This window comes from Silene latifolia, chromosome 3, assembly GCF_048544455.1.
Source record: "Silene latifolia isolate original U9 population chromosome 3, ASM4854445v1, whole genome shotgun sequence".
NCBI classification, from domain to species: Eukaryota; Viridiplantae; Streptophyta; class Magnoliopsida; order Caryophyllales; family Caryophyllaceae; genus Silene; species Silene latifolia.
The window spans coordinates 148,966,016-149,087,690 of NC_133528.1; the positions used below are offsets into that span (position 1 = coordinate 148,966,016).

At 36.6% G+C, this 121,675-nt stretch overlaps 8 protein-coding genes, 1 long non-coding RNA gene, 1 other non-coding gene and 1 pseudogene across 11 annotated transcripts; 7 read left to right on the forward strand and 4 right to left on the reverse strand.

Moving 5' to 3' along the window:
- The first annotated feature begins 317 nt into the window (after positions 1-317).
- Positions 318-3,136, forward strand: LOC141648419 (uncharacterized). Its single transcript, XM_074457075.1, has 5 exons — positions 318-619; positions 722-780; positions 1,064-1,113; positions 2,392-2,543; positions 2,725-3,136. Exons 1-5 carry the CDS (start codon positions 600-602, stop codon positions 2,921-2,923), a joined length of 480 nt encoding a protein of 159 aa, XP_074313176.1. The 5' UTR covers positions 318-599; the 3' UTR covers positions 2,924-3,136.
- Positions 3,137-3,677: 541 nt separating this feature from the next.
- Positions 3,678-3,748, forward strand: TRNAG-GCC (transfer RNA glycine (anticodon GCC)). Its single transcript has one exon. It is a non-coding gene; the product is annotated as a tRNA-Gly (tRNA).
- A 224-nt stretch (positions 3,749-3,972) lies between these two features.
- Positions 3,973-9,987, reverse strand: LOC141648420 (transmembrane 9 superfamily member 3-like). The gene is made up of 7 exons (XM_074457076.1): positions 9,680-9,987; positions 6,974-7,014; positions 6,301-6,892; positions 5,947-6,084; positions 5,710-5,866; positions 5,101-5,585; positions 3,973-4,449 (listed from the first exon to the last, which is right to left on the reverse strand). Exons 1-7 carry the CDS (start codon positions 9,832-9,834, stop codon positions 4,230-4,232), a joined length of 1,788 nt encoding a protein of 595 aa, XP_074313177.1. The 5' UTR covers positions 9,835-9,987; the 3' UTR covers positions 3,973-4,229.
- A 23,032-nt stretch (positions 9,988-33,019) lies between these two features.
- LOC141649942 (disease resistance protein RGA2-like) lies at positions 33,020-50,496 on the reverse strand. The gene is made up of 2 exons (XM_074458609.1): positions 47,812-50,496; positions 33,020-33,358 (listed from the first exon to the last, which is right to left on the reverse strand). Exons 1-2 carry the CDS (start codon positions 50,494-50,496, stop codon positions 33,020-33,022), a joined length of 3,024 nt encoding a protein of 1,007 aa, XP_074314710.1.
- A 5,061-nt stretch (positions 50,497-55,557) lies between these two features.
- On the reverse strand, positions 55,558-57,644 carry LOC141649943 (transmembrane 9 superfamily member 2-like; annotated as a pseudogene).
- A 2,549-nt stretch (positions 57,645-60,193) lies between these two features.
- On the forward strand, positions 60,194-63,067 carry LOC141649944 (disease resistance protein RGA2-like). The gene has a single exon (XM_074458610.1). The coding sequence runs from the start codon at positions 60,194-60,196 to the stop codon at positions 63,065-63,067; it is 2,874 nt and encodes a 957-aa protein (XP_074314711.1).
- A 7,264-nt stretch (positions 63,068-70,331) lies between these two features.
- On the forward strand, positions 70,332-71,199 carry LOC141646451 (auxin-binding protein ABP20-like). The gene has a single exon (XM_074454336.1). It carries the CDS (start codon positions 70,459-70,461, stop codon positions 71,089-71,091), a length of 633 nt encoding a protein of 210 aa, XP_074310437.1. The 5' UTR covers positions 70,332-70,458; the 3' UTR covers positions 71,092-71,199.
- Positions 71,200-76,108: 4,909 nt separating this feature from the next.
- On the reverse strand, positions 76,109-78,034 carry LOC141646452 (putative acetyltransferase At3g50280). Its single transcript, XM_074454337.1, has 2 exons — positions 77,532-78,034; positions 76,109-77,082 (listed from the first exon to the last, which is right to left on the reverse strand). The coding sequence occupies exons 1-2, from the start codon at positions 78,006-78,008 to the stop codon at positions 76,162-76,164; spliced, it is 1,398 nt and encodes a 465-aa protein (XP_074310438.1). The 5' UTR covers positions 78,009-78,034; the 3' UTR covers positions 76,109-76,161.
- A 3,299-nt stretch (positions 78,035-81,333) lies between these two features.
- LOC141649945 (uncharacterized) lies at positions 81,334-81,888 on the forward strand. The gene has a single exon (XM_074458611.1). It carries the CDS (start codon positions 81,334-81,336, stop codon positions 81,886-81,888), a length of 555 nt encoding a protein of 184 aa, XP_074314712.1.
- Positions 81,889-92,736: 10,848 nt separating this feature from the next.
- On the forward strand, positions 92,737-95,352 carry LOC141646453 (uncharacterized). Its single transcript, XR_012545560.1, has 3 exons — positions 92,737-93,067; positions 94,319-94,397; positions 95,133-95,352. It is a non-coding gene; the product is annotated as an uncharacterized LOC141646453 (long non-coding RNA).
- A 9,314-nt stretch (positions 95,353-104,666) lies between these two features.
- On the forward strand, positions 104,667-110,128 carry LOC141648422 (putative disease resistance protein RGA3). Of its 2 annotated transcripts, XM_074457078.1 has the most exons (4): positions 104,667-104,839; positions 105,099-105,175; positions 106,719-109,533; positions 109,617-110,128. In XM_074457078.1, the coding sequence occupies exons 3-4, from the start codon at positions 106,856-106,858 to the stop codon at positions 109,627-109,629; spliced, it is 2,691 nt and encodes an 896-aa protein (XP_074313179.1). In that variant the 5' UTR covers positions 104,667-104,839; positions 105,099-105,175; positions 106,719-106,855; the 3' UTR covers positions 109,630-110,128. The 2 variants fall into 2 exon arrangements, with proteins under 2 accessions (XP_074313179.1, XP_074313180.1); XM_074457079.1 differs by lacking the exons at positions 104,667-104,839; positions 105,099-105,175 and having other exon boundaries at positions 106,861-107,017; positions 107,107-109,533.
- The last annotated feature ends 11,547 nt before the right edge of the window (positions 110,129-121,675 follow it).

Below are 121,675 nucleotides of genomic sequence, written 5' to 3' on the forward strand. Positions count from 1 at the left end.
CACTTCACCTCCCTCCCACCATCGCTATCCACAACGACCACCCCAAACCACCGTCAAATACCACCAGAATTACTCCCACTAGAACGACCCCTGCATTTTTCCACCAATGATCCCCTCCAGTGCACAACCACCACTCAAAATTCCCTAGACACCAAAAATGCCTCACCTCGACACCACCATCATCAATTTTCTATTTCTAAGCAAATATTTATGTGCTAAATGAACATTAACCTTTTATATTCTTAATCAAAATTTACCGTAAACTATTTTAAGTACCTACTGTATTAAACAACACATTTTAATGTGACATTTGCACCTTATTATCGTCAAGAATAAATTCCCCACAAATAAAATTTTGAAAATAAAGACAATTTAATGAATATTCTTTTTTAGAATGTAAATTTTGTCACTCAAAAAAATCAAAAATCAAATTTTAATGACACCCATCAAACGAAAAAAAAAAAAACGTGATATAAAGAGAATGCAGAATTGCAGATATCCGATTAAACCCTCGTTCTCTCCCTTCTTAAACCCTAATTATTTCAATCAATTACTTTACCAATTTCGCTTCTCTGATCTGGAATTAGCTTTCCCCCAATATGGGTCTGGATAATATCAGGTTATTCTTCTCTCCTTAAATTCATTCATTTTACTATATTCATTTTTCGCATACTAATCGAGCTAATTGATTTATCTAAATTTTTGCCCAATTTCTTTACAGGGGTGATGCTGCTGAGAAATCAGATCGTAAATTGGCAAAAAAACTCAAATTTTATTCAAGTATGTGGGTTTTTCTTTAATTTAATTCTGCTGAAAGTTTCAATTTTTTTGGTTGATGAATTTATTTTTAACTTTTTTTTTTTTGTGAATTTGATTTGGTAAGTTGATAATTTCGCCATGTATGTCATTTGGGTATTGCTCAATTGTTAATAATCATGAAGTTATCGAAAGTCAAGAGTATATTTAGGCGAATTTCGGGTTTTTAACAGTTGTAGTAATTGGATGTGTAATTACAATGGTTTCAGCTCAAAAAGTTGAAAATTTGCGCTTTGTTGTGGTGCAGAGGTTAAAGAAAATGTAGCAATGTTAAACGCCACGAAGACTATCGGGAAGGTGAGGCTGCTTCCCTTTTGCTTCGTTGTCCTGTTATTGTTTTGAACCAGATGTTTTGCTTTATTCGGATCTGAAGTGTTCTACATTTCGCGGGTAGAATTTTTTTTTCCCTGAAAAGAATCCAACTTTTCGAAATGTATAGGAAAACAGGATCAGGCCTAATTAGAATAGTTAGTTAATTTTCCTGAAGGGCTGAGTAGGTTGTAAATTGTAACTATCGAAATAGTGGAAAAATTCAGGAAAAAATGCGAGGTACTTCGAATTGTGCAGTGTACTATACTGCTAGAACATAGTGGGCATAAACAATAGTGAACACAAAATTTGATGCAAATTTATGACATTCCATTGAGTATAAGTAATTTCGACACTTTGTTAGTTGACACATATTTGCCTTCTTACCTCGTCATTATAGGAGTCCCTTATGCAGTAATGTATTGCTGTTACGTATTGTTGTGTTACTCAGACATGCCGACACGTGTCGGACACGGCTATTTGGAGTGAATTTTCCTGTTTTATGGTCTAAATTGAAGTGTCGTGTCGTGTCGGTGTCCGACACGTGTCTGACACGCGACACGGCAGTTAAGTGAAGTGTCGGAGTAACATACACGTATTGTAGTCCGAGTTTCAAAGTGTGATGGAAGTAAAATGAAAATTGTTCTAGTAACTCGTGTTAAAGGGAAACTATTTGGAAATGCTGAAGCGAACTGTTCCAGATTTTATCCTGGCCTGTCTGACATACCTGAGGCAGATTAAGCCCTAATTTTTATAGTTTACTTTTGATTTTCCTTTCTAAAGGCTCAGCGCTTTGATTTTTTTAGAGAATTGTTCTATGGCCGTGATACAATTTGATCATATACCTAGTTCAACATCATCTTCAGTAGATTAGACGTTCACCTATTCTATGCCTTGTTCAAATCTGTAGAATTAAGAGATGTTAGAAACATAGGGTAGAAAGTAGGGTTTCTCATGCACAATGCTGTAGGTTCATTAAGCATATTCAAGGCCGTTCATTAGAAGACATACGCGTCCAGATAGATGTTCTTTTTCGTTTTTTGAAAACAAATGTCTCAAAGCCTCAAAAGCGTTGTTTTGAAGGAGATTGATTACTGCAGTCCACTATCCTTTGTTGTAAGCGAGTTCTTTAATCCGAATGTGCCCACTTTCTGATTGTATGTATATTCAGCCTCCTGCATTCTTCTACTCTACTTTAGTTACTTTCTCATTTATTTGCTTACATACATGTAATCACTTAGATTCTTCTTCTCTTTTCTTGTATAGAAAAGCAGGAATGCCAGGAAACGTCAGAAAACTTTAAAAGCATATGACCTTTCCGAGCTTGCTGAGATATTGCCTGAACTCTCTACTCAACGCAAGGGACCTGTTCCTCTACCTAAGCCTGGAAAAAAGTGCAAATCCAGACAGACACTAGTGTGAGTGAAACCCTTCAATTGCAGCGAGAGCCTTATATGAGACAGATTCACTTGAGAGACCAACCCCATATGTATTTGGCACATGAGTTGGTCCCACGTGTAAAACCGTCTCATATACGTTTTTATGGTTCAAAATATCATCATCTTCAAGAATTACTTAATATCATCTCCTTTTTTGTAGTTTGCAGGAAGCAAATAGGCTGCAAGCCGTCTTTAGCAATCCTACTTTCCAGTCCAATCCTTTAGCCGCCATATATCAGCATTTGCAGAGTACGCAACCTGCTCCAGAAACAAAACCAAAGAAAAAGTCTAATGATGATAAGAAAAAGAAGAAGAAGAAATCAAAGGCTTCATCAGCACCTCAGTCTATGGAGATGTGAATGCCCAGATACAGGTAGCAGGCTAATAGACGCCCGACTGAGCCAGTAGAATAGCTTTGTTAGAATCCTGTCGAGGATAAATTTTGCCATTTGTGGTGGTTGTCAAAGGCTTTACCCAATGTTACTCCCTGTTATGTAATCGTTATCAAACCAATGCGATATTTCACTCCTGTTAAATATTGTACTAGCTCTATTTGGAAATCTTGGTGTTGATGTCTGATGTTTAACTTTATAATTCATTCAGGAGCCATGAGCTCGATATCTTGCATATTTAGCTTACAGTTCAGTTCTAAGCTAAAATGTTCAATAAATACTTTAGTAGCTAAAGAGATTAAGAAGGTACATCGTAGGCTCGTAGCATTGAGATTGGTGTCGACAGTCCCAACATTTAAATTCCAACCTTCAGTAACCCAGTAAATGGTGTTATAATAAAAAATATAGGCTAATATACCTCATGTAACTCCTGGTAAAGATTTTGATGCAAGTCTCTAATTCTCTATAGACCTTGCAAACTGGTCAACCAGGCCATGTTCGGGTTTATTATTATCAAGTTATTTATGGATAATTATCTTTTGCAACAATAAACATTTGGATCGGGTTATATAGTTTTGAATCAATTGGAATTACTGGTCATGTTCGATTGTTCGGGTTCTCAATTCGTGTCGGGTCAATTTTACTAGGTCTTAGTTGTGTCTCAAAAGTCAAAACAAAGCAGAAAGCTATAATTAAATCTGTGGAGGCAAATGTACAACAAGCACCAGTGGTCTAGTGGTAGAATAGTACCCTGCCACGGTACAGACCCGGGTTCGATTCCCGGCTGGTGCAGCCTCTTTTTTAATCCATTTTTTCTTTCTGGTTATGCACATGTAAACTATGTAAGTAGTAAGTACTACTACTACTTCAGTAAATTAAATTCTCCTCACAAGTCACAAGCCTGCTTGATAGTCTAAATGGTAGATGCAGTCGCACAACCATTGGAGTTCAGTCCCACTCACGGTGACTTGAACATTGTTTACTGGTGGCACAAATGAAATATAAGAAAGACGAACATCTAGGGAAGAAACGAATATATTGCTTCTTAATCTTTCAACTAAACAATATACTGAAGCTAGTTTTGCGGGGAAAGAAGTAGATTTATCGCAAACTAAGAAAAGTAACAAGGGGAAGTTTACATAGAGGTTATAAACTCTTTTCCTGAATGAGAGATCAGGCATTTGTGAAAATACAAACATTGCCTTTCTACTAAATCTACTAAACAAAAAGATATTGTAGTTGCGGACGAGGACGTCAAAGTTGTAACATCCATCTACTCGCATTTGATAGACCTATATATATGGCGGACAAATAGGAGAGCTGCTCGGAATCCAACCATTCCGAGCATGAGGAAGAAGCCATAGCAGATGCACGCCATGTAGCCGAAGAAAAACGATGTTTGCATGAAACCTGTCATGTCGGAGCGTGCATAGTAGTAGTACAAGCAATAGCCGTAAATAAAGAGCCCTGTAGAGCCACCGCATAGGAACGACCTGTCATGGAGAAAACCAAATTATTCGGGAAGATATCTACAACTCTATAAGATCAGCAACCAGTTAAAAACATGACCTGTAACACCAAAAGGATAGCAGAACTGATATCAATTGTATGCCTTAGTGGTTGGCATTATACGAGGAAGGGACGGGGAATTCAAATATGATGTGTTTTATTCCCACCAAAATTTTCCTAGTCTGACTTGTAAAAGGGAAAATAGATCTTTTCAATTCCCTCGAACACGACTAACTACCGAAACAAGTGATTCCTCCTTCCCCTGCTTTTCCTTCCCTCCCTTACCCTCCAAATCCCTCCGTCCAAACAAGAGGTTAATTGTGAGCTAAGACTTGCCAAATCGACTCACCAAGTCTCAAAATCATGAGAAGGAAAGTAGGAAGTCTTAGTTTGTGAACAAAAATAGTCGCATATATTGGGACTAACTCATGGTTCATAATCACGATAACACACAGAGCATCGACAATTCAAGATAGATTTGTATTCACACATACTTTGCTGATAAAGATTGATGCAGAAGAAACATGTATCATCATGATTAAGATATGTAGGGTGGGAGATCTAACGTAAAATAATACAATCAAAAGTTAATAAAAGCACTCAGACGATGAAAAGACTTGCAATTTAGAGCATACCTCCACCACCATTCATGATCCTCAGCAGCAAGTTGGAAGTATGTCAAAGCAACGGTGATGAAGGCTGTGACAATAATCAAAATAATGAAGACGATGAACAAAATACTGTATATTGTGTAAATTCTGTGGCCCCATACACTTGCAAAAATGTAGTACAGCTCAATATAAATTGCACTGAAAGGCAAAAACCCAGCCATGGCCATCTGAGGAAGAGTTCCTCGGTACCATGGTAGCAGTGGAATTTCTCTAGGGTACTTGGTTGTGCGAACAGGTGCTTGGAACTCTGCTTTGCTATTCTTCCCAGCGATTCCACCCAATACCAACAGAGGTGAAGTCACAAGTGTCCAGATAAGGATTATCACCACAATGGTACCAAAAGGAAGAGCGGCAGTGGCAGTGTAAACTATCGCCACGGTGTTCAGGAAGCAAAAGGTGAGGAACAAAGGCCCGCAAAATAGAAAACCAGTCAACAACAGATTTCTAACCTGCCAGAATCAAGTAACTAAAAATGTTAGCTGCTTGAATATTAAATTTCTTTGAATCACCGGCTTCTACTTATACGAGCACAATTAAAACGTAAAAGGTAATAGGGTAGAACATATTGTATACCCAATTAGCTCCTTCAAGCTGGCAATAAAAGGAAGTTGCAGTGTAGCCTGCAATTCCAGAAGTGAGAGCATAAATGACGACCAATGCTGTGAATAGGGCGCCTCGATTGTACGGATAAAACACCCCAACTAGTGCTAGGAGAAATATAAAAATCGTGCTGCAAACATATAGAAGACGGGTTTAGATGTGCAACTCGTCCCAGTCCATAAACACAACAAAAGGTAACCAAATACTTACAGAGTAAACAGCTGGGTACCCGATCCTAGAGCAGCTGCCAGGACAGATTTGTACTTAGGAAATCTAAAGACATCCCCGTGAATATATTTCCATCCAGTTTCTTCCTGGTCTTCGGCCGTTTCCTCATCATGCGCATACCTTTTCACCAAATTAACAAAATAATTAGCATTTAGCACTAACTGTAATATTAAACATTAAGAACAAAACAGCCACTGTAAACAACGGCATGACTTGAAAGAAACAGCTACTTGTCAACCATGTTTGCAATTTGTTATCTAGAAGTAAAACATGGCAAAAAAAAAAAAAAAAACTAATAAATATATACAAAAGTGAAGGTTATATTTAAGTTCTTACTTGACAAAATCATTCTTGAGCACACGCATGAGAATCGTCGCAAGAAATCCAGTCAACAAGAGCACTGTAACACATGAGTTTATAATGGAGAACCAATGAATTTCAAGATGATGAGGAAGAGAGGAAGACTGGGAATATTTATCCATTCGATTCTCAAAAGGAGTGTTTGTCTCTTTCCACTTCACGGTATACATAAACTCTACATCTGCATCCAAGTCTCTATCCTCAGTAATGTCCACTAAAGAGTTGGGATCAGTCCTAACATTGATTTCAATCACCCGGTCCTTGTTGTAGAGGATGTCAAAATGAATATGCTTATATAGATAATACTTGTATTCACTAGGGTCTAGCTTTCCTTCCTTGTCAACTTTACCCAAAAAGCCCCAAATCGGTAAGTCATCATAATACATTTGAAAGTAGTAATCTTTCGATACTGCATCCCGGAACTTAGTTACGTCGTCCTTTGTCAACCCCTTCTTGCAAATGACTTCAGAATCCTTATCCACCAGGAAATCAAGCTTGTAGGGAGCACTGACTAAACGATCTCCATTCAATACTTCACCAAGAGCTTCTTTTTTCTCTTTGACATGAGCTACATACAAAAGCAAAATAATATAATTTCTATTGAATGCAAAAGGTTCAAGCGCACAATATAATTGACCAAGATATTAACCTGGAGTACAAAACGGAAGGTCAAAATAGCGGTATGTTTCACTGCAGGAACAATCGAACAGAAATGAGATTAAATAATCCAAGAAATTAGCATAAACCAATTGCACAAAAAATAATAAACTATAACTTAACAACTAAGTAAACAAAGAGAAGCTGATGCAGTTAAATACAACACGCCCTATCCTCCCCTAACAAACTGAAAAAGGAGACTGCAGGTCAATCAGACACATTGCCAAGCGGAAAAATCATTAGGTGGCAGTTGAATATCTAATTTCTAAATCTGCTTCTTGTTAATGATCAGAGACTCGAAGTGCAGAGATGGTGTATGTCAATAATGGGTACATTTCTAGAATGAACTAAATGGGGGTAGCCACGGGAAAGTTAATGGTATGTCAGAAACTGACTGATCATTCAGATAGGGACAATTTAAATCACCAACTACTATACCTTATTTACTGAATCATACACACCAAATGAGCAATTAATCTAAAATCAGTATAAAAAACACGATACCGCAAACAGACACAGTACTCTAAGCCAAGTAGTGGTCTTCACACTAAAAAGCTGTGATTCTAATCCCCCTTACTACTAAGAGAGGATAAAACTCTTAGTAGTTTTCCCGCCTAAGAAGAATAATTCTTAAATGGGCCTATTTATTTGGATAATATCACTGGGAATGAGAATGGACTTATTAACAGCCCACTATATTTACCTTCGCATGTGTTATTCTTAATAGTAAAGTATACTAATAATTATAGTTTACAAAAATAACTTAATGTAAATGTCTTGTAGTAAACTTTTTTTTACCTTTTACTAATATTATTATATTCAATACATTATAACATTAAATTTAATGCTAAGTTAATTTATGCAAATAATTTTATCAAGAGTCTCTTTTTATAAATCAAATCTAAAAAATAGCTTGCTGTAGCACAGGGGTCTACACTAGTATTCTACTAACAGGCTAAAAATCCCAAGACATTCGCAAAAGTTAATTTCTAATCCATCGCAATCACATTAATAATGATCTGGACATGAGCACATGACCAACTGAATTTAATTCGCTAAGACTTCGACGTACATAAGTTGTTACATGATTGGACAATCAAGAACTGCCACACTATTTGGGATCTTTCACAGATCATGTACTTTTAAGTAACCAGATTCGCCTAACCAGTAACCTTAGCACTCAATAAGCTCAAAAGCTTAATTCTTTCGCATACCTGCTTTATAGATAGTAGAGCTCTATCTACAGATCCCAAGTAGCCTAAGAATTTAATAAAATCCAAAACCAACGTGAATATTGAAACTTGAAAAAGAAATACATGGAAGCAACCTGAAATGCCCGAGATACAAACCATGGTCTTAAAGCCGCTAATAATCAAGTGGTAAAACCTAGCTTCAAAAATCTTCCCAAGTACAGATATTTACGATTCAATCATCCTAAAAGTTAAAACATCATAAAACTAAGCCCTTCATATTAAAACCAACAAAGCCAAAGGCCAACCACAATGATTCGATCAAAACTTCAATCTATCAATAATAAAACAAAACATAAACTTTCTAAAACATTACTTTTTCCAACCACCTCAACAGTTTCATATCATGAAGCTTCAACATAGGACATTACTAAGTGAAAAATCACATGATGTGTCTGGCATATATTTTACTCAAGCCCCACAAGGAGATATGATTAGTAAACGATAGTAGCATTATCCCAAGATCAAATGCTGATAATTCCTCCTATATCTTCAGCAAATTGACATCCACCGAGCTCTAACATAGTCCACGAAAAACAACTTCTTTCCAATGCAACTCCGCCAAGTTCCACCATTAATATCAGTCCTCACAAAATCAGCCAAACTACAAATCTAAACTAAATGCAACACAAATTCTACCACATCTTGCTAATCTCTAACCTCCAATTAGCTACTACAAATCATACATATAATTCAAAATTAAGCTCTGATTTCCTTGATGATCACAAATCACTTCTCTTATCTAAAACACGAAAAGAAAAACCTCGAATAACAAGAAATCAACATGATTATCACAATAGTATGCACTCTGGAAATCTCTAACCTGAAGTTAGCTACTAAAAACAAAAATAATTCAAATTAATCTTCAATTGTCTTGATGATTACCTCAAATCCATTCTCTTAGCTAAGAATGAGAACAATCAATATGATTATATCACGTTTATAGTAGCTAACCTCAAATTAGCTACTATAAACGTGATATAATTCAAATTAAACCGCGATTCTCTTGATGATCACCTCAAATCATTTCTCTTAGCTAAAATACGAAAAGTATACCTTCATGAACAATAGATAAACATGATATATCACAAAACAAGATACTACTAATCTCAAATTAGCTACTATAAACACGCTATCATGCAAATTAAACCGCGATTCTCTTGATGATCACCTCAAGTAATTTCTCTTAGCTAAAATACGAAAATTAAACCTAGAACAACAAGATACTACATTAATCTCTAACCTGAAATTAGCTAAACTAAGCACGCTTTCTAATCAACGAAAGCATTACGACGAAATTAAATCAAATCAAGCCTCGACTCTCGCGACGATCACCTCAAAGTCAATTACCTAACTAAAATACGATTCTACTGCAACAAAAAATCAACAATTATTAACGTAATTAGATCATGAAACAAAAATGGAGAGGAAAATTGATTGAGAGAGACCTAGGGTTATGGAAAGGGCCGACTTTATTGGCGTAAAGAGGAACTTGATCGCCGGCTTTGTAACGGTGATCTGAACCGTCGGATCTTACGCCGGAAAATAACGTCACAACGATGGCGAGAATGATCGCCATTGATGTGACCTTCGGTTTGGCCATGGTTTTGTGGATTGCGATGTTTATTGGTAGAAGTGAAGAGATGGAAGTAAAAAAAAAGGGGGACAACGTTGAAGATAATGAAGAACGTGGTGTACGAAGTATATAAATTTGTATTTGATGACGATCAAGTTAGTGAGTAAATTGGTAGAGTTTGTTCGGTTTGTGGTTTGATCGTGGGCTTTACGGGGATTGTCGGGTCGGTTTTGAATTTGTCGGGTCAGTTTCGAGTTGTATTAAATTAGAATTTTTTTAGGTTGTTTTGGGTTTAGATTCTCTTGATAAGATTGGTTTGGGTTTAGCGGGTTAGGGCTAAATCTGGCAAACGGGTCAATCGGGTTGGGTCATCTCGGGTCTGCAGACTTTGGGGCGGGTCAGGTTGGGTTGATCTGGGTCATTTCGGGTTCGACTCATTTTCGGGTCAACTATTATCAAATTATTTGTTGATAATAATCATTTTGCAACAATAAAAACTCGGGTCGGGTTATACTGGTTCGGGTCTTGAGTTTTGAGGTCGGGTCGGATTCGGGCCAAGTTATTCGGGTCAGGTTAATTTTGCCAGGTCTAGTTACAACAGACTTTCTAATAGGAATAATTATAATAGCTGGGCAAGGTTTTGGTTGAGTTGGTTTATCTATCATGGTATCAGAGCCCGTGTGACCGAAGGTCACATGTTCAAATCCTGACAACCTCAAAACTCCTCAAAAAACTCGAAGTGGAATTCCAGCACACGGTACGGGGGAGCCGGTGCACAACCAACCACTCTTCAAGCCCAATGGTCATTTGAGTGAGGGAGCGTAATAGAAACCTCAACCATCACCTTAAACTTTTAGGCTTATTTAACTTTCTCTACTATATATATATATATATATATATATATATATATAGAGGAAGGATCAACTAAGGTCCATTATATATTTGAGTCCATAAGGTCTTTTGTGAGCCATTGGATGGAGGGAGATGGAGGGATGAGATGAACCCACCAAAAGTCATTATACAAGCAAATTAACACACTTTACTAATCCACCCTAATTAACCACTAATTTACTATATATTTGTTTTCTACCCACCTATTTCTCTCTCATCTCACACATTTCACTCTTTTCTTCTCTAAAAAAAAAACCCAAAAAATCCAAATAAATAAAAAACCCAAAAAATCCAAATAAATAAAAAAAACCCAAAAATTCCAAATAAATAAAAAAAACCCAAAAAATCCAAATAAATAAAATTCATTTCTCTCTTCCTCATTCACCACCACCCACCACTATCCCACCCGACACCACCCACCGCCCACATCCACCGCCACCTCCACCACCGCCGTCGGTAATTATATAAACTCGTTTTTTTTTTTTTTTTTTTTTTTTTTTTTTTTTCCAGATTTTGCGTCTCGGTTTATTTTCGTCACTTTTTTTTTTTTTTTTTTTTTTTTTTTTTTTCGATTTTGTGTTAAATTAGTTGTTTGGGGTCGGTTTATTCTATTTCTTAATTTTTGTTAGTTTTTATTGTTATTTATTCTTTTCAAATCTATTCTTATTATACGTTTTTTAAATAAAAATTTCGGGTTTTAAATATCGTTTTTTTTGGTGATGTACTTTTTTTCAACTAAGATCTACTAAAATATTGACTAAAGTTATACAAATAAGGACTAAAGCTATACAAAAATTGACTAAGTTATACAAAAATGAACCAAAGTTATACAAAAATATACCAAAGTTATACAAAAAAAGACCAAAGTTATACAAAAATTGGACTAAAGTTATACAAAAAATTGGACTAAAGTTATACAAAAATTGGACTAAAGTTATACAAAAATGAACCAAAGTTATACAAAAATGAACCAAAGTTATTCAAAAATCGACCAGAGTTATACAAAAATGCACAAAGTTATACAAAAATTGGACTAAAGTCATACAACAATGGACTAAAGTTATACAAAAAATTGGACTAAAGTTATACAAAAATGAACCAAAGTTATACAAAAATGGAGGAGTTATACAAAAATGCAAAGAGAGTTATACAAAAAATTGGACTAAAGTTATACAAAAAATGAACCAAAGTTATACAAAAATGAACCAAAGTTATACAAAAATGCACTGAGTTTTACAAAAATGCACCGCAGTTATACAAAAGTTAGTCCATTTTTGTATAACTCAGTGCATTTTTGTATAACTCGGTGCATTTTTGTATAACTCAGTTCATTTTTGTATAACTTTGGTTCATTTTTTGTATAACTTTAGTCCAATTTTTTGTATAACTCTGCTGCATTTTTGTATAACTCTGGTCCATTTTTGTATAACTTTGGTTCATTTTTGTATAACTTTGGTTCATTTTTGTATAACTTTAGTCCAATTTTTTGTATAACTTTAGTCCATTGTTGTATGACTTTAGTCCAATTTTTGTATAACTTTGGTGCATTTTTGTATAACTCTGGTCGATTTTTGAATAACTTTTGTCTTTTTTTGTATAACTTTGGTCTATTTTTGTATAACTTCAGTCCATTTTTGTATAACTTTAGTCCATATTTGTATAACTTTGGATCATTTTTGTATAACTTTAGTCCATTGTTGTATCACTTTAGTCCAATTTTTGTATAACTTTAGTCTTTTTTTGTATAACTTTGGTCTATTTTTGTATAACTTTAGTCCATATTTGTATAACTTTAGTCCATTTTTGTATAACTTTGGTCCATTTTTGTATAATTTTAGTCCAATTTTTTGTATAACTTTAGTCCAATTTTTGTATAACTTTAGTTTTTTTTTGTATAACTTTGGTCATAAAATGTATAACTTTAGTCATAAAATGTATAACTTTAGTCGTAAATAGTAAAAAAATCAAACAATAAATATGAAAAATATGAAAAAAAAAAATAATAACAAAAACCAAAAAAACTCATAATAACAAAAACAAAAAACCAAATAACAATAATAAAACCAAAAAACCAACCACCCAACCAAACCCGAAATCTGAAATAAACCAAATAACAATAAAAAAAAACCAAATTTAAATATCGTGTGTATAACTCTAATGCACGCAGTGTATAACTTTAATAGACAAGATGTATAACTTTAGTCCAAAAAATCAAATAACAATAACAACCAAATAAAAAAATAAAAAATAAAAACAAAAACAAAACAAACAGAGAACACAAAAACACAAAAAAACCCACCCTTAGCCACGCAAATCTGAAAAAAAAAAAAAAAAAAAAAAAAAAAAAAACTGAAATACTAAAAATTAATTAACCAACACCCAAAAAAACAAAAAAAAAAACAATTAACAATAAAACTGATATTGTAAGTGAATGATTACTCGCAACGCAAGCATAAAATAGAGCTCATCTAATGCAGTAGACAAAACTAAAAAAATCATTTATCAAGCTCCAAGTGCAGTACATAAACAAACACCTTATTCTTCAAAAAAATACTAGTACAACATAATCCCATCATCACAGCGAATTCAATTAAAATCGATTCCAAAAAAAAATGAAAGGAGGAGAAGAAGGAGGTGGCGCCGAGGTAGAGAAGGCCGGGTAATTGTTGTCGTTGTGGTTGCCACGTTGGTTGGAGCGGCAGATCTGGAAGGAGGGGAAGAAGGAGGTGTCGCCGAGGAGAAGAAGGAGATGTGTTGGTTTGGTGGGGTGAAAGAGGAGGTGTGACGGTGGGGTGAGTGGTGGCTGGTGGTTTTCGTGCTGGCGGTGGGGTGAGTGGTGGGTGTAGTTGTTAGTTGGTGACGGTGGTGATCGAGAGGTGTGGTCTGACGGTATGGTGGCGGTGAATGGTGATGGTGAATGGTGGTGGAGTAAAGGAGGGAGGACGGTATGGTGGTGGTGAATGGTGGTGGAAAGGTGGTTTGTTGTTGTCGATGAAGTTGTTCTTGTTTTTCTTTTTTTTGGTTTTTTTTTGTTGGTTTTTTGTTTGTTGATTTGGTTTTTTTTTTTGAGAGAATGAGAGAAAGATGAGAGAGAATGAGTGTATGAGAGAAGTGTGAATGAATGAATAATGAGGGAGTGAGTTGGGAGATTAGAATGTTGATAGAGTTGTACAAAATTAGGTAGAGTTATACACAATTAGGGAAAGAGATTAGGGAGGGAGAATTGTGACCCTTCAATGAGATGTAATCTCATCCCTCCATCCCTTCCATCCAAGGGCTCTTATAAGGACTTAGGACCTTATATGGTATAAGGACCTTATAAGAACCCTTCTCTCTCTCTCTATATATATATATATATATATATATATATATATATATATATATATATATATATATATATATATATATATATATATATATATATATATATATATAGTGATAAGTTCTTCTAAGTCCTTAATATCTTTTGAGTCCCTAAGTCTTTATTAGGGCCCTTGGATTAGAAGAATGGAGAGTGGAGATTTGCCTAGTTTAAGCCCATTATAGGCGTGAAAAAAAAAAAAGGAAATAGGGTGAGCGGGGAGAGAGAAGGGCTTTGTCAAGTACAACTTGCTATTACCCACTTGTGCACACACAAACACATGCATAATCACTCAACAACCTTCCTCAACACATTTCTTAGACATACTCCACCAAAACACAATTTGAAAAAAAAAATACTCATCAACTGGCGAAAATTGAGAGGGAATCCTACTTTCTTCATTTCCCATCTTCCTTTATCAGCTTCCTTCATCATCTTCCATTATTATCCTTGAGCATCTTCCATTATTATCCTCGAAGCTGAGAAACAAACAACAAGACCAACGTCCAACGTAAAAAATGACGGATTTGCAAATGGTTCCATTTGGCCGTGGTAATGATTGGATTGTTTTTTTTTTTATTTTCTTCATGTTAGTTTATATATAATATTGTTTTGAGTCCTTAATATCTAATATTGTTATGAAAACATTAGGTTAGATATTAACAGTTCTTTAAATATGTCGAGGAAGTGTATTTTAGGTTGTTTTTGAAGCTTGTATTTTATTATGTAAAATCTGTTAAACTTCTCCATGATGGAAGTTAAACTCTGTGAATAATAAGTTCAACATCATAGTGTCAGGCTTGAAATTTATAACAGTGAATTCGATGAAATTTTAATCTTAACTGCAAAAGGTGTTAATGTAAGCCACCAAAGTATTATTGTAATTAGTATGGTAGAATTGAATTTCGAAAGTGTAATATTTGTATCTAAATTGTCAATATCGTAAGTATAACTTATAAAACTGTAATTATATGTGATAAAAGTATAATTTTAACAGGTAAAAGTGTTATTGTAAGAGACAAAATATGTCAGTGTTCAAACTGTAATTGTAATAATTACAAGTATAATTGTAACATACAAAAGTGTAATTTTAACAACCAAAGGGTTGATTGTAACAGAAAAGCTGCAACTTTATAAACTATAATTGTAATAATAAAAAGTATAATTCTAACAGATTGGACTGTAATTTTAACAGGCAAAAGTGTGATTGCAAAAGACAATTTTGTGAGTTTTCAAAATGTAATTCTAATAGAAACAAGTATAATTGTAAGAAAGAAAAGTGTAATTTTAACAACCAAAGGGTTGATTGTAAAGTAAAAGTCTGCAACTTTATAAACTATAATTCTAATAGTAGAAAGTATAATTCTAACAGATTGATTTGTAATTTTAACAGGCAAAAGTGTGATTGCAAAAGACAATTTCGTGAGTTTTCAAAATGTAATTCTAATAGAAACAAGTATAATTGTAAGAAAGAAAAGTATAATTTTAACAACCAAAGGGTTGATTGTAACAGAAAAGCTGCAACTTTATAAACTATAATTCTAATAGTAGAAAGTATAATTCTAAAAGGCAAAAGTGTAATTATAACTACGAAAAGTCTAATTTTAAGAAATATATAATTTGAACAAATATAGGGGTTACTTTAAGTTGTTATGAAAACAATTGATAATTATTACGCTATTGTCAGATAATATTGAGCACAATGGAAAACAAAAGCCGAACGAAGAAGAATTTTGCAAAGATGTTGAAGCTAAGTTCACCCCGTATGTTGGTCAGGAATTCCTGGAAATAGAGGAAGCAGTGACATTTTATAGAATTTATGCTGTTGCTTGTGGTTTTGATGTGCGTAAGTACACAACTAAGAGATGGCGTGGAGGGGAGATCAAATCTAAACTGTTGGTTTGCAACCGGGAGGGGTTCAAACAGAAGGGACAATTGGAGTGTAGTGGCGGCCAGGACTCAGGTAGGAGACACAAAGTCAGGCGTGTTGGTTGCAAAGCGAGGATTAGGCTGTTCTTGATGAAGGGGGAATTACGAATTGACAGATTCCACAGTGGGCACAACCATGAACTCGTATCAGCCAGAGATAGAGAGTTCCAAAAGTTGGCATGCAACATAACAGACTATCACAAAATGATAATCCTTTATAATTCAAGGGTGAGTTAATTAAAATAACACTTGTCTTGATTGAAATTACACTTGTTTATGTTATAATTTCACAGTAATTTGTTAGAATTACACTTTTGTCAACTAAAATGACACATCTTGCGTCTACAATTACATTTTTTCTTGTTAAAAGAACACTTTTCTTTTTTTGAACTTATACATTTGTATCTGTTTTCTCTATCAGCAAGAGATAGAGAGTTTCAAAAGTTGTCATGCAACATAACAGACTATCACAAAATGATAATCCTTTATAATTCAAGGCTGAGTTGATTGGAATTACACTTTTCTTGATTAAAATTACACTTAATTTTGTTAGAATTACACTTTTGTCATCTAAAATTACACTTTTTGCGTCTACAACTACATTTTCTATTGTTAAAACAACAATTTTCATTTTTTGAACTGATATATTTGTATCTGTTTTAATTATGTTTTTGATGAATGAAATCTGTAAATCTAAAAGATTGTCATTAATCAACAAAGTGAAGATAGGAGCTACGAAGACGTACAAAATTCTCGAAGGAACATGTTAATGGGTTTGAAAACATCGGTGCTAGTTTGAATTCTTTTAAGAACTTTCACAGGGATGTGAAATGCTACATTCATGAACGGGACGGTCAGATGTTCGTGGACCACTTTAAGGAATTGGCTGTTACTAGACCAGGGTTCTTCTTTGACTATGATGTTGATTCTGACGGTAGCCTTAGTAAAGCTATATGGGCGGACGGGATCGCTAGAAGGAACTACTCAGTTTTTGGGGATGCAGTGTCATTCGATCCGACGTATTCCACCAATAAGTATGACATGTCATTCACACCTTTCACGGGGGTTGATAATCATAAACGGTCAGTCACTTTCTGTGGAGCGCTTGTTGCTCATGAAGATGCAGACTCGTTTAAATGGGTGTTCACCCGTTTTCTGGGTGCGATGGGTGGCAAAGAGCCTAAGTACATTATCACCGATCGGGATCTTTGGTATTCTTAAAGCGGTGCCATTGGTGTTCAAGACAGCGCGCCACCGCTATTGTATGTGGCATATCATGAACAAGGTTCCAAGCAAGTATGGAATGGCGAGAGATGATTATTCAGTGTTTCTAAAGAAATTGAATGCCATAATCTGGGATGAAGACATTGAACCGGCAGAGTTCGATGCAAAATGGGAAGAAATTGGCAGGGAACACAATGTTAATAACATTGACTGGTTCCAAGAAATGTTTGCTAAAAGGAGGCAGTGGGTTATGGCTCATTGTAGGGACCTAGATATGGGAGGTGTTATGAGGACAACCCAAAGATCAGAGAGCGAAAATAGTTTTTTTAAGAGATTTGAGAGTAAGTCAGGAACATTAGTTGAGTTTACGATGCGTTTTGACAGCGCGATGGACCAGCAAAGACACACACGTAAACAGATTGACAATCGTAATGATACGTTTTCGAAATATCAACGCATCTAGCTATTGAAGTGCACGGGCGGAAGTGTACGGTCATAAAGTATTCGAGGAATTTAAAGAAGAGGCCAAGTGGTCAATTGGTACTTGTAAAAGTAGAGGATTCACTGAGTGTGGCTCTTTAGAAGTGACCACTGTAAGAGATGCAAGCAGGGAGAGAAATTATGAGGTCACATACGCCAGGTATCATTCTCAGTAGCATTTGTTTACTAAAATTATACTTTTATCCGTTAAAATTATACTTTTGTTGATTAGATTTACACCTAGGGTTGTTAGAATTATACGATGGGTTGTTAAAATAATACGTTCGGTTGCTAAAGTTATACTTTAACCAGTTAGAATAACACTTTTATTGATTAGTATTACACTTTGGGTAGTTAAAATTACAAATTGATTAAAGTTATACTTTTATCCGTTAGAATCACACTTTTATTGATTAAAATGCTACTTTTGTGTTTTACTACAGTCACACTTTCGTCTGACTGATTTAACTAACATATTACTTTATAATGTTGAACTAGATACACTGAAAGCCACTTGTAGCTGCAGAATGCTTGAGAGGAAAGGCATCATTTGCCGGCATGTCATATGGATTTACTCATCAAACGGAGTGAAGATTATTCCAGAACAATGTATTGTTAAAAGATGGTGTAAAGATGCAAGGTTGTCTAAAATGTTCGATTGTAATGGTGAAGCAACTGAGGACATTGATATAATAGATGGAAAACAGATTGCGATGTCAAGAATGTGGTCGGAGATTCATCGACAGTTGGGTTGCTCATGGGCAAATTGAAGAATGATGTCGAGAACTTCTCGTGTCTAATTAGACAATTTAAGGAAAAACTCTCACCATTAGGATCACCATTGAATAAACGTCAACAGTTGGAGAAAATTCTTGGATGTTCTCCTACTGAGGAGATAACCATTTTGCCGCCCAAGAAATCCAAGAACAAAGGGAGCGGAAAGAGAATGTTGTCGAAGAAGGAAAAAGCGATTGCTTTGGCAAGGAAGCCAAAACGTATGTGTAAAAATTGCAAGCGATTAGCTAACCATGACAAAATGAACTGCCCTAACCCATTCGCAGAGCACCCGCTTGATCCTCGCAATCGTCGAAACCTCGTCGGAAGAAGAAGAAGATGGAGAAGACGAAGAAGAAGAAGAAGAAGACGAAGAAGATGAAGAAGCAGGCATCTTAGAATAATCAAATTAAGACGTAATAAGTAGTGCAATTTTTTGGGATGTCTACACAAAATACGAGGTACAACATGATGTTTCGTATTGTGTTTAGACATCAAACTGCCAGGAAGACAACTGGTCGCCGTTGGTATGACAATGTATTTTGATGAAGTTATTTAGTTAGAATTACATTTTTCTATTTTAAAGTTATACTTTTGTTATTTACAAATAACACTTTTTTGCCTTAGAATGACACTTTTTCTGCTCGCAATTAGACAATTTGTTAGTTAAAATCACACTTTATTCAGTTAGAATTACAATTTTCTCTACTAAAACTACACTTTTTTAAGTTAAAATATGTTCTTCAAAGTATGTAATTTTAAGTTAAAAAATGTAATTCTAACTAAATAATTTGTTATTTACAAGAACACTTTTTTAAGTTAAAATATGTAACGCTTGACTATCATGACAAATTATGTTCTTCAAAGTACACAGTTATTATCGCAACATCTTTCGAATAGGTAAAACAACATTACTATATTTTTATAAATAAAACTACTAAAATGACACTTTTGTCTTTTAAAATTACATTTATATTTTATGTAATGTAAGGTAAATCACATCGATATGGCCTGTTAGAATTACACTTGAAGGTTACAATTACAATTTTGTGTATTACAGTCACACTTTCTTCTGAGTGATTTAGCTAACATATTACTCTATATTGTTGAAGTAGATACATTGAAAGACAGTTGTGGCTGCGTCTTGCTTGAGAGGAAAAGGCATTCTTTTATAGAATGTCGTAAGATTATTTACACAAAAAATAACTGTCTACATTAAGTTTGCTAACTAAAATTTGCAAATAATACAAAATATGAAATAAGTGTTTACATAGCCAAGGGAATATTCCAACAAAAACAGAACTACTAAATTAAGGTTGTTATTTTTTCGCATTGGGACGGGGTGTCTACGCTTCGTTGTAATACCTTCCACAGTTTGTCCTTCGTGCTAACAAAAGCTTTGACCTTCTCGAGCACACCTTCGCGCAAAATGTTCATGTCTGCGCGAACGAGGGTAGCTACCATTTGGATCACCAAATAGCGCCGTGATTTCTTCTTCTCGAGATCTTCATGCTGAAAAGGAAGACCCTCGTATAAGAGCATCGCCATCATGGTGAACAGACCCGACTGACGGTTGGTTGAGAGTTGGTGACATCCATTTGAAAGGTATCCGGCGCAACACATAATTAGGAATTTCCGTGCCCTAGTGTTCTTCTTGTCCTTATCCCGTGATTCTAAATAATCACTCACCGCGCTAGACCGCAAATGTACATAATTACCCTATAAAAACGATTGAACAAAAAGATAGCATTCGGAAGAAAGCGATCGACAATAACTTACAATTAAACGCTTGCTTTGCCAAATCGCGACTTCTTCAAGTCGAATGCCTTTGCCCCCCAAAGAAGTCGATTTGTATTTGATTTGTGATTGATACAAACGCATGCAAAATGGTCGTCAATGCAGAACGGGACAAATAGCAAGTCTGTTTTCAAGTTAACGGTGCGGTCACTGTCGACGATGAAGGTGTCCCGGATCCGTACAGTCGTCATAGTTCTTTGTCGATTGTGTGCCTGGTTGCTCAAACGCCCCGAGCATACGCAACAGTAAATCCTTGAAAAGGCAATAGTGAACATGATTATCGTGTTTACATTGTCACCCAAAATTACACTATTGTCCCTTAAAATTACACTTCACAAGGTTAGAATGACACTTTTGTGGATTAAAAGAACTAAAGTGAAACATTCACATTAAAACGTCGTAACTAAGAAAAGTGACATTCTAAGCAACAAAGGTGTAATACAAGTGGACATAAATATTATGCAATGATAAATGGAATTACCATGTGACGTATACCAAAGAATGACATCCTCATTTGGTCGCCATATTCCTCCTTCTCCAAATGGTTCATCAAAATCGACCAAAGACTCGATCACATTTAACGACATAAGGTTTTCGAGGCATCAAGGACATAATGTCTTTTCTCCGGCGTTGCGTGACGGGTGTACTGCATCAAATTGCTCACCGCACCGTAATATTAAAGAAGTCGTTAATTAAAGTAAAATAAATGTCAAAAATAATCTGAGTATCCTTGAATAAAGAAGGCGTTAATTAAGCCAAAGATGATGACCGTTCATCATAAGTGTGGTCATCTAACAAGCAATAGTCGGCTACATGCTTCCTCCTGATTTTAATATCCTTGATTAACGCCCGATTGCCCCGGGAAAGCTTCGACACCACATTTGTGTTGAGACCACCTCTACCACAGTCAAGAGAGCAGCCCAACCCGTCCCCCTTTCCACGGGGATGGCTCCTGACGGCTGATAGCGCTTGACCAGATGGAATGCGCATGGCAACCGACGTCACCTCCATAACGGGCTTTTCAAATTCGATTCGCGAGCACGTTTTATGGACTCGGCCCTATGTCACCATCTGTTTTCCTCTTAACAAACATTCAACTTTCTTGTCAACGGATGTCCAAAGATCGTTTTGAAAAAACCAACCCTGGTCGGGATATCTTCTCGATCATCGTTAATGTCACAGAGGACGAGTGATGCAGCAATCTCAGCACGGTACAAACTCATAGCATCCTCTTTCCCGAGGTCACATTGAAAAGGGCTTCCGCGGTAGAACATCATATGTAGCATCATGAAAACACCACAGTCATTTCTCGAATACCCTTGACCTTGCCAAATTTGAACTCAATGTTGACAATCTTGAACCCGCTGACCTTTGCCCCCTTAGACAACCCTTTAGACACCAAATACTTCCCCATTATATTTGCCTGGACACAAAAAAACGTGTGATTGTAGCAGCACAAAGTGTTATTTTAACTAACATAAGTGTGATTGTAGCAGAGGAAAGTGTAATTCTAACAAAATAAAGGGTTATTTTAACAGCAACAAATGATGACATTTTAACGAGAAAAAAGTGTGATTTTAGTGACAAAAGTCTAATTGTAGCAAAGATAAAGTGTTATTTTAGCAACAAAAGTGTGATTCTACCAAAGGGTCAAAAGTGGGATTTGTAGCAGAATAAAGTGTTATTTTAGCTTACAAAAGTGTAATTCTAACAAAATACAGTGTTATTTTAACAGACTACATTGTAATTTTAGCAAAGATAAGTGTGATTTTAGCTGAGAAAAGTGTAATTGTAACAAGATAAAGTGTTATTTTAACATACTACATTGTAATTTTAGCAAAGAAAAGTGTGATTGCAGTAGCATATAGTGTTATTTTAGCATCAAAAGTGTAATTCTAACAAAAGGGTAATCAAAAGTGGGATTTCTCCAACCAAAAATGGATAAACTGTAATTTTAACAAAGAAAGAGTAATTGTAGATATCGGCCACTTACGGAAATACGCGCTATCCCTCCGTAAGGGAGCGTTTCTATTGGGTCATCGTACTTGCGGTTGTCGAGGTAGTCAATCTGCTCGGTGAGAAAGTTGATGCACACGCAGCTGTAGTGATCACCGTCGCCGGATAAAACGGGAGAAAGATCTCGCACCGTGTGTTGCTAAGATCGAGAACAATTAAAACTTAAAAACCATGAGACAAGATTACATGTTTTGTTACCTACCATGTCCGTATCAATTCGGAATGGTGCACGACACATTTCAGCCCATGAATCCCTGACCACCAAAAATGTCTTCGTCTTTGTTCAACACTTTCCCAAGCTTTTGAGCGTCCCAAATCATAATTGCAGGGGACTGTAATTTGAAAAGTGTTAAATGCGTGAACAGATAATTAAAAGAACTATTTTATACAAATAAAGTGAACCTTTAACCAAAAAAAGTGTTAGAATTAACTCAGAAGGGAGATGTTAAAAGTATAATTTAAACAATCAAAAGTGTAATTCTAACGGCAAAAAGTATCATTCTAACGAACAAATGTGCAATTTTAACATACAAAACCAACTTTTTAACTTTAAAAAGTATAATTCTAACGGACAAATGTGTAATTTTAACACACAAAGGTAACATTTTAACTTACAGTGTGACTTAGTCCAAAGAAAGAACGGGATATGTCCGAAGGTTTCATGATGTGGTTGAGTAGCAAGCACCAACCATCAATAACACTTTGGTCATGATTTGCACGCGCCAGGGTTCAAAGTTGCAATATCTTCCGGGTAATGAAATACCACTCATTTGAATTGGACCAATTGTTCCCTACAACGAAAAAATAAAATTAGCCAACAAATATATATATAATTAGCAATGTTAAGAGGCTCTTGTAAAGAATAATACACTTACAACTCGTTAAACACGTCCGATCGATTGAACGCATAGTCAATCACATATTTCGTCACCGAACATTGGCACTAGGAGCTCCCGATGAATGCTAGGTTTTTCGTCGCAAAGCACAAATCAGGATTAGGTGCCCCACAATCAAGAGAACACCCAAGGTTCTCAATGACGTGATCCATGCATGGTAAGGGCTCACTCGAGTGAAGTAAAAAAGGATGGTAGCTCAGATCACCGTGAGGGACGACGGGACCGGGATAGGAATGTCAACGTTCTCGCCTGCGGAAGAACGTCACCGATACCTCTCTTCTCTCGACGGTCCCTTCCGAAGACTTCCCGGCAACATCCTCAATCGCCGCATCGTAATAAAAATAGTGTTATTTCATCATCGTAAGTAAGTGTAATCGTGGCGAGAGAAGAAAGTATAATTCAAAGAGACAAAATTATAATTCAAACAAAATTGAGTGTTATTTTATCACAAATAAGTGTAATTTTAACTACAAATAGTCTAATTCTAGAAGACAAAAGTGTAATTGTAAGCTACAAAAGTATATTTTTAACTTAAAGTGTGATTCTAACTGAATAAAGTGTGATTTTAACTAACAAATTGTCTAATTGCAGCAGAGAAAAGTGTCATTCTAAGGCAAAAAAGTGTTACTGTAAATAACAAAAGTGAAACTTTAAAATAGAAAAATGTAATTCTAAGTAAATACCTTCATCCACGGCATTACCTCCGTGATCCTTCAGTGCAGCCCCATCCACTACCTTCTCTACCACTGTCTGAGAACTTATATCCAAATTTGGCTCATCATTATTCCAACCCTCCTCATTTACAAGTCGGACGAGATATTGGGTGCTCCTCGAACAACGCGTTTACTTCCGCAGAAGAATATACAGTGCTTGTCCATTCTACGTCCATAAATTCCTTTGCCTGCAACGCATATACATATTCAGGCTGCTCGTTTTCCTTTAACACCCGCTCGTCGGTGGTTTCGCCTCCGCCGTTTCCCGCACCCTCTTGATAATGTTGTTTGGTGCGCGCTCGCATCGCATATCTCAGCGAGAGAGAACATCAAGGCGAGTGGGGGGGGGAACTTCGTGTTCGAACTTCCGCCAAAGCATTATCCGCCTTCTCGTCTCCCAAGCATCGGCCCTCTAAATTCCAAAGATTTAGAGTCCACTTGTACAAAGATCGTGTAGGGTTGCGAAACCACAATTGAACTTGAACATTGGAGACCAGGTTCAGCATTACCCTTCCCAATCTTGTCATCATCCTTTTCCGCCTCGGCATTCAGAGCTTCACTCACATACACAACCGCTCCCGTAGTGTCGGAGGCCACATTCACCAATTCTCTTACCTCTCCAATTCCATGGTCTTCTCGGCCGACCTTTCGGCTCGGCGGTGCGCTTCAATAATCTCCGCAGACGAAATCGCGATTGAGAGACGGGTGGAACAGCGTCGGTGGGCCCATCGTCCTCATTTTTTTTGTCCGCTATCTCATTATCCCCGCCACCCGCACGTCCGATCCATCTTTCGCTCTTCTTCGGCCTCATTTTTTTTGTCGGCCTATCTCATTATCCCCGCCACACCAACGTCCGGATCCATCGTCCGCTCTTCTTCCTTTGTAGTGCAAAGATTCGCATAGAACTTCTTCTCGGCCTCGTCAAGCTCTTCTTTTGAATATATACCTTCCGAGCTTCGCGGTCAAATTTTGGTGGTTCTTTCACCACCGCTTTCTATCCGCCTTCCTCCTTCGTATATAACGGAAATCTCACGAGTACTACCAACATCCACGTCGGTGTCCTTATCGTACTCGTCTCGTGACCCGATGTCCGTAAATTCAGCGGAGCCGTAATATTGCACGGCCTCCATTATCTGTTGTGTAGACACCTCCAGTGCTTTCTCGAGTCGCGTCATCCGAAACAATTGACGCGGCCACCGGGCCTTCACGGTCTCTACCAAGATCTACAAATCACCTCTTTCTCATTATCGGATCCATCATCCTCCATATCATCACCGACCTCCTCATCGCCAACATTATCAACATCCTCGTCATCTCCCTCGTCCTCATCACCATTGTCCTCCTCTTCATCATCGTCACCAACATCGCTCGTACCCGTCGTCATCTACCTCATCATTCTCGATATCGATCACCTGGACTTTGTTGCGAGAACAGTGCCGATTTCACGGAACGATTTATTCGTTCAACCATCTCCCGCATTTCCACAAAGATAATCCTTCATCCTTTGGCTTTGAAAGAATGATTGCGTGCATTGTGTAGCGACAGGGTCACTAGGATGGTTCATCCCTCCTGTTAACCTTTTGAGCGTCATGGCCGCATCTCGCATACCATGAATAGAAGAAGAGCATTCCTTTGCATCTTCAAGTAAAGCTCATGCACATCCTACATTAAAATACAGATAATTGGACAATTGTTCAGTCAAAAGTGTTCATTAAAAAGTATAATTTTAACCTTAACAACTGTAATTCTAAGGTCCAAAAGTATAATTCCAACGGACGAAAGTGTAATTGTAAGCTACAACAGTAAAATATTAACTTTAAAAAGTATTATTTTAACGGACTAAAGTGTAATTGTAACATACAAAAGTATAATTTTAATCGTAAAAAGTATAATTTAAATCGACAACCTTGTATAATTTTAATCGACAACCTTGTATAATTTTAATCGACAAAAGTATTTTTTAACGGACAAAAGTGTAATTGTAAAGACAAAAAGTATAATATTCATTTTAAAAAGTATTATTTTAACGGACAAAAGTGTAATTGTAACATACTACACTGTAATTTTAACATTAAAAAGTATAATTTTTATCGACAACCTTGTAATTTAAGCAATTATCGATTAATATCGCAATTACAATCGTAGTGTAATTGTAGTGAAAGAAAAAGTATCTTTAAAACATTAAAATAGCACTTACATCTACAGCCCGAGCTTTCAACTCCTCGTCATCATCAACACCGGAAGGGAGTTCAATCTCGATGAACTTCTTCCGTCCTGAAGTTGAAGTCACTTGTAATGCAAAGATCCCTAACCACATTTCCAATGGCCAACACTTGGTCTGTTATCGGCACCCCACCAATGCTTAACAGTTCTTTTTGTAGGCACCGAGGATACTTAACCAAGGACCAAGTTAGCCGACCCAAACGGCTCTTGTCAAGCTCACCATGTAGTCCGTCGAAAGCGTCCGCCGGTCCCAGTGCTTAATGAGGGGAAGGGTGTGGCGACAACTCTCACCACGGAAATCGAAACGTTGAAAGTACGTAATCATTAAGAAGGGGATACACCCCAAAGAACGTCTGTTTATTTTCACCGATTCTGCGCAGCCTTCACCAAATTTTCCAAAGACATAAGTACACCAATCGCATTGCGTAATCGAGTCCACATCTTCAACAGCTCTCAAAAGCTTGAAGTCAACCCCACTGTATGACGTTGGAGTTAGGAATGATGACATTGCGAGCGAGAACAAACAAAACCGCAGAAGTGCGGACCTCCTTTTTTGTATTTTTTTTTTAAAATATCTTGGAAGACAATTCCTAAGTTAATGCCTTCATTAACCCCTTTTATGTTGTACGCTTTTCGCCATTTATCTTTCAATTGCTTGTTCTCCGGCGCTTGAGAATCCTTTTGGCGGCCCGTAGGTACTAGATCAAGAGTTTTAGGACCAAGTGGTAACATAAAACAGTCATACACGTCATGCTTGGTGACCATGAACTCCTTATCCTTGGCCCGAAAAATATACGATCCATCACTGAATGCTTTCAGAAAATCTTTAACGTACCCCATCGGGTATGTTTTGAGCTTAAGTTCCAGAATACCACCGAAACCAATCCTCCGTACCGCATCTCGCTGTGCATCATTGAGCTCTTCAAGGAGCTCAACCGGCTACTCTCGGCGGCACTTGACCACCTTTGCTATTTTGTTCGTGTCCGGTTTATTTGGTTTGGCTGGTTTGGCAACAACAAGCTCCTTACTCGACTTAACAGGCACCTTTGCTTTTTTGGACTTGCCTGATTTACCCTCATTTCCACCTGACATCTGTTAACATTACTCAAAATTCATTGTTAAATAAAAAAAAAAAAAAAAAAAAGACAAAAAGAAAATTTAAAATTGTAGCAGCATAAAGTGTAATTATAGCAGCCAAAAGTGTAATTCTAATAAAATAAATGGTTATTTTAACAGCAAAGTAAACTGTCAAGAAAGAAAAGTGTGATTGTAGCAGCACAAAGTGTTATTTTAACAAACAAAAGTGTAATTGTAGCAGAGGAAAGTGTAATTCTATCAAAATAAAGGGTTATTTTAACAGGCAACAATGACATTTTAACAGAAAAAAGTTTGATTTTAGCTGTCAAAAGTCTAATTGTAGCAAAGATAAAGTGTAATTATAGCAGCCACAAGTGTAATTCTAATAAAATAAATGGTTATTTTAACAGGGGAAGCAGAAAACTATCAAAGCAAAAGAAAAGTGTGATTGTAGCAAAGACAAAGTGTTATTTTAACTAACATAAGTGTAATTGTAGCGAGAGGAAAGTGTAATTCTAACAAAATAAAGGGTTATTTTAACAGCAACAAAGTGACATTTTAACGAGAAAAAAGTGTGATTTTAGCTAACAAAAGTCTAATTGTAGCAAAGATAAAGTGTTATTTTAGCAACAAAAGTGTGATTCTAACAAAGGGTCAAAAGTGGGATTTGTAGCGAGAATAAGTGTTGTTATTTTAGCTTACAAAATTGTAATTCTAACAAAATACAGTGTTATTTTAACAGACTACATTGTAATTTTAGCAAAGAAAAGTGTGATTTTAACTGAGAAAAGTGTAATTCTAACAAGATAAAGTGTTATTTTAACATACTACATTGTAATTTTAGCAAAGAAAAGTGTGATTGCAAAGCAGTTGAGAAAGTGTTATTTTAGCATCAAAAGTGTAATTCTAACAAAAGGGTAATCAAAAGTGGGATTTCTCCAACCAAAAATGGATAAACTGTAATTTTAACAAAGAAAGAGTAATTGTAAGCAACAAAAGTAGGATTTCTCCAAAAAATATGACTAATCTTAATGAATATGAACATATATACTCAAAACGTTAGTTGACAAAATACTGATGATAAAAAATAAGCGCTCGTTCATGTCCTAAATGTGCTAAAAATAATGGGTAATCAAAATGAAGAAACCAAAAACAAGGTGATCAAATAGAACAAAAGACATCAACAATGGTGACAAAATATCGTGATCAAATACGGTCCAATAGCATAACAATGTCCAATAAATTAAAAAAAAAACGTCTAAATAAATGAAGAGAACAAATAATAAAACCGTAAAAACCAGGAAAAAAATCATAAAACTATAAAAACCCCCAAAAAAATACCTTCAAGTGTTTGAATGGACGACAATGGCGGTTTTGCAAGTGAGCAAAGAAAATGGAGAAAAAAACGATAATAAGGTAGCAAAAAAACGATAAATTTGGGGGATTTTTAGAGCAGTTTCGTCTTGAAATGAATGTGGTTTAATTTGGGGCAAATGTTTTGGGGGAAAATTAATTTTGAATAATTGAGAGATGGAAAGTGGGGGGAAGTTTTTAGGACGTGTGTGTGTGTGATGTTTTGATTGACAACCTGCTGCATGCATGCTAATACCCACCCTATGAGTGGTAGGAGGAGAGAGGTAATTATTTTAGCCATTAGAATAATATTATTAGTTGCTTTTTACTTTTAATCTAAGCCATTCAATAACATGATCTAAGGGATGAGAATAGAACTCATGGACTCAAATGTAAGAGGTGGACTTAGATGATCTTATTACTATATATATATATATATATATATATATATATATATATATATATATATAGAGATTTGGGATCCCATGAGAACCATCAAGATAATGAGAACTGTGAGAACCTCTTTAAGGGCTGAGATTAAACATAGGGCTGAGATTAGTCCAACCCGTCTCACTCTCCATTTTTCAATTATCATTATCACGCGTTCTGCACTTTTTCTCTTTTCATTCAACTTTCTCCCTCCTCCTTCATCACACCCTCTTTTCTGCGATAACTTTGGTTCATTCCTTCTCCATTCTCGTTAATCTCGAGCGCCAATCATTGTGATTTCGACCAAAATACTTCGTATATCCGATTTCAATTTTGCTTCCTTCTCTGTTCCGCTGATTTCATCATTGAGTTTTCCGATTTCGAGCATATTACAATTTAGGTAATTCCACAATTCCCCCATTTTCTTTTTTTATTCCTCAGTTTTCCTGATTTTTATAATTCAAATTAGTTGATTAGGGTTGTATTCTTGTTTGTACTTCTTTCATTTGTGTTCGTTGCTTTGTTCGATTCAAGATATCTGCACATTAATTACCTATTCATTACTTCATTTTACGTACTTAATCAATGATCTATCACTATAATCTCTTGTGGCGTTTACTATTTACTGTTACTCTTTTCTTTGTTTCTGGTTTGATTGTGTGTTCCGTTAGTCTTTTGATGTTTAATGAATTCTCGGACCTTTTTTTTACTCTAATAATGATGGTAAAATTATGCTTTTTGTCATTTGTCTGCTCCTGAAAAATTATCGCAACAATCCCTTTATAGGACACATACTCTTTAGCCCCCATTTCCTCCTAAGGATTCTTAATCTTTTGAGGGCTTTCGCAAGCCGAGGCTTTTGCTCTGAGGAATGCAATTTCTGATGCTATTTGCCATGGCTTTTAAGCATATTGACCCTTAATAGGATCCCTCATTCCATCTCGGCTTTGGTGTGACATTATAGCCATCATCGTTGTGAAGGTAGCTTCATTATTCTTGTAAATACTTTTCATTGATATAATATTTGTGAACATTTGAAGTGATTATTGTTATTGGATTAATCATATACTGTCTGTGTGATGCATAAATCAGCAAGAAAAAAGTAACACTCCATGTCAATGATCACAATTTTATTGGGTCATCAGTATTCAGTCATGCCTGTTCAAGTGTCCATGCTTTAAGCCCTTTCATTTTTACCTAAATGTGGTTAGGTTACTCTTACAGCTTCAGTTTGCATCTGCTTTAAGTGTTTTCACAACTTCTTAACTGATCGACAATTTCCTTTTTCCCTTTTGGATCTTATTTCTTGGTTGGACTGGGGCTTTCTATAGTTACGTCAGTAGACTACTAGACTCTTTGTTTGTCAAAAAAAAGAGATACTTGTGGGTTGGAAAATTGAGTTTGTAAGAAACTATGGTATTGAACACGTGATGCTACCAGAGAACCCGTGACGCCCACCGGGTGTTCCTACTCGCCTAGCTGGAGTCCCAACCATTGTGTTATTGTTAGTGCTGGGGCCGAGTGGTTTCTTTACATTTGGCTTTGACCCAAACATAGCTTCTTTTTTCGTAGCAAGTCGTTCTCGCAACTTTTTCTCGCTCCGCAAAATCCATAACAAGGAATTCTCGATTTGATAAATTTTTGGCTTCATTGATCTTGCACTTACGAAAACACGAGAAGAAAGGCTTTATCTGACAAAGATCCATAAAAAATGGACAAACCAGTAAGTTGGTAAAAATAGAAAGAGTGAAAATGATCGATTGGTTAAAAACAGGTAATTTTAAAAGACAAACTGGTAATAGAAAGAGTGAAAATTTTCTACTTCTGCTCCTCCATTCTCGCCAGTTGAGCCCGCTTTTTTTAAGTTAGCCGTTTTGAGTAGTAACATAGTTTGGGTATTAAACTGTGACAAAACCTTTAGCAAACTCGATTATCTCTTGGCATGCAATAGACCCTCCAAATCTCTAATGTTACTGTTAAAGCTTTCAGGATATGGTTGTGTTTGCCTTCTTCATGAAATAAGGTTCTATGTACATGAAATAATGTTCTATGTGCATGAAATAAGTGTTAAATGGGCATGAAATAAAATTATATGTGCATGAAATAAGGTTCTATGTGCATGAAATAAGGTTCTACGTGCATTAAAAAGTTCTTCAGTTGCATAAGTTGGTTATATTATGATACTAATTAGTATTGGTTAAGGACATTAATTTTATATGGGCATAAAATAAGATTATATGTGCATAAAATAAGGTTCTATGCGCATGAAATAAGGTTCTATGTACATGAAATAAGGGAAATGACTATGGAGGAGATTTAATGTATTAACCGGCCTTTTTGTGTAACTACAAGGCATTTTAGTGTATCTATTACATATCTTACTAATATGTGAGAAACATTTGAGGGTACTTATGTCATTTATTTCATACTCGTATTTTTTTAGTGTATTTTAAAGGCTATTACCTCAATGGTAGAGCAATGTGCAAATTTTGCACAAAGGTATGGGTTCGAGTCCCATATAGCCTAAATCGTAAATCCAATGATAAGAACGTCTCATGATGCAAGCAATACAATACAATTATTTAGGAGGCTATAATAATATTCGGAGAATGGCACGTAGACCTTGATCGGACTCAAGCGAGCAGCTACAATGGCAATGAGCCCGTTAAATAGCTTTGCAATTATCAGAAGTTCGATACAAGCATTTCAAATACTAGCATATATAGTTATATAACAAAACTATTACCATACATGTCATACTTGAATTAAAGGAGATTACCAATTACACTATTTTTCATTCTTAAGAGAAAGAAAGATTTGGTATTTCATGGCCAATATGGGAGTCGAACCCACATCTTGTGCATTGCACAATGCTCTCCCATTTGAGCTAATTGGCTTTCAAAATAAGTAAAACGTAGAAGAAAGAAGAGCTTAAGCTTGACTTAGAGGACTATTTCATCAGAAACTCAGGTATTTTTCTCGAAAAGCAGCTTGCTCATAGCCACGGCCAAGGAAACGGAGCGGTGCGGATGAGGTTCAACCTCCTCCGCGTGTGCAATGTGATATCTTGTCCAATATGAATGCTGCTGGTAGGTCTATGACTGAAGCTACTTTCAATTCTGGGTCAACTGAGGTGCTTACTAGGTCATGTGTCCATGGCAAAAGGAAGAATTTACAATTATTATATCTTTCAGCCAATCAAAATAATTCTAAATCTTTCAGCCAATCAAAATAATTCAAGAAACCAAAAAGATTGCCATATGTTGCAGCAGAAAATCTCCTGTTTGTGTGGTTGCAGGTCCATATGTTTCCTACATTTGGCGTCTTATAGGTGAGTCGATTCTAATATGTTTGGGTGTTGTACATCGAAAGCTTTCGATGCAATGAATGCAAGTTTATTTTCAAAACTTGTATACAAAAAGTTATACTCTGCAGTTTCTGCACACAATTTCAAACCTCAGTAAATGATGCTATTTTAGTAACTGTCAAGACTCAAGAGTAAATTCACGTCTTTATGTTTTCATACTTTAGGCGCACGACTTTTTTTTATAGCTCTCTTGCTATTCACTAGAATTACACCTGATTTTTTATAGCTCTCTTGCTATTCACTAGAATTACACCTGATTTTTTTATAGCTCTCTCGAGCTAAAGTATGTTTTCATACTTTAGGCGCACAATTTCTGATGCCGCGTTCCGGGTGAGCTTCTAAAGCTTGTTATACCATAAAGAAAGATTTGGTATTTCTATGAACATTATCTAGAAGATAAGAAATCCCCTTAGAAAATCCACACGTGAGCCCATATTCATATATGAAGTTAATTAGTCTATTGAGGGAAGCTTTGGTGTAGCTTTTTAGAAGATAAGAAAATCCCCTTAGTAATTAATTATCTAGAAGTCGTGTTATTCAGGGCAAATCCTGAACTTCTGATGCTTGAGTTTTGCATCAGGAACATATGCAACTGTTTCCCTTGGTGATAAACATTAGAGTGGTAGGATTAGTAAGTCTGGTTTTTGGTTAAAAAAGCATAAGCACTATGCAAAGTCCATTTCTATTGACCTCTTTTTCTTTTATTTGCACTACCAGCACTGATTTTGTAGAAAACTTGTGTATTCAAATCGAACTCAATAAGACTACCAGGAATATCACATACATCCCAATATAAAGCATCAGTCTCGTACAGACCTACACCAGTTAGCGGACCAAACAGACTCGGGTAATGAACACTCTCCCAGAGATTATGTTTAACAGAATACAATCTGTAACCAGTATTGACAGCATTACCACCTATGACAAAATAATCATCCCTCGACGAAGAATAGCCTAACCCAAAAACCATACCAGGAAAACCATCATCTGTAACAATTTTGTAACGGTTAGTTGACGGATTCTAAATGACACATTCAAAGTCCATTAGCCACAGCAGTCAGTTCAGGAAATGTAAAGGCTGATTCTTTATACACAAACACATCAATGTCATTTACTACATCAGAATTATTTGAACCTACGAATTTGATGAAGGTAGAGTAGCAAACATTCTCACTGCAAACTTCTAATATTTCTATTAATCGAACCAACTAATTTACTGCTATTCCAATCAAACTAATTCAACATTACATCAATTTAATTCAATCCTAATTTACTGCTATTCCATTCAAAATAATTCAACTTTACATCAATTTAGGTTAAAATCGAATCAATCAAACAAATTTTACATAAAATCATTGTGCTATATATTGATATAACATGGAAATAATATCTTCTAATTACGAAATTGAATAAATTTAAACATGAAACTTACCTTCGTCAATGGCGGTGAAGGAGGAGTATGACGATGGTCGATGACACCGAAGAAGGAGAAGCGCAATAGTCGATGACAGTGAAGAAGGAGAAACGCGGTGGTCGGCAATGGAGACGATGAAGAAGTGCGATGATCGAATGAGGAGAAAGAGAGAGAGACGATTGTGTGGTTTGTAAATTGTAAAGATGGAGAGCGTCTAAAATATTATATGACCCCGATAAATCTCAGTCGTTGAAATTATGTCTGATCCAGCGGTCCTTAGATGCTTTAGAGGTTCTCATGGTTCTCATTATAGTAGTGGTTCTCACCGGATCTTGACCCTATATATATATATATATATATATATATATATATATATATATATATATATATATATGGGATCAAGTGAGTCCCTTAGTATAGGTGAGTCCCATGAGTCCTAATTTAAACCATTAGATTAGAATAAAATTAAGGGCTGAGATTAATTCTGAAAATAAATGACCTATATATAAGACAACAAACCCTAATTCTACTCATTTTACCACTTTCAACTTCTCTCACTTCCTCCCTTTCTCTCTCCGTCCATCTCTCTCTACTTCCCACACGACCGCCCCCCTACCGCGCCTATCCTCGCCGCCTCCACGCCAACACTTTGCCACCAATAACCCTCCCTCACCGCCACCAACGCCGACATCAACAACAGCCAGTCACCGACAACCACAACAGTGCACGCCACCTCCAGACGCCGCCTCTCCCTCGTCCGTCCTCCCTCGTTTTGGTCGTCCCTCCTCTCCTCAACTGCCGCCACCAGACGCTGTCGCCTCTCTCCCTTCTCGTTTTTTTTTAATCTTTTTTCAGATCTGAAAACGTTTGTGTGGTGGTTGGAGTTGTGGTGGGTCCTTCCTCGTTGTTCTTTGGCCTCTTACCTCCTCCTTAGTCTTTTTTTTTTTTTTCAGATGTAGGTGGTTTTGTGCATGGTTGTGGTTGTAGGGGGTTTGTTGTGGGTGTTTGTGGTGGTGGCAGGGGGCCGCCTTTTCTCGTGGTCTTCCCGTCGACTGCAGGGTTAAGGCGAGGTGGTGGTGGGGTCGTGGAGGTGGCAGCGGTGAGGTTGTGGGTCGGTGGTCGTCTGGTGGCTGTGTCTGTGCTGAGGGCTTTTAAAAAAAAAAAAAAAGTCTTAAATCTCGTTTTTTTAGGCGTAGTAAAGATGGTGGTGTCCATATTTTCATTGTTGTGGGTACTAAAGTTTGGCTTATATGGACTAAAGTTACTCTTATATTGACTAAAGTGACGTTGTGATATGGACTAATTACACTCGCCAAGGACTTAATTTACGTAAATTCAAATTAGTATAAAGTTACACCCAAAATAATAAAGTTTCAAAAATTATGACTAAAGTTACCATCATAAAACATTAAAGTTACATTTATAAAATTACAATTTTTGCATAAAATTCAATTTTTTATATTAAAAATGGCCTAAAAAATTAAAGTTGCATTTTTAAGCTATAAAGTTTTACTTGTAAAATATTAAAGTTACAAAATAACAAAAATATAAATTTTCATATTTATTTACATTAAAATTATATTCATAAATTAGAGAAATTAAATAAATGTTAGTAAAAATTACATTATTACATAAATCAAAAAATTTATATTAAAAATTGTTTAAAAAACATTAAAGTTTCAATTTTTAACATTAAAGTTTTACTCGTAAAACATTAAAGTTATATTTAAAAATCAGTAAAATTAAATAAATTCAAATTTTTATATTAAAAATTGTTTAAAAAAATTAAAGTTTCAATTTTTAGCATTAAAGTTTCACTCGTAAAACATTAAAGTTATATTTAAAAATCAGTAAAATTAAATAAATTCAAATTTTTATATTAAAAATTGTTTAAAAAAAATTAAAGTTTCAATTTTTAGCATTAAAGTTTCACTCGTAAAACATTAAAGTTACATTTAAAAATCGATTTTATATATTTAAAATAAAATTTTATAACATAAATTTAAATTTTTATTTATAAAATAACCTTAAATATTAAAGTTATAATTGTAAAGAAATAAAGTTACACTCATCAATTAAAGTTTCATTTATAAAACATTAAAGTTTTCATCTTACAATTTTAAAATCTCAACCATCCATCTTAGTTGATCAATGGCTAGGATTAGGACTTAGTGGACTCACCATTTTAGGTGGACTCATTTGAACTCCTCTCTAGAAATGGGATCAAGTGAGTCCCTTAATATAGGTGAGTCCCATGAGTCCTAATCTAAACCATTAGATTAGAACAAAATTAAGGGCTAAGATTGAATATCAAAATTAAAGCCCTATATAAAACACACAAACCCTAATTATTTTTCACTTCACTTCCTGCTGCTTCTCTCTCTTCCTCCCTTTCCCTCTCTTTCTCCCTTTCTCTCTCCGTCCCACCTCACGCCGACAACAACATACACCACTGCATGCACGCCGTCGACGCCTCCTCTCCTCATCTGCCTCCTTGCCACGCCTCCCTCCTATCCTCTTCTGCCTCCCTCGGCACCGCCCATGCTTCCTTTTTTTTTTTTTTTAAATTTCAGATCTGAAATTTGGGGATAGCGGTGGTGAAGTCGTGGTAAGGAAGTTGATGGTGCGTGGTGCCTTCGTCTCTTTCCCTTCTTCTTTCTCTTTTTTTTTTTTTTTGTTTTTTTCAGCCTTGCCGCCTCTTTCCCTTCTTTCTCTTTTTTTTTTTTTTTTTTTTTTTTTTCAGATCTGAGTAAGGAGTGTTTGATGTTGTTGGTGGTGGGTCATTTGTGGTGATAGTGGTGGTGAAGTCGTGGTTCCTGCCGCCTCTGCCTGCGCTTTTTTTTTTTTTTTTTTTTTTTTTTTTGCAGGGTGTCGTGGTGGGTGGTGGTGGTTACAGAGGGGTAGTGGGGCTGGCATGGTGGTGAAGTTAGTGGTGGGTCAGGGGTAGACGTTGGTGGTTGGGGTGGACGTTGGTGGTGGGTCAGGTGGTGGTCGTGTTGGCCGTTGGCGGTGGGTTGTTACTTATATATAAAAGGACTTGTAAGCATTAAAGTTTCGACTCACAAGCATTAAAGTTTCGACTCACAAGCATTAAAGTTTCGACTTATATGGACTAAAGTTACATGGACTAATAATACTCACCAAGGACTTAAAGTTACAAACCTAAAATAATAAAGTTTCAAAAATTATGACTAAAGTTTTTATTGTAAAACATTAAAGTTACATTCATAAAATTTCAATATTTACGTAAAATTTATAAATTAGCAAAATTAATTAAAATCAAATTTTTATATTAGAAATTGTCAAAAAAAATTAAAGTTTCATATTTTAACATCAAAGTTTCACTCGTATAACATTAAAGTTATTTTTATAAATTAATAAAATTAAATAAATTAAAATTTTTATATTACAAATTGGCTAAAAAAAAATTAAAGTTTCAAATTTTAACATTAAAGTTTCACTCGTAAAACATTAAAGTTACATTTATAAATAAGTAAATTAAATAAATTCAAATTTTTATAATAGAAATTATCAAAAAAAAATTAAAGTTTCAATTTTTAGCATTAAAGTTTTACTCGTAAAACATTAAAATTACATTCAAAAAATAATTTTATATATTTAAAATAAAATTTTATAACATAAATTTAAATTTTTATTTATAAAATGAGCTTAAATATTAAAGTTACAATCATAAAGAATTAAAGTTACATTTATAAATTAAAGTTACGCTTGTACAACATTAAAGTTACAGTTTAAAAGTTTCAAATCTCAAATATCAATCTTAAAAGATCAATGGCCAAGATTAGAACTCATGGACTCACCATTTTAGGTGATCCCATTTCTATATATATATATATATAAATATATATATATATATATATATATATATATATATATATATATATATATATATATATATATATATATATATATATATATATATATATATATATATATATATATATATATATATATATATATATATATATATATATATATATATATATAGAGTAAGGATCAAGTGAGTCCACTAAGAAGCATTGAGTCCCTAAGTCCTATTTGGAGCCATTAAAAAGATGGGATGGAGGGTTGAGATTGAAGGGGAAAAGGAAGGGATTAATGCTAAATGGAGGGGATTGAAGCTAATTAATCACTTTCCCTCACTACCTCCACTAATCAACCACTAATTTTACTATATAACATTTATTTTCCACTCACTTCTCTCTCATCTCACACAATTATCATTCCTCTCATCTCTCTAAAAATCAAAAAAATTCCAATCCTCTCAAAAATCCAACAAAAATCAAAAACCAAATAATTCAAAAAAATTCAAAAAAAAATAATTTCCCCCTCATCAGTCATCACCCGCCACCACCACGACACACCACCCACCGCTCACACACCCACCACCACCACCATAACCCACCTCTCCCGCCGCCACTCACACACCACCATCCACCCACACCCGTCACCACCACTCCCCGCGACAACCACACACGACCCGACCAAAAACGCCAGATCTGCCTCACGCACCACAACAACCACCACCTTCCCCCGTCTTTTTCGAACACACCACCACCACCGCCTCCTTCAACCACCACCCTCACGCACCACACCGACACCACCTCCTCTGTTCCTCACTCTCCCTCACACACCCAGATCCGCCACCACCCGACACCACCATGGCCGAAACCCCCAACCACCTCCCTCCCTCCCTTTCTGCCACCGACACCTTCACTCACCACCAACCACAACTGGCACCATCACTCCCTCACCACCAACCACAACTGACACCTTCACTCACCACCAACTCACCACCCGACTCCTCCCTCCAACCACAACTCTAACCAGTTCCGCAACCCGACACCCACGACAACAACAACCCCAGATCTGCTCATTGTTGTCGTTGTTTGTGTTTGTTATTGTTCTAACCACGCACCATCATGCCGTCTTCACGCTGCCGGCACGCCGCCGTCGTGTCGCCTCCCTCCTTTTCTTTTTTTTCAGATCTGTTTTCTGTTGGGTTTTCCTTGAGTTTGTGTTTTTGGGTGTCGTCCTCTTTATGTTGTGTCTGTTGTTTTGTTTTGTTTTTTTTTGTTTTTTTTTTTTTTTCAACAATAAAGTTTGTGTTTTTGTATGCGTCGTCCTTTTTTTTTATGTTGTGTGTGTCGTTGTTTGTTGTCATTTATGTCGTTGTTTTTATTATTATTTTTATTATTAGATTTAATGTTATATTTATGTTTTTTTTTCAATCTCTCTTTATTAGATTTAGTGTTGTTGATGTTGTTTTATCATGATTTTTATTCTAGATCTAATAAATATATTTATTATACTCATATTTTTCTACATTTACACTCATATTTCTTTACATTTACACTCATATGTCTTTACAATTACACTCATATTTCTTTACATTTACACTCATAATTTTTACATTTACACTTGTATTTCCTCACATTTACACTCGTTATTATTTAAATTTACACTTGTATCTCCTCACATTTACACTCGTATTTCTCTTAAATTTACACTTGTATCTCCTCACATTTACACTCGTATTTCTTTAAATTTACACTCATATTTCTTAACATTTACAGTCGTATTTCTTAACATTTACACTCGTATTTCTTTACATTTACACTTGTATTTCTTTACATTTACACTCGTTAAAATTATATAAATTTGCGCTCATATTTTTTGTGGATATGAGTTGGTGGGGAAGGACGATGATGGTGGCGTTTTTTGGTAGTCGGACTAAAGTTTTACTCGTAAAGGACAAAGTTGATGGTGGCATTTTTTGGTAGTCGGACTAAAGTTTTACTCGTAAAGAACAAAGTTACACTTATAAAGGGCCAAATTCACACTCAAAGGACAAAATTTACACTCTAAAACCTTCAAATTGACTAAAAAATCAAATTTACACTCTTAAAATGTTACATTTACACTCGTAAAACCTCACATTTACACTTGTAAAATGTTAAAATTATATAAATTCAAAATTTCCGTCACAAAAAATCAAATTTACACTCTAAAAATGTTACATTTACACTCGTAAAACGTCACATTTACACTTGTAAAATGTTAAAATTATTAAATTCAAAATTTCCGTCACAAAAAATCAAATTTACACTCTTAAAATGTTACATTTACACTCGTAAAACATCACATTTACACTTGTAAAATGTTAAAATTATATAAATTCAAAATTTCCGTCACCAAAAAATCAAATTTACACTCTAAAAATGTTACATTTACACTCGTAAAACTTCACATTTACACTTGTAAAATGTTAAAATTATATAAATTCAAAATTTCCGTCACAAAAAATCAAATTTACACTCTAAAAATGTTACATTTACACTCGTAAAACTTCACATTTACACTTGTAAAGTGTTAAAATTATATAAATTCAAAATTTCCGTCACAAAAAATAAAATTTACACTCTAAAAATGTTACATTTACACTCGTAAAACTTCACATTTACACTTGTAAAGTGTTAAAATTATATTAATTCAAAATTTCCGTCACATTTACACTTGTAAAACTCATACAACATTACATTTACACTTCTGAAATCTAAAAGTCAAAACTGATTAATTAGGGGCTAGAGAGAGAAAGAAAAATTAATTAGTGTGTAGAAATTTGATTAGTGGTAAATTTTTTTGGTAATTTTTAATCTCAACCATCCATCTCAATCCAACCATCCACATTTTTTTCCTTTTCTTTTTAAAGGCCTTTAATCAAATTCATCTCAACCTTCCATTTAGTCCATCCAATGGCCCTTAGGGGGACTTATGGACTCAATGGAAGTGGTGGACTCATTAGATCTTATATATATATATATATATATATATATATATATATATATATATATATATATATATATATATATATATATAGAAATGGGATCAAGTGAGTCCCTTAGTATAGGTGAGTCCAATGAGTCCTAATATAAGCCATTGGATCTAAAAAAAAATGAATGGCTAGGATTAAAGTAAAAAAAAATCGACATATAAAAGACTAGAAACCCTAATCTCACCTCACATTTTCTCATTTTCACTCCCTCACCAAACTCACTTCTCTCTCTTCCTCCCACCTCTCTCTACCGCCACCTCCTCCCCTCCTTTCTTCGTACTCCACTGCCACAACTCGCCACCTCCTCATTTCGTCGACCTCCCCTCCGCACCACCCGCCACCTTCCCCGCCGCCACCGCGCCGAACACCCCCACCTCCTCTCGCTCTCTCTCGGCGACACCACCACCGCCTCCTCTGCCGCCCCTCCTTCCCGTTTCTCCTTTCTCTTTTTTTTTTTTTTTTTTTTTTTATGTTTTCCTCTAATCCACCATCAACAACAACGCCTTCACCACAGGTCACCACGCAGCACCAATTCCGCTCCTTCGTCTTCTCCCTTTTACTTTTTTTTTTTAGATCTGAAAAAAGTTGTTTGTTGTTGGCTGGTTTGTGTTGTTGTCGTGATTTTTGGTGGTGGCTTGTGAGGGTATTGGTGGTGCAAAGGTGGTTCTGCCGCCTCCTTTCTCTGTTTTTTTTTTTTTTTTTTTCAGATTTAAGCCGTGGCTTTTGTCGGCTGTTGGTGGTCGGACGGTGTTGGTTGGTCGTGGGTGGTGGTCGTGGGTGAGGTGGTGGCTGTGGGTCAGGCGGTGGTCGTAGTAGACGACGTTGGTGGTTAATGTCAATATATAAAATGACTCGCATTAAAGTTCGACTTGCAAGCATTAAAGTTTCCACTCGCAAGGATTAAAATTTCGACTCGCAAGGATTAAAGTTTCAACGCTATATGGACTTAAGTTACGCAGATATTTACATTCAAATTAATATAAAGTTAAAAAAAATAAAAGTTTCAGAAATTATGACTAAAGTTACAATTGTAAAACATTAAAGTTTCATTTATAAAATAATAAAATTAAATAAATTCAAATTTTTATATTAAAAATTGAAAAAAAAATTAAAGTTTCAATTTTTAGCATTAAAGTTTCACGGTAAAACATTAAAGTTATATTTAAAAATCAATAAAATTAAATAAATTCAAATTTTTATATTAAAAATTGTTTAAAAAAATTAAAGTTTCAATTTTTAGCATTAAAGTTTCACTCGTAAAACATTAAAGTTATATTTAAAAATCAGTAAAATTAAATAAATTCAAATTTTTATATTAAAAATTGTTTAAAAAAATTAAAGTTTCAATTTTTAGCATTAAAGTTTCACTCGTAAAACATTAAAGTTATATTTAAAAATCAGTAAAATTAAATAAATTCAAATTTTATATTAAAAATTATTTAAAAAAATTAAAGTTTCAATTTTTAGCATTAAAGTTTCACTCGTAAAACATTAAAGTTATATTTAAAAATTAGTAAAATTAAATAAATTCAAATTTTTATATTAAAAATTATTTAAAAAAATTAAAGTTTCAATTTTTAGCACTAAAGTTATACTCAAAAATCGATTTTATATATTTAAAATAAAATTTTATAACATAAATTTAAATTTTTATTTATAAAATAACCTTAAACTTTAAAGTTATAATTATAAAGAATTAAAGTTACACTCATAAATTAAAGTTTCATTTATAAAACATTAAAGTTTTCATCTTAAAATTTTAAAATCTCAACCATCCATCTTAGTTGATCAATGGCTAGGATTAGGACTTAGTGGACTCACCATTTTAGATGGACTCATTTGAACTCCTCTCTATATATATATATATATATATATATAACTTGGAATTATTAGTCAACTAGTTTTAAACCCGTGCAAAAAAATGCACGGGTCAGGATAACATGCGCTATTATTGGACACAGGACCCAGGAGCATATAAATGAGCGTTACTAAATGTGAATGTCCTGATAATATAAGTAAGTCTATAATTGAAAATTCGACATACGTATAATTTAATTAACTTTTTTCATTCTGATGAGATAATACAGTTTTCATCATTAATGTACTTATAATTTAGGAAAAAAGGACGGTTTTAGCAACAAATGAACAACTTTTTTACAAAAGTGCACTGTCTCACCGTATGAGACCGTCTTACACTATAATTTATGATATATAAATACATAAATCAACTCTTTCTAAGAATTTTACCCTACTTCATATTACCTATACCCCGCAGCCGCCCTCTTCCTCTCACAATTACTAACCGACTTTTCATCTTGCTTCTTTTCTTTGACTATCTCCATCTCAAAAATTATCCATCCTAATGTTATCCCCTTATTACCTATAATGTTAATCGGCCTTTGTTCTTTAATTAGCCTAATTGTACACATTTGTCCACTACTTCACAACATTCCACATCCCTTCTCCCTCCCAAATCACTTCGCCTCCACAGTAGCATAAGACGGTTACTACTCATCCCAACATTTCAAATCAATCGCACCTATTTTCCATTTCACTGTATTAGAACACGATTCTAGCGTGAATGCGTGATCAATGCGAATAATCATATATTTGCGTTGTTGTGCCTCGAAATTTGTAGATCTATTGCTAATTGTATCTGGGTCTCCATAATTTTTGAAAAGCTAATTTCAAAAGAGGCGGTGTATTATTTTATGTTAAAATTTTCATTTTTAACTATATTTTCACACTTTAATCATTATTATATATCTTTTTTCTTGTTTAGTATATTTTCACTACTTTTGTTATACTATTTATTGTAGATCTGATGCTCTTGTTAGTATTAAATCATCCCTGTATTTGTGTTCCAAAAAAATATTCTTTTTTTTTTATTTAAATATGTTTTTAAGACTTTTTCCTTTTTAGCATTTTTTATATTTAGTTTTTTTTCTATATTAATGAGGTACTTTAGTATTTTTTTTCAATTTAAATATACTTTCTTTTTGGACTACTATTTAAATTATTTTCCATAATTATTTTCTGAAGATTATTGTGTTTGTGTCATGAACCATAGTTAAATTATTTTGATTTCAACAAAAAATTCATTCTTTTTAATTTTTTTTCCTTTAAAATATTTCTGGAATTTTTTATTTTAAATAAAGAATGGCTTATATACACAACTTTATTTTTTTTGCTAGTTATTAAATATTTGATCATTTAGAAAAATAAAATAAATATTTTAATTATTTTTTTAATAATTTAATTAATGACAAAAATCTGATCAATCATAAATATCATATAGTAAAGACAAATTAACTTGATTGATATTTTTTTTTGTTGAAGTAACTTGATTATTTTCTACTACGTATAATGTTCAATGAAGATTTGTTTTAGAAAAAATGAAAGTAAAAGCTTCCGAAAAAAAGGAACTATCGAGTTTGTATTAATTTTCTATACAATTTTCCATTTATTTTATCTTTAGTGTAAGATTGAATGTGTTTAATTTTTTTTATCATAAGTTTTTTAACATATGAATATGAATATATGATTAAGATTAATCTAAATATAAATTGAGTTGATGAGAGGAGATGAGAAAGAGTAATTAAATGTTGTATAAATTATGGGGGTCTCATATGCACCCAATCTCTCAAATCAATTAGCCAATCAGAAGCCAAACAAAAACCCAACTTTTATGTAGATTGATACATTCAATTCATATCAATAATAACAATCTTACAATTAGTGTGTATCAAATCTACTTTTGGGTTGCTTAGACAAGGTGGAAATGATATTAAGCTAGGTGTGACGATCCGCACACTCGAGCCCTTAGATTTATTTTATGCTTATGTAATTTCATTTTCCTTGTACATTTGTAGTAAGTATTTTCTTAGTAGTTTTAGAATAGGTTTCCATAAATAGGTATATCGCTATTCTGAACTAAACTTGTAAATTCAATGTATCCTGCTACCAGGACCAAATAATCAAATTTCCCTCTTTGAGAGGTGCTAGTCAATGAAAAACCGCTTCTCATCCAAAAGCTTGTTGTTGCTTGTTGCTTGCTTTCAATAATCGTATTGCTTACTTTTATTGCTTTCGTGTGTCGGACTTGATAATCGTGACTAGGATTCCCGACACACCGACCCGAGACCCGAGTATCGTGCTAGTGGGCGATCCCTCACTAGTACGAAGAGCCTTGTCGCTTGCATCTTGCCTAGAGAAGGGGCAAAGGTGCGCGCCACGGTCCGGCAAAAGTAGCGGACCGTGACATTTGGTATCGAGCCCGGCCGGTCTTGGACGGGCGTCGCAAGCCGCATTTGTTCATCGAGATCGAGAAAATGGGCGAAACAATCGAGGACCGAGTGGATGCCTTAGAGGACGCAATCGACGTCAAGCTTCCCAAACTCGAGGACATCGTGATGCGGATGGCCGCGAGCCTCGAGGAGTTGCAAAAGACGGTTTGTGACCTTGAGACGAAGGTAGACGGGATGGACATTCGCATCCAAGCGATCAGTGGTGCGATCCCCGACGATCGGGAGGAAGAGATCAATCATCTGCACCGAAAGGTCGAGATGTTAGAGAACACTTGTGCCACGCTCGTGAAAGCGGTGGGCAATGACGGGAAATCTATGGGGAGCCATAAGGTGAAGGCACCCCCACCTCGTGCCTACGATGGGGCGAGGGATTCGAAAGCGGTGGATAACTTTATCTTCGATATGGAGCAATACTTCCGAGTAAGTGGGCTCGACGAAGACGCGGAAGTTGTCACGGCTAGCATGTATCTAGTCGACGATGCCAAGATGTGGTGGAGGGCTAGGTACAAGGAAATCGATGCGGGCACGATTACGGAGACATCGTGGGCCGAATTCAAGAAGATCTTGAAGGATCACTTCTACCCCGAGAACACGGAGTTTGTTGCTCGGAAGAAGTTGAAGGAAATCAAGCACACCAAATCAATCCGGGAATATGTGCGGGAATTCTCAGCGTGCATGCTCGAGATTAGCGAAATGTCCGAGACGGATAGGACATTCGAATTCATTGACGGGTTGAAGAGGTGGGCACAACAAGAGGTCATGAGGCGTAATCCCAAAACTCGTCTTCGGCCATATCAGCTGCGGAACGCCTGCTCGACTTTCACGGAGAGCGAGAGGCACCAAGAGTTGTGGCACCAACGGGGAATATGGGTGCATCACAAAGTGGGTACAATGGACAAAGGCCACAAAGCAGCGCCATTTCAGTTGGGAACAGTCGGTTCCGCTCACAAGGAAGTCAAGCCCAATCGGCGAGCACTACAAACTCGCCCTCAAGCTCGTCTTCTAAGGTGGGAAACTCATCGCTTCCACAACGAAGAGACCGTTCGCGTGTTTTGTGTGCAAGGGTCCTCACAAGATGGCCGATTGTCCGAACCAAGCGGAGTTCAATGCCATGTTCAAGAAGATGCCGAAAGGGGCTCAAGAACATCTTGATGGGGCGTTGGCCAACTATCACCAAGAGTGTAACGAAGACTCGAGTGATGGTGAAGACCAACCACGGATGGGCTCACTTCAACGGATCAGCGCGATGGGGAAATACGAAGATTCCTCCGCCAAGAAATCCAACGGGCTCATGTACGTGGACTTGATGGTGAATGGGACGCAAGCACGAGCCTTGATCGACTCGGGCGCCTCCCACAACTTTGTTACGAAAGAGGAAGCTGATCGGTTGGGGCTAGTTCTGCGGGATGCTAACAGCTGCCTGAAGCCGGTCAATGGGAAAATGAGGCGCGTCCAAGGAGTTGCTAAGAAGGTCGCGGTCCAAGTGGGTGAGTGGGCAGGGGAGCTCGACTTCACCACCGTTCCGCTGGATGACTTCAAGTTAGTACTCGGGATGCAGTTCTTTCAGAAAGCATTGGTGGTATTGAAACCGAGTGACGGATCGATGCTACTAATGGGGTCTATCGTAGTGAATACGGTAGATGGCGACGAAGACAAGGGGGCAAGATCGAATTTCGGCTATGAGGGTGATACCGATGCCGAAACAAGGGATGCGACAGAATGCCTAAAGGTTCGGTGGAGCCGAGGGCGAACAAGACCCAGGCTAACTACGATGCTAAGTGGCCTGGGGGACGAAAGAAGAGTCTACCCCCTCACCGAGGAGTAGACAATGAGGGCCGAGATGCCCAAAGAAGTAGGCCTCGTACCATCAGGGGGCCGCGTCGATGTGCTGAATCGACGTCCTGGTTTGCGGGTCAGTCGACCCAAGAGATAAGGCCTCGTACCATCAGGGGGCCGCGTCGATGTGTTGAATCGACGTCCTGGTTTGCGGGTCAGTCGACCCAAGAGAGAAGGCCTCGTACCATCAGGGGGCCGCGCCGAAATGCTGATTCGGCGTCCTGGAGATCTCACATTCCCTTGAATGCAGGTGCTGAAGTGACGAGAGACAAGACGAAGGTCCGTTGGGGCCAGTACTTGGAGAAAGCCCGAGAGAGCACTTTTCAAGCAGCGGCAAAGTGGGCGTTCCCGAGAGACAAGAAGCATGTGGTGGACTTGGAGAACATGATGTTCGGCAGCTTCTATGTCAAGGAACTCCAGCCTATCCTTGAAGGGACGAAGATGCCAGTCATTGTTTGGGATGAAGCGCAGATTCAAGCCGAGTTGTACAAACCAACCCCCAACACCGCATGGACAGTCAGAGCTCACCGAGGATGTCTCACGGAAGCACCATTCAAGATTTTTGTGTTGCCGAGGGCGGCAACAGATTAGGTGGGGGAGAGTGTGACGATCCGCACACTCGAGCCCTTAGATTTATTTTATGCTTATGTAATTTCATTTTCCTTGTACATTTGTAGTAAGTATTTTCTTAGTAGTTTTAGAATAGGTTTCCATAAATAGGTATATCGCTATTCTGAACTAAACTTGTAAATTCAATGTATCCTGCTACCAGGACCAAATAATCAAATTTCCCTCTTTGAGAGGTGCTAGTCAATGAAAAACCGCTTCTCATCCAAAAGCTTGTTGTTGCTTGTTGCTTGCTTTCAATAATCGTATTGCTTACTTTTATTGCTTTCGTGTGTCGGACTTGATAATCGTGACTAGGATTCCCGACACACCGACCCGAGACCCGAGTATCGTGCTAGTGGGCGATCCCTCACTAGTACGAAGAGCCTTGTCGCTTGCATCTTGCCTAGAGAAGGGGCAAAGGTGCGCGCCACGGTCCGGCAAAAGTAGCGGACCGTGACACTAGGGCAACCCTCGATGAGCAGCTTAGAAAGTTTAGGGAAGGCGAGTTCGCAAGTGATATTGTTGTTGTAATCACTTGATTTCCACCATCCTTTTAACTTCTCAAGTCCCATAATGTGAAGAGTTTCAAGGTAGGGGAAGAATATGGTGTCGTCCACTGATACCGAGCTACTACTAGTACTCGTCACATCTTCTTCTATGTACTCCAAACTGTCCAACGCCATGAGAAGAAGATATTTAAGATGCCGTAGTTTGCTCAACATTGGTAGTTCTTGCAGGTAATGGCAGTGCATTAGCTTGATATTTACTAGATTCGGGAGAAATGTAGCCCAATTATCTTGGACCGCCCTTCCCCATCTTGTTATTTTCTTACCGGCATAGGAACTCAAATGTAACCCCTTGAGATTAGGGTGCGGCTTCAGTTTCTCCATAACAACCTCCTCGTCGTTGCCCCATTTCTGCTTAATAAGACTAAAATAAGAAAAGCTTATCATCACTTCATCGAGATGTTTGGCTCCCTCTAAACAACTCCCTTCCCAGTCGTATCCTTGCGTACTCTTGAAATTTCCTTCAATGTGGATGTGTATGCCACCCTTGAGGTTTAGGGCAACGGCTTTCAGATCTTTAAGTTGTCCAACGCATTGTGTCCCGCTTGCACTCTCATCTTTAACCATAAACTTATTCAGCGTGGTGATGCTGCTCAACTTACTCATACCAACTGGCATGTAACTCAACTTTGGGCAAGAGTTTATATGCAAGTGTGTTAAATTCACCAATTTGCTGAATTCTTTTGGCCATTCATCCAAGAATTTGCAATGATTCATATTCAGTGTCTGCAAATTATGCAACTTTACAATGGAGTCCGGGAGTTTTGTTATACCACTGCGGGAAAGATTGAGATATCGCAAGTGTAACAAATCACCAATTGTATCAGGTAACCTTGTAACATTTTTGGTTTGTAAGGCCAGTGCCCTTAAGCATTCCCAATTCTTCGGAATTTCAAACGTAAGCAGTTCATCTTCAACTCGAATATTTGCATCAGTTTTAGGTTGCAAAACTAGATGTGAACGGATCTTTCTCTCACAGTTAGAGTTAAAATAAGTTGATGAGCCGCGGACAGATAGGTGGCGAACACTATATTCCAAGTCATCCATATTAGAGGTTATCACACAAATCTCGTTCCCTGATACACGTTGAGCAAGATCGTGCATAAGGTCATGTATTTTAAATGACACGACATCACCATACACATCCTCCTTAACGTCTTGGAAAAAACATCTTTGCAACAAAACTGAAAAGTGTTCTTCCCCTGCATTTTCGATACTCTGACCTCTCCCAAATGGCACAATGTATCCTTGTGCTTCCCAAAGCTCCATTAAATCTTTTTTGCTAATAACGTAATCCTTAGGAAATATTGCACAATAAGCAAAACAACTTTTCAACGAGGGTTCGAGATGATCATAACTAAACTTCAAGATAGACATAATTTCATTCTCTTCCTTGGCAAATTTAGCGAACCTGCTCGTTAAAAATGTTTGCCATATACCTATGGGTTGTCCATATAGGAGACTACCTACCACCTTTATAACTAGAGGAACATTAAAACATATCTTAACTATTTTTTTGGCAATGTCAACAAAATTAACTGGTTTTGATCCACTACCACCAAAGGCTACCATCTCAAATAATTTCCGGGAATTATCATCGGAAAGCCCTTGCAACTTATGAATACCACCCCCTACAATTCTAGCCATCTTCATTGATCGTGTAGTGGCTACGATCCTACTCCTTCCCTCATCGATCATCAAGAGTTCTTTTAATCTATTTAGTTCTATGATGCTTTCACTCCATATATCATCTAAAACAAGTAACAACCTTTTCGTTTCCACATTACGTAGATATTCAACATGTAGAGATTCAATTGATGAATTAGAATAATCAGACTTGCATCCCAATACATCTAGTATCTTTACAAGAATACCTTGCACATCTAGTGAAGCTCCATCTTGATCAGACACACAAACCCACAATTTCAAGTCGAATGCAGAATTAATCCTCGTATCACCAAACACAAGTTTAGCAAGAGTGGTTTTACCCACGCCTCCGACCCCTACTATAGTAAGGAAATTAACATGCTTTGTTGAATCTAGCAACATAGTTATAACTTTCCTAGCATCATCATCTCTCCCAACAACGGTAGGTGCAGCTACATAAGAGAAGGTTTCTATCCTAAGCCTTCTATGAGGTTGGGTGTCGATACTATTAAGCAGCCCAAATCTAACGTGATCATCAGCTATATCTTTCAACCTTGATCTTAATTTTTTAACCTTTAGAGACGCTTTTACAGACGGAAGTAACTGACGTACCTTGTCAAAAATGTTATCGTCGTCGTCCAAGAGCTGCTTGCGGTTAGCCAGAGTGACTAACTTGTCAAACAAATCGTCAGCATCGTAAACAGCATCCTTGAGTTTGTCTATATAGTCGAGATCAACTTCAGAGAGCTCATCCCCTTTGTTGGCCGCGTCAAGAAGCAAGCTCTTGACAGTAGTAACAGTTCCCTTCAGTTTCTTGAGTCTATTGCCATAGGCTAAACTCAAGAAGGCCTCTTTGAGGAGTGGATGGTTGAGTGCCGTGAGGAGTGTATTTGCAACACTTAGTGCTATTATGATGCCTCCCATTTGATTTTTTTAGAATGCAGAAGAAGCGACTTGTAGGAAAATAAGGACTAACTTCTATATATGCAAAAGCAATCGGATCGTTGTGGTCGTTACTCGTTAATAGCCCATAGGTGCTGTAAACTTTGAAAAATAAACAAATCCGTTTTTAAAATAATGCTAAAAAATAAAGTATTTGTCGTTTTGGGTCGGTTTTAAAAATATTTATCAAAATGGTGTTCACGTAGGCTTGGTTTTTCAGAACCTGAAACACGGAAAAAACACGCCATTAGTAATGGCTTGTTTATAGTAAGCAAACACGCCGTTGGGAATGGCGAGTGTTGGGAAGGAAACACGTCATTCCCTTTGGCGTGTCTTATGTAATTTTTTTTTTTAAATTTAATGTTTATGTGAGTCTGTCAGTTGGAGAAAAAACTACTCTAAAGACACGCCAATGCTAAATTGCTAATGGCGTGTTTCCTTCATAAAACACGCCATTGATAATGGCGTGTTTGTTCCGTATTTTAGGATTTGAAAACCCGAGCCTACGTGGACACCATTTTGACAAATATTTTCAACCGACCAAAAACGACAAATACTTTATTTTTCAACATTATTTTAAAAATGGATTCAAAATAAACGCATCATCTTGGACTTGTCGACTTTGATAGGCTGGCATTAGTGAGAAACCAACGAACAATCCAAAAAAGTCTTGTTGGAATATAACAACTCTCCAAGTCATTTAATTGTAGTCAATTTCGGGTAGCTTACACAGGCACATGTAGACCAAGTAAACGCAGTGGCGTTTCTAGAACATCACGCATGTGGATTCAAGTTTATAAACAAAATTTTCTGGTTGATATAATATTCATACCAATGATCCTAACGATCTTCGTTCTAAGTACATATAGTCTAGCAATATTCATTCATTTATACTGAGAGCCATAACAAGTTATACTCCATTAAAAAACAGAGAGTAATATAAACAACACGATCTTCGTCTATAAAACTGTAATTATTAAGTGAGATAGTCTATTACAAGTATGTAAAAAGACAACTCATTTATTATTATTAAATAAATAGCATTTTTTATAAGGATGAACCGGGTCACTCTATAATTTCAGTTTTTTGAAAACACAAGAAAAATTATACTACGTATAACTTGTAAATTGTGAATCTTTTGCTTAAAAAAACAAAACAGACATTATATGTAGAGCTGACAAATAGATCGGGTCATGTCGGGTTCATGTTCGTGTCACATGTAAACGGGTCACAATCCCTCCAACCCAAACCCGACCCAATTAAATCTCGTGTCGTGTTCGTGTCGACCCACTTACATAAATGGGTCATAAGACCTCAACCCTAACCCGTTAATTTCGTATCAGGTTCGTGTCGTGTTTTCGTGTAACTTCCATATTTTGAAAGTTTAAGTATATTTATGTGATGAAAGATCAAGAAAAATTAGGATTAATTTAGTAACCGATCATTCGTGTCGGGTTCGTGTTTAGAGAGGTCAACCCTAACCCAACCCAACTAAATATCGTATCGTGTTCGTGTCAACCCACATACATAAATGGGTCATTAAGTCTCAACCCAAACCCGTTAATTTCGTGTCGGGTTCGTGTTGTGTTTTCGTGTCGTGTAATTGTTTGCCACCTCTAATTATATGTATTTATGTTGAGTTAAATGAGACTCGAACGAAAAAACCAAAAAGTATTTAATGTTGAGTTAAATGAGCAAAGTGTCAACTATGGGTTTTTAACGCAAGACCATTGACATGTACAAACAAGCTCTATCCACCACGCCACTTTCAACTATATGCTCCTAGTTGTTTTTCAAAGTATTTGTAAACAGGTTGCGTCAATTTCGGGTTGAATCACTTGTTGAGTCCTCCGCAACAGGTTTATAAAATTTGGTGCATGAGACCGGCTCACAAATAAGTGAGGTTCCATCCTAAAACTAATTGCTGAAAAGAGTAGCCCACTACTTATATGTGGAAGAGACTTTAACAATTTTGGGTCTTTAGACTGCGGGTCGGGCAAGGTCATTTTGGATTCGGGTAAACTATTATCAAGTTACTTGGGGAAAATAATCATTTTGCAAGAATAAAATTCGGTTCAGGGATACTGGGATGGATCAATTCAGGTTTGAGTCAAGCTCGGGATCTTTCAATTCCCTAAGACTTGGACGTAGATAAGTTGTTACATGATTTGACAATCAAGAACTTCCTCACTATTTGGGATCTTTCACAGATCATGTACTTATAAGTAACCATCTTCGCCTAGCCAGTAACCTTAGCACACAATAAGCTCAAAAGCTTAATTTTTTCACATACCTCCTTTATAGATGGTAGAGCTCTATCTACTGATCCCAAGTAGCCTAAGAATTTATTAAAATCCAAAACCAAGGTGAATATTGAAACTTGAAAAAGAAATACATGGAAGCAACCTGAAATGCCCGAGATACAAACCATGGTCTTAAAGCCGCTAATAATCAAGTGGTAAAACCTAGCTTCAAAAATCTTCCCAAAGTACAAATATTTACGATTCAATCATCCTAAAAGTTAAAACATCATAAAACTAAGCCCTTCATATTAAAACCAACAAAGCCAAAGGCCAACCACAATGATTCGATAAAAACTTCAATCTATCAATAATAAAACAAAAGATAAACTTTCTAAAACATTACTTTTTCCAACCACCTCAACAGTTTCATATCATGAAGCTTCAACATAGGACATTACCAAGTGAAAAATCACATGATGTGTCTGGCATATATTTTACTCAAGCCCCACAAGGAGATATGATTAGCAGACGATAGTAGCATTAGCCCAAGATCAAATGCTGATAATTCTTCCAAGAAAACAACTTTTCAATGCAACTCCGCCAAGTTCCACCACCAAATATCAATCTTCACAAAACCAGCCGAACTACAAATCTAAACTAAATGCAACACAAATTCTACCACATCTTGCTAATCTCTAACCTCCAATTAGCTACTACAAATCATACATATAATTCAAAATTAAGCTCTGATTTCCTTGATGATCACAAATCACTTCTCTTATCTAAAACACGAAAAGAAAAACCTCGAATAACAAGAAATCAACATGATTATCACAAAAGTATGCACTCTGGAAATCTCTAACCTAAAATTAGCTACTGAAAACAAAAATAATTCAAATTAATCTTCAATTGTCTTGATGATCACCTCAAATCCATTCTCTTAGCTAAAACGCGAGTATAAACTTAGAACGAGAACAATCAATATGATTATCTCAAAAATTTGATACTCCAGCAATCAATGAGCAATCACTAACTTCAAATTAGCTACTATAAACGTGATATAAATCAAATTAAACCGCGATTCTCTTGATGATCACCTCAAATCATTTCTCTTAAGCTAAAATACGAAAAATATACCTCCAAGAATAATACATAAACATGATATATCACAAAACAAGATACTACTAACCTCAAATTAGCTACTATAAACACGCTATTATTCAAATTAAACCGCGATTCTCTTGATGATCACCTCAAGTAATTTCTCTTAGCTAAAATACGAAAATTAAACCTAGAACAACAAGATATATAACTATGATTATCACATAAAAAAATACTACATTAATCTCTAACCTGAATTAGCTAAATTAAGCACGCTTTCTAATCAACGAAAGCATTACGACGAAACTAATTCAAATCAAGCCTCGACTCTCGCGACGATCACCTCAAAGTCAATTACCTAACTAAAATACGATTCTACTGCAACAAACATCAACAATTATTATCGTAATTAGATCATGAAACAAAAATGGAGAGGAAAATCGATTGAGAGAGACCTAGGGTTATGGAAAGGGCCGACTTTATTGGCGTAAAGAGGAACTTGATCGCCGGCTTTGTAACGGTGATCTGAACCGTCGGATCTTACGCCGGAAAATAACGTCACAACGATGGCGAGAATGATCGCCATTGATGTGAGCTTCGGTTTGGCCATGGTTTTGCGGATTGCGATGTTTATTGGTAGAAGTGAAGAGATGGAAGTAAAAAAAAGGGGGCAACGTTGAAGATAATGAAGAACGTGGTGTACGCAGTATATAAATTTGTATTTGATGACGATCAAGTTAGTGAGTAAATTGATTTGTTGGGTTTCTAGTTTAATCGTGGGCTTTACTGGGATTGTCAATTTGTCGGGTCGGTTTTGAATTAGGCGAGTCGGTTTTGAATTGGGTTAAATAAGATGTTTTTTTAGGTTATATTGGGTTTGGATTCTCTTGATAAGATTGGTTTGGGTTTGGCGGGTTAGGGCTAGACGGACCTGAAAAACGGGTCAATTGGGTCGGGTTATTTCGGATTTGCAGACTTCGGGTGAGGTTGGGCCGGGTTATTTTGGGTTCGAGTCAACTATCATAGTTATTTGTTGATGATGATAATTTTGCACCAATAATTACTCGGGTCGGATTATATTGGTTCGGTTCTTGAGTTCTGGTGTCGGATCAGGTTCTGACCAAGTTATTCGGGTCGGGTTAATTTTGCCAGGTCTAGTTAGGGCAGACTTTCGGTTTGATTAGAATCTGAATTAGATCATTTGTTGTTTTGGGTTAAGATCGGGTTTGATTTAGTAATTATGTCGAGTTATTGTCTTAATCATTTTATCTGCTCATTTCAAGGTCGACAATGTTATGTTAGAAGTTAGAACTATCATTTCATCAGGTTACTTTGTTGTTATGATCGCCATTGAATACTCCATTTATCGGTCATTTATTTACCTTTAATTAAATACACTCAGAAAGAATATAAAAAGTAAACAAATAAATGAAGTGACTAGAGTATTAGTTTGTGTGCTCATAGTATAAGGTTTTTTATTCACTAAATTTTTTGGTATTCAAGTTTCTCAGTTCCGATGAAGTTCTTCAAGTTCCACAGGCAAAACACCCTTAGTGAGAGGCGCCTATTGGACGTCCTAGACGATATGTCCAGTGAGCCGTGGATAAGTGGTTTCGGCCTTTCAGACAACAGTAACCTAAATTTATCATGTATGATTCAGCAAAGGGTCTACTGCATCTTGAAAGTGAACAAGAGCTGAGACAAACCTGAATGTTAACACATTGCTACAAATTAATACAATAAAACTCGAAAAAATGGTACTAAAAGAGTATCAGTACCAGTACACGAGTAGTATGACACAATTCTCCTAAGCTAAGGTTGTCCAACGTTTCCTGTTCTTATAGCCGATGCCATTACCGTACACAATGCTTGTTTTCTATTCACATTTGATAGACCGATAGATATGGCGGATGAAAAGCAGTGATGCTTGAAACCCAACAGTCCCAAGCATGAGGAAGAAGCCATAGCCAATGCAGGCCATGTAGCCAAAGAAGAATGATGATTGCATGAAACCCGTCATATCAGAGAGGGCATAATGGTAATAAAAGCAATATCCATAAATGAACAGGCCAGTGGAACCGCCACATAGGAACGATCTGTAACAACAAGAACCACATAAGTTCGATAAACTGATAGCAGATAGAGGTTGATCAGAAACTACAAATGAAAATTTTCATCTTATACAACCTGAGGGTTTGGTATTTGGTTTACGGAAGACACCGATGTGTGCGGACTTGATTAATGCATGTGGAAAGCAAGAATGATAAAAGCAACACATCATATTCTAGCACCATATCCCCCTTTGTCCGGTTAGCTGAGGTCCTCAATCCAAGCATGCACAAGAAAATAATTTCTTTCAAAACGGCTAACCTAGTTTATGTAAAGCCCTATGACTCGGCAGGAATCTGGAAAACATACTACTGGGCCGAAATGTGTAATATTTCGATGCCAACAGGAAGTATCCAGTCAGAAAGGAAATACAAATTAGAAAGATTTGACAGAAAATGCATCCATCTCTACTCGCCCCTCCCAACAATTTTCGCCTCTGCCCATTATGACACGTTCCCAGGAGAAGAAGAAAATGCTAATAGGAATATGGCTAAAACTAGACCTGTCAAACAAGTTATTCAGGTAAGGTGCGAATTAAGTCAGTTAAAGTCCAGGTTAATTAGGGTATGTTTGCGTTCGGGTCGATTAAGGGACAGTAAGTCAGTAACCCAGGTCAAATCAGGTTATTTGGGATCTGGGTCATTTCGGGCCAGGTCATTCCGGTCTCGGGTCAGTTTTGCTAATGCTGGACATATGATGTATAGAAATATCTGTGAACACAAAGCTAACATAATGCACTTATAAGGCAGAGTTACAAGACCAGAAAAGAGATTAGAATATTAGATTATACCTTCTTCACCCCCAATTGTGATCTTCCGCAGCAAGTTATAAGTATGTCAATGCCACACTGCCACAGTAGTAAAAGCAGTGACGATAATCAAAATAATGAAGATGATAAACAACAAGCCGCATATAATGCAAGTCCTGTGATCCCAAATACTGACAATGATATAGTAGAGTTCTATGTTTATTCCAAAAGACCAGCCACTGCCATACGAGGAAAGGTTCCCCTGTACCATGGTCCATGGGAGACAAGGAACTTCTCTGGGATACTTATTAGTCCGACAAGGTGCTTCCAACTCAGCCAACTTCACCCAATGGCAATGACACAAGAGAGTCCAGATACCAGATAAGAAGAATGATAAGATCGTCCCGAAGGAAGAGCTGCAGTGGCATTGTATGCAACTGCAACAGTGTTAAGGAAGCATAACATTAGAACTTTAGAACCAGTGACCCACAAAACAGGCAACCTGTCAATACGAGGGCCCTGAGCTGAACAATGACACGAACAAGAAATCAATAAATAATTAGTCAGTTATGCATTCCATCTCTCTTTAATTACTTATATATACATGCATCTCAATTTAATTTTCCCCCCTTTAATATTTGGTGGTGAAAGGTGTCAACTTTGACATTAATCATCATTTTTAATAATTTGTAGCTATTATATACTGTGAGAAAACAGATGTTGAAGTCGGTCATATGGCCAGCAACGTCAAAAGAGAGAATATAAAAGGAATGGAGGGACACGGTTTGATCCACCCAGTTTTGCAGCAAAAGGAGGTTATGCTGGAGAACCAGTATAAAGATAATGCGGAAGAGAATATCAGGAGATGACTCCGAATATGCATCCATCCTCTTCTCAAAAGGGGTGTTTGTCTCCTTCCACATCAACATCTTTATCCTCAGTAATGTCCACAAAGACCCGACTGAGCATTGATTTTGATAACAAGGTCCTTGTACTCGATTGGGTCAAGTTTTCCTTCCGTCTCAACTCTGTCGATGAAACCCCAAATCGATAGATCATCATAATACATTTGGAAGTAGTAGTCCTTTGTCATCTTCTTCTTGCAAACGGCTTCTGAATCCTTGTCGACTAAGAAGTCAAGTCTGTAAGCAACATTGACCAGACGATCCCCATTCAATACTTCACCGAGAGCGGACTTCTTCTCTTTGATGTGATCTGAGATTGAGAAGATGTATATCTAGGATGTGAAATAGTTCAACCAAGTGAATTAAAAGTAAAAGCAAAATCTAATATGATAAGAGGTGCGCCTGGAGAGCAGAACGACAGATCAAAGAAGCGGTATGTTTCAATGAAAATAAAAGCCCTATCATATTACATTAATGAAGATCCATCCCAAGACAACTAGTGAATCAGCCAACAAACTGAAGTACAGATCACCTGTTCTCTACTTTTGATCTTGTTCCAAAAAAGCTCAAATTATATACTCATAAGTCATAAGTTCCAAATTTCAAAACATTTTTTGGTTAAAGGAACTGTGACTACAAAATCATATGATCATAAGCATACAAAAGTTTGGGGATGATCGTACTCATTGACAATTTCTTGACTTCATGGCCGAGCCATTTCACCAATGGAAGCTGTTAATCTTACAATTTTACAACGATAGCACAGCCAAATGAAATTTGACAACGGTAACCTAAAGTTCGACTTTTACTACCACAAAGTTTACAATAATCCTACAAGTATGGCACAAAAACATACACTTCATTAGCTCAGAAATCAATTCTCCTACAGTCCAATATATAAACAAAGCATGAATCTTTTACTACCACAAAGTTTTTCAGTGCACATGAAACTAACCATGTAAGATCCACAAATCACCAACCTGAATCTAATCATTCATATCATCTAAAATCACATATAATCGAAATCAACAGCGGAACCAGGAATATTAGTTAGGGGGTGAAAAATTTAAGGAGTGACCCAGTTATGCAATAAGGCAGATTAGGGGGAAAAACTGAAAATTTTCATTAAAACCTTAAAAAAAAATCATTCTTTAGTGAGGCTGACTTCAGTGTAGGTTCATGTGTAGTTCAGTGTAGGTTCGGCCCTGATTAGACTTCTGGTAACGATATAGACATTAGACAGTAGAAAATTTGTGAAAAGGAAGATACTAGATTACTAGGCACTTTCCTTTCTAAAAGGCTTTCACTGTTGAATCACTCAAAATAAAATAAAAATTCCATGGATTAATAACGCGTAGAACAGACTACAGAGTATATAATAATAATACAGCCATCAATAACTTGCAGTCTTGCACTAATATTTAAATGGAATGTTGAATGAATCTAAATGTCATCACTATCTTGCACTAATAGTTTAAAAGAATTATTGAATGAAACTCAATGTCATCACTATCTTGCATTTAATATTTTAAAAGAAATGTCGAATAAATCTTGATGTCATCAGTAACTTGCAGGCTTGCACCGATATTTTAAATTTTTTATTTATCATGTTTGAAAAAGAATGTTGAATAAATCTCGATGTCATTATTCTACCAATTCAATGAACATTCTACAAAGTCATATTTTATACAAAATTCTAAACAAAAAGGGATTTTGTATAAGAGTAATACTTATATACTCCGTATTAGTCAACTATATCGTAAAAAAGACGTTTTGTTTTGTACCACCCATCTATTTTTTCAATAGATCGTCATAATCACATTTCTAAACACTCAATTATCTTTTAATATTCCTCAAAATATAGGATCATAGATTATAAAATGTACTTAAGAAAGCAAATTTCATGATGATTCTAATGATATAATTTTCATAATTATTCTCAAAATAGTTTTTTACAAAAATAAAAATTCAAAGTCTTATCAAGTAAAACGACGTCATATAATAAAAATATGAAGGGATAATCTTCTTTTATATTATACGGATAACATAAGTATGGTGGTATTGAAATTAAGTAACGTCTAATGGTATTGGTGGCTAATCACCAATGAATAGATTATACAACCTGTTGTATGCAGTTGTATGATGCAGAATCCGAGTTGTATACTAAAGTTTTCGAGTTTTGTTTAGAAGAATCTGAGCTATGCCATAAAGTTTTTGAACTCACACCCTTAAACAAAAAAAAATACACTCTTATAAAACTCAGAAAAATCACATAAGCTCGGATTAATGTATATAGTTGTACAATACTTACTTATTATACAACTGGTTATATAGTATTATTTGTGGCTAATCACTAACACAAATAGTGTTTTCCTAAAATTTCACTATTTATATCCTTAACACTCCTACAATTCTATATCGCATTTCATTGAATCCATTCATGATTTGTGAGGGTAAAGGTTGCACTGAAACATTCTCTATCGCAAATTAGAACTTAATTGAGTTCCCTTACAAAGTACCCCGTATAAAACGTTTGTTTTATACAAAATATCATCTCTGAGAACCATATCCATATGGCAGGTATCATGATAGCACTCAGTGTTTCCGATTCACTCTTCACGGCACTCAACAGCCCACTCCTCAAGGAAGCCTTCTTGAGTATTGCCTATGGCAATAGATTAAAAAAACTCAAGGGAACTGTTACAACTGTCAAAAGCGTGCTTCTTGACGCAGCCAACAAAGATGAGCTCTCCGAAATTGATCGTGATTATATAGACAAACTCAAGGAAGCTATATACGATGCTGATGATTTGTTTGACGAGTTAGTCACTCGGGCTGAGCGTAAGAAGCTCTTCGACGATGTTAACATCTTTGAAAAGGTACGTCGGTCACTTCCTTCTTTAAAAAAGTCTCTAAAAGTTACGAAATTAAGATCAAGGTTGAACGATATAGCTGATGATCATGCTAAATTTGGGCTTAGTATCGACACCCAACCTCATAGAAGGGTAAGGAATGAAACCTTCTCTAATGTATACAAACCTCATGTTGTTGGGAGAAATGACGACACTAACAAAGTTATAGGCATGTTGCTAGATTCAGGCATATGTGCTTACTTACTTGCTATAGTAGGAATTGGGGGTGTGGGCAAAACCACCCTTGTGAAACGTGTCTTCAATGATAAGAGGATCACAGACAAATTTCCCATTAGATTATGGGTTTGTGTGTCTGATCAGGATGGAGCAGTCCTTGATGTAAAACAAATTCTCTTAAACATACTAGAATCGCTTAAATGTAAGTTTGATGCTAATTCATCTGTTGAGGCTCTACAACGTGAATATCAACGTAATCTACAAGGGAAAACGTTCTTACTTGTTTTAGATGATATATGGAGCGAGAAAATGTTAGAATTGCATAACTTGAAAGAGCTCTTGTTAATAGATGGAAGTGTAAGTAGGATTGTAGCAACTACACGATCCAAGGAGACGGCCAGAATCATAGGAAATGGTACTTATGAGTTGAAGGGCCTTTCTGACGAGCATTCATGGGATTTGTTTCAGATGAAAGCATTTGGAGATGGAAATAAACCACCTGAATTTGTTGAGATTGGAAAGAAGATAGTTAAGAAATCGTCTAATGTTCCACTGTCTATAATGGTGATAGGTACCCTGTTATATGGTCAACCCATCGATAAATGGCAAACATTTGAAACGAGTGGGTTCAATAGATTCTCTAAGGGCCTGGACGAAATAATGTCTATATTGAAGATTAGTTATGATAATCTTGACCCCTCTTTGAAAAGTTGCTTTGCTTATTGTGCAATATTTCCTAAGGATTATGTTATAAGCAAGGAGACGATAATTAACCTTTGGGAGGCACAAGGATACATTGTACCATTTGAAGAAGGTCAAAGTATTGAAAATGCCGGGGAAGAACACTTTTCAGTATTACTGCAAAGGTGTTTTTTCGAAGAAGTCGAGAAGGATGAGTTTGGTGATGTGGTGTTATTTAAAATACACGACCTTATGCATGATCTTGCTCAAAGAATATCAGGAAAGGAGATTTGTGTGATAAATTCTAGTATGCCTAATTTGGAATATTGTGTTCGCCATCTATCTATCGTTGGATCGATAAATTCTAGCATACCCAATATGGCATATAGTCTTTGTGATCAAAGTCATCTTATAGCTGATATGACAAGTCTTAGCATTCTAACACATAGTCGGTTAATAATAAATACTAGTAGTAACGAAATTGACCTCGATATTAAGAATAAGATCCGTTCATATCTAATGTTAAGTACTAAGTGGCATGTTAGACTTGGAGATGGACATTCTACTTTCGAAATGCCCAAGAATTGGGGTTGCTTAAGGGCATTGGCGTTGCAAACCACAAATGTTAGAATGCCTGAGGCAATTGGTAAATTGCTACATTTGAGATATCTTAATCTTTCTCACAGTAAAATTACAAAACTTCCAGATTCCATTGTAAAGTTGCATAATTTGCAGACACTGAATATAAATTATTGCGTATTCTTGGAGGAATGGCCAAATGAATTTGGCAAATTGGTGAATCTCACACATTTGTACAGGGATTTTTGCTCAAAGTTGCGTTGCATGCCAGTTGGTATGAGTAAGCTAAGTCGGATGCGTAAGCTGACTGAGTTTGTGGTTGCGGATGAGAGTGCAGGCGGGATGCAACAGGTTGGGCAACTAAAAGATCTGAAAGCCCTTGCAATGAACCTTAAGGGTCGCATATCCATCCATTTCGAAGAAAATTTTAAGATTTCAGGAGCATACGACTGGGATGGGAGTTGTTTGGAGGACGCAAAATATCTCAATGAACTGACACTTAGATTTTATTTTACTTCTTCTTTAATACCAACACTACAGGATAAGGAGAAAGGAGAAATGGAGGAAGCTGTGATGGAAAAACTGAAGCCGCACCCCAATCTTAGGAAGTTTATTTTGAGTAACTATGCCGGTGAGAAAATAACAAGATGGAGAAGAGCACAAGATAATTGGGCCACCTTTCTCCCTAATCTTGTGTACATCATGCTCACACATTGCTGTCGACTGAAAGAACTACCAATGTTCAGTAAACTGAGGCATCTAAAATCTCTTTCTCTAATTGAGTTGAGGAATTTGGAGTACGTGGAAGAAGCAGGGACAAGTAGTAGTGATTCTCGATCATTGGACACTACATTCTTCCCCTCCCTTGAATCTCTCACGATTCATGAACTTAGAAATTTGAAAAGATGGTGGAAATCAGGTGACTGTGACGAGACCCATTGCCAACCTGCATTTCCTAACCTTTCTCAATTAACCATCAGGTACTGCCCTCGGTTAATATTATTTCCACCCTGTCTAAGCCTACAGAAACTAATATTGACAGATAACAATGAAGTACTGAGGATAACAACAGCGGATGGAGTGCATACATCATCTTAGACCTCCTTAAACTCAGGATACTAAATTGTCCAGACATCAAAGAAATCAAATCCTTAAACATTGTTTCTTCCTATCTTTTCATTTCTTTGCATAATTCATTGTGGTTTGCGGTGTGCCGATTTTTGTTACTTTTCTGTTTATGTTGTAAATATACTTCTGAGAAAAATATTAAATGACATCCTTTTGTAAAACTTCTCTCACTAAGGCTCTGTTTGGCATGACACTTCAGGTAGCTTATTTGACCAAAATTTCAGCTACCTGATTTTTTGCAAGTGTTAAGTGTGATGGTCTACACATTTCGAGTTTCGACCCATTAGATTTTGCCCACAAAAGACATTATTATAATAGCACTTACAATAATAATGTTACTCTATGCTATAAAGGTTATTGCCTACTGCAGGGAAAGGGGTTGAATATGTGGAGCAAATCAACCATATTATTAACAAAATCATTTCAGGGCAGTGACACTAACCTTCAACAGCAAACTCAATAATTCAAGAACGTTGACAACTTGTTCGCTCACAATTGGTCCTGAATAAAGCATCATAAAGTGATTAGAACAATGTTTGAAGAAAATAGTACATAAAAGCAAACACATGTAGCTCAAAGAATGAATAATACCTTGGATGTCTGTGCACTCGGAAACCTCTGAGATGCTTAACCCTGATAGGCCTGATCATCGGCCTTCTGTATGTACTTTACTTCTCAAGCTTCTATGTGTCTTGTTCATACCGAAAATTTTGATGGCGTGCAGTATTGAATAACAAACTCAAGAGCAAATCTAAGAGTCCGTTAACCAACCCTGGTCAGTATGCTAGCAATCCGATGGAAGTTGTACAATGCCAGCATGGCTAAAGTACACCTGCCATATGCAGAGATTCTACCTTAAATTCAGTAATTCCATTTCCAATAATTGGTTGTAACGGCTTTATTAATACACCTATAATTAGCTACTTATGTAATGCATTAAGTATCAATGATAATACAACATGATTATCCGACATTGAACAGCTACCAATCCTATCACAACATGATTATCCGACTATCTCTAACCTCAAATTAGCTACTACAGACAAGCAGCAATTCAAATACGATACTACAACAATCTCTAACCTCAAATTACCTACTACAGACAAGCAGCAATTCATATACAGTATACTACAACAATCTATAACCTCAAATTAGCTACTAAAAACACGCTATAATCCAAATTAATCTCCGATTCTCTAGAATTTCACCTCAAATCAACCTTCTTATCTAAAACATAACAAAACCTAGAATGAGAATATATCAACATGATCAGTGGCTGAGTTAGGCAAGGCGTTCGCTCCTATGGAGCATGAAGATTTCGACGTTTTTAGTAGTTTACCTTATACCATTACTCGTTTGTCCCCGCTGCAATTTGTCGCCCTCACTGAGTTCAAATCCCGGCTCAGCCACTAAACACGACTATCACGAAAAAAGATACGACAGCAATCTCTAACCTCAAATTAGCTACTATAAACAATAAACCCCGAGTTTCTTGACAATCATCTCAATTCTTAAATCAATTCTGGCCTCAAATTAGCGAAACAAAATCACGATTTAATGAAACAAAATCACCATTGATAACGAAACAAAAACGAGAGGAAGATGGAGAGAGAGATCTAGGGTAATGGTGGAAAGGGCCGACTTTGTTGGCGTAAAGAGACCTTGTTCGCTTGCTTTATTGTCGACGGGATCGGAAATCGGGGCACGAGCGCTTAATAATGTTACGACTTACGAGCTACTCCCTCCATTCAACTCCACACTACCACTTTCTTTTTTCACGTTTGCCAACGCGTCTTTTACGCGCTAAATATCGTTAGCTACGTATTTGCAAAAAATATAAAAGTTAGATATTTTTAATGTCTTTCAGAACGACGAATAAAATAAGATCCCACATGAATATATTTTCACTTATATATTGGGAGAAAAATCAAATTGAATGCTTAATTATGAATAGTGTACAAAATAGATAATGGTAGTGTGGAGTTGAATGGAGGGAGTATGCTAGCTTGTTGGGTAACAACCAATTGTCCAACACAAGTTTTGTTCAATGTTACAAGATTACATGTACATACATTACAATGTACACAACATGGTGGTGGAGTTCAATGAATTATATATGACTAGTTAAAAAGCCCGTGCGATGCACGGGGCTCCCATTAGGGTCATCTTTATAAATATATTATATAGTTGATAAAAAAAGTTCAATTATGATTAAATCATTGATAAACAAAAGTTCGTGGTTGGTATAGTTGATCAATGAACTATTAGTGCTTTTAGCATAGGAGTTTTGTCATTTAGTAGTTATCATTTCAGTTGTAAAACATCAAGTAACATAGTAAGAGTGTGTAATTAGTTTTTTCATTATTGTTATAGAAATCACTGGTTTTAATTAAATATACAAAACATTATCTCCATAAATATAGTGCAGCCAATGTTGTCAGGATCGGGATTCTATTTTGAATCGATGGGGAGGGTAGGATCGAATCGGTAGAATCGGATCGTAGAATCGTAAGATTCTACAAATTCACTAAATATAGTTTTTTATTTGGTAAAAATATATAATTGAAGATGAAAACACTTATACCCAAATATTGATAATTAATGAGTTTAGTATCATTTCATGAACATGTTTCTAAAAATGACATGAAATTTGGATTTTACAATGTCATTATATAAAAATTTATTTTAATATGTTTACTATGAAGTCGGATCGTAGGATCGTAAGATCGTAGAATCGTATTATGATCCTACCTCTAGAAAATTTCAAATAAATAGGATCGTAAGATTCTAGAGACATGATAGAATCGTAGGATCTGGGATCGAACAAGCATTTTTGGATCGTAAAATCGTAGAATCATAGGATCGAATCGTAATTCTGACGACAAAGAGTGCAGCTCACCAAATGAACCGCCCTTAATAACTGAGATAGACCTTTATCAGTTTTGCAAATTATTTTAACCTATAACAACTACGTAAAACTAAATGGTGCTACGTAAAGCAACAAGTATCATAAATATCTATATTTAGTGTGTTTAGAGAGATGTTAGATCTCATATAGAAAAAGTTTACCTTGACTATCTACAATTAAGAGAGTGTTTTGCTCTTTTTATACCTTCTCGTAAAATCAAATCCATACTAAATTCTAATAAAATTAGTAGTCTCTAAACAACAGTACAAAAATATTTGTGATTCTGTTACATAGAATGCATGAGGCTCTCATTTAGGATCATCTTTAACAATATGCGTGTTGAATGTTCTAAGAATTTGTTGAACAACAGATTGCAAACGTTGGTTTACATTGTCATGGTTTGATAGTAGAAGTCAATTAAGCTGATAAAAAATAAAGTCCAACTATCTTGAAAATCGGAACACAAAAAACTTTTGGGTTGATTATTGATGGATCATCAGTCCCTTTAACTTAAAGCTACTCCTTTTGGTATTAACTATATCAGTTGTATAGCATCCGAAGACACAGTTATGTTATGTAATTACCTATCTTTATTGTTGTACGGGCCACCGATTTTAGTTAATTTAAAACGTCGTTCCCAAAAATGTGGTTTAATTCCATAAAATGAACACGTGATAATTGAGGCCGATTTTATAAGATTCACAAATTAGATTAACTTACAACATTTACTAATATTCCATTTTGTAATATGACCATGTAAATGTTGAATGGTGGTACGCAAAACATGTATCTCAATTATATATGTAGCATGTTTGGAGGATTTTTGTTAGATCTCTAAACAATAAAAATTTGTTTTTGACTATTAACCATTAAGGCTGGTTGTTCCCTATGAACTTCATGTAAAATATATAATACAAAATTTAATTTTTTAGATGTGAGATATATTTTTAAGTGAATTAACGGTCAAATTTTGCAAAGTTTGACATCCAAAAAATAAATCAAGGGTTTTGTGTGGATTCGAGGGAGAGGGATATTATGATACTACTCCTAAAATCGATTAGTTTTAGATTAATTCTATTAAAATTATTATATAACTCATTTTTGTTTATTTGAAATGTTATCTATTCACAAATCAAGTCTCATTATGTTACCTTATTATTTTACTCTTTATTTATAATAACAAAATGAACAAATTTTTAGAATGAGTTTCAATTTTAAGAAAATTGCTTCAAATTACTAAATATATACGTACATTCGTTTTCCTTCTTAACCAATATATATGCAATTAGGTTTTTTTATCTTAAGGTTAAACTCTTAAGTTAGACCTAATTTGTTACACTAAGGAGTATTGTATATTCAACTAAACCCTTATGAGATACCCGATAGTTAACCATTAAAAATGATTATTTCCACTTTGGTGCCCTAAGGTTTAGCCTAATTTTACTTTAGTACGTGCCCTGAGATTTGCATAATTACACTTTGGTGCCTTGAGGTCTACTTCACACTTAAGTGATCTATACATAACATTCTTAATATTTTATACTCCCTCCATCATCTTTTATCTCCCCGGCTACTTCTCTAATATATGTGAGAGAATTTTATTGAAATAAGAAGATAAAAGATAATGGAGGGAGGACTAAAAAAATATTTTGAACATAACAAATCAGACATTTTTTTGCAATATTACTATTTTGAACATAACAAATATTATGCACTTCATTTTACTGAAAATATAAGTACTTAAGATAAAAGTTGACTATTATATGTTTTAGGTGACGAAAATGAAATTTTATTCAAAACTCAAGTTAACAAAGTGGAAGTAGTCGAAACCTTAGGACACTAAAGTGGAATTATGCAAACCACATGGTACTAAAGTGGAATTAACCCAAATCTCAGGGACCAAAATGGAAATTTTACAAAAAAAAAACACCTTTGAAAAGCTACCATAAAAACCATTGTACTTTTTAATATACAATCAGTACATGACAAAGTAATAACCAGCCATTCGCAAATCGAGGTAAATAAATAAGTGAATAAAAACACATAGAAGAATTGGAATTTAAAAACTAAAAACTGATCTAACCGCATAATTTTGAGGCTGAGGGTTTGGAAGCCAAGTCAGATTTGGGGCATAAGAAATTGGGTTATTCATTAAGACGGATCAATTATTTCAAACAATGGCTGGAGGTAAGTAATCGATCTCTTTTATCGCTTCCGCATTCAGTTTATACATGTTTATTATGAGACTAGAACATGTTAATTTTAGATTATAAAACTTACACTTTATTTTATTTTTGCATAAATATCTCACGGTAATTTTCTGATAGGATCCTTGCCGCAACATATTATCTGTGACGGCTGTAATTTGTGGTTGCTAGACCTTCACAACAACTCTCTAACTGGATCAATACCTCACTGGTTGAGTCATCTAGAAACAATTAATGTGATAATTTTGTCCGCAAATAAACCATCTGCAGCAGTGTTCGAAGGGGAGAATGCTTCCTCCCTTTTGACAGGTAAAAACGTCTTAAACGTTCTTGACCTTGACGACAATATGTTCATATGTTGTCTGGAGAAATACAGGTTGGAGATGTATACCCGGATGCTTCTTTAAAAATCCTCAGTCTAAGACCATCCCCAAGCAGAAGGTCGAGTTAATCGGGTCACCAATATTTTTCCTCTTAATCACACCTTAATTATCTTGATCCACTTTCACCCTCCCAAGCAAAAGGCCAGGTCACGACCTAGGTCACCAACCCAATCATTTTCCACTTTACAGCCAATGAGAGAGTGCCACCTACCGGGTCACTATACTCAACCAAAGGTCACCTCCATTTGTTTTGATGGTTGTCCTTTTTTTTGGTTTCCAGCCAATAAGAGAATGCCACCTATCGGGTCATCAACAAGGTCACCAACTCAACTCAAGGTCACCAATTGACCCTGAGTAATTCAAGGTCACCAAAATTATCCCCTTAATCCTAATTTTGGTGTCATTAAGGTGACCTAATAAGGTCACGACCCAATTGGTGACCTTGCTTGGAAATGGTCTAAGAGGGAATAACTTTACCGGACCCATCCGTTCACAGTTGTGCCAATTCAGATCTCTTCGAGTATTGGAACTCGCACAAAATAGCTTGACAGGACATAAACCAAAGCAAATAATCAATGAGAGATTATTAAAGCAATGTGCTTTCTCTTCAGTACTGTAATTTGCTATTCGTTTATTTCCCTTTCCCCGATATTTCCGTATTACTCCGTACTAATATTTACTCCTTCCGTCCCAATCATTACTCCTAGGACATAATCGATCTCGATCTCAATTTAACAAATCTGAGTTATGACACAGTTAAGTTATTTCGAATGAGTAACCAAGCACGTATTCTTATATTGTTAACATTATTGTACTCTTGAAACCCGTATTAACGATAAACTAGTAAGTGTGAAACGAATACAGAACACATATCTATCACTAATTTATAACCTTTATTACCTATTGATTATATGAGTTGCTTTAGATTTATTTCACGCTTACAACCGTCTTAAATAAAAGGACCTTCTCTTTATTACCTATTCATTACTCCTACGCAGCAAATTGCTCGTATAATCGTTGTGTAGACTGTGTTTGAAGTCTTCAAACTCGTTCAATAGTTCACATCATCTTTTAATAGTTGGTATAGTTGGTACGTATCCTAACTACCATATCACTTTTCTTCCCCGTAATTAGTTGACAATTATTCTTTGAATATCTAGCCACCTTAACTTTATCGAGTTTTGCTAAGGACCTTCTCTTTCCGATCTTCTCTTCAATCTTTTCGTTCAACAGAACGATTAAATATACTATATTTTGCCATCAACTATTCATATGCAAGTCGGCGAATATATATTTATTTATTGAGTTTTTCTACATGGTATCCTTGATGTATTTATTCGAATTCGATGTGGTACCCCTTGTTTTTTAAAAGTATCAGTGGTACCCCTAAACTTAATGAAAATATTTTAAAATACCCAAAATGCTCTAATCCGCCTCTTTTATAAGTTTAGTTTATGCATTTTTGATTGATATACATAAACATTGTTTACGCAATCGTAAACATATTTTCTTTACAAAATTTAACTGTTTAAAAACATGATTTTTAGCAGTTTGAATATTTTGAGAACATTTTACCAAGTTTAAGGATACTACTGGTATTTTCAAAAATGTAGAGATACCACGTAGAATTTGAGAAAATACAGGAGTATCACATAAAAAACCCCTTATTTATTTATTATAAAGTGAGAAGAGAAGGTTGGAGAGGGTAGAAAAAAGAAAGTCGAACCTAATTTCACCTACAAATCTATAAATATCCCAATATGAACCATAGTAGATATAGAAGTATATACACCCATCCTCTTATATTCATTCCTTCCAACAATTTGTTTTTAATTTTCGACGTAAAATCTTGAGTATTCAAAGATGATTCTACCCATTTTAATCGCTTTTTCTCTGTTGATCACATCCTCGTATGCAAACACGATAGAATTCGACTATTGTGTCGCGGACCCAACCCTTCCGCATGGACCGACAGGCTACTCATGCAAGGACCCAACGAAGGCCACAGCTGATGACTTCGCCTACTTGGGTCTTCGCACACCTGGCAACACGTCCAGTATGTTCAAATCCGGAGTATCTCTAGCTTTTGTAGCCCAATTCCCGGGCTTAAACGGGTTGGGCATATCCATGGTCCGAGCAGACATGGCAGTAGGAGGAGCGGTTCCCCTGCACACACACCGTGTTGCTGAGCTCCTTGTAGTGATCGAGGGTACTATCATTGCTGGATTTATTGATACGAATAACACGGCTTTCTATAAGACCCTCGAGAAGGGTGACTTGTTTGTTATTCCACCAACACTCGAGCATTTTCAAGTTAATGTTGGGAAAGTCCCTGCTGCTGTATATGCTAGTTTTGGTAGCGCAAATCCTGGTGTTCAGGCTGTTTCTAATGCTCTTTTCCAAACAGACTTGCCTACTGAAATCGTTCAGAAAATTACTTTGTTGGATCGTGCGCAAATAAAGAAGCTTAAAATGATGTTCGGTGGCACTAATTAACTTTTGCTATTATTAGTACGAAACGTAGTACTCTAGTAGCTCAATTCTTTCATGCATGTATAACGGTTGATTTGTAAATCGGAGATCCCGTTGCCGTTGGTTCGAAATTCAGTTACTGGCTCGTTTTATTTGAGTTGAATAATAACCCCGTTTTTCAATCATCTGTTTACCTAAAAAAACAGAACATGTAATAACCTTGTTTCTCAATCATTCGAATGAGACGGAGAGAGTATAAAATGTTACTCATATAAAAGCTTTTTTCGTAAGTTTTTTTAATGGTTTAGTTTTTTGTAATTTTAAATTTGATATTGTAAAACTTAAAATCATGGGCTCATGAAAAAAAAAAAGAAAAATATATAATGTATAAGAAATCGAATGCAGTATGAGTCGTACGACTTTCCAAAATTTATGATGTTTATTCACACATGCATAAAATGAAATTAGAGAATCTCGTCTCGCAAGGAGAGAAATCCTCATCCACGAATATATCACTAGTTCTTATATGAGGCTGTTCTTCCACAAAGTAGGTTGTAGAGCTAAATAATAGCTAATCATGGCGAGCCTGGTTGAATTCGAGCTGGCATATGCTAAAAAACAACCCAAACCTATAGTTAGGGATGGGCCGAGCTAAGAATGTGGGCTTGTAGTGTTAGCCCAAGCTCAGTACTATCGGGCTATACAAGCCTTTTGGTCCATGATAATATACTTCCTCCGTTCCAGACCAAAGGTAACACTTACTATAAACGGACGTACCACACAAAAGGTAACATTCCTTATTTGGCCCACAACATTATCAAGTTATCTTTATACTCATTTGATATTTACACAAAAATGTCATTACATACCCCACCTACCAACTCACAATTAAACCCACAATTACATACCCCACCTATTTTTTCTCTCTTTACCCTTACTTTTTCCACTTTTTCTTAAATACTCCAATTTTCCCTACGTTACCTTTGGTGTGGTACGGAGGGAGTATATTCTACTTGTCACATTTTATATGATAGTACGGGTTTTAAACTATTTAACAAAAAAAGGGTAAACCTTAAACACCACGTAGACAATGTCACCTTGCATTACTAAATGCCACCTTGCATCACCAAAATTTCACGTCACCTGTCCTCCATGTAGTATGACATGTTTAATTAAGAGGTTAATTCATGTTCGTATAATGATCCATTTAAAACGATACACAAATTAAAAAATATTTACATAAAAAATAAATTAGCCTACCAAACATTAAATTTTTAATTAAAAAATTTAAATTAAAAATTTAAATTCATACTAAATTTTATATTTCTACGTTTATTATTAAAATATTTTATATAACTAGCAGATACTGTAACATTTATAGTCAACCAAATTAGGCATCTAAAACACACTCAAGAGCTCAGAAATCAACTCAGTGGCGGAGCTGAGAAACTTACAAACTTAACTTGTACTAACACAAAAAATTTCAATGTACATGAACCTAATCATGCAAGACAATCACTAGATTAACCACCAATTAAGTCAGAACCCACTCATCCACACAAACTTACAATCATCTAAACTATCTATTCTAAGAAAAGCTCTAATCTTTTTTGAACTATAATCAGTGGCGGAGCCAAAATTTTTCGCTAGGGAGGGAAACTACTAATGGAGTAAGGTATACTAGGAAACAAAAAATCGAAAACTTTCCATTGTTTAGGGGTCGGGCACTTGGCTAGCCCTTCTAAATCCGCCACTGACCGTAACCTTAATCATACAATTGCAACAAAATTACACATCTATATTAAAGGTGAAAAATCAAGAAGAAAATAAACCTTAAATTATTAAAGCTCTAATCTTTAATGAACTATAATCAGTAGCAGAGCCAGGATTTTTCACTAGGGGGCGAACTACTAATGGAGTAAGGTATACTAGAAAAAAATTGAAAAGCTTCCATTGTTTAGGGTCGAGCACCCCTGCTAGCCCCTCTAAATTCGTCACTGACCGTAATCTTAATCACACAATTGCAACAAAATTACACATTTATAGATTAACCATTGAATTATTAAAGCTCTAATCTTTGATGAACTATACTCAATGGCAGAGCCAGGATTTTTCACTAGGGTGAAACTACTAATGGAATAGGTATTCTAGAAAAAATAAAATCGAAAATTTTCGATTGTTTAGGGGTAGGGCATTCCTGCTACCCCCTCTAAATCCGCCACTGACCGTAATCTTGATAATTATACAATTACAACAAAAGTATACATTTATAGATTAAAAGGTGAAAAATCAAGAGGAAAATAAACCTTGGATTATTAAAGGGTCCAATTTTATTGGCATAAAGAGGTACATGATCTCCAGCTTTGTAATGGTGATCGGAACTGTCAGATTTCACTTCAGTCATCATTATACATAGCAGCAGATAAGCAACAATGGACGCCATTAATGTGCTCCTTAATCTCTCCATTTTTTCACTCTATAACTGGAAATCGCAAAATGAGTAAGTTGGTTTGTTTGAAAAAGGAAGTGTTGACTATTGAAGACTTTGAAGTAGGCGATGAGACCTTGATGTTCAGAGAGTTGACAAATTGAAGGAAGGTCAAGTTTGACCACTTTAGGCTCGGGTAAGACGGTTTTAGCTTAAAAGACGAGAAAAATGTCAATTTTGTAAATAAAAGTTGACTATTTAATAAAAAAGATAATCAAAATTCTTTTTTAAAAATTTAATTGATGATCACTTTTTTTATTAGAAAACTTTTCACAATTTATCGTAAAATGATCTCATTTGATATGTTTTAATTTGAGAACCGTCTGAAAGGAGAATTTACAAAGTTTGAGGAGGAAAATATCGGAATAAATTGCTTTTGTGTAAAATTTCATAATTATTTTATATTATGCAAGTATTTTGTGAAAGAAATGATAAGAGGAGAGTGAGGCCATGCGATTTAATCTTGTGGAGCAGTTTGGAGTAAGTAAAAAATTGGATGAAGGGGTTTGGAGAGAAAGTGGACCTGTTATCGGGTCAGGCTGATCCATGGGCAGACCGAACTCACCTAGCTAGGTCCTGAACCGGCCAGGGGGAGGGGCGGGCATGGCCGGGTTGAGAGTGTGTTTGACCCGGTCCAGGCCCGTGGCAGGTGGAGAGTGGGCTGGGCTGGACTGGCGGGCCTGTGTAATTTTTTATACGAAATTGGCGGACCGGGCTGGAAATATGAAGTTCGGACCGGTCTGTCTATGGGGCGGGTATGGTCGGTCGATGGGCGAGTCTGGTCGGGCCGGGCCAAAAGTCACCCATGTGGTGAGTCGGGCCGAGCTGGCCCGTTACTTGGCCAGCTCTAAGAGAAAATAAGTTGTAAAAAGTGAAGGATAAAAGTTAAAAAGTTTGGGTAAAAGTCGACAGCGTGAACTAATTTTGCCGACGACGTTTGCCATGACCCATAAGTAAAATGAAGTTGACTTGATTTAGAGGGGAGGAAATGATTTTTTTCGAACTAATGCTTACTCTTGCTTATAATAATTTGTAAACTCTGATACCTGTCGAAGTGTGTACCAAAAATAATATTTATAATTAACCAAACTACAACTAGCAAGCGGTAGTAAGGGTCGAACCACAGAGAGGCGAATGTAATTATTAGTCGTCTGATTTTTAGCCTAAAGTAACCAATGAGTAGGGGGTTGTTTTTGAGTTGATCTATAACTAAAGCAATAAATGAAAAGTAAACTAAGCTAGCAGATGAAATCAAGAATTAAAAGGGTGCTAAGATGGTCGGTTCACTATAGTTTCGGCGGTAGTGTCCTAGGTAAGTCTGAAATAAACACATGAGACGGGAAAATAAAAAGTCCTCTCGGTCCTTTCTTAACAGGTAGCATCTTTCGATCTCGCTACAGGTCCCTAATATCACTAATGCTAACTTTCGTCCTAAAAAGTAATTTAAAAGGCTAAATTAACTCATCTTTCGATCTCATTAATCTAGTCGTCTTAATTAGGTAGGCTATCTCCCTTCCCTATCTTTCGATCTTTATTGGGTCGGTCAATTCCTAAACATTCAACTAGTCGCGTGCACTCGATTCGTCAAAAATAGCAATTAAATTAATTAAAACGAAGGTAAATCTCACGAGGCCAGTCGATCGACCAGGGAACCCAGTCGATCGACCATGGCGCGATTTCAGGTCATGTTATTCTAATGCCGCCTACTTCTACACATTCCCTACATCCTAGCACAAGGTATTTAACTACTCATGTTTACGATAAAAACAACAACAAGATTAACAAGTAAAGCTAACGAATTCATGCTTAAATTAACTGAACAAAAGACTAGCATAAAACGATAATTTGGCTTCGGAAGATCTAATCTAGCAATTCTAAACTATCAGCGAATTAAAGCAATGAAACTGAATATAAGAACAGAAGAGTACCGTGAAGGGAATCACAGAGGAAAGATCAAAACCGAATGCAAAAAGAACTTTATTAATGAAAGAATGAACTAAACTAATGATTATTGAATTGTATGTAAAGAACTAGATGATGAAACTCGATGATTAAAACTGAAACCTAAGCTACGTTATATAGGAATACAACGTAGTTCTTATTTCCCAAAACCTAATTACGATGGGCTTCAAACTTCTCGTTCTTTTAATTTGCATCAGAGTCACGGTCTGGTCGATCGACCACTGGGACCGGTCGATCGACTAACCCTCGCTATACAGTAGCTTCTATATGTCGTGCTCTGGTCGATCGACCATATCACCCAGTCGATCGACCGCTTTAGCTGGTAGTTGGCTCCTAATTCTTCATAAAGTTATCTTTCAGGCCTCGAAATGCGCACCAAGTTCGTTCCTTGAGTAAATACTTCACGCCACATGTAATGGAAGGTACTCGGGGACGGATTCGGCTCGATTTCTACTCATTTCCGCATAAATCTGCAATATTACATAAAAATACGAAAGTAGACGAAATGGGGGCAAATAGTAGCATAAACTACATAATTGAGCTCTGAAATGCGTGTAAAATGAGGTGTAAAACATCATATAAATGACACGCATCAAACTCCATACATTTTATTTAATCATAATAATTGTGGAGGCTCAAATTAATTAAAAAGAAGACGCAAATTCCATGAATTCTTGGTCGGACTCAAGGGCAATCATGCTCTCTGCACACAAGGACACTTCCAAATCAATACTTCCGCCGCCGTCATAGGCCGCCTTGACAACCACCATGCCATCCTTCTTATCAATTTTCCCACTTGGAACCGCCACCGGTTTTCCCAACCCGAAATCAACTCCATATATATCAAATTTCGACGCCCATGCAAAATTTAGCATATTAATTTTGTCGTTGTCCATATACTTCTTATCTATGCCGCCTATCACAAATGGGTTATTCATCATTGCCTTCATGGTTTCAGCCGCTACATTGTGGTCGTAGCCGGCTACACCTTGGTGGATTAACATAGCAGCTCGGCCCAACCCGTTCTCGACTAAGTTGCTCACATTAGATTTCACAAATAGTGGTACAACTAGGTTCCCGAATTGGTCTGGTGATAAAGGTGGATTGAACCGGGCCCTGCTGTCAACCGGCACTACACAAGTAGCCATCGCTTGTGCCGGTAACTTTTGGGCCCGGATAATGGAAATCCAAACTAGTGCGACCAGGGCTTGGAAAGACGAGATCTTTCCCAGTCCTTCAGACCACTCTAAGTTGGCCTTTTTTTTCAGGTTCAATATGGACGAGGATGAAAAATGAAATATTTTGTCTTTGACTCGAGGGTCGTCAACGAGTCTACTTATAATCTTGTTTGGTTCGAGGTAAGGTAGTTTTTGCAGTAGATTACATCCTTCGGGAATGAAGGGCTCGAATATTGGCAAGTGAGAAATCGATACATTCATTTTTCCATCATTTTCGGAGCAAAATATCTCAGACAAGGAGCTTACGAACTGCATAAACGAGGTACCATCGGCTATCGAGTGGTTCATGGTAAATCCAATAAACACCGCATCCTTAAGCTCGGTCACCTACAATGATAGGGAACAAGTAAAAATAAATACACATTAGGAGTTTATGACCTCTACATATTGTGTTTGTTTATAGTGTCTTTTAAATCCGTTTTTTTTTTTTTTTTAGAAGAAGTATCCCCAATGATATGATTTGGCTTTTTCATTCGCAAGAGTTAGGAATCGAACGTCTGACCACTTGTTTAAGAGATGAGAGTCCTTACCACTACCCCAGCCAACTTTGATATTTATAAGGTTAAAAGAGCAGATAGTTTACTACGGAGTACTTTATAAGTTAAGGAGCTCCACTTTTATTATTGTTAATTGTTAATTGGTTTTAGAGTGGAACCTCCTTCGACTTATGAAACACGCTCTCTCTCTCCTCTATTTGGGTATGGCCCACACCCGTTAGCATGATTTAACACGTCTCCCGTCTTAAATAAGAATCGTAAAATCAAACAGATACACACCTGTAAGGTCAAGAGAGCTCGAGTGTGACCATCGTAACCGATCACTTCTGCCTCCCCCAAGTTGAAAAACGACCCAATTATAGGGTGCGTATAGGAAGTATGACCGACAATATCCAACACAGATGCATGTACACAAGATGCATGGATGAACAGTGCTCCAGGGCCCTTGTTGCAATCGACGTGAATCGAACATGCATGTTCATCTGCATACGTGACCGTAGTAAACCGGCCTGCCAAAGGGTAATAATAAACCAATGCATGGGAGAGTGATTGCTTCAACTTCTCAACAAAAGAGTTTATGTCGAAATCGTTAGTAATTGGTTTCTTGTAAACAAAACCGGTTTGAATGTAACGTATTGCTAGCCATCTAAGATCTCCGGCTACCAAATAACGTGGTTTTTCGGATTCTTCAACTCGGGATTTTGGTTTTATGAAACATTGTGAGATTAGTTTCACTTCTACATCATTTGATGCCATTTTTAGTAATATCAAAGGTAACACTTTGTGTTTGATTGCCTAATTGTACCTTTGAGCTTGTCTATTTAGTTCATTTAAAGTATTGAAATATGTCAAGCGTTATTTCCAAACGTGGAAATAGATGAGGTAGCTAGGGACATGAGGACATCACAGGAAACACAAATTCTCATGGATACTATCCGTCTATAGCTATAGACGGATAGTGTTCCTCTCACAAATGAAAGTGGGTAGTGTAAGTGGGTGGAAAATGGATATCCCACTTTCCCTTCCACTCTAATTTTGTGAGAGGGCCACTATCCATCTATGACTATAGACGGACAGTGGCCGTCTATAATGAGACGGACTGCACAGGAAAGTATCAGCAAAGCAAACAAGTGACGGAATTGAAAGGGTAAGAGAATGCTACGATTCTTCCTTGTGACGAAAAGATATATGTGACATTTCACACCCTTTTTTTTTCTTTTTATTACAGTATTATTTAAACCGATTTCAAGACTCATTTAACTCTTCAAATTATTTTACTAAAGGATTACGTCTCAATTTTCCCAATTGGAAAGGTAAATGGCGTGTTTAGTACTGTTCAGCTCCATATATACAGAATAACAATTCATAGTGAACTCGGAATGAATTATTTCCAGTGAGGACTCGAGTTAAAAATTACTCGTATTTATTTTAACATTATTTTAAATAAATATTTAGAAATTAATGACGTGGGCTCCTTGATCTTGAGCTGTATAATATAAATCGTTACCCGTGAATCCGTGATGAGGCCCAGAATAAGTGGACCACCAAATTCATTACTTGTGGCGGGCCACCGGCCCGAGTCTTGAAAACATTATCTATCGAGTAAGTCTTGCATAAGTCGGAGTATTCGGTTTGTCTCTAAAACGGCTCCAAATAATACGATATGATGTTAATAAGAACATAATTTTTGATACTTTCTAGACAATTTGTTACTCCCTCCATTTTTTAATATATGACGTTTTGTTTTTTCGAGGCAAGCCTTTGACTTTAATATTTACAAAAATATATTTGGTAAAAAATTATAAAAATTATACCATTAAATTCCTTATGAAAAACCCTTTCATATGAGTATACATATCACTATATTTAAGCATATAATTTGAGAGATATTGAAGAGAGAAGTGTGTGTCTCGAAATGTGAGAAAGTCATATATAGAAAAACAGAGGGAGTATGTAATTGGGTATATATTTGCTCCGTTTTAAAATTTAAGATAGATACCTAAATCTTAAATAAGAATTTATATTAGGAATAGACCGAATAGTACTCACTGACTCATTGTTCTCCATTTGCGGAGCACGTGACAAAGGCATACTTGCCGGTGTGTAGAGTATATTGCATTTTCCTACCCCTCTTACCTGCCATTCATTCCTCACACTCAACCCCCTTTTCAAAGAAATTCCCGAAAATGAACACGTGAACTTTATAATTGTGTTGTTGAAAAAAAGGAGTAAATAGCACCCAATGCTATTGTTAGTTCAACTAGTATAGATCATTAGACCCGTATAATATATGTACCATATATGTAGTGAGTTACTCTTTAGTTCATTATTTATTTATAAACTAGTATAGATCATTAGACCCGTATAATATATGTACCATATATGTAGTGAGTTACTCTTTAGTTCATTATTTATTTATAAACTGTAAATAATCAATCTATATCTATATCTATCTATCTATATTAATAAAGGAAGCTTTTTTCGAGCGATTATAGAGTCTCCAACGATGTATAACTACCTATTTATTTTAAAATATGTTATTTATTGCAGTCTTTGATCGCGTTTTAACGTCTAATGCATCTAAGAGATCGATCAGATTACAAAAGGCCATCAATATTCTATTCTGGAGCCCTACAAAACTACACCAACTTACACATTATATATATTACACATAATTTTCTAGGGTGATGTAAATTATATGGGTGTTTTTTTTAGAAACTAAAATACGGGTGTTTTAATTGCTCATAGCTTTATGATTTAGTCGCATCATGTTCGTTAATAATGTAGTTCATGTTCATCACTTCATCTATGCTTTTTTTTTTAAAAAAAAAAACGTCAAATTTCTAATTGTAGTTTCTTATTGCAGGCTATAACTATGCCGTCTCGCATGACGTTTGATACTGTTATATTTGAGTATTACTGCGTATTTAAGGATAATGAGGTAAGAATGTTTTTTTTTTGTTTTGAATAATGAGGTAAGAATGTAGGATGTGATTTTCTTACGATTTTTTAACTCTTTTTGATATCCGTACATTGATATTCAATACCGTACCAAAACAAGGGGTATTTCAATTCCCATAATTATCAATGTCTATTCATATAGTGTGTTTATGAAGATTTTTTTCTTGATTAATTATTTTGCATGGAAAGATTTTGCATTATCTTTCATGTTACAACCTCTTTAATGGTTTAAATTTTTATTATGTGGTTATTAGTCAAAGAAATAAGATTAAGATTTGATGTATGCAATAAATATTCTGCTCATTGTTCATTGTTCCACCTTTTCTAATTATTTTGTTTTGATATTGTAGGAGAGATTCTATGGGAGAGTTGTTGGAAATAGGGGCTTTTATGCCAAGTATATTTTTCCAGTTGTCCCACATTGGTGAGGAAAAGAGTGTTTGTTGTGTTTATATATGACCACACTCCTTACCATATCACTAGTGGGTCATGGGAGGCTTTTGTGGAAGCTTTGCGAGGTGCTTAATTCAGCTCGCGCGGATCCGGATCCGGATTCGGGATTCGGGATTTGGCAATCGCCTGTGGCGGGCTGTGCCTATCTTTTTGGGCCAGAGCCGCGTGTGTTTTTGTTCTAGGATGAAGTGAGCAGGTTCATTCATAGGAGTCTGTCCAGGTGCATAGTCAAACCGTATCATCTGCAATTAAGAGCTAAATCTTCTGCGTTTATGGCTCTTAATTCCGTTTGACTGAAGTTAATAGGGAATCATTTTTTTGGCTCCTCACCTGCTCGACTCTCCTATATAAGGCCTGCTTCTTCACTCCAGAAAACACACAACATACTCTCTTCTTCTTTTCTAAATCTCTCTATAATTTCTGGGTAAAGAAAATTCTGTCGTTCCAATGCTCTCAGTCTCGAGTGGGCGTGTCTGAGTGCAGTAGTGTAAATCCTTGGGGAACTACCGGTCATTTGCTGATCGCCACCACGGTCGTACCGGAAATATAGTTTTCAAGGCAGTGGCTCTCATACCACGTCACTACGAATCGGTTATCTCTTTTCCTTTTACATTGTTACTGCAATTTTATTCCATCAATTTGAAAACTATATTGTCTTGCTGTAACAATGTCGATCATGTCAAAAAATGCTCCTGATTTGTCAAAAGTCGAACCCTTAGATAGTCAGAATTATAAGCGTTGGTCTCAAAAATTACTGATGTTTTTTGAGCAGTTTGAAATTGATTACGTCTTATTTTCTGACCCTCCTGCTCCCGTAACCGAAATCGCTGCATCATCTGTCGAGACGACCCCTCCTGCAATTTCTGTTGTTAAGTCAAATGAAGAGGCTATTAAAAAACATGATAAGGATAATAAAACAGTTAGGTTTCACCTCCTTAATCTTATGACTAATACCCTATTTGACTTGTTTATGGTTCATAAATCTGCTAAAACCATATGGGAATTACTTGAGAAAAAATATGGGGCTGATGATGCGGGTAAAAAGAAATATGTCGTTGGGAAATGGTTGGGGTTCCAAATGGTAGATGACAAACCTATAATGGAACAAGTTCATGTCTATGAGAATTTCTGTGCTGACGTAGTTAATGAAGGGATGAAACTAGATGAGATTTTTCTAGCAAATGTGTTACTGGAAAAATTCCCCCTTCCGGTCCGACTATAGAAACCATCTCGAAACATAAGAAAAAAGACCTTTCCCTCCAAGAATTAGTGAGTCACATGAGGACCGAGGAGGCAAATCGTCTCAAAGACAAAACCATTAGTGTGTCTGTAAATGCTTCTAATGCTTCTGTCAAGGCTAATCTGGTTGAGTCGAGTGGTCCGTCCAATGTTGAAAAATTCAAGGGTAAGAGTAAGGCCAAGGTTGGTCAGGGAAAGAACCAGGGTCCTGCTAAGAAAAATGGTCCAGGAAAGCATACCAAACCAGTTGCGAAGATTCAGAAACCAAAGGGCCAAATTGTTTGCTATGTCTGTAGAAAAGCTGGTCACAAAGCCTATCAATGCTCCGAAAAGAAATCTGCTGAAGCAAATCTTTGATCGATGACATCATTCTTCTTTGTGGTTGTGGAAGCTAATGTGGTGGGTAATGTTCTTTGAATGGGTCTTGGACACCGGCGCTTCTAGACACCCTCTGTCTTTGATAAGGGGTTATTTCTTTGAGTTCGAGGAGGTAGCTGATGGGGAATGCGTTTTCATGGGTAACTCTTCATCCGCTCCGATCAAAGGCAAAGGCAAGATCTTTCTCAAACTCACCTCGGGGAAAACACTTGCTCTAAATAATGTTTTGTATGTACCCTCGTTACGTCGAAACCTTGTGTCTGGTGCCTTATTAAACAAAGCTGGGTTGAAACTTGTTTTTGAGGCTGACAAGGTGGTAATGTCGCGTAATGGGGAATTTGTGGGCAGGGGTTATCTTTCTGGGGGTCTTTTTGTATTGAACACTGATTCAGTTTCTAATAATATTGCTTCTACTTCTGCTTATATCGCTGAGTCTATTGATGTTTGGCATGGTAGATTAGGTCATGTGAATGTTGACTACATTAAAAAACTTAGATCTATGAGTTTAATTCCAAGTTTGTCGAGTCAAGAATTCTCTAAATGTGCTAGCTGTGTTGAAGCTAAATTCACAAAGAAACCTAGTAAACCAGTTACCACTAGGAAAACGAGTCTTCTTGAGTTAATTCACACCGACCTAGCTGACTTCAAAAATGTTACAAGTAGAGGTGGTAAAAATTATTATGTCACTTTTATAGACGACTGTTCAAGGTACACCCGTGTTTATTTGCTTAAGACAAAAGATGAAGCAGAACATTCGTTTATAAGTTTTAAGAATGAGGTCGAAAACCAACTTGATAGAAAAATCAAAAGGGTAAGGTCTGACAGAGGAGGCGAGTATAAATCAAACTATTTAGCCGAGTTTTGTGAGAAAAACGGTCTAATACATGAGACTAGTCCACCGTACTTACCTCAATCTAATGGAGTAGCTGAACGAAAAAATAGAACTTTAAAAGAAATGATGAAGGCTATGCTTTTAAGTTCTGGCCTTTCTGAGGATATGTGGGGGGAAGCAATTCTATCGGCTTGTCATATTCTTAACCGTGTACCTCATAAGAAGTTAGACAAGACACCCTACGAGATATGGAAAGGCTATCCTCCTAACCTGAGCTTCCTAAGGGTATGGGGGTGTTTAGCTAAAGTGGGTTTACCTGACTTTAGAAGGCCTACAGTTGGACCTAAAACCTATGATTGTGTTTTTATAGGTTATGCTCAAAATAGTTCTGCATATAGATTCATGTCTTTGAGTGATCGTTCTATATCTGAAGCTAGAGATGTTGTGTTTTTTGAGCATGTTTTTCCTTTACAGAAGAATGTTGATTCATCTCCTAGTTTGCCTGTTACATCTGTTGATATCTCTTCACATGCTAGTAGTAGCACTTCTATTGATCATGTTGCTGAACCTAGAAGGACTAAGAGACCTAGATGTCCTAAAAACTTTGGACCTGATTTTGTTTCAACATTGCTGTCTGAACATGGTTACACTGTTTGTGCTAGTGAGGAGTTTGTTTCAACCTTTTTAATGATGACCCAAAAACCTATAGTGAGGCAATGAAATCCATTGATGCTAATTTTTGGAAAGATGCTATTAAAAGTGAGCTTGATTCTATTGTGTCTAATCAGACTTGGGAGTTGACTGATTTACCTAAAGGTAGTAAACCCATCACGAGTAAATGGATTTTCAAAAAGAAAATGAGACCTGACGGTACAATAGAAAGATTTAAAGCTAGACTTGTGGTTAGAGGTTTTACACAAAAGAAAGATATTGATTATTTTGACACTTATTCACCCGTGACCAAAATATCGACTATTAGAACTCTTGTCGCATTAGCTGCTATTCATAACCTTTTTATACATCAGATGGATGTCAAAACTGCTTTTTTGAATGGTGAGCTAAGGGAAGAGATTTATATGTCGCAACCTGAAGGGTTTGTGGTAGAAGGTCAAGAGAATAAGGTGTGTAAACTAAATAAATCACTATATGGTCTGAAACAAGCACCTAAACAGTGGTATGAGAAATTTAACAACACTTTGGTAAGTAATGGCTTTATGGTAAACAATTCTGATTCATGTGTTTATTCAAAAGTAATAGAATCTGATTGTGTGCTTATATGCCTTTATGTTGATGACATGTTAATACTTGGTAATAATTTGGAAGTAATAATTAAAACCAAAGAATTTTTGTCATCACAATTTGAGATGAAGGACTTAGGAGAAGCTGATGTAATCCCAGGAGTTAAGGTTATTTGAAACTCTAAAGGAATTTCTTTAAGTCAATCTCATTATGTGGAAAAAGTGTTGAAAAAGTTTAACTGCTTTGATGACGTGCCTGCTAGGACACCCTACGATGCTAGTATACACTTATGTAAGAACTTGGGTAAGAGTGTATCCCAAGAAGAGTATGCTAAAATTCTAGGTAGTGTGATGTTTCTTATGAACTGTACTCGACCTGATATTGCCTATGCAGTTAGTAGTCTGAGTCGTTACACACATAACCCTAGTAATGAACATTGGATGCTCTTCGTCGTTTGCTAAGATACCTAAAAGGAACAGTTGACCTTTGCTTGCATTATAGTAAATTTCCTGCTGTGTTAGAAGGATATTGTGATGCAAATTGGGTTTCAGGTAACGACGAGATCTGTTCTACTAGTGGTTATGTCTTCACCATGGGTGGAGGTGCAATATCGTGGAAGTCTTCTAAACAAACTTGTATTGCACGCTCTACCATGGAGTCGGAGTTCATAGCTCTTGAGTTGGCAGGTCAAGAGGCTGATTGGTTGAAAAACCTATTGGCAGATGTACCAATGTGGGGGGGACAAAATATTCCGGTCTCCTTACATTGTGATTCACAAGCAGCTATTGGTGCTGCTAAGAATAGTGTCTATAATGCTAAGAAACGACACATTCGAATCAGGCACGCTGCAGTTAGACAACTCCTTGATAATGGAGTTATCGCTTTGGACTATGTGAAGTCCGAAAGCAATTTGGCTGATCCCTTTACTAACGGATTAACTAGGAGACTAGTCGTTGAAACGTCGAGGGTAATGGGACTTAAGTCCTTAAGTCAAGAGTGACTAGGCCTAAAGTTTCTATTCCTATGGCGTTATATGATTCATAGCCTTAACTGGTGGTGCTTTTGAGACGCACTTGATGAATCATACACAAGGTTGGACTTATGTCCTTAATGGCTCATGCAAGAAGTGCTATTGAGAAGCTCTTGAGCCACCTACGTAGGTGTGTTGATCATAAAGACTATGAGAAGTCTTGTGAACACATCTATTAGTACCGAGGTAAACGCAATGCTCTAAAAGAGCGCGTTGCACTTTGAAATCGCGGAACAATCACAATTCTGAAGGTATGATATGTGTTGTGGGGGGTATCGACCGAAGCTCAGTTAGGAATTCAAATCGCAAGATATTCTCTCGCTGTAAGTAAGTTGTTTCCTCATCTCACTAAAGTGTCAATTCAAATCGAAAGATATTGATACCTAAGTATCCAATTGTAATACCCCGTATTTTATATAATAAATTAAATGGTTTTATATAATAAATTACATGGATATTATTATATATTAAATATTATACATTTTATAATATTAATTATGTCGGGTTAATCGTTAGTCGAAAATTATGTTAAGTTATCGAGCTAAGTTAATTAAGACGGGTTTAAAAGAAGTTCGAAAGGTGAGCTGAACAATTAAGCATCGGCCCATTTGAGCTGGCCCAATACACGTCCAGCCCATTTAGCCCTAACCCTATTTAACCCTAACCCTAATTAACCCTAAACCCTAATAGTACTCACTCTCTACCCGCCTCCCTCATTTCTCACACCTCAACCCGCCTCCCTCCTTTCCTCGGCTAAGATCTCAGCCATTCACGCAATTTGAGAGGGAGAGAGAGTGTCTGGGTGATGACGGCACAACTAGGAAGACCTAAGGGCGGTGGTCGGCGGCCGTGGTCAACCCTGGCGGCTGTTATGATGTCGGAAAAGGTATGAGTTCACCCCTCCTCCTCTGTTTTCCCATTCCTGTCGGGCTTTTGGTTGTTAGTTCGTGACTAGGGGAGGTGTTTATGGTGGTTGTGAGTGGGGTATATGGGTAGTGGGGTGTGTGGCGAGTGATATAGTGGTGGTTAGGGTGAGTGTGGGTGGTGGAAATGGCGGTGGTAGGCTTTGTCGACTGAGACTTTCAAAACGGGTTGGTTATTAGTTTTCCAGGCGAGTTTGGACAGGTAACCTTGGGGTGGCACCACCGTCGACTAGGGGGAGGTCGACGAGGTGGCGCCACTGTGTATGGGTACACTGTTTGACGACGAGAAAGGTGGTGGGGATTTGGCAGGTATTATGTAACAATGGCGGTGGTGGTGAGTCGTGAAAATAGGGTGTTTGGGGCGGCGTGGTGGTGAACCAGGCCAAGTGATGGTCAGGTTTGGACCGCCGCATGATCGACCCCAATGGGGGTGGCCGTTGGTGGCTGGGGCAGAGTGGGGACCACGGCTGGTGGTTGTCGCGGTGGCTCAGGTGGTGTTCGAAGGGTGTGGGTGAGAGCGAATGTGTGCGTGTGTGTAGTCGGGTTTGATTCGTTGTCTTGATTATTTAAATTATCGTGTTTAGTAATTAAATGAACCTCCGAGTTATTTAAAGACGGGTTTTCATAACTTAATCGTTATATTTAGTAGTTGGTCGTATTCTTAATTAAATTAACTTCCGAGTACTTAAATAATTAAAGACGGGTTGAGTTGGTATTGCTGAGTTATTCAAATAATTAATTCGGGTTTCTCTTAATCGAATAATCCGTTTAATCCTTTAATTATCAATTGATTTAAATTCCGAGTATCTAAAATAAAATAATAATTAATAAAAGTTAAATGATTGGAGACGGGTTTTGAGACGGGATTGTTTAAGTTGTTAAGGAATTGACTCGGGTAATTATAAATCATATAATTCATTTAATTATCATATTAGTTTATCCAATTTAATTCCCGAGCCGGTTAAATAATTCAAGTCGGGTTTTTGAGTCGGGTTTGTTAAAAGAGAAAAGTTACTATATCGGGAAGGTTTCCATTTTAAGAAATTATACTTTAATAACTTCTATTTTGGGAAGTTGGGTCAAATACTAATTGGGTTACTTTAATTATCAGCCGGGCATCTGTTGGTGTCGGGATTGTATGTCGGGAAGACTTCTATTTGAGAGATGTCTATATTTGGTAGTTAGTAATTATAAACATTATAATTGTTTTAGGTGACGGATTCGTGAAGGATCGATAATCAAATTCATTGCTTTATTCTGGACTGCTTAATTGGATTTGCTGGCAATTGAGGTAGGGGAAATACACTTGTCCTATTATCGTTATTGTTGAATTGTTGGCTGAATTCGTGGTGGTTGATTTATATTATCATTTATATTGGGAAAGGTGATTGACTGATTTGATCGTATTGAGTAAGATATCACAACATCGAGTAACTGGCATGACTTTATGATTTATCAGTTCAGTGACTTATTTACATATTGCATTGCATTAAATCTCTTGGGCGTTCATATGCACTGGAGACGGGGAATAAGGAGATTTGGTTTATATTTCACTTCGTAAACGGCATGTGATATTATTTATAATGTTGATTAATTTTGTTATGTTATGCATACCCTATCATGTGGTGATATGAGACGGTGTGGAGGTTATTCAGGGTCTGTGATATGGAACAGAGATTATTCAGGGTCTGTGATATTCAGGGGCTGTGATATTCAGGGTCTGTGATATGGAACAGAGATTATTGAGGGTCTGTGATATTCAGGGTCTGTGATATTCAGGGTCTGTGACATGGTGTGGAAGCTATTGATATGGTGTGGAAGTTATTGATACGGTGTGGAAGTTATTGAGATGGTGTGGAAGTTATTCAGGGTCTGTGATATGGAGAGGTGGAGTATGTGACGAATTGGAAATGGAGTTATGTATTTTGTTGTCGTACTTATTATGTTTTCCCTACTCAACCTCGTGGTTGACCCTGTGTATTCGTGAACACCTGTGATGATCCGTTTTATGGGGAGCAGACTTGACAGGTTTAAGAGATAGGACGGGAGCTTGATGGGCGTGAGACATTGGATCAGACGACTTAGTGGCTAGATCATCACCTAGAAGACTTTCACTTTTATTTATGTCAGTTCTTGTAATCGAGTTGAAGAGAGGTTTGTAATAATTAAGTTAAAATATTATATAATTGCCTTGGAGTTTAATTTGTTATTCACTACCTCGGGAAACCGAGATGGTAACAGTCCGTTTTATTAGAGAATGTCTTGACGAGGACTTCTTTTATAAACCGGGGTGTTACAAAGTGGTATCAGAGCGAACGATCCTCAGGCCTAAACCAATGAACCCAATGAACCTAGGATGTGTCTAAATAAAATGAACACCGGGATAGAACTTGTTAGGAGCACACTGAGGTAAGGTTTGAGTTAGGGGCCCCCTCACACCGAACCAGTGGCCCTCTCAGTTTGACTCGGAAAACCCTGAGGGTATATGAGAGGAAGGGTAGAAAAGTTGCCTAAGGATTGAACCTGAAATGCCTATATCGTTGCCTAAGTGTTAATTGATTGATGCATTGATTACTGCATAATCGAGTTGATATATACCTTGAGACCTATATATATTCTAACCATTCTTCAGGACAACGCTGCGGTAAGTATTTTGTATGAACGATGGCGTGATCATATAATGTTGGGAAATGAGAAATAAATTTTCGAGTTCAGGTTAATAATCAATGAAGTGTTGTGCTAGTCGTGAGCATGAAAATAATAGCGAGTCTATGATAATTACCTAGGGGGATGTGAATGATGTGCTGATAGTACTAATGTGACTAAGTAATATGCGGTTATGTGATTCCAAGCCATGCTAGTATAATAATGTGATAGTAATAAGAAACGCTATTGAATTGCCTGTTTTTGGTCATAGCAATCGTAATGTAGATGTAATGAGTAGATCGAGATGCGAAGAGGTTCTATGGGGTATATGTTTACGTAAGTACAGTGTGAGATCTAAGTTGGTATGGGTTAGTAACAATAGTGTGGTTGAAAGAGTTGGAACATATAAAATGAATTGACTTAGTGATGAGACTTGTTTTGGTTGATGTTACCCTTTAATTGACCTTACTATCATTTATTTTCTGTTTATTGCCTATCAATGAAAATTTTATGAAAGGTAGCCTAGGCAGTTAGCGTTCATTTACCGTTGGTTCATGCTTATAAGATATACATACTAGGAGTAATAATTATTTTAGGGAACTGTGGTTAGGAAGTTCTGTGCAGTGATATGTTGACCAACGATTTTGTGAAAATCCTCATTTAAATGGTATTAATAATTTTCGCATAATTCCAACTCCACCGATCCAAAAGAGCTACATGTGTTTTCAAATTAATAAGCCACGAAAAATCTTGAAGTTTCAATATTGAACAATAAGTTTTGCAACTGACCCAAGTTTTGGACCAATAGCCGTCACATGTTTGTTTGGACCAACTGAGTTGTAAAATTCTTTAAAGATGGAATTTTCTTGCTTTAAACTTACTTCTTTTCCCTGTGTGTTGAACTCACCGTGTTTTACAAATGTAATATGAATCAAGTTTTAATCGAACAATTAATTATTCGTGATTTTTGGAAGTTACAATGTAAATCAAAACATGTAAAATGTGTGTTCTAGGTTGAATTTTCAGATAATTGTTTGAGTAATTCACGAGCTTTAATAATATGAATTTATAAGGTCCTTAAATGATGATAGTAGCAGACATGTTCAGTAGTTACGTATCTCAACCAGTGATAAAAATTGAAGTTTAGTGGATAACCTTGTTGGCGTGATGGTATGAGTAAAATTGAATAAATTAATTTGATTCGTAATCGAGGGTGAAATATTTTATACGAGTCCAGTTGTTACATGTTTTATATATGTTTGGCATGCTGTAAAATCTCTGGTGTGTTTATCATAATTGCATAGTGGTCGAATATATAAATATAAACTACAGTGTCATATCGTAGTAAAGTCAATGGCGTTAAAAGTCAATTTGATCGTTCTAATGTGCTCGCATGAATATGATAATAATTATGTTTACACATGGATGGTAATAACGAGTATGTCTAAAATGTTCACAATGTAGGATACATCTGAACCCTAATGTCGTTCATATGAGTCGGAATGCCTATAGTTATACTTATAACTTTCATTTCATTAAACTATTTCAGTGGACCTAAACCCAAGACATGATAAATAAACAATGTTGTTAATTCTTAGAGGATATGTTCATCATTATATCGTCATAAAATACTAATGGGATTCTTGCAATTGTAGGATCACGATATAAAAGAAACTGTTTGATATAATACGACGGTTGGCATATCTATATTCTCGAGTCATTACTATCAATTATATTTTAATAAAGATTGTTTATGATAACCATGTTGCCAATATTATAATGGGATAACCCTTTTGATGATTCACATGATACACGTTGGTTTAAAGGATAGTCGTTAAGGTACGTTTAATTGAACTGTGAATATAACTGAGTAAGGAAGCACAACTAAAACCCTGATGTTGAGGTAATAGTCGTCCATTAGTAAAGATAGGATTGAAATGAATAAGATGAACCTGTAAATTATGATATATGAGTCGGCACCTAAGCTTGTTTTGTTGGAGGGAATTGAATTAAGTTACCTGAGATGAGTCTCGTAGTAAGCTGTAAAGGATGTTATAGACGGCTCTGTTATAAGAATTATATTAAGAGTTTAATCACCGTCCAATATGAAAGTAAAGGTTTTGAAAATGAAGTTAAACTTTGTCATGTAAGTATAAATTTGGAATGAGATTTCCAGCCAGGGTCTGGTTGTATGGTGCCATGAGACTGGCTAGTCTGGAGGAATAAAACTAAAACGGAGTCACAAGTAGTGGGTTAATTTAGTCATACTGTTGTTCATGTAGCGAATTGGTGGGTTGTGGGTAGTTATGAATGTCCAAACAGGAAATGTAACGTGATGATTTAAGTGAGTTGTGTATCAACATGGTACGTTGATATTAGCATGACAGGTAACGAATATTGGTAAAATTTGGGGTAGTAAAATACATTTAATCTTTTATGTCATGGTGTTGTGAGCAGTTTAAATACACGTAATATCAAGAACGAAATTTTATGAATGATAGTCTTGCATGTTAACTTTCCAATATCGCTGTTTAATCACTTGTTTGACTCAACCAATAAGTTGTAAAAATTGCCAAGCAATGTGCTTTCGTCATTCATGAATAAATACCAAACCTAATTGTTATGAGGATTGAAAACAGTTCTGGGACGATAAGTACTGCGAAACTGGTTGTCTTCATTTGTTATCAGTGATCCGGTGTCTTGACCTGAATCTGTACAATTGTGTAAAGGAAAGTTAGATTGGACCTATTAGGGTATAAATTTTAATAAGATCGATTTACCAAAGTGTTGACCCTAATTCTTTCCTTATGATGATTGATCCCTTATATTCTAAAGTATGAAATTACAATGATTGGTGAGATGAATAATTACTAATGATTTTACTGGTAACGGTAGCATCCTTGAAAGAATTATATATCGATTGTCATTGGTAAGAACTAGTTATCTGGAACGTGAGTTGGGAACCTTTTATCCTTTTTAAGTTGTTAGCAGTAGTTGAGACCATTGTTATAATAATGAGGGTTACGAGGACGTAACCATGTTTCTAGTTGGGGAGGATTGTAAAATCTTGATGCTTAATTTGCACTTGTTTGTAGGTTATAGTTGACCAAGTCGATGTTAGTTGTGGGGTACCTATACAATTGAGTTCCATATGTGTTGTTCCTACTTCTGTAAATTGGTTGATGTGTAAAAGGAGAGGGGGATTAAACTGCTGGTAATGAGTTATGAGTGGCCTATGAGCCGAGTGATGATTACGGGAGATATGTTTGCGGTCCAGTGCGACCATGGTTAATGAGTTTATGTTGAGTTTGAGATCGGAATTGAGATGAAAAGATGATGGTGTTCGCAGATGAGTATTTAATTATTATACAGTTGTGTTCTCCGGTAGTTATTAGTCGTAGTTAATTGGGTTAAGTAAAGAAGAGCTAAAACTTCGGGACGAAGTTTATTTTTAGGAGGGCAGAATGTAATATTTCGTTTTTGTGATGTTTAATTGATGTGTCAAAAGTGGGTGTTAACAGTGTTGGAAATGCGTGACGTTTGTAAGTACGATATACAATACCATTTTGAGGTTTGGGTATGGGAGCGAACTTCGGGACGAAGTTCATTTTAAGGGGGGAAGACTGTAATACCCCGTATTTTATATAATAAATTAAATGGTTTTATATAATAAATTACATGGATATTATTATATATTAAATATTATACATTTTATAATATTAATTATGTCGGGTTAATCGTTAGTCGAAAATTATGTTAAGTTATCGAGCTAAGTTAATTAAGACGGGTTTAAAAGAAGTTCGAAAGGTGAGCTGAACAATTAAGCATCGGCCCATTTGAGCTGGCCCAATACACGTCCAGCCCATTTAGCCCTAACCCTATTTAACCCTAACCCTAATTAACCCTAAACCCTAATAGTACTCACTCTCTACCCGCCTCCCTCATTTCTCACACCTCAACCCGCCTCCCTCCTTTCCTCGGCTAAGATCTCAGCCATTCACGCAATTTGAGAGGGAGAGAGAGTGTCTGGGTGATGACGGCACAACTAGGAAGACCTAAGGGCGGTGGTCGGCGGCCGTGGTCAACCCTGGCGGCTGTTATGATGTCGGAAAAGGTATGAGTTCACCCCTCCTCCTCTGTTTTCCCATTCCTGTCGGGCTTTTGGTTGTTAGTTCGTGACTAGGGGAGGTGTTTATGGTGGTTGTGAGTGGGGTATATGGGTAGTGGGGTGTGTGGCGAGTGATATAGTGGTGGTTAGGGTGAGTGTGGGTGGTGGAAATGGCGGTGGTAGGCTTTGTCGACTGAGACTTTCAAAACGGGTTGGTTATTAGTTTTCCAGGCGAGTTTGGACAGTAACCTTGGGGTGGCACCACCGTCGACTAGGGGGAGGTCGACGAGGTGGCGCCACTGTGTATGGGTACACTGTTTGACGACGAGTAAGGTGGTGGGGATTTGGCAGGTATTATGTAACAATGGCGGTGGTGGTGAGTCGTGAAAATAGGGTGTTTGGGGCGGCGTGGTGGTGAACCAGGCCAAGTGATGGTCTGGGTTTGGACCGCCGGCGGCAGTCGACCCCAATGGGGGTGGCCGTTGGTGGCTGGGGCAGAGTGGGGACCACGGCTGGTGGTTGTCGCGGTGGCTCAGGTGGTGTTCGAAGGGTGTGGGTGAGAGCGAATGTGTGCGTGTGTGTAGTCGGGTTTGATTCGTTGTCTTGATTATTTAAATTATCGTGTTTAGTAATTAAATGAACCTCCGAGTTATTTAAAGACGGGTTTTCATAACTTAATCGTTATATTTAGTAGTTGGTCGTATTCTTAATTGAATTAACTTCCGAGTACTTAAATAATTAAAGACGGGTTGAGTTGGTATTGCTGAGTTATTCAAATAATTAATTCGGGTTTCTCTTAATCGAATAATCCGTTTAATCCTTTAATTATCAATTGATTTAAATTCCGAGTATCTAAAATAAAATAATAATTAATAAAAGTTAAATGATTGGAGACGGGTTTTGAGACGGGATTGTTTAAGTTGTTAAGGAATTGACTCGGGTAATTATAAATCATATAATTCATTTAATTATCATATTAGTTTATCCAATTTAATTCCCGAGCCGGTTAAATAATTCAAGTCGGGTTTTTGAGTCGGGTTTGTTAAAAGAGAAAAGTTACTATATCGGGAAGGTTTCCATTTTAAGAAATTATACTTTAATAACTTCTATTTTGGGAAGTTGGGTCAAATACTAATTGGGTTACTTTAATTATCAGCCGGGCATATGTTGGTGTCGGGATTGTATGTCGGGAAGACTTCTATTTGAGAGATGTCTATATTTGGTAGTTAGTAATTATAAACATTATAATTGTTTTAGGTGACGGATTCGTGAAGGATCGATAATCAAATTCATTGCTTTATTCTGGACTGCTTAATTGGATTTGCTGGCACTTGAGGTAGGGGAAATACACTTGTCCTATTATCGTTATTGTTGAATTGTTGGCTGAATTCGTGGTGGTTGATTTATATTATCATTTATATTGGGAAAGGTGATTGACTGATTTGATCGTATTGAGTAAGATATCACAACATCGAGTAACTGGCATGACTTTATGATTTATCAGTTCAGTGACTTATTTACATATTGCATTGCATTAAATCTCTTGGGCGTTCATATGCACTGGAGACGGGGAATAAGGAGATTTGGTTTATATTTCACTTCGTAAACGGCATGTGATATTATTTATAATGTTGATTAATTTTGTTATGTTATGCATACCCTATCATGTGGTGATATGAGACGGTGTCGAGGTTATTCAGGGTCTGTGATATGGAACAGAGATTATTCAGTGGTCCGTGATATTCGGGTGGAAAATGTGATATTCGTGGTCCGTGATATGGAACGAGAGATTATTGAGGGTCCGTGATATTCGAGTGGTCCTGTGATATTCGTGGTGTGACATGGTGTGGAAGCTATTGATATGGTGTGGAAGTTATTGATACGGTGTGGAAGTTATTGAGATGGTGTGGAAGTTATTCAGGGTCTGTGATATGGAGAGGTGGAGTATGTGACGAATTGGAAATGGAGTTATGTATTTTGTTGTCGTACTTATTATGTTTTCCCTACTCAACCTCGTGGTTGACCCTGTGTATTCGTGAACACCTGTGATGATCCGTTTTATGGGGAGCAGACTTGACAGGTTTAAGAGATAGGACGGGAGCTTGATGGGCGTGAGACATTGGATCAGACGACTTAGTGGCTAGATCATCACCTAGAAGACTTTCACTTTTATTTATGTCAGTTCTTGTAATCGAGTTGAAGAGAGGTTTGTAATAATTAAGTTAAAATATTATATAATTGCCTTGGAGTTTAATTTGTTATTCACTACCTCGGGAAACCGAGATGGTAACAGTCCGTTTTATTAGAGAATGTCTTGATGAGGACTTCTTTTATAAATCGGGGTGTTACACCAATCCTTCCTTTACCCAGGAATTCTGTTTCTTTATCTCAGGCGCCCCTAGTGGGGGATTGTTGAAAATAGGGGTTTTTATGCCAAGTATATTTTTCCAATTGTCCCACATTGGTGAGGAAAAGAGTGTTTGTTGTGTTTATATATGACCACACTCCTTACCATATCACTAGTGGGTCATGTGAGGCTTTTGTGGAAGCTTTGCGAGGTGCTTAATTCAGCTCGCACACGCGCGCGGGCGTGCCCGAGCCCGGCCCGGCCCGGATCCGGATTCGTGATTTGGGATTTGGGATTTGGCAATCGCCTGCGGCGGGCTGTGCCTATCTTTTTGGGCCAGAGCCGCGTGTGTTTTTGTTCTAGGATGAAGTGACCAGGTTCATTCATAGGAGTCTGTCCAGGTGCATAGTCAAACCGTATCATCTGCAATTAAGAGCTAAATCTTCTGCGTTTATGGCTCTTAATTCCGTTTGACTGAAGTTAATAGGGAATCATTTTTTTGGCTCCTCACCTGCTCGACTCTCCTATATAAGGCCTGCTTCTTCACTCCAGAAAACACACAACATACTCTCTTCTTCTTTTCTAAATCTCTCTATAATTTCCGGGTAAAGAAAATTCTGTCGTTCCAATGCTCTCAGTCTCGAGTGGGCGTGTCTGAGTGCAGTAGTGTAAATCCTTGGGGAACTACCGGTCATTTGCTGATCGCCACCACGGTCGTACCGGAAATATAGTTTTCAAGGCAGTGGCTCTCATACCACGTCACTACGAATCGGTTATCTCTTTTCCTTTTACATTGTTACTGCAATTTTATTCCATCAAGAGTAACCTCGCGAACAGGGAAAGGCAGATTTGAGGGAATCCATTGAGTAAGGCCTACAATGGGTCGGGGAGGAAGATTTGTTTAAAAATAATTCTCACATATTTATGAAAAGAAAAACCCATAGATGAATAGGACAAAAAGAATATATTATTCGTTTTTACACGTGAGACCATATATTTTTATAAACAAAAAATTATTCATTATTATTGCTAATAAACGAGTTATTTTTGTATATAATGGAGCATGTGTTTTGTTAAACCATCATCATAAGACAAATTCTACTTAAGATATTGTTTATAAGAGTATATTTTATATTTTACTCCCTCCACTTTGTAATATATGACGTTTTGCTTTTTCGAGGCGAGCCTTTGACTTTAATATTTATAAAAAAATATTTGGTAAAAAATTATAAAAATTATACCATTAAATTATTTATGAAAAACTCTTTCATATGAGTATACATATCACTATATTTAAGCATATAATTTAAGAGATATTGAAGAGAGAAGTGTGTGTCTCGAAATGTGAGAAAGTCATATATAAAAAAATAGAGGGAGTATATAATAACATAACAATAGTAATATCTTCCTACGTCTGAGATAGAGTCCTACATAACAAGTAACTTATTATCTCCTATTAGGATAGGCAATAAGTGTAATTAATAAAGCATAAACAGAAGTACCTAATGCCACAAGTTTATTCTAAACCAAATAGATAAGTCCGAATCGATTTAACATTCATATATCCTATAACTTACTACAAGGGTAAGAGTTTGGCCGGCGATAGAATATATTGTATAGTTATATTTTATTTCGAATTATTTTATAAGAGTGGAATTGTATTGAGATTAAGCTCCTTTTTACCCATTTTTTCTTATAAATTAAGCTCTTATAAGTTTAATTCAACTCTTATAAATACAGTTCAGAAAAGTTAAGCTCCTACAAGTTCAGTTCAGCTTCTATATATTCAGTTCAGTAAAATTAAGTCCAAGAATGCGGCAATAGAGTATTATTACATCATAATCATATAATATTAATATTACAAATTGGCCCGGGCATCGCCCGGGCATTAAATCTAGTATCTAGTATATATATATAAAAGAGAGTTTTTTCGAGCGATTCTAGAGCGTCCACATCATCAAAAATTAATTTAGAAAAGTTTTATAAATAATATTTTCCACATAAAAAATAAAGTGGAGAATCTTTTAATTATTATAATATCTATATTTCCTATTTTATATTCATGAGAAGTTTCTAATTTTTATATAAAAACTTTGACATTTCATTTGGCAAAAAAATGTTGTTATAAAAATTATGAAGATAATATAATTAGATTCGTGGTAAAAAATGCTTTCATTAGAGTATAGATTTCATATGATTTACACACACGAGTATTAAAGATGGTGTACTTCTTTTATTATGTTATATGTCCGATTATAATATGTATAAATTATAGAATTGTCCCACATCGAAAGATTAACATAAGGTGGGTGATCCTATGATTATAAATAAGAGTCATCATTGGAACCTATATAACAACCAAAAACCTTTTGAGTCTCTTCAGTATTGTTTTGGAGAGCTCTTAAGAGTTTATATCATTATCTTCACAGTATGATATATTAATATTTTTTCTATATTATGTACTATATTCAAATGATGTTTATAACCTTTTTATAAAAACTTATACATTTCATTTGCCAAAAAACTATTAGTAAAAAAAAAAAGTACGAATATTAATAAATAGTATTCCCTCCATTCAAGACCAAATACAACATTTTCATTTACACACTTGCCAAAACACAAATTATAACGTAAATATCTTTAAGTTTACATTATAAAAAATTTAAAAATTTGATATTCTTATTGTACTTTATAGGTGAAGCAAATAAAATCCTACATGACCATATTTTGTCTTACGTATTGCAAGGAATCATAAAGATTTTATTCGTTCATGAATAGTGTAAAAAAAAAGGAATGTTGTATTTGGTCTTGAATCGAGGGAGTATAGTATTTGCTCATTATTATTAACCTGAGTTAGATGTCGAATTATGTGCGAAAAAGATGGTGTATTTCTAAGTATGTTATTTATCCCACATTGAAAAATATGTTGGTGTGGTGAATATATTATGTATAAATAATAGAATTGTCCCACATCGAAAGTTTAGCATAAGGTGGATGATCATATGATTATAAATAGAAGATATCTTTAGAGACTATATACCAACCCAAAACCTTTTGAGTATCTTAAGCATTGTCTTGGAGAGTTCTTAAGAGTTTATATCATTATCTACACGATATGATATATATATTTTTTATATTATGTCCAAGTGATGTTTATAATTTTTGTATAAAAATTTATACATCTCATTTAACAAATTGAAGTAATATATTTTTTTTTTGAAAAATTATATAATTAGATTCGTGGTAAATAAAAGTCAGCATTAGAATATAGTATCATATTATTTGCACATATTTTAATTACGATAGGAAGTTAAAAAAAAATGTACTATGCGAATATTAATAAATAGTATAGTATTTTCTTATTATTATTAAACTGGGTTAGATGTCGAATTAGGTACGAAAAAGATAGTGTATTTCTATGTATATTGTTTATCCTACATTGAAAAATAATGTAGGTATGGTAAATATACTACATATAAATAATTAAATTGTCCCACATTAGAAGATTATCATGAGATGACGTATCATATGATTATAAATATGAGTCATATTTGAAACTTAGGGGTATTAACCCAAAATCTTTTGAATCGCTTAAATTATCTTAGAGAGTTCTTAGAGAGTTTGCATTAGCGGCAAACCTTAGTTACAACAATACTATACAGATATTAATCACGTAGATATTTATAAAAATGATTATATATTACTATATTAGTGATATTATAATGTTTATTTTAAGACAATCGATAGTATAATAACTTTGTTTAAGACAAAATCATAATTAAAAAATAAAATGGATGCTAAATATACATAAATTGGTTATTAACGTATGTCATATAATGATAATCTCGACAATAAAATAGAAAATTTATGAATTATAATACAATCAAGTGTTGCATAAAAAGATTTTGAATCAAGAAACAAATCAATAATGAGCTTTTTTAGTTTGATAAATAGTAGAATTAAATATTTTTAACTTTCAAATATAAGTAATTATTATGACTTATTATATTTGAGTAACTAAAACACATCGTAATTTTTAACCAATAATCAAAATCGCACCAGAAAAAGAAAGTATTTTGCATTTGTTTATACATTTGATTGCTCCTTCAATTACATCTTAAAAGTCGTGTTTAGAAACAAAATGTAATTTAAATCATATCATTTGTACATATTTAATTATGACAAAAAATGGAAAAAACGTACGAATATAAATAGATAGTATAATATTTTTTCATTATTAAACCGGGTTGGATATCGAAATAGGTGCAGAAAAGATGGTGTACTTTTTCGCGTGTTATTTGTCCCACATTGTGCTACTCAAGAAACTACTCCGTTTCTTTAAGCTCTATCTAGTTCTCAAATAGTTATAGGATCAAATATCTCTAAGTTGTTCAGGTGAACAACTTAGAGATATTTGATCCTATAACTATTTGAGAACTAGATAGAGCTTAAAGAAACGGAGTAGTTTCTTGAGTAGCACAATCGGAGTAGATTGTGGGGATCTCATTGTAATAGAATAATTGTAGTTAGAGTTAATTACATTATCAAATTATTAATGAGAAGTAGATTGGACGTAGGCCTATAGAGTGTAGGCCGAACCAATTCAAAACTGATTATGTTGATCTTATTTCGTTTATTTATTTCCGCTGCATTTCTTAGTTTGTCGTTTTTATTATCTTCACAACAGTCTACTATCTTTGTCACGTTGGTCCGTTGTTTACAGTTTATACAAAGACAACAAGTTACAGTCCGTTACACTGTTGCCTTCATCATAACCAACGACACTTCTTTTAATCTCCATTTAAAAGAGGTTGTGTTAGGTATTTGAGATATCATTTCATTTAACTAACTTAAATCAATTAAGTTAAGTTAAAATTTTAAAAGGTACCTAATTCACCCCCTCCCCCTCTTAGGTACTTCGGGATCCTAAACTCTTCATATTCTACACATGACAATATGACAATAAATGAGTAGGGTTACAAGAAGTTTTATCCACATATTCCCCTCGTCCTTGTCACTGGTGGGGGTAAAAAATCTTAGCGGGTGCAAATGAATAACGGTTTAAAAAAAACTCCAAAAAAGTTCAAAAATTGTAACTAAAGACTTTAAAATTTCCGATCGCCAGTGAGGGAGAGCCCTTGCTTGCCCCTATATCCACCACTAGTCCCGCTCATTTGTTTCGCTTTGATTTTAGCAGAAAGACTAAGGAAAGAGGATGATGTCAATTATTAGATGACAAGTGAATTAAATTGGGTGTGGTGGATCAAATTTGTAATACCCGTCCTTTTAGGGATCCGTTGACCGACGTTGACTGACCTTAGACATCTACCTTGATCTTCGGAAACCTTAAGAGTGTTGACTGGTGATGATGTGTGTCTTGGTGTGCGTGTTACTCGATCTAGCTGAGGTTACTCGATCGAGTAGCTTGGGAGCTCGATCGAGTAGACACCACTCGATCGAGTAAGTTGGTTACTCGATCGAGTATCGGGTTTGCAGCGGAAAATTATAAATCGTACAATCGTGAAACCCAAATCATTTCTCCTTTCTTCCAAAACCTAAATGTCGTTATTCCACTTCTCCTCCACCATAGTTCCTATCCTTGAGGCCTTTGAGAGTGGTTACACCTTAGGGATGGGATGCTTGAGTCGGGTAGCGGTCTTTACGCCGGATTGCTTTGTATAGGTATATTGTCCTCATCATCATCGTCTCCTTTGATTTCAGTTATGGCTATGGTAGTAGTAATAGATGGTTGTAATGGTTGCTATAGGTGGTGTTGATGGTTGATTGTTATCTTGTGGTCGGACGCGGAATCGCTGCGGTTTCTAAAGGTAGGTTCGTCTACTCAGTACTGTTGATTGTTTAGAGGATCTGTTGTTGATGTATAATTGGATTAGTGTCATTGTTGATGATCGGTTGTGGTAGTTGATTAATACGGTGTTGAAATAGTAGTTGGTGATTGTTGTTGTACAGCTGATTGTGATTGTTGTCTGTGGTTCTCGAGGTGCGTCCTCGGCTGAGTGGAGTCGCTTGCGGGAGTGACTTCATGAACAACCCGGATTTTTAAAGACTTAATTAAGGGATAAAAGCGGAAAAAAACTAAGTCATTGCTATAAAAATTGAATCCAGATCGTCATGGATCACTTATACATGACTAAATAATTTAGTCGAGAGATTTCAATACAAATTTAAACCATCATTTAGAGCTCCTCTCATAACCCAGAATGCCCTTTAAGGGTGTCTCCACCTAACTCGTTCTTGGTACCTGAAAAACATTTAAACAAAAGTCGCTGAGCGACAATAACCTAACCATTCTCCTATCATCACCTTAATCATTCAAAAGCAGGCATGCGAATGAAAATGGAATGCATAAATAAGAATCACGTAAAACATACATCACATAGGTTCTCTTATCACAACATTCTTGATATTCAAATGGTACCTCAATATTACTCAAATATATTAAGAAACCATTTTAGTAATACAATAACACTTATAGAAAGTGAATACAAGTTAAGCACATGTGAGCACGACAAGTTCAATCATCAAACATGTGACATTGTTACCTTGATATTTCTTTATCATACAGTAACATTATCCACCACATAATAATTTCATCGATAAGTCTAACATGTATCATGTGAGTAAAAACTGTAGTCATTTCTTTTAAAAACCTTTGTTTTCTTAACAAATAAGCACGGGACGTGACTACTAATGTCACACGTATACTCACGACTTGCATCTCACCTTAAGTACGAATGTGAACATCAATCCCGCCAATCATACCGATTCTAGGAGGTTTACATCTCACCCCTAGCGCTCAGTAGGACCGGACAACTAAATTGACTTGGTTTAACAACCAGAATCGTGGGGAAGAACAGACTGCTAATGGATGGTCTCAGAGGTCCCATTTAAGTGACATGTCCCATACACTTCGAGGCACCAAGACAATCGCAATCGTCAAGGTCTGCACACGATCGCAACCGTGAAATAATAATTGCCAAGATATCTGAAAGGTAGTAAAGCTGATCAAGCTCCTGTCAATATATGCGCATATACCCACTCCACAACTTCTTGGAACACGCAGCTCCTCATTGGCAGCTGGTCGACTACTATCCTAACGACAATTCCTCCACACGCAGCTTCGGGATGTGCTGTCCGTACTTGTATAGCATAAGCTCTCTAAGCATTCTTCCGTCACGTCGATCCCTAAACCTTACCAAGGTAGCGCCCAACATGTAGCACGAAAGACTCATGGATGTCTTATAGAGACGATGATACGGCGACATGCGGACCATCCCGACATACCGACAATACAAAGGTACTTGGCTCAGAGGTCCCATTCAATAAGGCAAGTGGGAGGAAATGGAGCACCACATGAATAATGCCACTTGCATATTATGAGAGGGGTATATCCGTCTTCAGTTTGTAACGGATAGCCCGTCTTCGATGAGAATTTGTGAGCAAGAAATTGATCAAAAAACGAGAGGAAAATCGAGAGAGATCTAGGATGGATGAAAATCAAGTGACTCTGGGACTGAGTTGTTTGGGTTAGGTTTTAATTTTATGGACATATCAGTGACCCGACAAAACGGGTCATATCCGAATGACCCAATTCAATAATTCGAGATCTGAAAGTATCCCTAACTTGTTTTACCTGAATATGATCGAAACCCGAATTGACCCAAACCAGACCCGACCTAGTCCGAACTTTGATTGACTAAATGTTGACTTGATAGAGATGTCCCGGCCCGAAAAGACCCTACCGATAATATTTTATATACCAGAATAGGCTCAACCCAAACCCGACTCTTTTAACCCATTTACCAGGTCTACCCATATTCAACCCGTTTAATACTATCCAACAAGATAGGTGAAGTCCATCGATTCACTTCCTCCAAAACAGGTGTTTATCCAAAACAATCAACACCAACAACATTCGTGAAAACTTGTGATTATCCCCCTTTTATTTTTTACTATTAAGAGAATAAAAATTCTCAAAAGTTTTCCCTCCAAACTCCATCAACTTATATAAGGAAAGAAGTGAAATTTTCCCATTAAACTATTATCTTTAAGCATGATTTTTTTCATTAAATTATAAATTACACTTATAGTGTTTTAATCAAAATAAAATAAACGAATATTATTAATTTCGTGAAAAATATTCATTAAGAAAATTTAAGAAAGTTATAAAATGAAATCATTAACTTTGTGATTAAAAAAAAAAGATTTCATAACGTTCTCAAGTTTTTTATTAGTTTGCATTTTAATTTTTTTCTCATATTAAAATACAATGAGTTGAAATATGAAAATTTAAAGAATAAATTTGAAATGAATAAATAATAAACTAAAAAGTAAAACCTTTATAAATACATGCATTATTGCTCGGGATTTATACTAATTCTATTAAGCAAGCGAATAAAACCATCAACAAGTGAACGCGTACGATATGGAACACATAATATATACACACTTAATAACAAGACATCAATATATTTTCTCCATTTTCTCTTTAATACATTTATTTTAATATTTTTTTTTAATTTAATAAAATATTACTTTTATAAAATAATTGTCACCAATAGATCGTCCCAAGATTTAATATGTACCATTCGAAAGTAACGAAGAGGCATTTCTTTTCAACTAAAGGAGAAAATCGGGACCGGATAATACGATACTACAGTCTACATCAATCTCTGACCTCAAAGTAGCATAATTTAATGAGCGAAAGATTATGAGCATCCACATTCAGTAAGATAATTATACATCTGTTGTATTACCTTCAATTTTATAGTTTTTGAGTATTCTAATCAAGTTTTTGAGTTTTATTTTAAAGTTTTTGAGTCTTACTATAAAGTTTCTGAGTTTATTCACTTAAAAATTAAGCTCTAAAAAATTACAATAAAACTAAAAAATATTACATATTAGTTTAATTAAATTTGAGTTTTGACGGAAAAATTATTAAAATCTAACTTATAAACTTTAATATGCTCAAAGAAATATACATATGCTCAAAAACAAATAAAGTTTGAGACAATAAGCTCAAAAAAAATACATATATGCTCAAAAAATAAAATAGTTGAATGTAGTACATCCGATGTATGTTCCTTTTTCTCATCCACATTGAAGAGGATGATGCATCCTCTATTTCTCTTAGCACCTTCTCTCATCTAAGAGAATGTCCTCAAGTGAGATCAATTTAGACATCCTCTTTGAAAGAGGAAGACTTCCTTTATTTTTATTTTTATTTTTAGAGGAAGTACAACCTAAGCCATTGTGTCAATTAGTCATGCTAATTCAAATCAAACCCTAATTCTCTGGATGATCAACCAAATTAAGCTACAGAGGGATGCGGCGAGGCCATGCAACCCCCGAAACGAGACGTCTTGATCAATCAACAGCTGCAACGCGCTACCGGACTCTCCTCAAAAACAGTAAGGCGTTAATTCTGATTATTAGTGATTAAAACATCACTTAAGTGAAATTTCAATTTCAATTTCGATTAGTGATTACAAATATCACTTCACATATAATGGCAGAACTAAGGGGGTTAGCGGGGCGGTCTGCCCCTCACTTAAACATTTGAATTGTTTAATTAAAATTTCCGATTCTGTTTTAGTTTACCTTATTTCATTAATAACTTGTATGATAAAATTACGGTCCCTTATTTTAAAATCTTGATTATGTATACAGGATAAATTCATGGAGAATGGTTCTTCAAGAGGCTTGAAATTGCGCGCCGGTCGCCCAAGTACTCAACTTTGAATCAGGTTCTTATTTTTATTAAAAAGCATTTACTGATTTGCGATTATAGACTGTTTTTGTTTGATCATTTTAGTCGTATTGTGGATTCATGCTAAACGTGTTTTGGATTATGATTTATGTTAGCCGACCCCAAATCATGTTGGTTTGTTATTGTTATTGCTGCACATGATTATGTAGTCGAGATAAGCTTTTGATTTTGATATTATATATTTGTTGTTTTTGTTTCCGAGTTAAGATTTGGACTTCCAATTTTAATTGCTTAGGAAATAGGAAAACTATAATGAATCATTAAAATATTTTTGTTGGAGAAAGAATCGAGTGTTGTTGAAATGTGATAATAAGTTAATAACATCAATAAGTCTCTCTTAAGACGGATATACCCGTCTTAAACTTAAGAAAGGGGTACGATGAGGTATTATTCAATAATAGATGAAGTAGATTATGAAACAAGTGATGAAGTAGATTATGAAGATTATGATGAGGTATTTTTGGTACATTGTGTATGATAATACGACCGATTGAGAAGCATTTGGATGATGCTAAGAAAGGGGTAGGTGAGGTATTATTCACCTGCAGTTGCTACACCGTAGCTCCGCCCCTAATTATACTACTGGTAGGTATTTTAATGAATATTAAACAAATGATTAGGACGGAGGGAGTAGAGAGTTTCTGGGAAGCACAAAAAATTGTAAGGGAAGATACCAGGCAATCTCCTGTTGCAATCTTCCACTAATATTTGAAAAGGAATGTTGAATGAATCTAAATGTCTTCAGTAATTTGCAGTCTGGTATTAATATTTAAAACTTAAAGAAGTTTTGAACGAATCTAAATATCATATTTGAAAAGAAATGTTGAATGAATCTCAATATCATGATTCTACCAAGTCCAAAACCATTTACCAAGTTGCTTTTTATAAAAATATTTTTGTATGTCATACTCCGTACTTACTAGGACATTAATCTGATTACAGAGTTTGGAAATATTTACAATATCCAGAGTCCAGACCTTAAGGGTGTGTGTTTGGATAGCAAAAGTGGAGGGAAAAGGAGGGGAGGGAGGAGGAGGGAAGAGAAAGGGAGGGAAGGGAAGGGGAGGACAAATAGGGTGTGGGTGTTTGAATACAATTATATACTCGTATAGTGGTTCTTATACTTGGTAATACTTGGTAATGTCTGACCTTGTGAGAATAGGACATTTTCCTTTGAATCTTTCTTTTAAACTATTACATTATATACTAGTAGTATACGTGCGTATAGTGGTGCTAATAATACTTGGTAATGTCTGACATTGTCCAATTACTAATCGTGTTCTCCACGATTTCATTTTCACTGTTTATAACCTCAACAGTTCTTTAATTCTAATCGCGCCTTGTTCAACTCTCACAAACATTGCATTTTATTGAATCTATATCATGAATTGTGAGAGTAGAGGTTGCTGATCAGCTATTACTCACTCAAACATTCTCCATACCAAACTTGAAATCCACATTTGTTTTACACAAAAATCACAACAAATAAAGAAATATTCTCTCTGAAAACCAAATGGCAGGCGTCATAATAGCACTCGGTGTTACAAATACACTTCTCACGGCGCTTAACAGTCCAGTCCTCAAAGGGGCCTTCTTGAGCTGTGTCTATGCCGATAGACTCGAAAAACTCAAGGGAACTGTTACCACCGTCAAGAGCATGCTTCTTGACGCGGCCAAAAAAGATGAGCTCTCCGAAATTGATCGCGACTATATAGACAAACTCAAGGATGTTGTTTACGATGCTGACGATCTGTTTGACGAGTTAGTTACTCAGGCTGAGCGAAAGAAGCTCTTCAACGATGACGACATCTTCGAAAAGGTACGTCAGTTATTTCTGTCTTCAAAAAAGTCTAAAAAGGTTAAAAAGCTAGAATCAAGGTTGAAACATATAGCTGACAATCATTCCAGATTTGGGCCTATTAGCATCGACACCATACCTCAAGAAAGGCAAAGGGTGGAAACCTTCTCTTATTTGGGCGTATGTGCACGTACTGTCGTTGGGAGGGATGATGATGCTAGGGAAATTATAGGTAAGTTGCTAGATTATGCAAATCCTGTTAATTTCCTTACTATAGTAGGGATGGGAGGTGTGGGTAAAACCACTCTTGCTAAACTTGTTTTTGATGAGGAATGGATTAAATCTGAATTTGACTTGAGGTTGTGGGTTTGCGTCTCTGATCAAGGAGGAGCTCCGCTTAATTTGAAAGATATTCTGGTAAAGATACTAGAGTTATTGAACTGTAAGCGTGATTCTAGTTCATCAGTTGAATATCTACGTGGTGAATATCAACGTCAGGTGGAAGAAAAAAAGGTTTTGCTTGTTTTAGATGATGTATGGAGCGAGAGCACCTTAGAACTGGAGCCCTTAAAAACCCTCTTGATGGTTGATGGAAGGAGTAGAATCATAGCAACTACACGATCGATGAAGATGGCTGGAATCGTAGGGGGTGGTATTCATGAATTGCAAGGTCTCTCCAACGATAATTCCCAACATTTATTTGAAATGACTGTGTTTGGAAACGAGCCAAAATCCACTGATTTTGTCGAGATTGCCGAAGAGATAGTTGAGAAATGTTGCAATATTCCCCTCGTTATAATGGTGGTAGGTAGCCTTCTACGTGGTCAACCCATTGGTAAATGGCAGACATTTCTAATGAGCGAGTTTAGTGAATTTGTCAAGGATGAGAATGACATTATGTCTGTATTGAAGTTAAGTTATGATCATCTTGATCCTTCCTTGAAGAGTTGTTTTGCTTATTGTGCAATATTTCCAAAGGATTACGTTATTAGCAAAGAAGTGTTAACGGACCTTTGGAAGGCACAAGGATACATTGTGCCATTTCGGGAAGGTCAGAGTATTGAATCAGCAGGGGAAGAACACTTCTCAATTTTGCTACAAAGATGTTTCTTCCAGGATGTTAAGAGGGATGAGTATGGTGATGTGGAGTCATTTAAAATACATGACCTTATGCACGATCTTGCTCAACGTGTATCAGGGAATGAGATTTGTGTAACAAATTCTAGTACGCCCGACTTGGAAGGTAATATTCGCCATCTATTTGTCTATAGATTAATAGATTCTAATATGCCCAATTCGAAATCCAGTCTACATCATCTATTATGCGGTAGGCCTATAAATACTGACGACTTTAACAATAAGAGTAAGATCCGTTCATATCTGATGTTTCGGAGTAGCGGGCAGGTTGAACTTGGAGAGGAATTGTCTTCTTCATTAAAAATGAATTGGGGGTGCATAAGGGCACTGGCCTTGCAAAGCACCAATGTTAGACTGCCTGATACAGTTGGTAATTTGTTACATTTAAGATATCTTAACCTTGCCTACAGTAAAATGAAGAAACTCCCAGATTCCATTGTAAGGTTGCATAATTTGCAGACACTGAACATAAATCATTGCAAATTCTTGGAGGAGTGGCCAAAAGAATTTAGCAAATTGGTGAATCTCACACACTTGTACATAGATTTTTGCTCCCAGTTGCGTTACATGCCAGTTGGTATAAGTAAGTTGAGTCGCATACGTACACTTACCGAGTTTGCAGTTGAAGATGAGGGTGCAAGAGGGACACAACGTGGTGCACAACTAAGAGATCTGAAAGATCTTGCAATGAACCTCAAGTGTCGCATATCCATCCGGTTCTATGATTTGAAGAGTACGGAGGAATTGAAGAGTACAAAGGAATACGAGTGGGAAGGGAGCTGTCTGGAGGACGCTAAACATCTCAACGAAGTGAAGCTAAATTTTTATTCTCCACTGATACCAACATATTTAGAGAGAGAGATGATAGCAACAGAGGAAGTTGTGATGGAAAAACTGAAGCCGCACCCCAACCTCCGGAAGTTCAGTTTGAGTAACTACGCCGGTGAGAAAATAACAAGCTGGGGAAGAGCACGAGTTAATTGGGGCACCTTTTTCCCGCATCTTGTCCATATAGAGCTTATTGATTGCTGTCAACTCCAAGAAGTACCAATGTTTAGTAAACTGCCGTATCTAAAATCTCTTTCTCTCATTAAGTTGAAGAAGTTAAAGTACATGGAAGAAGTTGGATCATTGGACACCACATTCTTCCCCTCCCTGGAATCTCTCGAAGTTTATTTCCTTACCTCCTTGTCAAGATGGTGGAAATCAGGTGATACCGGTGATAATCAATGCCAACCCTCCTTTCCTAAACTTTCTAAACTGTCCATCAGGAATTGCATCAACTTAAAATCATTTCCACACTGTCTAAGCCGCCCGAAACTATACTGGGTACAAAACGATGATGAATTGACGCTAACAACTGCTGATGGAGTGCAAATATCACCCGAACCCTATAAACGGTAATGAACTCAAGATACTCTATCTCAATTACTTCTATTATTTCTGATATTTATTTTAATCAAAGATTTTTTTTGGTGTAAAGGCCACAATGGTGATTTTGATGCTGGCGCGATTCAAACCTAAGTCATGAGTACCAAACTGTCCAGATATCAAAGAAATCAATTTCTTGAACGAGGTTGCTTTTAAATTTTCATTTTTCTCGCATTATGCATTTTGGTTTGTGGTGTGCCGCTTGATTTATTATTTTCTTGTGTATCCTAAATCGATTTGTCCTGTCCTCTACACACCGCCACAGTAGCAATCGATATACATCCGCTTTTCCAATTTTCTTCATCTACTCTAAAATGAAAAAACTCCCAGATTCCGTTGTAAGGTTGCATAATTTGCAGACACTGAATCTAAAGTTGAGTTACATGCGTACATTGACCGAGTTTGTGGTCGAGGATGAGAGTGCCTGCGGGATGCAACGTGTTACTCAACTTATTGATCTCAAAGCCCTTGTGGTGAACCTCAAGGGTAGCATATCCATCTGGTTTGGGAAACAATTCATTGGTGCATAGGGATATGACTGGAGATGGAGTTGTTTCGAGCACGCTGAACATCTCAACCAAGTGGTGATATCTTTTCCTCTTTATACCAAATTTATACATGCGCAAATTGTGATGGAAAAACTGAGGCCGCACCGCAATCTCAGGAAGTTTAGTTTCAGGAACACTGAAGTTGAGAAAATAGCAACATGGGGAAGACTGAAGTGCACAAGATAACGGGACACCTTTTTCCCGAATCTTGTATATATCTGTCTCTATCGGTGCTTTCGACTGCAAGAATTACCAATGTTAAGTAAACTCAAGTTACGGAGTACTGCTTAGACATTCCTTAGGCAAATTACTTTCTCTGACTAAAAAATTCTCTCTCTAATTTCCCCAAAAAAACCCCAAATACAGACCCGCCTGCTCCACCGCCTCCTCTGACCACACACCGCCTTCCCCGTCTCCCCTACCCAATCGCCGGAGATGGGGTCTTTCCAAGGCCTATCTCCGGCGATTTATCGCATCTCAGTCCGTGTTCATCCCCTTACACAATGATCTGGCCTCTTGTCTCCTTGACGGCGTTCGGTGCTGCGCTGACCGTCCGATGGTCTTATCGGCTGCTTTCCTGGTTTGGTCTCGTGTCTTTTCCGGTCCTCCGATTCTCCGTCCTGTCATCGAAAGCCCTGCATGCAACCCTTGGGTGTCTCCCCCTTCCCTCCGCCCCTCCCTCCACCCTTGGTAGAAATCGTCCTTTTTATGTCGTCTTGGTGTAAAATGTTTTCCTGCAATCCATGAAAAGTTGAGTATTTTTTCTAATCATTAAAAAATACTCCGTTTTAAGTTGCTTTGATTGTTAAGGTAGCAGGTGTATTCTTTTATGAGTCTTTCTTTTGGAGGTTTGCTGGTGTTCCGGGTGTAATTCCAGAGCATGTATAGTTACCACCCGTGGCTTGTTGAATGATGTCTTGAGTTGGATTCTCCCTTGGTCTTAATCGTTCCTCTCGGCCTCTCCTGCAACAATGAACGAACTGAGGGCTTGGCTTTGTGCCAAGCGTACTCACTCCGACGCCCAAGTCAGTGAACTTAAATGTATAAGTTGTATGCTAATTGGCTAGGAATATATTGTAGAGAGATAAGGAAGATTATACCAGATGAATAGTGTATTTAGGTTAAGTTGTATATTTCTGGATTCGATCCTTTCCTCAATGAAGGTTGAGGAGTATTTATAGACTTCACCTTTTGTCACGTAGTGGCCAAGTGGCCAAGTGGCTAGCAAGTGGAAAGACTGATCTACCCCTCGGCCGAGGGACCTATGGCTGGCCGGCGGGCTCTGTTGACCCACCGCCGAGGGGTCTTGGATATGAGTACGCGGGTATGTGTTCCGGCTGGCAGGTTGTCATGCCGGGACCCAGGTTGGCAGGCCGATGGGCCGCATCGGCTAGGTCGTCTAAGTCGTTGACTTGCTGTGGATATCTTTGACCTTACTCAATATGTTGACTTGGTCAGCGGTGCAGAATATGCCCCATCAGCTGGGTAGTCTTGTGGAAAATTATCCTTGTTTTATTCCCTGTATGTTTTTACTTTTTGGTTAATCGGATCATTGAGACTCCCTTTAGGAAGTGTGAACCCTTTAAAAGTGTTGTAGTTTTTTGTGGTTTTATGTGAGTTCCATTGGACTGATCTAGTTGCATGTAGAGCCGATGGTCCTGGGGAGTTTTGGGTTTGGTGTCGGGTGTTGTCGTTGGTGTCGTTGTGTCAGCTATGTCTGATTAATCGGTCTTGGTTTTGGTGGGTCCGTTGTTTCCGTCATTCTTTGTGTCTGAGGTCATGGTGTAGGGTTTTCTTTCTTGAGATGTGTGTGGTATGGTGATGTCGGGTTTTCTTGGCTGTGTTGTTGGTTCGAGTCGGATGCGGTGGAATCCACCTCAAGCTGATGTCTAAGTCTTTTTTATCTTTTTTTCTGTTTTTCCAAATAATAAACTCCTTGTGGTTTGGGGTGTCATGTCCCCTTATCCACGGGTTAAGTAGGCCGTCTGGTACTTTGCATCGGGTTTGTGTTGAGCATAACTCTCCGCGGTTTTATAAGAGGGTTTTGGTAAGGGAAAAGTTCAAGTGGGTATCTAAGTTATTTCCCACCTTTTTACTCGTTTGTCTTGGTCACGAGATTCTGGTCAGCGGGAGAGGTGTTCCAAAGTGTAGGAGTTTGTTCTCCTCTGGAGACAGATTTTCATGGTCTGTTTTCCGCCTTTTCTTTCTACGTCCTTCGGGCGTAAGTGCACTTTGTTCTCCCTCGTTGGGTCAAGGGGTTCGTTGGTTTCTTGATGACGCTTATCACAGCCAAGGAGATGAATCTCCAAGACGCTTCTTTGTGTCTTGTTGTAGGTACTTCTTTAAAGCTGTTCTGTTTAAGACGAGTAAAGACGAGATTATGGGGGATCTTTGGTCTACTGAGGAAGTTTATCACAGCCAAGGAGATGAATTTCCGAGACTCTTCATTGGGTTTTGTTGTAGGTATTTCTCCGAAGCTTCATCAATCCAAACAAACAAAGATGGATGTCTTCCTTTGGCAACGTTGCTCGTCTATCGAAGAGTGTAAAGGATGTTTTTGAAGTGCAAGTCTGTGGCCTGACTGCCGTCGTACGCCACCAACACATTATTGCCAGCCGATGCATTTACCTTGTTGTTTTAGATTATGTTATTAGTAGTTACTTCGTGTTTTATGTTGTTGTTTATAGGTATGGTTTAGTGAGCCGTACCACCACAATGTAAAACACTTTCTTTACCGTTGCCAAAAAAAAATAAAAAAAAAATAAAAAAAAAATAAAAAAAAAAAAATAAAAAAAAAGTTACGGAGTACTAAATTGTCCCGACCTCGAAGAAATGAATTCCTCAAACATGGTTTATGTCTATCTTTTCATCTGTCTGCATATATGTATTCTGGTGTACTTGTGTGCCTAAAATTCTTATTATTCTGTTGTTTTTGTTGTGAGAAAAATCATGAATTACATTGTTATTGATCACAAATTCTCATATGTGACGGCACTATTCCATTACAAGCAAGCCGGTTTGGACGTCTGGTTATTGATTGAGCTACTTTTACAACGTCTCATCATAGTCATTATTTCGTAAAATGCAAATCAAACCCGAATTCTCTCGATGATCACAAAATCAATCACCTTAACTAAAACATGAAATTGATCAAGAGCCAGGCACAAACTCGGCCCCTTCTCTCAAACTCGGCCCCTTCTCTCTAAAAAACAAAACCCTAAATCCTCCCCCTTTGATGCCGCCGTTTTCCTCCTTCCTCCCACCGCCACCCATCAACCCCCTACCATGTCGCCGGGGATGGGGTCTCTCAAGACCTTTCTCCGGCGACTCGTCTCCTCTCTTTCGATTAACCCTCCTCCCCTTTCTTACCCACACCCGGTTCTGGATCGTGTGCTTGGATCTAGCGGTGTTGTGGGTTGGTAGGGAGGCGGTGGCTTTCGTTTTTTTCCCTGTGTTCCGCTTTGTTTCCTTTATGTTTTTGTTTAATTTCCGCTTTCGTTTTTGTTTCGTCTCTCTTTCTGAGGGCTCTGTCCCCGTCTATCGGTGGTGTCCTTCTCTCAGTTTGAGAGCTTTTGTTTTCTGGTTCGTTTGCAGTTTCCTAATAAGTCAGCAGAAGATCAGCGTTGTTATAGATCGTTATATGGTTTTACATATTTTGTCCAATTCATGGCTACAATCAATCACGTCAGAAGAAATGGATACTCGTCAAGGAAAATTCGGAGACCCTCTTATGGATGAAAGCCTTTTGCGGCGAATCGATGATAGAGACTCTGTTGCAGTGTTTCATTCTTTGAACAAGAATTTATTTCCTATGGTTGTAATCGATTTGTATCCGATTGAACTTGGCATATGTTGTAGATGTCGTATGACTTTTTATTAATGATAATGATCTTTTCTCAAAAAAAAAAACATGAAATTGATAAAAAAAAACGAGAGGAAAATCGAGAGACCTAGGATGATGAAAATCAAGGGACTCTGGGACTGAGTTGTTTGGGTTGGGTTTTAATTTTATGGACGGGCATACGAATGACCCGGCAAAACGGGTCAGATCCGAAAGACCCGGCCTGATAAGTCTGACTCGAACTTGCTTTACCTGAATATGACCGAAACCCGAATTGACCTGAACTAGACCCGACCTAACCCTAACTTTGATTGACTGAATGTTGACCCGACCAGAGATGACGAAGGCCCGAAAAGACCCTACCCATACGATCCAAAATGACTTGAAGTGCCTCGAAACGACAAATACCAAGTCATATTAATATTATACTCCTATATATCAAAATAAAGTTTTATTTGTTACAACCGTCCCTAATAAATAGTTAAATTTGCAAAGTAATATTTCTTAATCAAAATAGTATTAACCAAAGTGTTTTCGCCATTAACTCGAAAGCGATCTGATCCAAAATGACCCAACCCGAAATGACTCGACAACAAGTCATCCGAAATTAACACGAGACCCAAATGACCCTATCCGATCGAACCCGATACAAAATGTGTGACAGATACGAAATGACCCGACTCAGACTGTCCTGACTCCTTACCCATACCTAGACCTGGCAAAACCAACCCAACGATTCAATTGATCCGACCTGAAAAGGCTGACCTAAGACCCATAATTGATCTGAAGTACAACCACCGAATGTAATCCGAAATCCGAATTGACCTAACCCGAGCCTTGTTGACCCGACATTGAACCGATCTGAAATGACACGTTCCAAAATCACCCGAACCCGAAAATAGTCCAACAAATATAACTCTAATTGAACAAATTGACATGAAATGACTAATTTGAAAGCACACTACTTAGTATTATTTAAGTTAAAATTAAGAATCCACTTCCAAAACTAAACTAAAAAGAGTTATTAATACCACACGTAATGTTTTATCATTTAACCATTGACCCGAAAATAACGCAAACCTGAAATAACCCGACCCGCTTAACCCGATAATGACTGACCAACGTACCCGAAAAACACGTAAAACCAAACAATCGGACCTGACCCGATAATATGTCAAACAAGAATAGGCTCGACCCGACCCTGACCCCGACCCCGACTCCGACTCCTTTGACCCGTTTACCAGGTTTACCCATACCCGACCCGATTGATATTATCCAGCAAGATAGGAGAAGTCCATTTACTCACTTCCTCCAAAACAATCAACACCAATAGCATTCGTGAACACTTGTGATTATCAATCAATACTATATATATTCTAGAAATCAAGGGATTTCCATGTAATTAAAAAAATTCATACAAATTAATTATACTATATAGTTTTAAATCATAGCGTTGTGTGATGGACCTGAACAAGGAACTTCAATGTAAATATTATGTAGTTTTGGTTGTAATATAAATTTAGAGAATACCAGATGTTAATTATTTAACATATGCAAATATAATATAAGTATGTTATATTTTTGAAAACTATTAAAAGGTAAATAAACCTATCTAAATTTTTAAAAAAATAATATTGCATAATTCAGTAAATTTGTAATTTAATTAGTAACTAATAATGATTGCTCTTAAATAATATTCTAATCTAATATTTCAGATTTATTTAAATATATAATTTTAATACAACTAGATAATCAACGAATATAATAGTAACACCTATGTGAGTAGTAAAAGCAACCATAATAGCAACGGAAGTAGTGAAAGTCATACTACTATACTAGCAACAATGAGAGTGATAAAATTAACAATAATAAATGCGGGAGTAGTGAAAGAAATCAATAATGACGGCGGGAGAAAAGAAAGTAATATAAGTCACAACACATATAATGAAAGTAACTGTAGAAACAAGAGAGAGAGAGTATGAAAAACTAACAATTCGATTTTAGGACAATATTAATTTATTTAAATATATAAGTTTGACAAAACTAATGGGTTAACCGTAAAAACAGCAAGAGTAGTCAACACATATAATGAAAGTAACAGTAGAAACAACGGAGAAGAGTATGAAAAATTTAACAATTCGATTTTAGGAAAATATTAATTTATTTAAATATATGAGTTTGATAAAACTAACGGGTTAACCGTAAAATAGCAGGAGTAGTTAAAGAAACAACCGTATTCAAAGAAGTAGTGAACGTAATAATATTAATAGGGGATGTAGTGAAAGTAAGTGGTTAGGAATTCGATTTCGAACTATTGTTAATGAAAATGCCAAACTTTGGAGGGGTCAACCCATTAAATTGTCTTCACCCTGAAGGTGATTGCCCCACCTGTCGTCTGTCGGTAGGGGATACTTCTGATCAATACCAAAAAAATAATAATTGTTGATTAATTTTACATCTCATCACAATTTCAAGACATAAATTGAAACTGTATGTGTTACCCATATTTAGCGAATTATATTTCTTAAAAAATAAATTAAATGATAAATAAAGGTAGCCCGGACATAGCCGAACATCGAACCTAGTTTTATTCTACTCCCTCCCATTTACGATAATGTTCCTCTTTCCCGAAACTGATTATCCAAGTAATGTTCCCCTTCCTTTTTCGATAACTTTTATACTTATTTTATCCGGATTCGTTAATATCGACGACGTTTTAGTAAACGTCGACGACGTTTTTTAAAAAAAAGACGCTCACTACCCCTCATCTCTCACTACCCATTCTCCCTATTCTCTCTATTCTCTCTACTCAACACCACCAACACTCAACACCACCAACACTCAACACCACCACACTCCCACCACAACCACCGCCACCACACTGTTGCCACCACCACGCCGACATTGCCGCCTCCACCGCCACCACACTGCTGTCTCCCACGTTGCCAAGTAAGTGGCCGTTTTTTTTTTGTTTTTTTTTTGTTAAATTACTTTAGAAATTGAAACTAATTGAATTAAACTATGAAATTAAATAGTTTTATTTCCTTTATTGTTATTGTTGATTGATTAAATTGATTGGATTTTGTTTTAGAATTGAATTAGTTAGTATTAGGTTATGTGTTAGCTTTTTATTTAAATTAATTGAATTAGTGTAGAATTTGTTAGTTTTTCGATTAAAATTCATGTTAATTAGTTGTTATTATGTAAATTTTGGTATTGTTATATGTTGTTTGCGAAATATAGTTGATTGGGATTGATTTTTGAGTCGAAATTTGTTGTTGTTAATCGGATTGGGAGTGAATTTGATGCGTTTTGTGGCCTCAACCACGGCCAAACGTTGGAATTGAATGTTGGCCGTGGGAGCAACGTTGCTTTTCAACGTTCACTGTGGGCTGAACGTGGGAAATGGATGTTTGGCTGCGGTCAAACAATTAATTCTCACGTTTGACCGTGGTCAAACGTTGGAAATAATTGTTTGGCCGTGGTCAAACATCCATTTTCATTGTTTGGCCGCGGTTAAAAAAAAAAAATGTTTGCCCGCGGTAAAAAAAAAAAAAAAATGTTTACCCACCGTCAACTAAGGGATTTTTTTGTTCAACCGCGGTCAAAGAAGGGGTTTGTTTTGTTAGTCCGCGGTAAATTAATTTTTTTTTTTAAAAAAACCGTGTTTTATGCTATTATTTGCCGATTTTTGTTACTTTATATGATATTTAGTCGATTAACGTGTTTTCTAACAACTTCCAATTTCCTAATGCAGATGGCAGATCGAAATGAGAGAGGAAAGGCAATCATGAATGCTCCGCCTCCGCCTAACATACACGACCGTACCGCTGGGCGTTATGTTATGGGGTCGAAGCGTCGTTTGCGAGTTAAGCAGGCCCACAAGCAGCCACCCCCACTTCGAGAGACGTCTGGTATGGTTATGATGCCTACTCCCGGTCACGTCGTTAGCGAGTCGGAGGAGGCGAGGTCTCGGGAGGTTGCTGGTAGTTACCAGCATGATAGAGATGATGAGCCGTCGGATGACGGTTCTGGGGAGGAGGAGGAGGACGCTGGAGAGTATGTGGTCCAACCGAACCGCACCGCCGAGAGTGTTGAGTCTGAAGTTGGGCCGGGATAGTAGAGGACGTTATTCGAGTGTTAGAGAGTCCTCTAGCACCGATAGGTCGAGGAGGCCGAGTAGGGATAGTTCTTGGATCCTGAGAGAGCCCGTTCCTGGTGGTCCTAGGAACATTAGCACCCTACGGAGTTTTGGTGGTCACGTTGCGTTTAACAGTTGGTCGGACCCTAACCCGGAGAACATTTGAATTATAACGGTAACATTTGAATTACAACGGTAACATTTGAATTATAACGGTAACATTTTGAATTATAACGGTTATTTTGAATTGTAACGGTTATTTTGAATTATAACGGTTATTTTTGAATACTCATCTATATTAACATATTCATCTTCTTCCAGTTTTCAATCATCCTCATCTTCTTCTACTTTTGACTTATATTTTCTTCCTTATCTATCCACTAATGTCGACATCATCCACAATGGGGAGAAATCACCCAATTGAAGGCCTTAACTTTAAGAATCAACGTTGCAATCTTTGCCGCAAAAACGCTATCATCATGATTTCCGGGTCAATTAATAATCCAATGAAAGCGTACTTTAAGTGTTTAGTTTGCAATAATTTTGTGTCGTGGTTGACTGAAGATCATTTGACAATAACAAAAAGGTTGGAGATAGCATGTGAAGATGAAGGGGATGACGCATCAAGTGGAAAAGCCATGAAAGAGCAAGTGATATGTTTGAAAGAGGAAATTTCGAGTTTGTCAAAGATGATGAAGTTTTATTTCAAGTGTATCTTGTATTTGTTTGTGTTTCTTATGTTAGCCATTGTTATGAAGTAGTGAGTATTTGCAAAAATTTCCAAATTTGTATTACTTGTCATGAATTCCAGAAATTTCAGAAATTAGTAATTGTTATGATTTTCATTAATATATTACATTACACAAGTGAACTTAATAGTTTTTTCAATGCGAACAACTACTAATCGAGATAAGCTGTCGCACTATCGAGACCCGACTTCTACGACGTCTTTTCGGAGTTTCTAACATGAACGCTTGCCAAATCTCAATGTTATGTTGGTACAAAGTCTCTAGGTGAACGACACTGGGATCTCGGAAGGTCAACCAAGCGGGATCAAGTGGCGGCATAGGGAGACTCTCAAGGGGGCTGCTAGAATGCAACCGCATCCAATGGCTATGATGTAGGACAAACCACAAAATACCACACGGTAGTCGGCCTTCAACTCGGGTCTTCAATGGCATGATAGTTTTGCAACTTCCTTCCCAAACATTCTTCCCGTCTCGCAGTGTATGACCAATCACACATATCGTCCGATTGAACATCGTTGCAAAAACTAGCAAATCGTCGCTACACATCCAATGGTCCTGCCCACAACTAATCTGCTGAAAAAACTCAACTCGTCGAATTGCTAAATCTAACCACGACATACCGCTGAGTGATGATAGAAAACCTCCATATAACTCTGCGTAGATAGAGTCGGTCCTCATCTCCCTCGAACACCATTCCCGCATAACTATATAATCTGTCTCTCGGCCTCGCTGGGCGTGTGATATTACCCGGAATCCACAATGGCCATCATCTCCAACATCCACCCAACCATCGAAGTGGCCCCACAAAACCTCAGGTATACCCCACCGTTTGACCCATGTTGATATAAAGCCAATGGTAAAGTTCATTCCCAAAGGAGCACCGGAGTTCCGATTCGAAATCACCATTTCTTTGTTGAACCTCGCATTTGTTGAACAGTGAGTACTTGGTGTCCCGAACTCCTTCCTTTCGCATGCTCAAAACCCGACTTGTTTCTAGTGGTTGAACCTCTTGGACGACCTTTCGGGTGCTCATTAATAGGGGGTGGCAAAATCTCTTGGTCCTCCGGGTCTTTGGAAATCACGCAACAAGTCTATGGCCGCCCTTAGTTTAACCGGGTCACTTTGCCTCATATCATTCGCTAATTCATCCCATAAATCACCGTCATTTTTCGGCATTTGTTGAGGAATATCATACACCAATGTCTTCCAAAAGACATGAATATCCTCGAGATGGACCCTCCTACCTTTTCCGTGCAAAGATACCAAATTGCATGCACAAGGTAATCCATGAGTCGTTCGCATCACGTGTCGGCATCGATCATTCAATCCGATACCCAAACCAAGGCCTCTAGTAAGTTCTTTCTCCATTAACTCTATGGCCTTAGTAGACACGTTTCCTTGCAATAAGGAGAAAGTACGAGATGTTCTCCTAGGTTTACTCATTTCATCTTCGAGTTCTTTCTTAATCTTCGAGTGTTGACTTTCAAGCATGCCGTGGATACGGGACCACATGGAGTCAAGTGTGAGATGTTTTGACTTCAACCAAGCCTTCAATAGAGAATGTGCTGACTCAACACGGGAAGTTGCCGTGTTACCAAAATGTAAGACCTCGTTTGTATAGCATAAAACGAACTTCTCTGCGTGTTGGCCCCAAGTTGTCCGTACATAATCCACCATTTTTGGCCACTTACGTTGGAAACACTGCCACGCACGCTGAAACGATTCCTCGGTAACTGAATTGATCACCCTAAACCAACCATCTTCATCATTTGAGATGACAAATTTCCTCATACTTTCAGTTTGGTATGTTGTCAAGGCTTTTGCATTGACGGCTTTGTTCACATGCCATCTACACAACAAATGCTCGGCCTGGGAAATACTTGCTCAAGAGAGCGATCAAACCCAATTCCCGGTCGGTGACAAATACGGCGAGGGGACGCAACTCCGGTGGCATCTAAAATCGCAGCTAACTTTCTCAATGACCACTTGTAATTCTCGTCAGACTCGGTAGGAATCATCGCACATGCAATTAAGAAGGACGATCCCGTGGGTGTCACACCAACCATCTCAATGAGTGGATTTTGGTAAATGTTGGTTTTATAAGTCGAATCCATGAGGACCACATAAGGATAAGCCCGGAACAACTTAATCGCTTCAGGATGAGCCATGAAAATGTGAGTCAACTCTTTTGACTCCTCGGAAGAAATCTCGTAGAAGTGGACGTATTTTGCCGCCACCGCTAGAGCCAACATTTCTTTGAGCGGTGTTTCTTCCACCCATTTCTTCTTTCTTAATTTTCCTTGTTTCATTATACAGCTGGGTGCTTGACGGTTGAGGTTTATCGGGGGATCTCAAATGAAGACCATTTTTAATATCCCTCGGTTGAACCCCGGCCAATGTTTGTTGCCTAACATATGCCTTCTCTTCCGCGTCCAATCCCGCAAAGTGCCGATCCCCGTCCTTATAAACGGCTACGTTGTGGTTGTGTAGTCCACCACCCTCGGAGGTTACAATGTTCCACACCACCGTCTCTTTATCATTTTTAGACACGAAATTTTGAACGGCACGAATACGAAACTTGCATGAACACTTCTGCGACCTCCTTGGCTTTTCAAGATCGTCCGTTTCTTTTGGTTTACCATGTCTTTTACATCGAAAATAACTTGCCAACAATCCGTTCTTTTTCCTATTTTTAGCTCCATTATTTGCTTTAACCAAAGCAAACCCATTCTCGAATGCGATTTTCTGAGCCCAATTGAAAGCTTCGTCACGCGTTTCGAAATCTATAGTAGTCTCGAACAACGGGTTGTAATCAATTGGATTATCGCCAAA

Coding starts and splice junctions, on each gene's coding strand:
- LOC141649945 (XM_074458611.1), top strand. CDS start 81,334: ATGTCGATCATGTCAAAAAATGCTCCTGATTTGTCAAAAGTCGAACCC.
- LOC141648420 (XM_074457076.1), bottom strand. CDS start 9,834: ATGGCCAAACCGAAGGTCACATCAATGGCGATCATTCTCGCCATCGTT. Junction 5,867..5,946: donor GGTACCCAGCTGTTTACTCT/GTAAGTATTTGG, acceptor ATATGTTTGCAG/CACGATTTTTATATTTCTCC. Junction 4,450..5,100: donor GATCATGAATGGTGGTGGAG/GTATGCTCTAAA, acceptor TCTCCATGACAG/GTCGTTCCTATGCGGTGGCT.
- LOC141649944 (XM_074458610.1), top strand. CDS start 60,194: ATGGCAGGTATCATGATAGCACTCAGTGTTTCCGATTCACTCTTCACG.
- LOC141646451 (XM_074454336.1), top strand. CDS start 70,459: ATGATTCTACCCATTTTAATCGCTTTTTCTCTGTTGATCACATCCTCG.
- LOC141648419 (XM_074457075.1), top strand. CDS start 600: ATGGGTCTGGATAATATCAG. Junction 781..1,063: donor AAAACTCAAATTTTATTCAA/GTATGTGGGTTT, acceptor GTTGTGGTGCAG/AGGTTAAAGAAAATGTAGCA. Junction 2,544..2,724: donor AAATCCAGACAGACACTAGT/GTGAGTGAAACC, acceptor CCTTTTTTGTAG/TTTGCAGGAAGCAAATAGGC.
- LOC141646452 (XM_074454337.1), bottom strand. CDS start 78,008: ATGGCATCAAATGATGTAGAAGTGAAACTAATCTCACAATGTTTCATA. Junction 77,083..77,531: donor GAGCTCTCTTGACCTTACAG/GTGTGTATCTGT, acceptor CTATCATTGTAG/GTGACCGAGCTTAAGGATGC.
- LOC141648422 (XM_074457078.1), top strand. CDS start 106,856: ATGCTTCTTGACGCGGCCAAAAAAGATGAGCTCTCCGAAATTGATCGC.
- LOC141649942 (XM_074458609.1), bottom strand. CDS start 50,496: ATGGGAGGCATCATAATAGCACTAAGTGTTGCAAATACACTCCTCACG. Junction 33,359..47,811: donor AGGGTTGCCCTAGTGTCACG/GTCCGCTACTTT, acceptor TGTGTCATTTAG/AATCCGTCAACTAACCGTTA.